At 41.5% G+C, this 127,396-nt stretch overlaps 4 protein-coding genes and 1 long non-coding RNA gene across 9 annotated transcripts; 2 read left to right on the top strand and 3 right to left on the bottom strand.

Moving 5' to 3' along the window:
* The first annotated feature begins 35,525 nt into the window (after window positions 1-35,525).
* Window positions 35,526-61,238, top strand: ITGB7 (integrin subunit beta 7). The gene is made up of 13 exons (XM_070934969.1): window positions 35,526-35,643; window positions 36,685-36,926; window positions 38,939-39,097; window positions 41,341-41,436; window positions 41,525-41,614; window positions 44,836-44,979; window positions 45,188-45,381; window positions 49,564-49,706; window positions 53,476-53,683; window positions 56,046-56,248; window positions 57,859-58,028; window positions 59,885-60,025; window positions 61,150-61,238. Exons 1-12 carry the CDS (start codon window positions 35,541-35,543, stop codon window positions 59,945-59,947), a joined length of 1,815 nt encoding a protein of 604 aa, XP_070791070.1. The 5' UTR covers window positions 35,526-35,540; the 3' UTR covers window positions 59,948-60,025; window positions 61,150-61,238.
* Window positions 61,239-62,994: 1,756 nt separating this feature from the next.
* Window positions 62,995-67,234, bottom strand: LOC139312833 (uncharacterized). Its single transcript, XR_011600035.1, has 2 exons — window positions 64,963-67,234; window positions 62,995-64,819 (listed from the first exon to the last, which is right to left on the bottom strand). It is a non-coding gene; the product is annotated as an uncharacterized lncRNA (long non-coding RNA).
* Window positions 67,235-67,303: 69 nt separating this feature from the next.
* On the bottom strand, window positions 67,304-83,724 carry ZNF740 (zinc finger protein 740). Of its 4 annotated transcripts, none has more exons than XM_070934967.1 (7): window positions 83,615-83,724; window positions 80,553-80,927; window positions 77,015-77,146; window positions 76,747-76,833; window positions 72,834-72,957; window positions 70,561-70,679; window positions 67,304-67,668 (listed from the first exon to the last, which is right to left on the bottom strand). In XM_070934967.1, the coding sequence occupies exons 2-7, from the start codon at window positions 80,559-80,561 to the stop codon at window positions 67,579-67,581; spliced, it is 561 nt and encodes a 186-aa protein (XP_070791068.1). In that variant the 5' UTR covers window positions 80,562-80,927; window positions 83,615-83,724; the 3' UTR covers window positions 67,304-67,578. The 4 variants fall into 4 exon arrangements, with proteins under 4 accessions (XP_070791068.1, XP_070791066.1, XP_070791069.1 ...); XM_070934965.1 differs by having other exon boundaries at window positions 80,698-80,927; XM_070934968.1 differs by having other exon boundaries at window positions 77,054-77,146; window positions 80,698-80,927.
* Window positions 83,725-88,957: 5,233 nt separating this feature from the next.
* On the top strand, window positions 88,958-117,010 carry CSAD (cysteine sulfinic acid decarboxylase). The gene is made up of 15 exons (XM_070934964.1): window positions 88,958-89,054; window positions 96,621-96,764; window positions 97,782-97,908; window positions 99,070-99,160; window positions 100,754-100,860; window positions 101,460-101,575; window positions 103,254-103,333; window positions 104,728-104,782; window positions 105,475-105,591; window positions 106,372-106,436; window positions 108,625-108,706; window positions 110,388-110,587; window positions 110,693-110,744; window positions 113,181-113,270; window positions 116,554-117,010. Exons 1-15 carry the CDS (start codon window positions 89,040-89,042, stop codon window positions 116,725-116,727), a joined length of 1,515 nt encoding a protein of 504 aa, XP_070791065.1. The 5' UTR covers window positions 88,958-89,039; the 3' UTR covers window positions 116,728-117,010.
* A 3,565-nt stretch (window positions 117,011-120,575) lies between these two features.
* On the bottom strand, window positions 120,576-124,569 carry LOC139310745 (FAS-associated death domain protein-like). Of its 2 annotated transcripts, none has more exons than XM_070934962.1 (2): window positions 124,129-124,569; window positions 120,576-120,975 (listed from the first exon to the last, which is right to left on the bottom strand). In XM_070934962.1, exons 1-2 carry the CDS (start codon window positions 124,439-124,441, stop codon window positions 120,695-120,697), a joined length of 594 nt encoding a protein of 197 aa, XP_070791063.1. In that variant the 5' UTR covers window positions 124,442-124,569; the 3' UTR covers window positions 120,576-120,694. The 2 variants fall into 2 exon arrangements, with proteins under 2 accessions (XP_070791063.1, XP_070791064.1); XM_070934963.1 differs by having other exon boundaries at window positions 124,141-124,569.
* Between the last annotated feature and the right edge of the window lie 2,827 nt (window positions 124,570-127,396).

Genomic DNA, 127,396 nt, shown 5'->3' with positions numbered 1-127,396 from the left:
TTCTTGCTTCAAACGAGATTGTCTGCAAGTCTGGTGCTTGCTGCTTGCTTTACTTTGGGACACAGATCTAATTCTTGATTTTATCTGTACACAATGATGTAATTAATCAGTATATTCACACCTTTCCCTTCTTGGTGCCTTCCAGGTGTTCTGGGCAAAGACTCAGCATAATTTTGAGTTAGCTAGCTGGGGATTATGGGAGCCGTGCTCCAAAACCTTTGAAGGGTGCTATGGTGGGGAAAGCTGACTGAATCAGGGAAACAAATATCTGACTTTGTTATATTCATTGTGAAACAAGGCATGCGTTTGCTCTTTTGTAAACTCATTTTTCAATTCTGTTCTTTCTCATCGTTTTTCTCTCTGAATCCCGTGAGATACTTCTTAGATGCACTTCATAGGTTGCAACTTTATTTATTTTCCTCATGGTAACTCCAATTTCACACACCAGAGAACAAGTCTTGTGTGGCGGTCAGAATATTAAAATCATAGACTGTTGTGAAAAAGCAAAAAAATACCAGACGCCAATATATATATTCCACAATACATAGAATTTAAAAAATTTAAAATTCGGATGAAACCAGAACTTTTCTCTTACGGACACTCAGCTAGAAAAAGCTCATGGATGATTGACTTACATATATGGTAACTGCAGTGAAGCTGTTGTATGCACAAAGACGGAAGACTACAGAAATACCAATAATGGAGGAATGGATTGTGAAAATGGCTGAGTTTGCAGAAATGGCTGTCTTGTCGGATTAAGGAGGGAAGGACTTTTATAAAACTATAGATTTTTTTTTTTTCTGCTGGAGAGGGATAAAAATGAACTGCAGATTTCAGGACTTATTGATTTAAGAGGTTTGTTTATGGGAAGAAGAGAACTCTGATATGCAATATAGGTACCATATTTTTCGGAGTATAAGATGCACTGGAGTATAAGAGGCAGCTACCTTTTTTGGTGAGGAAAAGAAGAAAAAGAAATCTCCCTCTGCCTTTGCCTCTGAGCAATTTTGCCTCTTTGCAGTAAACAGCAAACAGCCTGCTTTACTTTCATTTTCGTTTTCAGCGTAGCTTGATTAGCACAAGCTAATCAAGCACAAGGGGAAAAAAAACTGTTCCAGCAATTTACCTCTTTGCAGCAAGCAGCAGATCCCTGTGCAAAACAGCTGAGAGCAAATCAGCTGAGAGTCGGGAGGCCCATCCAATCAACTTGTGCTAATTAGGCTGTGCTGAAGCTGAAAGGAGCTGTTTTTTCTTGCTGTTTGCTTACAAGGAGGTAACTGCTGCAAGGCACAGGCCAAAGGGTGGGGGCCAGTGGGTAGGTGGGGCTACATTCGGTGTATAAGACGCACCTAAATTTTCACCCCCTTTTAGGGGGGAAAAGGTGTAAGTGGAAATGGTCATTGGTATGTTTGTAACTGCAGCAAAGAAGATCGGAAGTCACTTCTTTAGATATCTTTTTCTTTTTCTTTTTTTATTCTTCACTTTTTCTTTTATCCTTTAGAATCTTTGTCCTTTTTAAATTTATTCTTCATCTTTCTATGGCTCTGTACTTTTTAAAATCTTTGCAAAATTTTCTTTTAATAAAAATTATTTATTTATTTTTTAAAAAAATGTTCAAACAACACCAGGAGAGACACAGGTTTGCTTTACCCTCAGCCATGGAAGCGTACTGTAAAATTTTGAACTCAGTCACTCAGTTCAGCCTACCTTGTTGTTAAGGAAATTTTTATTTTATTTATTAATACCCTGCCCTTATTGTTTTTACAAATAATTCAATGTGGCGAACATACCAAACACACCTTTGCCTCCTATTTTCCCCACAACAACAATCCTGTGAAGTGGGTTGGGCTGAGAGAGAATGATGGGCTCAAGGTCACCCAACTGGCTTACGTAGCTAAGGCAGGACTTGAACTCATGATCTCCTGTTTTCTAGCCTGGTGCCTTAACCACTAGACCAAACTTGCTATATACCAGTGATGAAATCCATTTTTTTTTACTTCTGGTTCTGTGGGCGTGGCTTGGTGGGCATGGTGTGGCTTGGTGGGCATGGCAGGGGAAGTATATTGCAAAATCTCCATTCCCACCCCACTCTGGGGCCAGCTAGAGGTGGTATTTGCCGGTTCTCTGAACTACTCAAAATTTCCGCTACCGGTTCTCCATAACCTGTCAGAACCTGCTGGATTTCACCCCTGCTATATACCCACCTTGATCTCCTAAAGATAGATAGATAAAGCTAACAAATTAATTAATAAAAATAAACATGCTTCTGAATATAAGGCCATTCTGTGGCATTAAGGCAGACCTGAATAGTGATACCTTCTATGTATTTTTTAAGCAATATCTTCCATATTGTGTTAAATTTACATTTACTGACAAAGAAATAAAGGGAGACTTTTGTTGTTGTTAGTTGTGAAGTTGTGTCTGACCGACCCCATGGACAATGTTCCTCTAGGCCAGTGGTTCTCAACCTTCCTAATGCCGCGACCCTTTAATACAGTTCCTCATGTTGTGGTGACCCCCAACCATAAAATTATTCCTAAAACCATTGAAAATATGTGTTTTCCGATGGTCTTAGGCGACCCCTGTGAAAGGGTCATTCGACCCCCAAAAGGGTCGCAACCCCCAGGTTGAGAACCACTGCTCTAAGCCTTCCTGTCTACCATCCTCTGTAGTCCATTTAAGCTCACGCCTACTGCTTCAGTGACTCCATCCAGCCACTTCATTCTCTGTCGTCTCCTTCTTCTTTTGCCCTCAATCGTTCCCAGCATTAGGCTCTTCTCCAGTGAGTCCTTCCTTCTCATCAGGTGGCCAAAGTATTTGAGTTTCATCTTCAGGATCTGTCCTTCTAAAGAGCAGTCAGGGTTGATCTCCTCTAGGACTGACCGGTTTGATCACCTTGCAGTCCAAGGGACTCGCAGCACCATAGTTCAAAGGCCTCAGTTCTTTAGCGCTCAGTCTTTCTTATGGTCCAACTTTCACAGCCATACATTGCAAGTTGGAACACCATAGCCTTGACTATACGCACATTTGTTGGCAGGGTGATGGCTCTGCTTTTTAGAATGCTGTCTAGATTTTCCATAGCTTACCTCCCTAGGAGCAAGCATCTTTTAATTTCTTGGCTGCAGTTTCCATCTGCAGTGATCTTGGAGCCCAGGAAGATAAAATCTGTCACTACTTCCATTTCTTCCCCATCTATTTGCCAGGAATTGAGAGTGCTGGATGCCATGATCTTAGTTTTCTTAATGTTGAGTTTCAACTTTTGCACTCTCCTTCTTCACTGGCATCAAGAGGCTCTTTAGTTCCTCTTCACTTTCTGCCATTAGAGTGGTATCATCTGCATATCTGAGGTTGTTGATATTTCTCCCGGCAATCTTAACTCCAACTTTTGATTCATCTAATCCTGCCTTTCTCATGATGTGAAAGGGAGACTAGTATAGATCTATTTCAAGCTATTTAGCTCTAGTCAGCTAGCCACACCCTTATGGGAGTCAAACCCAGGCTACTTACATATTAGGTAGATGCATTAACCTCTAAACCACAGGCTCGCTTCACTTGATCAACTATACCAGGGGAGAAATTATTTTTTTTTTAGCAGGGCAACTTGCTCTACCCAAATATGGGATGGAGCATACTGCTTCCGCTTTTGCCTTGCAGCCCCAATCCAGGAGTCTTCACAGGCAGTCGCTTTTGCAACAAACTATTTTTTTTTTTGTGTTAAATTTATATTTACCAACAAAGAAATAAAGGGAGATTAGTATAGATCTATTTCAAGCTATTTATTTCTCGTGACCCATATTTGGATAGACCAGGTTGCCCTGATTAAAAAAAAACACTTAATCTTCCATATTGGTACAATTAAGAATGTATTAGATTAGATTATAATTTTTTATTGGCCAAGTGTGATTGGACACACAAGGAATTTGTCTTAGGTGCATATGCTCTCAGTGTACATAAAAAGACAAGATACATTCGTTAAGAATCGTAAGGTATATGATAGTCATAGGGTACAAATAAGCAATTAAATCATACTAGGAAACAATATAAATCATAAGGATACAGCAACAAGTTACAGTCATACAGTCATAAGTGGGAGGGGATGGGTGATAGGAACTGTGAGAAGATTAATAGTAATAGTAATGCAGACTTAGTGAATAGTTTGACAGTGTTGAGGGAATTATTTGTTTAGCAGAGTGATGGCATTTGGGAAAAAACTGTCCTTGTGTCTAGTTGTTCTGACGTGCAGTGCTCTATAGCATCGTTTTGAGGGTAGGAGTTGAAACAGTTTATGTCCAGGATGCGAGGGGTCTGTAAATATTTTCACAGCCCTCTTTTTGACTCAAGCAATATACAGGTCCTCAATGGAAGGCAGGTTGGTAGCAATTGCTTTTTCTGCAGATCTAATTATCCTCTGAAGTCTGTGTCTGTCTTGTTGGGTTGCAGAACCAAACCAGACAGTTATAGAGGTGCCGATGACAGACTCAATAATTCCTCTGTAGAACTGTATCAGCAGCTCCTTGGGCAATTTGAGCTTCCTGAGTTGGCGCAGAAAGAATATATTTTGTTGTGCTTTTTTGATGATGTTTTTGATGTTAGGTGTCCATTTTAAGTCTTGAGATCAATCCACCCCTCAAAGACTATAATAAAGATGAAATAAAAAAGAGGAAATTGTACATGGGCACAATTGAGATGGTCACAGTGGCTAAGTTTGGGCAGTTTTTAGGAAACATGGGTTGATTTTTTTTTCTATATATATCAGATGGTAAAAAATCAAGTATTGTTTCTTGTCATGGTAATTGCCATAAATATAGCTCCCCCCACCCACTGCTTTCTCATTTTCTAAAATTGTTTAGTTCTTTTGAACCAGGCAGATGAATTTTCTGGGGGAAGGAAAATTGATATACTGAATATAACTGTTGTAGCTGTGGGGAGATTTGATGACATTTCTAGGAAGAATAGGAAGCTATTGGTATTTGCATTATAAGCCTAGAGGTGGATTTGATGGATTATCCTTGCCAGTGACAGACTGCTATTCAACAGGCAAAGCTCTTCACAACCTAGAATTTTGCCAGTCTGTTGCCTGCCTTAAAAATAAGAAAAACTCGGGTAGCCCCATGTGATCGTGAGCTGATAGTTAGCAAAGAGCTTTCTTGATGTCCTCCAGATATGCATATTCCCATCAGCATTGCTAAACCACAGGACCGCAGATTGGGGAAGAGAGATAGTATGGGGCTGTGATAAGTCATGCTTCTCCCTTGGCCATGAAAAGCTTCATCTGTTAAACTTCCTCCCATCACCAACTCTTTCTTGTTCTTTGTTCAGCCCTCCGTGGAGCTGGTTCAAGGACAGGGGCGGTCCCTCTGCGTGACCTCTCTGCTTTCTTCTTCTTGCCCATAGAAGATAAGGAAAGATGCATGCACCAGCAGAACTGAGAACTGGAGGAAGTCTCTGATCAACTCCGTTACTGCTCCTTTGAACTAAGAAACAAGTCTTAAGGCTGTTCCTCCATCTGTCCAGGCAGATCCCTCTGTCCCAAGCAGCTCTTACGACCAGGTGTACCAAGGGGTGGAATGTGGTAAGTTCTCCTTGTAATTCTGGTCTGTTTATTTGCTTTTATTTACAAGGTGTAGAAATATTTTTTTAAAAAATTTTTTTAAATTTTTAAACAAAACTTAAAACAAGCATCATCCATTACAATTACGGAAAGTGTGTCGATCGGTTACAAATCTTTTGTGCCTAGTCCCTTATTCATCATTTACAAATTATCTAGTTTTTCATATTTATCACTTTGTTGTATCTCTTCATATTTATTATTCTCATTTATTGTTTATTTAACAATAGCATTTTCATCCCCTCAACAAAAAAACCTTTTCATATAATATATTGTTACATTTATTTCATATTTCATTTCCAATATTTTTGTCTCCAACTGAACGGGAGAAGTCAATGCAACTGTTCATCTGCTGTGGTCAGCTTTTGTACTTTTGAAGGGCATCACTGTTTGAGAAAACCAAAAATGAATTTTTGAGGCAGTGTTTTTCTTCTTTATAAATACCCACCAATACTCCATGAAGGGCTGCTACATGCTCACTGCTGTTAATGGCACAGTCCCGCTAGGCAGTAGCTGGCAATCACCCAATGGGGTCCAAAGAAGGAAGGGAAGTACATGCCGATGAATTATCACCTTACTGTAAATCAGTCCCCCTCTCCTCCCCACTCCGCCACTTTCTCTTCCTCTTGACATGTCACACTTTTCAGCTCTGGTGTTTAAGAATGAAAAAGTCTGAGGTTACAGGGACAGTGTCAACACCCTTATACGTAAAGAATATATGACTATTTTAAAGAATGACTTGGCTTCCCAACGCTGTAAATGGTTGATTTCTGAAAAGGAGCCTCCGTGCTTATGAGATACAATATATGCCCACCTGCAGTAATGACATACACTTCGCATCAGTAGGACAGGGTGGAGACTGATCTGAATATGGTTTGTGCACAGTTTTCCCACTTCCAATTATTTAACAAAAGCAGCACGGAAGCATCTGTCCAAATCTTAAATGATTTTGCTGAGATGGAGGAAATTGGAAAGATTCTGAGCTCAGGGAAAAAACAAACAAACATGGCACAGAACAATTTAGGTGTCAAATTCTCATACCAAGCTCTTGCTGAAAAATACACAAGCAATATCCCACAACCTGAATTCTGCCCTGCAAGTTTCTAACACTCTTAGGGTTATAGCACAGGGGTGAAATCCAGTAGGTTCTGACAGCTTCTGGAGAACTGGTAGCAGAAATTTTGAGTAGTTCAGAAACACCACCTCTGGCTGACCTCAGAGTGGGGTGGGAATGGAGATTTTGCAGTATCCTTCCCCTGAAGTGAGGTGGGAATGGAGATTTTACAGTATCCTTCCCTTGCCATGCCCACCTAGCCATGCCCACCAAGCCACGCCCACAGAACCAATAGTTTAAAATTCACCACTGGTATAGCATATCAAATATCAAATATGTCTAGGTTCAAATCCAACTTTTTTTTTTTTTTTGCTTGATATTGTTTCTCATTAGGTGGGCCTATAACACCCAATCAGCTATGAAGTTATCTTCTATTGTTGTGTGGGCGGGTGGGTGTGTCTATGTCTGTATATATTTGAGTGTCTGTGCAAATGCAATTCTGTTCTCTAAATTTGCAGTTGTTTTCCTGTCATTTTTCAAAGATACAATGTGAAGGAAAGCTGTGATTGTTTTCGCAATCAAACTGGATGCTGATATTTCCTGTATCTATTCTTTCAAAGAATAGATACAGATGCAAAGCCAGCATCTGCAGTTCTTTAGCTTAGTTGTACTAAGTTCTGTGGAACAGACAAAGAGCTCAATGACTACCTTTGTTCATCAGAGGCCCAATCCATCAACACTCTTAGAGGGCAGCAGGAAACCCATACAGCTGGAAGATGGGCTGTGTGCTTTTACTAACTGGCAGTGGAAATTTCAAGCTGCTGTTCTATTTCAAGTAATTTAAAATGTGAAGTGAAAAGCAGATCTTTTTCTTTGGAAATACCCAGATTCTTCACTGATTTTTTAGTTTATTGATTTATTGCTTAGAATTAATGTAATAGAACGCAATGGCCCTTTTCTAGTTCTAGGCTAGGATGTCTTTTACCATCAGGAACAGAGGTGGGTTTCAGCAGGTTCTGGAGAACCGGTAGCGGAAATTTTGAGTAGTTTGGAGAACTGGCAAATACCACCTGTGGTTGGCCCCAGAGTAAGGTGGGAATGGAGATTTTGCAATATCCTTCCCCTAGGAGTGGGGAGGGAATGGGGATTTTGCAGTATCCTTCCCCTGCCACGCCCACCAAGCCACACCCACAGAACCAGTAGTAGAAAATTTTGAAACCCACCACTGATCAGGAAGTACCACTGTCTTCCCTTTAAAAAAAAGAGGACCAGGTGTAGGCAAAGCACATTTCTAGCCTGTTAGCAGGAGAGAAATATTTGATCGCTTTTTTTTTTATCATGGGGTTGACCCTCAAGAGGAAAATACAGACACAATAGAAGATAACTTCTTAACTCAGATTTTTTTGGAGGGGTGACGTAGCTTATGTTTCTTTTCATGGCATCTCTACTTGCTCTTTCCTCTATACCTTCTACTGCAGGGTTTCCCAACCTTGGCAATTTTAAGATGTGTGAACTAGCTAGAGACTCCTAGGAGTCGAAATCCACACATATTAAAGTTATCATGGTTGGGAAACCCTGTTGTACTGGGTCAGATAGCAAGTTGCTGTCTCTGATAAAAGGAAGAAAATAAAGCATATTGATTCAAACAGGGCAATTATCCACAATTTATTCTAATTCAATTCAATTCAATTCAAACCAGTGATTTCACCAGTGGTGAAATCCAATTTTTTTTACTACCAGTTCTGTGGGCGTGGCTTGGTGGGCGTGGTGTGGCTTGGTGGACGTGGTGTGGCTTGGCATGGCAGGGGAAGGATACTGCAAAATCTCCATTCCCTCCCCACTCTGGGGCCAGCCAGAGGTGGTATTTGCCAGTTCTCCAAACTGCTCAAAATTTCCGCTACCGGTTCTCCAGAACCTGTCAGAACCTGCTGGATTTCACCCCTTTCAAACCTTTATTGTCAGAGTACAAACATGTGAATAGGGTTTCCCAATCTTGGCAATTTTAAGATGTGTGAACTAGTTAGAGAATCCTGGGAGTTGAAATCCACACAGCTTAAAGTTGCCATGGTTGGGAAACTCTGTTGTACTGGGTCAAATAGCGAGTTGCTGTCTATCTCTGATTAAAGGAAGAAAATAAAGCATATTGATTCAAACAGGGCAATTATACACAATTTATTCTAATTCAATTCAATTCAATTCAATTCAATTCAAACCTTTATTGTCAGATTACAACATGTGTACAATGAGATTGGCTGAGCCTCCTTTCGTGCACGCACACACCCTTCATGCTCTGGAGTGACCTCTTGAGTGAGGTCTTCTAGAAATTTCAACAGAGGAAGCACGAGAAAAGAAACTTGATTGAAGAATAGTAAGAACACAACAGGATTTACTTCTGCTGTAACTAAAGCAACAAGGAGATGTGGTGAGTGACTTAGGGTAAATCTAACTGGATGTATTTGACAAAGTGTGTTTGGGATATGGAAAGAACCCTCTTTCCTTACAAGCCAAGCATTTCTTTGGAATAATATTTGGGACCTTTTGAGTTTGACTCTATTTGGCTTACATCGACTAAATGATCAGAATTACAGTTTTCAAAGATGAACTTGCTTTCACAGAAATAGGCAGATTTGCTTAGCTGAATGTGGAGACGTAAAGTGAAAAATCATGATATTTTTCTCTTGTGAAATATTTATCTATCTTCAGGGAGGATCTCGTTTTTACTCAATCGTTATTCATTTTACTTGTTGTGTATGAAGTGATTTTAGAGATAAGGAAGAGGAGTAATGATGTGGTAGGACTTATGCTTCCATCATGCCAAAGAGTTTTGTTCCGGGCAATTTTGGAGTCACACAGACAGTAGATAACAGGAACGAGAAGAAGTAATTATCCGTTTCCACGTACTGCTTCAAGATCTTCCATTTCACCATTTAATCATCCTGTCACTTCAAAATCAGGATGATAAAATGAGGAACGCTGTCACTGGACACACCTCTTTCTATCCTTTCCCCAGTACTGACACATAATGATAATAGCGTCAGATAGATCTCTGTTTTTGAAAAAGGGTATTTCATTTTTCTCACAGCAGTTTTCATAAACAATGCTTCATAATGGAAGTAGGATGGTTTCTGCTGCCTGTACATTTTCTCATTCCCAAAACATCTTCTCTGGTTTTCCACCCATTTAGCAAAGTTAATTTTTTTATTTGTTTGTTTCCAGAGATTCAAATCATATTTAGATGCCTAAATATCTCCTGGGGCTTCACTGGTTTTGAAAACAGCAGGGACAGATTGAACACGTTCCACGTGACTATTCAAAGTGCAATATTTCACCTTTGTGTTCCCAGGTTTAAATAAAATAATCTAGCAAACCCAGTTGTGGATCAGAACCCCATAAAAAGTCGGGACAAGTTCCTGTTGCAAAATATAACAAGGTGGGCATTGCATGCTGACAATGGCTGACTGACCTTGCAGAAATTCAGAAGCCAAGGAGGGCTGATTCTGGTTAGTCCTGAATGGGACTGCCAGGAAATACAAGGGCTATAAGGCAGTGATATAAGAGTTATACAGAATATAACCTATCTTGAGCTTGCAAGCATGGGGGCAGCAGCACAAGAGTGAGGGGTATTTAAAAAAAAGCAAGAAATGGCACTGTGATGCAAGCCACACCTTTTTTTTTTTGATTAGATTAACAGAGTTGGAAGAGATCTTGTAGGTCATCTAGTCCAACCCCCTGCCCAAGCTGGAGACCCTACACCATTTCTGACAAATGGCAGTCCAATCTCTTCTTGAAAGCCTTCAGTGATGAAACTCCCACAACTTCCAAAGGCAAGCTGCTCCATTGGTTGATCGTTCTCATTGTCAGAAAAATTCTCCTTATTACTAGGTTGAATTTCTTGATCAGTTTCAATCCATTATTTCTTGTCTGGCCTTCAGGTACCTTGGAAAATAGCTTGACCTCTTCCTCTCTGTGGCAGCCGCTGAAATATTGGAACACTGCTATCATGTCTCCCCTGGTCCTTCTTTTCACTAGACTAGTGAATGCTCAGTTCCTGTAACCGTTCTTCATATGTTTTAGTCTCCAGTCCCCTAATCATCCTGGTTGCTCTTCTCTGCACTTTTTCTAGAGTCTCAACATCTTTTTTATAGTGTGGTGACCAAAACTGGATACAGTATTCTAGGTGTGATCTTACTAAGGCTTTATAGAGTGATAATAGTACCTCACTTGATCTTGATTGTATCCCTCTATTAATGCAATTTAGGATTGCATTGGCTTTTTTGGCTGCCGCTGCACACTGCTAGCTCATATTTAATTGGTTATCCACTAAGACTCCAAGATCCCTCTCACAGTTACTGCTATTAAGCCTGGTTTCACCCAGTCTATATGTGTACTTTTGGTTTTTCTTGCCTAAGTGTAAGACTACTTTTCTCTACATTGAATTTCATTTTGTTAGATAGGGCCCAGTGCTCAAGTGTCAAGATCCATCTGGATCCTGAGCCTATCTTCTAGGCTGTTAGCTATTCCTGCCAGTTTAGTATCATCTGCAAATTTGGTAAGTTCCCCTTCTATTCCTTCATCTAAGTCGTTTATGAAGATATTGAAGAGTACTGGGTCTAAGATGGAACCTTGTGGTACCCCACTGCTTACTTCCCTCCATGTAGATGTAGATCCATTAAGGACTACTCATTGAGTACAGTTTGTCAGCCAGTTACGAATCCATCTGGTGGTGATGCTATCTATCCCACTTTTTTCTAGCTTACCAAGAAGTAGGTTGTGGTCTACTTTGTCGAATGCCTTGCTGAAGTCTAAGTATATTATGTCCACAGTATTTTGCTGGTCTACTAATTTAGTCACTATGTTGAAGAATGAAATAAGATTGGTTTGGCATGATCTATTTTTAAGAAACCCATGCTGACTGCTAGTTATTACTTTACTCATTTCTAGATGTTGGCAAATCTGTTTTTTTATTATCTTTTCCAGTATCTTCCTGGGTATTGAAGTTAGGCTGATTGGTCTGTAGTTTCCGGAGTCTGTTTTTTCCCCCTTTTTTGAAGATGGGAACCATATCAGCTCTTTTCCAGTCCTCTGGTAGTTCCCTGGTGCTCCAGGATTTTTGAAAGATGTGCTACAGTGGTTCTGAGATGACATCTGCCAGTTCCTTTAGAACTCTGGGATGCAATCCATCAGGTCCCAGTGATTTGTATTCATCAAGATCAGACAGGTGTTCTCTTACTATTTTTTATTGCTTATTTTAACTTTTATTTATAGTCTGTCTTTTACAGTTATGTTTTTGGTAGGTTGGGCTATAGTTTCTTTTTGCATGAAGACCGATGCAAAGAATGAGTTAAACAGCTCTGTTTTCTCTCTCTTGTCTGTTACTTCCTTGCCGTCTTCTCTTTTTAGTGGACCAACTGTCTTCTTGATTTTTTTTTCTTGTTATTTATACGTTGGAAAAAACTTTTTTTATTATCTTTGACTTTTGTTGCAAGTCTTCGTTCATTCTGAGCCTTTGCTTTCCTGACTTCATCTTTTCAGATTCTAGCTATCTGCTGATATTCTGCCTTAGTTGTGTGTCCCTTTTTCCAATTTTTGTAATTGTCCTTTTTTTCTTTCGATTTGTCAGATCTTTGTGCAGCCATGCTGGTTTCTTCTTGGAATTCTTGTTTTTCTTTCTCAGTGGTATTGTGCTGGTCTGGGCTTTTATGATCATATTTTTCAGAGTTTCCCAAGATTTTTGAGTTGTTTTCCCCTTTAGGATTTTCATCCAAGGAATCTTTCCCAAGTTCTCTCTGAGTTTATTAAAATCAGCTCTTTTAAAATCTAAGACTCTGGTATCTAAGACTTTTGTATGAGTGGAACTTGCACTACAATGCCACATCCCTCTCTTGACTTCTTTTCCAAAGGAATTGAAGGCAGGACAAGAAGCAATGGATGGAAACTAACCAAAGAGAGAAACAACCTAGATTAGGCAATGGTCGGATAAGAGGCAGCTGAGCCTGCTGAATGGGGTGTGACACACATCTCAGAAGACCCTCCTAGTTTCTTGAACTGCAAAGATGAGTTTCAGCATTTATGCTTGATGTTATAAACCTAGGGCAAGGGGACTTACAAAGAACAAATCTTATGATAAAGGCAGCTTTGCATGAATATTTATTAATCATCCTTTCATCTATTCTAAGCCCCAAACTAAGAAAAAAAAAGCCAAGCAAAGCCATTCATAAAATGTATGATCACTATTTATTTTATTTATTTATTAAAATGTTATGCCACCCATCTGCCCTATAATATGACTCTGGGTGTTTTATCTACCATTTATATCACCGTTTTAATCTCCAGATACACTGACCCTAAAAAAGCTTCCAAATTTCCCAGCCAGCATAATCAAGAGCTGGCCCATCATATTTTGAGGCACGTGATTAGATTATTTTTTAAAAAATGAGTAGGATTCAGAAAGCACTATCTCTGAAAGCTGGTGAGATTTTAAAGGATGGATAGTATGCTTAAATACTATTAATTTCAAAAAGGCATAAATCAAAACCCAAGCAAGATGTGTTTGCACTTTATATCTAGCGGCAGAAAATGTAAATTAATCCCAGGTGGGGGAGAAAAAAGAGGAAAGGGGCAGAAGAAACCTTTTTTGAACAAAATGTTCTATATAATGTTAAAAACATCACCATCCACCTATAATGCCTCACTGGGTCATGAATAATAATCATATAAACTCTTTTTATCCTAATTTTTTCTATATTTTTCTTCCAGGTCTTTTAATCTGTAGATTCTATTAATTCATCATCATTTAAAGTGATTTCCTTTTTTGCTTTTCTGCCTGAAGCATTATTACTGAACTTTGGAGTCTATAGTATCTTTGTAAATAATAAACTTGTATATGTTTATTTGAAAAGAATTTGCTTTAATCTAATAGGTCGCCAAAGGTGAAATAATTTGATGTTATCCTTAAAGGACTATTTGAAAATGGCTCTCAAACCACAGAGAACTATATGTGGCTACATTTTGTGTCTGAAATTAATATATATACAAAAAACCATTAGAGTTTTATTTTCAGACCTAAAACAAACAAACAAACCCAACCCTGATACATGTTGAATCTTCTTGGTCTGGAAATATCGTCACACCCCTCTGTTTTTTATGCCACAACAGGTGTGAGCTGTGGTATCATCTGTTACCATCCACTAACCTCAAGCAAAATACTTATCGGAAAGCCAATACAACGGAAATTAACACCAAAAGTAGTTTTAGCTGAGCTTTTAGGCATGTATTTATAGAGTCTTCAGAACCACACCGTGCATCATTTCCCAACTTGGGCAAACTCAAAGATTTCTGCATTGCTTCAGATGAATTGAATCTACATTGCTCGTTTATTATCTACTAAATGGCAGAAGGATAGCAGTTTAAATGATAAAATGTATGTTTTTTTTTATAATGACAACAGCACTGTCATGCCATAGTGTAAAGTCCTTCATAAGTAAAAAAAAAAAAAAAAAAAAGGGACAAAAAGGATTTAACAGAATAACAAAGTTGGAAGGGACCTTGGAGGAGTCTCCTGCTCAAGCAGGAGACCCAATACTATTTCAAACAAATGATTGTCCAGTTTTTTTCTTGAAAGACTTCCAGTGGTGGAGCAACCACAACTTCTGGAGGCAAGTTGTTCCACTGATTAATTTTTCCAACTGTAAAAGGTTAAGGTTCCTGTATACTTGCTCTCTATAGGGTTGCTGCCATATGTATATAGACCAATGTCTAAACAGTTGGTGCTTCTCTGACTCACTCCAAAACCCAGATTTTAGAATCCAGAGCTTTGATTTAATTCTTTTTTCTTCGCAACTTGGCATCCTTTATTCGTTCCCTCTTTAAACAAAATCCACATAGTCCCCGGTGTTGTACAGTTCTATTACACTTTCAGGTTTTGTAGGTTATCTCTTTCTTTCATCTTTATTTAAAGGAATCCTTTACCTTTAAAAGACATTTTTGCAAATTCAGCCTACTGTATTGTTTCCTGTCGAGTAGGGTGGGGCAGGAAAAGCAAGCAATGGCTGTTAAATCACTTCTTTTACAGTTGCATATTTACCTGTAGATAAGATTCATGACATAAGGGGAGAATTAATTTCTGAGGGTGCTTTTATAAGAGTTGGGCTGGGTTGTTTTTTTGTTTGTTTGTTTGTTTCCAAACAAGCTTGGAGAAGAACAATTGAATTCTGCTTCCTTCTGATTAGTTAGTCAGACAAATTACTTACACACCTTTGGAAACACAACAATATTGGGACTGATAGGAGAAGTGGTTTATTGGTCTATGCTTTGCAAATCTTCATCCTTAAAGAGGCTGCATTACATTTTAAATTAATGTTGGTGAAATGGTTCTTATGTCTATGCATAGGGCAACTGGTCATTCTTCTATATTGAAATGCTAGCTGTTCTTAAAAGATATGTCCCTTTCATTTCATTGCAGCCCATCACTTCTTGTGAGATGGCCAGCCATAAGATGAAATAAATAAATCAATCTCAGAAGCAGCCAATAGATTAGCTAATGGTTAATGGTGTTTTCAAAAACTTTTGAAAAGTTACAAACGAAATGTATATAATTTGCCAAAGATAATGGCAGTACACTGAGAGTAGAATATCTGTTACGTTCTCTGGACTAGATGCATTGGCTTACCTCAGAAACCCATACTTTTGAATATACTAGACAATTTTTTAAAAAAAAGATTAAATCAACAATTCAGTTTCACTGACAATTTAAAACTTGATGCAATTAAACATAGTTCATATAAAAACTAGGATAGAGATTTGGAACTTCCTCTCTTAAACAATTTATAGTTTCAGACTTTTAACAATGTGAAATATATTTCCTATGATTCCAAAATGAAATCTATTTATCAAAATATTTTTTCCATATTTATTGGATCCCTCAGGGATGTTTTAGAAGTTTAGTTACCCTCTTTATCTTGGAGATAAAATAAATTTGAGGATACATTAATATGCATGGTTTGGTTGCTGTACTAGCCTTGATAGTACAGTGGTTTAGTGCACCCTGTTATTAACACAGCTGCCTGCAATTTCTGCTGGTTCGAATCTCTCCAAGGCTCAAGGTTGACTCAGCCTTCCATCCTTTCTAAGGTAGGTGAAATGAGGACCCAGTTTGTGGGGGCAATAAGCTGACTTTGTATAAAATATACAAAAGAATGAAGGCTATTGCTTAACGCATTGTAAGCCGCCCTGAGTCTCCGGAGAAGGGCGGCATATAAATAAAATTAAAAAAACAAAACAAAAACAGTAGTTGGGTATTCTTATTATGAATCAGATATCTGGAAAGGAATTAAAGGTTAAGGATGCTAATATTGTGTTAAACTATATTCCCAAAATTTAAAATTCTTCAGTTCAGAATTTTGTGTATGCTATGCCTGGATTGTTGCTTATAAAATCAAGTGTTGCTAGAGTAACATTTGTGTAGCCAAAATCAGCTGAACAGTGTGGCATCCTTTGACTTTGTAAAGTCTTTTTTGATGTAAAGGAAAGACTTGACAATATAAAGCCGAGATTCAATGTGTTGTTTAAAAATAGAATTGTAGCAATGTTCACAGAATTGTAATAATTGTTATTTGACTTGAACCTCTTTCAATTTTTAATTTCCTCTTTTAAAACTTGTATTTCTACTGCATATTTCGCTTCTGTTTTGCAGTCCTAGCAAGGCAAAGAAATAATAATTTTAAGAAATTGTCACTGCACTATGCGGCTGGACTAATCCTTTCTCCAGGAAAGAAATGGGTGTGTTGAAGTAACAGATTTGGAAACTTGGTAGTGTGGTTCATGGGAAATGAGAGAAGTTTCCATTTCCAGCCAGAACCTTGTAGTTGTGGAGGCAATTCCAGAAATTGTTTCTATTAATCTAATTTTTGACTCTTGGGACAAGAACTCTAAATACAGTGCAATCCTTGATATGCAGAATACAATTCTCTTACTGATAATTGTGGGTTTGGTGAGGTTATAAATCATGTAACAGACCTTTTATTTAGCACATATATCCATGCAGTTCAAGCACTGCAAAAGAGATCCAAATGTTTTTCAGCATTCCTTATAAAACAGGGAAAGGGAATACTTTTCTGGTTGAGTATTGGAAACTGTGAAGAGAAGCCAACTCAGCAGATGATAATTGTATCTTTTAAGTGCTTAAATATGTTTGCTTTGCTACTCTTAAAGGAGCACCCTGTGTTTATTTTGAGGAAAATGCAGCACTTTTGCAGAGGGGAAAATAAATCAAAAATTTAATCTGGTGAATATTTTAGTTGCTTTGATTTTATGCCCCCCCCCCTAAATTTACTTATTTATGTGAGAATTGTTTTAAGTATGCATATATGGTACTTCTGGCTTGGTTTTAAAATTTTGTTTTGTTTCTACTTTGTGGGATGTTGAGCAACGATTTAGCTAATTTTTATCTGCAGAAAAAAAAATCACTTCTTTCTAAAAATACTTTGAGTAGAAACAGTTAGGGTGGAGCATTTTTTTTTTAGCTTTGATTTTCTTTGACCCAAGTCGTAAGAATAACTTTCCATTATATTTCCTAACTCTATCTATGAAGAAAATGACTCAAAGCAGGCAAGTCACTTGTTTAAAATGTATATTTTGACTCATTATGTTGTGCAGAAAAAAAGATGTTGAAATGCAGTTCTGCATCATTTCATTAATTTCCCAGGGTATTAAAGTTGAACAGGGTGGCACAGTGATTAGATTGCGGTATTGCAGGCAAACTCTGCCTTACTCCTAGGCGTTGGATCCTGACCAGCTCAAGGTTGACTCAGACTTCCACCTTTCTGAGATCACTAAAATGAGGATCCAAATTTTGGGGGACAATGTGCTGACTCTGTAAACTGCCCAGAGAGGGCTGTAAAACACTGTGGAGGGTATATAAGTGCTATTGCTATTAAAGTTATATTTTTTATTTTATTTATTTATTTGTCGAGTACGTATTAGATAATATATACTGCTCAAAAAAATAAAGGGAACACAAGCAGAAGACATCTGAGATCTGAATGAATAAAATAGCCTTATTAAATACTTTGTTCTTTACATATAGTAGTTTATACACTGCTCAAACAACTAAAGGGAACACAAAACTACTGTATGTAACGAACAAAGTATTTAATAAGGCTATTTCATTCATTCAGATCTCGGATGTCTTCTGCTTGTGTTCTCTTTATTTTTTGAGCAGTGTATATTAGTATAAGCATGAATTGAATACATAAAAGGAATACAATTAAAGGGAATACAATTAAAGGGAATATGGCAATGAATAAGCATGAATATGGCTCTACTGTGAGTTAATTCATACAAAGGATGCAAAAGCACTTAAAAACCCCTTCTATTCTATAGCAATTGACCTCATTATCCCAATGCTTTTTTCACAATATGGTCTTCTGGGTGGCAGCATAGAGAATATTGTACGTATGCAACGGTTAGGAGAGAGAGGGGAGAGGGAGGAAAGGAGAAAGAGAGATGGAGAGAGAGAGAGAGGCAGAGAGAGAGAGAGAAGGAGAGAGAGAGAGAAAGAGAGATGGAGAGAGAGAGAGGCAGAGAGAGAGAGAGAAGGAGAGAGAGAGAGAAGGAGAGAGAGAGATATCTCACAATAACTTGTGAATCTTTTCATTTCCAGCTTGTAAATATATTCATGGATCTCAAAATGGGACAGGTAAATTCTTAGGAAGCTACTGTACCTGAAATTGGGTCCCTTTATTTATAAATCATATCTATAAAGCCAACCAAGTCAGAACATCTTTAGTCTCTTTGGATGGGACAATTTGGCTGTCTAATCCAGCATAGCCAACTTTGATTGGCAAGTTTTCAAGCAGAGATTTTTTTATTATTTCACAACTTTGATACTTTACTTAAAAAAACAACAACCAGCCCCTTTAGACCTGCCATGGATTGGACTTGGGACTTTTATATGCAAAGCACATGTTCAACCACTAGATCTTAGATCCTCCCCCAAGCTTCCACTGTGACAGTGATTTTAACATCTTGTTCTTTGGGTGAGGAAGAAAGCCATTTTTAAAAAAATCTCTCTTTGTCTTCTTCTTCTTCTTTTCTTTCTCTCCCTCACTCCCTTTTCTTTCTTTCTTTCCCCTTCCTTCCTCTGCTTTCCAGGCCATGCTTTCTGATGGATGGACTGTGAGCCTTGGGATTCTGCTTATGCTCCAAGGAATGACGTGTGGGGAGAAGATAGCAGAAACTGGTAATGTGTGGGGACCCGTGTAGAGAGATAGAGTTCCAAACTTTGTCCATATTGTAGTTCTGTACTGATTTGCTTTCCCAACTTTTTCCACTCAGAAAGTAGTCCAACATGCATTGACTTAGTTGTATGTATCTATTCTGGATTCAGTGAAACCTGCACCCATGCAGTGGCACTGGCCTGAGCTTGGCATCAGGGGTGAAATCCAGCAGGTTCTTACAGGTTCTGGAGAACTGGTAGTGTAAATTTTGAGCAGTTCAGAGAACTGGCAAATACTACTTCTGGCTGGCCCCAGAGTGGGGAAGTAATGGGGATTTTGCAGTATCCTTCCCCTGGAGTGGGGAGAGAATGGGGATTTTGCAGTATCCTTCTCCTGGAGTGAGGTGGGAATGGGGATTTTGCAGTATCCTTCCCCTGCCAAGCCCACCAAGCCGTGCCCACCAAGCCACACCACACCATGCCCACCAAATTGGATTTCACCACTGCTTGGCATCCATTGTTTATTCAGGTGACTTAGAGATTTCCAAGATGGAAAAGTCATATTGAAAGAAATGGTCAGGAAAGACTGTCAGCAAACTGGGGTAATTGTCAGATATATTGGCAGTGGATAACTTTTGCATTATTATTGTATTGTACCATTATTGTATTTTGAAGGAGAGGAATTAAGAATCGGAAAAGCAGAAAGACTAGAGAATCTAGGAAAGAGTCTAGGGAGGCTTTAATGAAAGGCCCCTCTAATGACCCAGGGGCCACTGAGACATGCATGACATTTTTGTTGTACACCACCAGAGTGGGTTGCTTTGTGAGATGGGCAGCGGCATAAATTGGACAACTAAATAATTCACACGTTCATTTGATGAGTGACTTGAATGCTAAACAATGAAACCTTTTCAAAGGCAGATTTCTATTTGCAAACCTCCCTTTTCGATCTGGACCCTGTCGCCAGCCGTAGATCGGTCGATTTCATGCAAATTATCCCGGTTATCATTTAAGTTTTTATTTTCAATATCCTGAAAAATGGAGATTCCTCTTCTTCTTCTTTTTTTAAAGATACTGGGATGAGAAAAATGAACAAGTTTTTTTTTTTTTGACAAACTTATACTTGACTGTCTGACAGGATTTATCCCAGAATGAACTAATTACTCACACACCCATGATATAGATCAGGAGTCTCCAACCTTGGCAATTTTAAGACTTGTGGACTTCAACTCCTAGAATTCCTCAGCCAGCAAATTCTGGGAGTTGAAGTCCACAAGTCTTAAAGTTGCCAAGGTTGGAGACCCCTGATATGGATGATGTAAACATGTAACATAAATATATACAAACCCTTGAAATTCAAGTCGGTGCCAGGCAGCAGTCTTAAAAGGGCCACTCTTTACTAGTCCAGCTTGCCACTAGACCCAGGGGTCAGCAACCTGCTGCTCTGAAGCCACATATGGCTCTTTCACCCCTTTGCTGTGGCTCCCTTTCATTCAAAATATGGGTCACAACCGCCAATGTGCGACACCCACCGACACACAATTTATTGAGCTTTTCAACCCCCAGTAGGCCAACCATGGATAAATCCAAGAAAAGTTTCAGAAGAAAACAGAACGTTTAATTCAACTACATATGCTAGTTTTGTGGCCGCTCAAGAAATAGTCAGGCACGGGAAGGATTTTGTGGCTCCCAGTGTTTTCTTTTCTGTGGGAAATGGGTCCAAATGGCTCTTTGAGTGTTGAAAGTTGCAGACCTCTGCACTAGCCGAATAACAGATTGAAAATCCTGTTGGAATCCATTTTCCAAGGGGATGGCTTTACCCTAGTGCACCTGACAAGATCGTCACTTTAGAGCTTGTTCGAGAAGTGGATCCAAAGGAGGAGACGGGATCTGTGCAATCTTATGGATTTTTGGAAAGTAGAATGAGGAAGGGAGAACAGGAGAGAGAGGAAGGAAGACTCGGTGGGGAGAACGACAGGCTTCATTGTGGTCGCTTTGTGTTTCCTTTTCAGGATCCTGCCAGCCTCAGCCTTCCTGCCATGAGTGCATTCAGTCCCACCCCAGTTGTGCCTGGTGCAAGCAGCCGGTGAGTCCTCAGTCTCATGAGCCTCTCTTGCCATTTGTTCCCCTCCCTGTCCCGTTTCCAACACCACCTTAGAGGGACTCGGAATCCATTTGGTCTAAGCAGCATCCAGAGCTGAAAGATGTGGGTATCTTATCTTGTGGCTAAGAGGGTAGTCTGCAACACTCTCTTCTCTAGCCAGCTAAGAGGTGATGAAGAGACAATACATTTCTAGCAACCTGAAGCCGGAACATTATGTTACCTGAACCTGCTGCCTTTGTGCTTTGTATCTCTTCCTTCCCAGTAACTGGTTGATTCGCCCCCTTGAGTAGTCTCACTGAACTAGAAGGTGAACCTTGAGGCTTTTGAGTTGAGGAGTTCTTGGTGAAGCTAAGCCAGGCAGCTGCGTTCTTTGCCAAGGTGCAAGATTTCCTTGAAGGCAGCAAATTCAGCAGACGACAACTGGCAAGGCTGCCCTATGATTCACCCCTTTCCTTTCAGTCTCAGCCAATGTGTGAAGACTTGAGTCAGCAAAGACTCAACAGCAGCTGCCCACTCCAGGCAACCGTGGGAAGCTGGAAGCTACCAAAGGGCTGTGATTCTTTGGCTGGCTAAGTCTTCATTCTATGATTTGGGGTTTTCCTAATCTCTTTTGGAGATGTTCCTCAAAATAAAGCACAATAAAAACAGGCAACAGGATGGGCATTTTCCCCCCAGCCTTGATACCCAGTGGGAGCCATCCTCATTCCTCTTTCTTATCTGCTCTTCCCTGACCCCACTCTAACCCCTCCAGACCAGTACAGGTAGTCCTCGGCTTACGGAAGTTCAAACTTACAACAGCATTGAAAAATGTGACTTATGCCCCTTTTCCACAGTTATGACCTTTGCGGCATCCCCATGATCACACGGTCAAAATTCAGATGCTTGGCAACTGGTCCATACCTATGACCGTTGCTGTGTGCCCCAAGGTCAGGCGATCCCCTTTTGTGACCTTCTGACAAGCAAAGTCAATGAGGAAGCCAGATTCACTTAACAACTGTGGCAAGAAAGGTCGTAAAATGGGGAAAAACCCTCTTAACAAATGTCTCACTTAGCAACATAAATGTTGGGCTCAATTGTGGCCGTAAGTCAAGGACGACCTGTGTTCAGGTCCCCCAGAATCTATCTAGACAGCCGCCCCCAGAAAGGACTTTCCAATCATGAGCATGTTTGCAAAGTAGTGTCTGCCACAAAGCAGGACCAACTAAGGTGAGCCCCTCCCCTCCCCACCTGCATGTGCCTGTATCATATGCTGCTGCAAAATGGGGTTTGTGTAGCTGATATCAGTACACATGCTCAGAGGCCGCAAAAGCACATCTTGTTCCTTGCTCCCCATCACAAAAAATGGCTGGTCAGCCCAGCCCAGAGGTGGCAGGTTCTGACCAGTTCTGGAGAACCGGTAGCAGAAATTTTGAGTAGTTTGGAGAACTGGTAGTAAAAATTCTGACTCGCCCCGCCCCCATCTATTCTCTGCCTCCCAAGTCCCAGCTGATCGGGAGGAAATGGGGATTTTGCAGTAACCTTCCCCTGGATTGGGGACAGAATGGAGATTTTGCAGTATACTTCCCCTGCCACACCCACCAAGCCACGCCCACCAAGCCATGCCACACCCACCAAGCTACGCCCACAGAACCGGTAGTAAACATTTTTGAAACCCACCCATGGCCCAGACGGCTTTTTTTCTGCTGACCAGATGACTGCAGGCCTCGTTTTTGCCATCAAGGCTAAGGTGACCAGACGTCCCGCTTTTGGCGGGACAGTCCCGCTTTTGAGCAATTTGTCCCGCGTCCCGCGGCGTTTCAAAAAAGTCCCGATTTTTCTTGAGCCCCAGCTGATGGCTAGAAGAAAAAAAAACTGTTTAAACTCTTGCCCGGGGCTTCAAAGGGCCGCCCTACAGGCAATCAGTGTAAAGCAGTTTTTTTTTCCCCTAGCTAAGCTTCAGAAACGAAAATGAAACCGAAACCAGGGTCTTTGGTGCAGCGTGACAAAATGAGGCAGAGAGAGATTTATTTTTATTTTTATTTTTCCTCCCCAAAAAAGGTAGGTGAAAAACTGCAAACAATGGGAAATTTAGGAGGAGAGTTCAAGATTTTAAAACACAAAGGAAAAAAAGCTGTATTTAACTAGGGAATTGTAATAATTGAGATACTATTAATTGTATATTGTGTTGAAAGCAGAAATGGTTAAGTTGTGGTTCGGAGGAATATATGGGAGAAATTATTTGGTTTATTATTATTGGTAAATATAATTAATTGATTTGTAAGAAATTGGATTGCATGGAAATAATTGGAATATTCATGTTCATATTGATTAATATACAAAAAAGATAGTTTTATAACTAATTGATTTATATTAAAATGTTGAATTTGTATTAAACAACTGTATTACATAATTACATAATTAAACAATGTGAGGATGGATATAAAAATAGATGAAAATGGGAAGGGGTATAATATAGAATAGAAGGGAAAAATTGAATTTGATTAAGATTAGAGATGAGGATGAAGGGTAATATTGGTTTTTTTAAAAAATAGATGAGGAATAAATATGGCAAAAAGGAAATATAGAAATTGTAAATTTAATTGAAATGACTACCGCTGTTTAAATTTGTGAACCAGCCAAATATTCTGTTCAAAGAAAATACATTGTATGTTTGTATGTGTGTTTCTAATTATTGCTATTTATTCATATTTGTTCTCTTTTATTCTTTAAAGTTTAACAATTCATTCTTTATCTTAATATCTTTATATTTGCTTGGGGTTGGCTTTCTTCCCTTTCATCTTTTTTATTGTACAGCAATCTTTCTCCTCAAACCTACCACCTCTCTCTTTTCTTTCCTTCTTACTTTCTCTTCCCCCCACCCTCTTTTTCTCCTCCCTACTTCCTCTTTCTTTCTCCTTCTCCTCCTCTCTTCCTCCCTCTCTTACCCTCACTCCTACTCTAATTTCCATTCCTTCATCCCTCTCTATTGCTGTAATCCTTTAATGCATATGGACTACTCAGAGGGCTGAAAAAGTTATTTTTGACTGGTCCTCACACTTTTGACCAGTCCTCGAACTTATGACTGTCCTCACATTTTACATTTTTGCCCTATCTTGTCATCATGGTGAAGAGAAGCAGTTGTGAAATGAGTGACATGGTTGTTAAGAATGCTGCATGGGCATAAATGTGAGGATGGTCATAAGTGTGAGGACCAGTCAAAAGTGCGAGGACCTGTCAGAAATGACTTTTTTCAGCCCTCTGGTTAATCCTTTTGTGCATATGGACTACTCAGAGGGCTGTAAAAGTTATTTTTGACTGGTCCTCGCACTTTTGACCAGTCCTCGAACTTACGACTGTCCTCACATTTTACATTTTTGCCCTATCTTGTCATCATGGTGAAGAGAAGCAGTTGTGAAATGAGTGACATGGTTGTTAAGAATGCTGCACGGGCATAAATGTGAGGATGGTCATAAGTGTGAGGACCAGTCAAAAGTGTGAGGACCTGTCAGAAATGACTTTTTTCAGCCCTCTGGTTAGTCCTTTTGTGCATATGGACTACTCAGAGGGCTGAAAAAGTTATTTTTGACTGGTCCTCGCACTTTTGACCAGTCCTCGAACTTACGACTGTCCTCACATTTTACGTTTTTTTCCCTATCTTATCACCATGGTGAAGAGAAGCAGTTGTGAAATGAGTGACATGGTTGTTAAGAATGCTGCACGGGCATAAATGTGAGGATGGTCATAAGTGTGAGGACCAGTCAAAAGTGCGAGGACCTGTCAGAAATGACTTTTTTCAGCCCTCTGGTTAATCCTTTTGTGCATATGGACTACTCAGAGGGCTGTAAAAGTTATTTTTGACTGGTCCTCGCACTTTTGACCAGTCCTCGAACTTACGACTGTCCTCACATTTTACATTTTTGCCCTATCTTGTCATCATGGTGAAGAGAAGCAGTTGTGAAATGAGTGACATGGTTGTTAAGAATGCTGCACGGGCATAAATGTGAGGATGGTCATAAGTGTGAGGACCAGTCAAAAGTGTGAGGACCTGTCAGAAATGACTTTTTTCAGCTCTCTGGTTAGTCCTTTTGTGCATATGGACTACTCAGAGGGCTGAAAAAGTTATTTTTGACTGGTCCTCGCACTTTTGACCAGTCCTCGAACTTACGACTGTCCTCACATTTTACATTTTTGCCCTATCTTGTCATCATGGTGAAGAGAAGTAGTTGTGAAATGAGTGACATGGTTGTTAAGAATGCTGCACGGGCATAAATGTGAGGATGGTCATAAGTGTGAGGACCAGTCAAAAGTGTGAGGACCTGTCAGAAATGACTTTTTTCAGCTCTCTGGTTAGTCCTTTTGTGCATATGGACTACTCAGAGGGCTGAAAAAGTTATTTTTGACTGGTCCTCGCACTTTTGACCAATCCTCGAACTTACGACTGTCCTCACATTTTACGTTTTTTTCCCTATCTTATCACCATGGTGAAGAGAAGCAGTTGTGAAATGAGTGACATGGTTGTTAAGAATGCTGCACGGGCATAAATGTGAGGATGGTCATAAGTGTGAGGACCAGTCAAAAGTGTGAGGACCTGTCAGAAATGACTTTCCAGCCCTCTGAGTAGTCCCTATACACATAGCCATGGCCACCCGGTCACATGACCAGCTAGCCACGCCAAGCCATGCCCACACAATAAGCCACGCCCACAATGGTGTCCCTCTTACCAATGTTAAAATCTGTTCACCTTACCCTATACACATAGCCATGGCCACCCGGTCACATGACCAGCTAGCCATGCCCACCCAGTCACATGACCAGCTAGCCACGCCCACAAAATAAGCCACGCCCACAATGTCCCTCTTTACCAATGTTAAAATCTGGTCACCTTAATCAAGGCCTAATTTAAAATGCTAATTTGATTTATTTTAATTCTTTCTAATGGATTGGGATTTTTAAAAAAACAAACAAACAGGGAATCGAGTTATATGAACTGACTTTACTGGCTGTCTTTGGTTTTGGACTTGTGAACCTGATTGCATCTGCCTGACAAGTCCAAATTCATTTATTTCATTTGCTTTCTTCATTCACTCCTGTCGTCTGCCACTGCTTCTTCACCTATCTTTAAAAATACCAAATTAATATTAGAGAATTACTTCTGGATGCAAACAGAGGACTATCACTGGAGAGCAACAGCAAAATCCACATTTGTGTTGAAGAAGTACCACATCTCCAGTCCCAGGCCTTCATATTGGAGGAGCATATTCAGAGAATATTTTTATAATACCTCAATCAGTTTGATGTAATGGTTAAAGGTGCCAGGGAACTGGGAGACTGTGAGTTCTAGTCCCACCTTGGGCAGCTGGGGAACTTTGGGCCAGTCACTCTCTCTCAACCCTAAGAAGCAGGCAAGGGCAAACCATTTCTGGGGAGAGGAGGGAAACCTTGCCAAGAAAATTTCAGGGACTTGTTCAAGCAGTCTCCAAAAATAAAACACAACTGAGCAGAAGAAGAAGAAAAAAAGTTAATTACAGGTAGTCCTCGACTTATGACCACAATGGACCCAAAAATTGATGTTGCTAAGTGAAACATTTATTGATGTCCCATTTTACGACCTTTCTTGCCACAGTTGTTAAGTGAATCACTGTAATTGTAATAATGTTGTGAAGCTAGTTTCCCCATTGACTTTGCTCATCAGAAGGTTTCAAAAGTGGATCTCGTGACCCAGAGACACTGCAACCATCATAAATATGAACCACTAGCCAAGCATCTAAATTTGGATCACGTCATCATGGAGAGGGATGTTGCAGTGGTTGTACGTGTAAAAAAATGGTTATAAATAACTTTTTTTCAGTGCCTTTGAACGGTCACTAAATGAATGGTTGTAAGCCAAGGGTTAGTTGTACTGGGTTTCTCCATTGCTAGGTTCTCCTTACCAGATCCCTTTCTTGGGAACTATATGAAGAACCAGGATAGTGGAAGTTTTCAGCCGTACAACCTCAAGACCAGGGATGGGCTGCTGGGGGTTTGCAGGGGTTCGGGAGAACCTCTAGCTAAGATTCTGTGCAGTTCGGACAACCCCCAAATCCCATTCCTGACTGGCCCCGCCCACCCCACCCCACCTCTCCCAGAAGTCCCCACATGGCCCATTTTGGATGCAGGTAAGTGCAGGGCGTGTGTGGAGGCTTGGGGAGAGCGAAAAAACGGGCCTATTGGAAGTTCGGGAACTCCAGAGTCTGGGTAGGCCGTTTTTGCCCTCTCAGAGGCTCAAGGAAAGCCTCCGGAGCCTGGGGAGGGCACCCCCACCATGGTGCACAAGGCTGACTAGGCCACACCCACCATAACCACAGCCACCCAGCAACCAGGCAGAGAACCCCTTGCTAAAAATTTTGAAGCCCACCCCTGCTCAAGACAAAACTTGAAGAACCCACAGCTGGCATCTCTGTTTAGTTCAAGTTCTGTGTGCAAGAGAAGAGATGGGTGGGTGGACTCTCTTTGGGCAAAATAATCTCCTAAAAAAATGCACCACCATTTCCACAGTAAAAGCAGCCCCGATTCCCACAGAAGCAGCCCCACCCACCTTGGGTAATAGAGTTACCGTGATGGCCGGAAAATCCCCTCAGGTGCTACTCCAGTTGCAGTGAAAGAACTCACCACATCCTGCCCAACTGCTTGTCTGTATTGTGTGTTTAACTACTATCTTTCGTGACGGTATCTCCTAGCACCAGACCATCTTTTTGTGGTCAGTGGTCCCTCTGATGACTTTGAAGGGTGTCAGCATAATGAAGCATTGTGCTCGGCGGGGCTGGGCTGAAATGTGGGGCCCCTTCCTCTTGCCTTGAGGGCGTTTAAAAGGGAAAAACAGGAGGTTAAGCCGGTCAGAGGCAGCAACTTTTAACTGTAAAAAGTGTTACTGAAAATTAGTTCTTTATCGCCAAATGTCAGGGTACTGCAAACACGAGGGTTTTCCTGAGCTGGGAAAGACTATGCTTTGTCAGACCTGAGTTGGGAGGGGAGAAAACTCACCTCCGTTAGCCAGGTGGTAAAGCAACAATTGTACTTTTCGAGTTTGCCCTCAGTCCTGAAACTGTGGTGCATTGCATGGAACTGTAGTATATGTATATGTGTGCAAATGTGCACACACATGTATCCCTGGGTGCCAGGGGTGAAATCTAGTTACCTTCCCTACCGGTTTGGAAGTGCATGTGCCACCCACACACATCATATATGCGCGTGGACTCTCTGTGCATGCGCAAACCCTTCTGTGCATGCGCAGAGGGTAGAAAACAGGTTACTTCCTGCTTAAAACCAGGAAGTAACAATGACCGGGCGGGTGGGCGGAGCCTTGCATTGCCATCGCTACTGATTCTCCGAACCACCCACCGCCATCGTTACTGGTTCAGCTGAATGGGGCCGAACTGGTAGCATTTCACCCCTGCTGGGTGCACATATGAACAGAAAGTGAGTTGTTTCCAACTGGATCTACCAAAACTCCCAGAATGCCTCAACTTCAAAGCAGGCGGTTTTAAGTGTTTCAGAATTGGTCCGTTCTTTATGCAGCCTGTTCTTTATCCAGTCTTAAAGCCACAGATTTGGAATCAGTTTATTCCATGATGGAAGTGTAGGAAGTTAGCACCCATCCCTTTCCTGGAAGAGTGAAATAGTTTAGGAAATATGAAAAAGGCAGAATATTATATTTCCCTGGATAAGAAATGGAGAAGCATATTTTACAGACAAAGCAGCTCCCACCTTCCTGCCCCCACCCTTTGTCAATGGGCCATTAAGGCTTGGGCCAGTCTATTCTACATAACAAAGATCTACCTCCTTCAGGCAGAGCCAAAGTAGGAATTGCCAAAGATCCAACAAAGATAGGATTAGCCCTCTACACAATAGCAGCAGAAACTCACCACATGTGACCTGGGAAGCACATGTGACCATCAGCCAGCAAGGCTAGCTAAGACCCCCACCCCCTGGGAGTCTGACAACCAATCAGGATACTCTTTCGGGGCCCAAGAAATGCAAAGCCAGAAAGAGCATAAAAACCCGAGGATTTACTGTATCCGCCCCTTCTCTGTTCAGGAACTCAAGCCATGTGATCCTGTCCACCATTAAACCATCTTTCCAAGCAGTCTCTATGTTTCCAGTGTCTGTTTCCCCACTTGGAGCAGAACTCAGAAGGATGTTTCTTCCAACAGAAGTATTTGCATACTTTGGAGGAGAGAAAGAGAGAGAATTTTAGTTCTGTGAGTGAAAACTTCAAACTGGGCCGGGAGTTATCTAGGTTGAAATAGATAATATTTTAGCAGGGCAGGACACATTCTGCAGCTTGTATAAACTAATTTACATAAAATATTCTAATTTTTGCTACTCAGTGATGAAACCCGGCATTTTGCCAGGGGGAATCCTACTTAGCCTCTTTCATTTTAGCTTGGTGCTTTCTCTAAACCTTTCACGAAATGAAATCTTGAGAAAGTCTTTAAAAAAAACCATTGCAAGTTATCACAGGCATTTAAATCTGCCCCCACCCCCACCCAGGTACAAAATCTCCCTCTTTGGTTTTCCATGCTTTTAAGCACATTTTGCATCTGAAAGAGCGCTGCAAACAAAACTGCAATTCTTGTCATAGACTCTGCCAAATTAACTTGAAACCAAACATGATGAGTCTGAATTAGGACTGACAGAGATCTCAGGGCTTTAGCATTCTTAGAATCTCACAGAAAAGTAATAGCATTTAAGACAAATATCAGGATCAAAGTTTTGCTGCTTCCCTACTTAACCTATTCAACTGCACCCAACATACAAATGACCTTTGAAGGGTCCTCCGGTGCTGAGCAGTTCAGATCCACAAGATTCCTAAAAATGCTTTCTATTTCCAGATGTATCTATCAGATTTCCACACTTAAAAAATAGTGGGTCTCTCTTAGACCATCATGCAACCACCACTTTTTCTACTTTTAGAAGAGAACTGAAGATTCTCTCTTATCTGGGAGAAAGAAGATTATATTTAACTTCATTTCATCTTCTAGAACTGACACGAAATGGAATCAAGGGAACTCTGGCTGGCAGACTCTTTCTTCTTAGAAAGATTTTCCAGTGGAAGAGAAATACAGTGGGCTGTCACCTAATAGGCCATATGTTTAAAAAAAGCCAGAAAGTATTCTGCCTTCAATCCAGATCTATGGAAAATAGAACATAGCTGGATTCCCTGGCCTGCAGCTTGGATGTTTTTAGGCAGGTCTTCCATGTTCTCCTGCTTTGTATATCCTTTTTATTCTTTCTCTTTGAACACACTAAGCTTAATTTCACAGAATGCATAGGATGTCAAAAGTCAGCCATTTGGGGGTGGGGGGGGGAAGTGAGTGTTAATTTGCAAAATGAAGCAAAATGCTGCATCTTGGAAATCATGATACTAGACAGCAAATCAGAAAATTACCTAATAGCGAAACCTGGTTTCTTAAACATCTTTGCTTAAATGATAAAAGTCCTGAGTAGAATTAAGCTATCACACACAAACTAATTAATTAATTAAATGGAGAACTTTGGACAAAGACAAAAATGACACCAAGTGCAATTAAGGATCAATCATAATTGTTTAACAGTTTATATTTTATTAGACCTGTGGGCAAACAGATATAGTATAAGTGAAAAACAATTCTTATAATCGGCTAGTTAACACTCTTTATACCCAAATTTATGTCTTCTAGCTTCGCAAGTTCTAAAGAAAGCTGACATCCAAAATCCCTCCTAACAATATTCATTTGCATTCAAGAAAACGATGATTATAATTTTTTCATTAGGAGTCATAGAAGAGGCAGGCAGAAATTAGCAAAGTCTTTCAGAGAGGAGTTCCCCTTTCAAAATGGAACCATCATCCTTTGCCATTGCTACTGTAGGAAGTTAGCACCCACCCCTCTCCTAGGAAAATGAGATATTTTGGGAAATATTAAAAGGACAGAATATGTCCCCTAAAAGGGAGGCAGAAACTCACCCTCCCCATTTTGTCAATGGGCCATTAAGACCTGGGCCAGTCTATTCTACATAACAAAGATCTACCTCCTTCAGGCAGAGCCATAATAGGAATCCCAAAGCCCTTTCATTACATCATCACCCAGCAAGTGTCAACCAAGCTTGGGACTCAGGACAGCCTACAGAGTTGCCCCAGCATGGCCCCATGGGAGTCTGACAACCAATCAGAATAAAAGATCAAATTCAAAAGCCCAGAGAGGGCATAAAACCGGGGCACTTTCAACATCTCTTCCCTTTTTTCCCCAGGACCTCAAACCATGTAGTCCTGACCACCATTAAAAACAATCTTTCCAAGCAGTCTCCATGTTTCCAGGGTCTTTCTTCCCCACTTGGAACTGAACCCAGATGGACATTTCTTCCAACACTCCTGCTGGCCAGAGATGAAGATAATGGAAGTGGGGTGGGAATTATTCTTGTCATAATTTTGAATTCAGCAAGGACTTAGTAGAAAGAAGGGCAAGAAAGAGGAAGAAGAAAGGTCTAAGAATTGGTACCACTCCCCTGCAGGGACGTGGGCTTGGCAAATGTATTGTTGTTTCAGTCTTATGGACAAGCTTGTGTCAGCCTCTTTGAAAAAATGGGTGGGGAATGTTAATTTATCTGTCTCTTGCAGAGTTTAAAAGACAAGCAAAGTTGTGGTTGGATCCGTGGGTTTTTCTTTATTTTTCACCCAGAGAAACAGGAGACCACTGCAATAAAGCTGATAGGAACTGGTCTCCTTTGCTTATCAGTTTGACGATGGGGGAGAAAGAAGAGTACTGGGAGATAGAGAGGACCTTCCTCATCTGCAGATGCCAAATTCTAAGCCTCCGAGGGCTTCCCCTCCTTTTCCTTTTAGGAGATGGCTGCTGGGCCCATGCCAGGATTACTTATGTATGTATTTTAAAAGAATCAAATCTGATTGGGGAATGTGCAATTCTGTGCCAGACTGAATGCTGCACATTAAGCAGAGTGATACATGTTTGTTTGCCATCTCTTGGTCAGCTGCTTCCTGACTTGTGGAATGGAACAATCTGGTGGCCATTGTCAGCAGTTCCTTCCCTTCATCTGTCTTTCAGTAAATGCTGAAATTCACAAATTCTTCCTCTTTTTTTTCCCCTTCTCCACAGCATCTCTGCAAAGCTTCTAAAACTGTTTCTCAACCTTGACGACTTTAAAACGTGTGGACTTCAACTCCCAGATTTTCCCATGGATGGCCATGGAATTCTGGGAGTTGAAGTCCACACATCTTTATTTATTTATTTTTTATTTTTTATTTTATTTATTTGTCAAGAACATATTAGGTAATATATATAAGTATAAACATGATTATGAATACAAGATAAGGTTACGAATAAATAGGGACAGTAGGACAGGGACGCTGGCGCTCTTATGCACGCCCCTTACAGACCTCTTAGGAATGGGGTGAGGTCAACAGTAGACAGTCTTAGGTTAAAATTTTGGGGGTTTGGGGATGAACCCACAGAGTCAGGTAGTGCATTCCAGGCATTGACCATTCTATTGCTGAAGTCATATTTTCTGCAATCGAGTTTGGAGCAGTTCACTTTAAGTTTGTATCTATTGTGTGCTCGTGTATTGTTGTGGTTGAAGCAGATAATTTTATGAGCTATGCTTAGGTCATACCGAAGACGACGTAGTTCTAAGTTTTCTAGGCCCAGAATTTCAAGTCTGGTGGCATAAGGTATTTTGTTGCGAGCAGAGGAGTGGAAGACTCTTCTTGTGAAATATTTCTGGACACATTCAATTGTATTAATGTCCGATATTCAGTGCGGGTTCCAGACAGATGAGCTGTATTCGAGAATTGGTCTAGCAAATGTTTTGTATGCTCTGGTTAGTAGTGTGATATTACTGGAGAAGAAGCTACGCAAGATTAGGTTTACAACTCTTAATGCCTTTTTGGCAATGTTGTTACAGTGGGCTTAAAGTTGCTAAGGTTGAGAGACAATGCTCTAAAGCTGGGTTATTGGTCAGTTAAAACATTCTTACTTGAAAAGTCATGTAGGCTTTGCCTCCTGCAGACTGTTTTTGGATCTGCCTTTCTCACAGTAGGGTTTGTTCTTAAAGAAAACACGCCATCTTCTTTCACATACACCTCTTCCAAGAAGATGATCACAACCCTTCTGCATTTATTATCCCTTCTCATTGCAATATGTTTTAATTGGAAGTGGACTTTTTTAGGCCATTTAAAGCAGCAGGTTTTGTTTAAGTTGCTGTTCTCAAGATGCTGAATTTTAATCCCTCCACTGTCCTTTTTTTTGAGCAGGGAGGTTATAAACTGTGACTTCTAGTGCCTAATTTCTAGCTATCATGCTCCTTCTGGTCCTGAACACGAGACAATATAAGATCATGGCTATAAATGGGACATAATAAAATGAATAATGAAGCAGGATCCAATCTGAGTTGATCATCAGAGATTTATTCTTCCAAGCTTTCAGACTCGTGACGGAGCACATCCTCAGGGAACTTCTCTCTCTACACACATTCTGAAGAGAGAGAGGTTCCTTTAGGACGGGCTCCAGCACAAGTCTGAATGCTTGGAAGACAAAACCCCTGGTCCCGGTGACCGACTCAGATTGAATCCTGCAACATTATCCTAGGATACTATATTTGCCTTCATGTTGTGGCCCACCAGCAGCCAGCTGAGCTGGCAGCAGACTCGGATAGTGAGGAGGTTGGGGAGGAACATGGGCCAGTCCTGGAGTCTGAGGAAGGCTCTGATGAGTGCTCAAAGTGTCAGAGGCAGAGATGTGACCAGGGCCGTCTGACATTTATCAGATACCTTCTGAGTCGGAGATAAGTGGGGTTGAAGAACAGCTGGAGCCTGTTCCCGATGTGTGCTCATGCGCAGAGCTGCCAGGAGAAGGAAACAGTTAAGGAACAAGGGCTGACTTGGGAGTAAGGGCACAGATGGACAGTGAATGGCCCCTCCCATAGGGAATAAAGAGGAGCGAAAGGGGTGTGGAGTTTGCAGGAGACAATTAGTTCATTTCAGTAGTGTGAAGATCTGTTCATGACTGTCAGAGACTCCTTGCCAAGTATTTTCTTGTACAGCATTGCGTTTGGAAGATATCAGTCTGGCAGCTCTCCAAGCCTGATAAAAGGTCTGTGGTTGTAAATTCACCCATAAAGACTGTTTACTGGGACTTTGCTGGATGTGAATGACAGGAAATCACATTAGCTTAATAAAAAGGGATTTTGTCGGGACAAGGAGTCCCTTTTGTGACGCCTAGGTCAGAACACTTCATTTGTAAATAATGAATGTCATAGTATGAAATTCTAGTTCCTTCTAATGGACATCAATGGATGGTTTGCTATTTGAGAATATCTCTAAAAAGCTGCCATCAGGATTGACATCAGTCAGTCAAATCTTTATTATGGTCATAGACAAATATACCTTTTCATCAGGTTTCTGTTTCCCTGGTATGAAAGCATTGGGTATTGAGTAGGAAGAGCAACAGCCCACTGCTCGTCTGCTATGGGAATTCTGAACAGTGGGATAAAACAAGACAGCATTGCAAACCACTGTCTCCTCCTTCTTCCCAGGATTTTGTGCAAGCAGGAGAGTCTGATGCAGAGCGTTGTGCCCCTCGGCCAGAGCTGGAGCATCGTGGCTGCCTTGCCAGTGAGATCATGGATCCCCAAGGCAAGCAGCATATTTTGGAGGACAGGCCTCTGAGAGAAAACATCTACCATGAAAACATCACTCAACTGTCACCGCAAAGAATAGTTCTTCAGCTTCGGCCTGGTAAGTACTGTTGGAAGAAATATCCATCTGGTTCAGTTCCAAACCAGGAGAAAGGCACTGGAGACAAAATGGAGGCTGATTGGAAAGAGGGTCCATTTATTGATGAAGCAGAACCATCAAGCACCTGTGATTCTGGGCAGTTGACCACATGGAGTTGAGAGGGAGGGTTTTTTATATCTTCTCTTGGACTTTGCACTTGAGCTTCCTGTTCCTGTGCAATAACATGTATTCTATTGGCTGTTGTAGGGGTTGTAGGGGTCAAAGCTGGCCCTATAGGTTGTCTGAGCTAAGTTCGGTTGAAGTTTCTAAGGGTGGTGCAATAATTAATGGCTTTGCCCTGTTTTGGCTCTTGAGTGAGGGCTAATCTGCCTTTGTTCAGACTTTGCTGCAGAGAGTAATGGTTTACCAAATCTGCATTTCTAAAAACTGCCCCAGCTCAGTATCTGCTTGGGGGCAGGGAGCTGGGGCTCTGAGTTTCTGTCTCCCTTAAGATTTTTATTTCTCTTTTAGGGGGAATATTTTATCCTGCCTTTTTAAAAATATTTCTCAAAATATTTCATTCTTCTAGGAGGGAGGGTGGTGGCTTCCCACAGTACTTTTATTGGAAAGAATCTCCAGAATCTGAAGAACATTTGATTGCCTGATCTGCTTACCAATAGGGAGGTTCCCACCATCCCTTCCTAGGCCAGACACATCTTCTTCCCTTCCTTCTTCCCTTCCTTCTTCCCTTCTGATTCTGTGCCTGTAGGAAAGGAACAGAGTTTCACTGTCCGCTTCAAACGGGCTGAGGGTTATCCTGTGGACCTCTACTACCTCATGGACTTGTCCTACTCCATGAAGGATGACCTGGAGAAGATCAAGCAACTGGGAAGTGACTTGATGGCTGCCCTGCGCAAAGTTACTACCTCAGTGAAGATTGGTATGTAGTGAACTCTGAACAGGGAAACACAGAAGATCTAGGAAAAGCATCATAGATTAGTGTAAGCCTTAGAAGAAAAGATGTAAAAAGTATTCCCAACGAATACCTGAATACATGAAAACTAGCATTTATTTTGTCTTTGGACACATTTAGTTTAATATTTTTAAAAATGAAGTGAGGATGCCTTGCCTAGCATCTGAATTCTTTATCTTTACTAGATAAAAAGACTTTGCATCTCTGCTGACTAGCATGTACCTACAAAGTTTTCTTTATAGCAATAGCACTTAGACCTATATACCGCTTTACAGTGTTTAACAGCCCTCTCTAAGCGGTTTACGGAGTCAGCATATATGCCCCCAACAATCTGGATCCTCATTTTACCGACCTCAGAAGGATGGAAGGTTGAGTCAACCTTGAGCCTGGTGAGATTTGAACTGCCAAATTGCAGGCAGCCGGCAGGTAACAGAAGTAGCCTGCAGTACTGCACTCTAACCACTGCGCCACCATGGCTCATTATAGGATCATATATTGGGCTTTTGTATTGCTTTATCCCTTGGATGAGAAATCTCTCTGTCTCTCTCTCTCTCTCTCCTACCCCCTCCTTCCCCCCATTCCCTTGAGGTTCTATTTTTAAATGCGCAAATTTATTCTAAGTCTTGCCCTAGTTTTTTGGGGAATCCCACTTTTGTATTCACTCTTTGATAACTGTATGTCAGCCTTTCCAAATAGGCCAGGCAGGAAACATGACCAGATAAATTAATTCCGCTTTATTATAAATCTACATTAACAGAATCTTGCATCTGTGAAAGTGCAATTCTCCCGCCATCTTCTTTACAGCCCAAGAACCGAAGGAGGGTCCCTTCAAAGCCTGTTGCCCTGCCCACTATCCAGCTGTGGGCTATGCTGTTTTGTATCTGATCTGTCCCCTAGGTGGTACCCCATCTCCCAAAACCTTATCTGTGTGCTTGTAGGAGGTTGTAAAGCCCTCAGAGCTGGGGCTTAAGGGTAACATGAGGAAGACAGAAGATCTTTTCCTTGCAGGGTTTGGTGCCTTTGTGGACAAGACTGTGCTGCCTTATGTCAATATGGTTCCTTCCAAGCGGAAACATCCCTGCCTAATCCCGAAGGAGAACTGCCAGTCAGCGTTCAGCTATAGGCACGTGCTCGCTCTGACTGAGAACGCCAGTGAGTTTGAGAGCAGGGTCGGTCAGCAGCGCATCTCAGCCAACCTGGATGACGCAGAAGGAGGCTTTGATGCTATCATGCAGGCAGCCATTTGCAAGGTGAGTGTAGCAGAAACCCTGACCACTCAGTCTTCAATAATCACGGGGCACCTGCTGGCAAGTACTTCCAACCCAGATTTTTCAGTGATGGGTTGCTCCCGGTTCGGGTGAACTGGTAGTGGCAGTGGCAGTGGCAGGAGGCTCCGCCCACCCACCCAGACATCATCAAAAACGATCTGCACGTGCACAGAACCTTCTGCACATGTGCAGAAGCGCCATGTGCTCGCAAAGCGAGCGTGCGCCTCCGCGCGCTACCGATAGCAAACCGTTAGCTCCGGGTTTTGAAACCCACTACTGAGATGTTTGTAACCTTCTGTCCTTTGAGATGCTCGTACGAATTGTGCCCATGTTGCTCTGTGCTAGGGAGAACAGTGAGAAAGGTCCCATCCTAATAAGGCCTTTTCCTTCTCCATTTTCACAATCGATCCAGGATTCAACTTTCAAGGTAAGGTCTACTAAGCCCCAACTGATTAATACCATTAATTTTTCTAACTTTTCATAACCAGCAGAACAGCCCTGCCCAGGGGTGGGTTCTACTTACCTTTACTACCAGTTCGAAGAAGCGTTTTGATGACGTGGGGGGGCGTGGGGGCAGAGCCTCCCGCCAGTTTTACTACCGGTTTTATAGAACCGGTGCGAACCGGGGGCAACCCACCACTGGTCCTGCCAGAGCAGCCCAAACTATGAGTTAAGCAGGACTGATTCTATTTTTATTATTTTTACTAACTTTCTTTTCAGGGCTGAGAGAGAGAATGAGGAAGAAACCTCTTTCTCTAGCGGCTTTTTCTACATGTCAAATTTTATAAACTTATATTCCCTCATTATATGTGCCTCCCCCCTCCCAGGTTTGGTAACTGCTTATACTTTACTACTTCATACAAAGTTGTGACTATTCTTTTCCCACGGCAAAATCAGGACATTCTCCAGAAGTTCCTTCCCTCCCACTTGCTCCCTCAAAAAAAAATAAAAAAATACTTTGATATTTTTCCTGTGAAAAAGCATACATCTCCTTCCTTGCTCTGGACAGTTCTTCTTAGGCTTGCTAAATCCACTAGGCAGCTACGAGGCTGGGATTATGTAGACTAGGTCTCCCTTCCTTCCTTCCTTCCTTCCTTCCTTCCTTCCTTCCTTCCTTCCTTCCTTCCTTCCTTCCTTCCTTCCTTCCTTCTTTCCCTCCCTCCCTCCCCCCTCCCTCCCTCCTTCCCTTTGCTTTAAACTTATATCTATCTATTCCTTGTTAGACTTTTCACAAAACATTTAAAAATCTTTAAATACCTTTGTAATCCAGAAAGAATGTTGACTCATCCAAGTGGAAGTATTTTACCCTGCTACTCAGACAATCTCTCTTTAGCTGTAAATTAATTACATCCGAAAGTGTTTAAGAAACTGAGGCTTGCACCAACCTTGTATCCATATAAGCTGCATTATGACTGTGAGCTTGATTAGAAGCTCTTGACACCCCACTGCTCAACTCTCGAGTCAACCACAAAACCCTCAGTTTCTGCCATCTCTTCATGAGGAGCAATTGTACGGAGTGCAAGTAGGCAATCTCACAATCTGTCCTTTACCCAGAAAGACTGCACTGGCTGCCCACTTCTGCAGCAATGCCATTCTGGCATTAGGGATGTCTATGCCACCCTAGATCCTCAACCAGAAACCACTCCTAATTTTTCTCAATCAGGAGCAAAATTTCACAAAATATCATTGCCAGTCTGATCGTTCAAACTTTGGTAACTGATACCTTAGATTTATTTGCGGCGTTCCACATTTTCCGTTGGAAACCTTGTTTTCTAAGAATTAAACTAAGTGACAAAACCTGAGGTTTGGTATTGGTAGGTCTAACAGATCTTGAAGTTTGATCCGACCTTAATTCAAATGCGTCTTAACCTCTTCTGAATATGCAGCACTCCTGAGAGATCGTGAATGAGTACTCAGATCGAAAATATTGATGTAAGTGGAGTTGCTGTTTTGAATGTGGGAGAACTCACTAGACCCTTGCTCTCTCTTTCCAGGAGCAGATTGGCTGGCGTAATGTAACAAGTCTGCTGGTTTTCACTTCAGATGGCACTTTCCACACTGCAGGGGATGGAAAACTGGGAGGGATCCATATGCCCAATGATGGCCGCTGCCACCTGGATGCCAATGGTGTATACAGCAAAAGTCACCTCTATGTAGGTTCCTTTCTCATCTTCTTGAAAAGCTACTGAGATTACTTAGAAAATAAGTGAAAGTGTGGTGTCTACCACACTGAAACCTGGGACTCTCAGGGGCACTGAACAATTCAGTGCCACGATTTTCTCAAAACCTGGTATCTTCTGGGTGTATTGGATTTTAACTCTAGTTGGAAGAGGAATACTGGCAGTTGAAGTCTCATGCATCAAATTGCAGGATGTATTGAAACAGAACCCAAATCCTCTGCACAGACCCAGTTGGCATATGGAGAGAACAAAAGGATTGAAATATCTCCCAGCCCCTATTGATTGAAATTCAATGGGAGGGAAATGATGAGGAAGTCCCTCCATGGTGGAAATGCTTGGGGCTGTGAAGTCAATGGGGGAAGGAAGAACAGGGAGAAAGGTAAATGTGTGGACCAATGGGTGATTTGGATGGTTTACCATGCCTATCTCTTGGGTTACTGAATCCATCACACAGCAATCAAACATGTTTTCCTCATAGCACTGTCTAGTTCTTAGCTGAGGAAAAGGGAGTGAATATTAGTTGTACTTTCCAATGTTATGAGCAATAACATTGGATGTAAGATTATTTGTTGAAATAGTAAGTAATGAAGAGTCCACTAACAACTTCCATTAGCCTTACCCAACACAATAAAAATAAGCGACAATGAGAATGGACCAAAATCTGGAGCATGTCAGGTTGCCTAACCCTGGCTTACTCTATGAGCATATCTTTAGCCCTTCATTTGGTAATGGGATCATTGTCAACAAGAATGACAGTTGTACATCTGCCTCCCCATCCCAACTTTGTATATTACCGAGCTCAATATCACAATTTTATTTATTTTAGAAAATGTATATTGCTGCCTAATTGCAAATGGCGACTCAAGGCGGCTTACACGAATATAAAAACATCATATATAAAAAATAAAACTAGTAGAAGAAGGGAATAGGGAATAGCAATATCATGGTATTCCCTATTTCTCCATAGTAGATAGGGGAACAGTGGAAATGAACTGGTAATTTGACAGTGGATGTGTATTTATTTATATTTGCCATATATACCGTATTTTTCGGAGAATAAGACGCACCTTTTTCCTCCAAAAAAGAGGGTAAAAATCTGGGTGCCTCTTATACTCCGAATGTAGCCCTGCCCAGCTTCTCAAACGGAGGTTTCAGAGGTTGAAAAAAGCCTCCAAACAGAGCTTCAGGAAAAAAGCCTCCAAACAGAATTGCAGAAAAAAAGCCTCCAAACAGAGCTGCAAAAAAAAAAAAAAAAAAGGCTCCAAACAGAGCTTCAGAAATAAAGGCTCCAAACACAGCTGCAGAAAAAAAGTTTCCAAACAGAGCTGCAGAAAAAAAGCCTCCAAACAGAGCTGCAGAAAAAAAGCCTCCAAACAGAGCTGCAGAAAAAAAGCCTCAGAAACAGAGCCTCAGAGGCTTTTTTCCTGAAACTCTGTTTCAGAGGCTTTCAGAGGTAGGAAAAAAAGCTTTTTTTCTGAAACAGAGTTTCAGAATATGGTATGTTCTGTATTAGAAAATATGGTATGTTCTGTCCAATTTAGCACTAAAGCACCAAACCTATGCACAGCAGCATCTGATTTTGACTCAGTCAAGCTATTGGTCCTTGTGATCTAATACTTGGCCATATGAGAGGGGCTTTCTAAAGCTTTGGAGGATGGCTTTTTCTTGTCTTTCTATCCAAACCCATATCCATCAGAGATACCAGGGGCTGAATTGAACCTCAATTGAGCTGCAACAAAAAAACATGCACTCTGTTTTAGTGCTCTAGTTCTAGCCATGATCTCTGAAGAGATTTTAAAATTTCATGCCTGAAGAAGTCTGATGTCAATCATGCAAATTCAATCAATTGCTGCATGTGCTTCTGCTTTTTTTGGAGGGTGAGAGTAAATCCACAATATTTGGCTTGGAAGGTAGGGCACGAAGTTCCTGGATTCTACCTGAAGTCCTGATGAAAAGGAAAGGGATTCCCCACTATCCAGTCAGAGCTGAAGAAGCTTCTTCAGCTGAGAAGCGAAACGTCTTCAAAGAAAAACCAGAAAGTCCAGTTGCCTCTTGGAAAAAAAGCACCTTTGGGACAACCATGACCTGGATGACTGAGAATCTCCATAGACTTTTAAGGAAGGGGAGGTTCCTAGGGGAAAAAGAACAACAACCAATGAGGAGGGAAAGGAAGAAAAGCATCTGCCCCTGTAACCACAGCCTCTGTCTCTTTGCAGGACTATCCTTCTGTTGGGCACTTGGCTGAAGTGTTGTCCAGATCTAATATCCAGCCTATATTTGCCGTGACTAGTTCCAGGCTATCCTTATATAAGGTGACTGCTGAGTTGAACGAGTGGGGAGGGAAGGTATACTTGGACTATTTGGGAATCTCCCACTCAACCTTTTTCCTCTCCTCTCTAGGAGCTGAGCAAGCTTATTCCAAAGTCAGTGGTGGGGGAACTGAAGTCGGACTCCAGAAATGTGGTGCAGCTCATAGAAGACGCCTATAAAGTGAGGACATTGAGTAGTCTGGCTCATCTGAAATTAATCCTCATCAGGGGAAAGACCACTTTTCCAGTGCCACCATTTGCTTGAGCTTTACTCAGAAAATGGCCTGAAGGCACCCAATGCTCATGCTCTAATAAGAAATAAGTAGACTTCATAAGCTGTCATAGTTGGGAGATAACCTAGAAGCACTCTGAGCCCCTTGAATCGGTTATACATATAAGCACGCCCCTTAAAGACTTCTTAGGAATGGGGTGAGGTCTACAGTAGACAGTCTAAGGTTAAAGTTTTGGGGGTTTGGGGAAGAAACCACAGAGTCAGGTAGTGCATTTCAGGCGTTTGCGACTCTGTTACTGAAGTTGTATTTTCTGCAGTCTAGTTTGGATCGGTTTTCCATGAGTTTGTACCTATTGCATGCTCTTGTATTGTTTTGGTTGAAGCTGAAGTATTCATTGGCTGGTAGGACATTGTAGCAGATGATTTTATGAACTACGCTTAGGTCATACCGAAGGCGGCGTAGTTCTAAGTTTTCTAAGCCCAGAATTTCAAGTCTGGTGGCAGTTTCCTGGAGGAAACTGACTACCTGGATCCTTACCAATCTGGTTTCAGGCGTGGCCACAGCACGGAAACGGCATTGGTCGCCCTAGTAAATGATCTCTGGCGGGCCAGGGATGGGGGTTGCTCCTCCATCCTGGTCCTTCTTGACCTCTCAGCGGCATTCGATACCATCGACCATGGTATCCTGCTGCAGCGGCTCAGGGGGATAGGGTTAGGAGGCACTGTTTTACAGTGGTTCTCCTCCTATCTCTCGGGCCGTCTGCAGTCTGTTTGGGCGGGGGGTCAGGGATCCTCCCAGAGGCCTCTCACTTGTGGGGTGCCTCAGGGATCGGTTCTTTCCCCTCTGCTCTTTAATATCTATATGAAACCACTGGGTGAGATCATCCGTGGTTTTGGGGCGAGGTATCATCAATATGCTGATGATACCCAGCTTTACATCTCCACCCCTGACCACCCTAGGGATGCCCTACCGTGATGTCCCACTGCCTGGAAGCGGTGCGGGTTTGGATGGGGAGGAACAGGCTTAGACTCAACCCTTCCAAGACTGAGTGGCTGTGGATGCCGGCATCCCGGGATCTGGAGGTTCCATCCTTAATGATCGGAGGTGAAATCCTTGCTCCCTCCGACAGGGTCCGCAACTTGGGTGTCCTCCTGGATTCTCGGCTGTCTTTAGATGACCATCTGACAGCCGTAACCAGGGGGGCCTTCGCACAGGTCCGTCTTGTGCACCAGTTACGCCCGTTCCTAGACCGGGATGCCCTCGCCACGGTCACTCACGCCCTTGTTACCTCTAGGTTGGACTACTGTAACACCCTCTACATGGGGCTGCCCTTGGGATGTGTCCGGAGGCTTCAGCTAGTCCAAAATGCAGCCGCGCGGGTAGTTACGGGGGCGTCTAGATACTCCTGTGTAACACCTCTCCTGCGTGAGCTGCACTGGCTACCGGTGGCACTCCGGATACGTTTCAAGGTGCTGGTGCTCACCTATAAAGCCCTTCATGGCTTAGGCCCGGGGTACTTGCAGGACCATCTCCAGCCGTTCTCCCATCGTCCTGTGCGCTCTCACAGAGTCGGCCTCCTCAGGGTGCCGTCGGCCAAACAATGTCGGCTGACGACCCCCAGGGGGAGGGCGTTCTCTGTGGGAGCCCCGACCCTCTGGAATGGATTGCCCACTGAGCTCAGGACAGCCCCCGACCTTCTTTCCTTCCGTCGCGAGCTGAAGACGTGGCTCTTCCGCCAATTAAACTGATCCGTTTGGGGGTACACTGGTATAATTTTAAATCGTTTTTAATTGGGTTACTGATTTTAATTTGGTATTGTATTGTGATTTGTATTGAAGCTGTCATTTTGTAAGCCGCCTTGAGTCCCTAGGGAGAAAGGCGGCATATAAATCGCAATAAATAAATAAATAAATAAATAAATAAATAAATAAATAAATAAATAAATAAATAAATAAATAAATAAGGTATTTTGTTGCGAGCAGAGGAGTGAAGGACTCTTATGAAATATCTCTGGACTTGTTCAATTGTATTAATGTCCGATATACAGTGTGTGGATTCCAGACAGATGAGCTGTATTCAAGAATTGGTCTGGCAAAAGTTTTGTATGGCCTAGTTTGCAGTTCAATATTACCGGAGAAGAAGCTATGCAAGATTAGGTTAACAACTCTTAATGCTTTTTTTAGCAATGCTGTTACAGTGAGCTCTGGCACTTAGATCATTTGAGATGAGTACTCCAAGGTCTTTGACAGAGTGAGGGTCGTCTTCTAGGTATATAAGATCTCAGATGGTGTAGAGGTTAAGATGTTAGATTGGCACTGGGGAGATCCAGGTTCTATTTCACCCTCAGCCGTGGAAACTCAATTTTGTGCTAGATATCCTCTCCCAGCTCCACCTACTTCAGGGGGTAGCTTTTGTGGGAGGAAATCAGATGAAGAGTGCTAGGATACTATATTGCATCCCTATATGGTATACATGGATGTGTAGATGGAGGAATGACACAACTTATTTTTTGGGGAGGAAAATAGGGGGGAAAAATCTGCCTACCAGATATTCATCTAGCTAGTGTAGTCAGCTTCAGCACATTAGCTTGCTGGTTTTTATCCCCTGTTTGGGGATAAAAAAAAAATCTTCTAAAGCACAACTGATCTTTGGAGAGAGAAGCAATGAGAAAAGCAGGCAAACCGTGGAGATCACTTCACTTGCTAGTGCCTCATTCAGGCTGAAAAAAAAAGCTTCACAGCTGAGAGTCGGAGGGAGCAGGCAAAGCACGGAAGATCACTTCACTGAAAAAAAGCTTCTAAAGCACAGCTGAGAGTCGGAAGGAAAAACATGGAGATCACTTCACTTGGGAATGGAGATTTTGCTATATCCTTCCCCCAGGAGTGGGGTGGGAATGGAGATTTTGCAGTATCCTTCCCCTGCCACATCCACCAAGCCACGTCCACAGAACCGGTAGTCAATTTGATGCTCCCATGATAGAAATAAACTGTGGCTTTCTTAAAGCAAATAGCTGAGCTGAGTTTTGAAGCACAGCCCCCTACCCACCCATAATCACTGGATCTGCTAGTAAGAACATGTGTAAGCATTCTCCTTTTCTGCCTTGCTTCGCAGCGTAGTATCATCCAAGTCATAAGCCTACTCACAAGAGATTCTACTTGTCTCTCCACAGAGTCTTGCCTCCACAGTGAAACTGGGGCATTTCTCAGACCTTCCGCCTGGAATATCCATTTCTTATGACTCCCATTGTGGGGACACAGAAACCTATGGGCAGACAGAGGGTGGAGAATGCAGTGACGTGTCTGTCAACCAGATGGTAAGCATTTAAGTCAAGAGCTTCTGATGGCTCCAAATATGTCTCAGGAGAAGCTCTCAATGAGGTTGCTGTGTTACAGCTCTAGCAGTCTAAGCATGGATAGAGAGCTACTGGGAATTGGAATTTGGCAACATCTGGATTGTCACAGATTTATCACTTAGGGAAGTTGATGGAGCCCATCTCATTCACCTACTGGTATCTTCTCAAGGTACAATTCACAGTGAAGATAATGGCAACCACTTGCCTACCTGAGTCCCAGAAGCTGGTGTTGCGAGTATTAGGAGTGGGAGAGGAGGTCCAAGTAGAGCTGTCAACAGCTTGTGAGTGCCAATGTGGAGACACCCAGCCTGATGCACACCACTGCTCTGGTGGACATGGCAACCTCACTTGTGGCATTTGCAGGTATTTATATGATTTATTTCACTGTGTTTTGTAAAAGCTGCTTTGCTGTGTCATAATAGTCAACGATATCGACAGGCTAGACCTGATAACTACTAGGAGGAGCGGCTACAGATTTAGCCTGGGAAGGCAACAAAACAAAATACACCCAATAGCAAAATCCTTCTGGTTGCTATTGATGCGTCCCAAAGGTACTCAAGGAAGCTTTACTTCACTCCAGGAATGGGTTGATTACTGTAAAATTAAAAGTATAATAGAAATATATTGATGATAGGTTAGTAGTACCTCCAAAAATGCTGCCAAGGAAATTGCATGGACTTGTCCAGGCAGGAGTCAAGACGGACTCAAAGGCCCCTGGATCTAGAATTCTCTCCAGAGAATTCTCTCCTGAAATTCTCTCCAGGATCTAGAATTCTCAGTTTCCCCAGGCCTAAGTTGGAGCTGGGCTCACCACGAGAGGCCCATAACCAGGTTCAGATCAGGCACCATTCATTTCTCTCTGATATCCACCGTGCGACTGTGATCTCCTTCCAGGATTAAGTTGTTCTAGTTTTAACTCCTGTATCAGCAGCCCCTCTGCATCATCCTACAATGTTTTGTAAGATTGGGTGAGAAGAGGAAAAAATATACAAAGGAACAGAGGAAGAAGTAAACCATAGGGAGAATGGCAGGGACAAAATACCTTATGCCACCAGACTTGAAATTCTGGGCTTAGAAAACTTAGAACTACACCGCCTTCAATTTGACCTAAGTGTAGCTCATAAAATTATCTGCTACAATGTCATACCTGTCAATGACTTAATTCAACTTCAACCACAACAATACACGAGCACACAATAGATACAAACTTAAAGTGAACCGCTCCAAACTCGATTGCAGAAAATATGACTTCAGCAACAGAGTGGTCAGCGCCTAGAATGCCCTACCTGACTCTGTGGTTTCATCCCAAAATCCCCAAAATTTTAACCTAAGACTGTCTACTGTTGACCTCACCCCATTCCTAAGTGGTCTGTAAGGGCCGTGCATAAGAGCACCAGCGTGCTTACCATCCCTGTCCTAATGTTTCCTCTATTTGTATCTATTTCATGTATCCAATTATGTTTAGACTTATTACCTAATACGTTCTTGACAAATATAATAAAAATAAAATAAATAAAAAAAGAGAAAAGGAAGAAATCAGATAAAAGGTGACAGATAGTAGGATGAGATGACACTCCTTCAACAAGGAAGTTATCCCTTAACTGTGATACTATCACCAGTACTGCAAAAGCTGACTGATGACCTGGGGAGTTATTCAAACATTATATAAAAAGACCGAAAACAAACATTTACAAAGCCATTTTATAAACGCAATACTACATTAAAACTTCCTTTCAATACGTATGTCAGACTTGTAAAGATTCATCCCAATTCTGATTAATCATTGAATTTAAGTCACTCCCTGTTTGAAAAACTCCCAAAGTTTGTAAGATATTATTGAAATTAAATTAAAAAATATGAATGGTTAGTACTTTTAAAGAGAAGAAAAGATCTTATTGCATGACCATAAATTGTACATTTAATGAGTTAATTGTAGTTAGTTGGGATTTTATTGATGTGATATATATATATATATATAATTGAAAGAAACTTTTAATGTAGTTTTGTGTTTGGGGGAACTGAGTTTATAAAGTGGGTTTGAAAATGGTTTTTTTTCTCCTTTATAGCTTGAGTAATCCTTGAAGTTTGTAACATATTACTGAAAGTGAATTTTAATGTATGTATGTTAAGGGGAGGTTAAAGAAGAGTAAAGTTTAAAAAAAGATGTGTTAGAAATTGATTCTAGAAAAGTTTTTAAAGAAAGGGTTAATATTTTAAAATTTAGAAAAATATTATTTTCTTTAGAGTTAAAATTTGAAAGAGTATACTGAGTTTTATTAATATAAATTATGACAGTCTATAAATATTAATGAACAAACAGAAATATATATTATTTCCCACGGCAAGGAAAAACAGAGATTGTTAAATCAATTATTATCTTCTACTGTGCCAAAGAAAGTTGGAGATCAGTGCCTTTTGTTTCTTTTTCCCTTTCTATCTCACATTTTCTCTTTCCCCCCCTGTCCTTCCCCTAGTTTTCCATTATATTTTATTTTCCTTTGTATCTTATATTTTGATAAAAATTAATAAAATTTAATATAAAAAAACTAGCTGATGACCTGAATATCACCCTCTCCCTCAAAATATAACCGTGATGATGGAACTATGCAATCTAGGCACCATAAGTGCCACCAAATTGGTTATCGACCACAGAAAATACTCTGTTTCCCCCAAAATAAGACATCCCCTGATAATAAACCCAATTGGGCTTTTGAGTGCGTAGCAATAAGGCGAAGCGCTTATTTCAGGGTTCAAAAAAATATAAGACAGGGTCTTATTTTTGGGGAAACAAAGTATATTGAAAATTTCACTTACGTCTATTGTTGCAGAGCAATAAATGCTCAAAAAAACCTTTTTCTTCATTCGCCTGGAATAAAGTCCAGGTCAGAAATATTACAATAAAATAGTGTAATATTGATTTCATGATCTGTTCTTTTGCCTTCATGAAGTGGCAAAATGAACTACAGTTAGTCCTCAACTTATGACTGGTCTCTTGGTGACCATTTGAAGTTATGATGGACGAAACACTGTTTTGGCTGGCAAAGTGCTACAGGAGGCCATCCAGCCAAAAACATGGCACAAGGGGGTCGCCCACGGCCCCCACATGCCGCATTTTGGCTGCCAGAGACACTGGTCCTTTGCTATTTCCAGGCCAGCCCTGCAGGCCAGATTTAAGCATCCTGAGGGCTGGATCGGGCCCGCATGCCTTGAGCGTTTTCCTGGAAGGCCTGATTAGAGAACTTCTCTGAGAAGAATAAAGAAATGAAACCTTCATGTCTAAGTGGCAATTCCTATTCAGAAGAACTACCGAACAAGCAATATTACTTCTAGCAATTTCTATTTATTTATTTTTTTGCTTAAATCTTCTTTTTGACCAAACACAATTTCTGCAATCAAAATTTAAAAACTGCAAACAGTTTCAAAGGGGTTGTTAAGACCAACTTCAAATCTCACATTTATCTTCTCACTGTAAAATTCAGTGAAGAAAAAAATATCTGGATCACATCTAGGGGAAAAAAAAACATGATATGGTAATGTGATATGCATAATCCTGATTTCACACACAAATCTTGCCAGAGACCCTGTTTATTTTAATTTTTTGTAATAAATGTAGGATTGAGGGATTCGAGGCACATATATATTGAAATGTGTGTTTTTTTTAAGGATAGTTTTCCTTGGGAAAATCTGGAGGGGGCTCAAAACCCATTACCTCTGGAATGTTATTCCATGCCCTAACAAGGAATCCCCCCCCCAACTGATCTAAGAAGGCTCAAAGGTATGTCCTCAGAAGCTGTCCATGTTAAATACGCTGCTGTTTGGATTGCCCTTGAAGGTGGATAGATGCCTGATTGCGCCACCTGAAGAAGTGTTTGGAGCAGGGGTGAAATCCAGCAGGTTCTGACAGGTTCTGGAGAATTGGTAGTGGAAATTTCGAGTAGTTTGGAGAACTGGCAAATACCACCTCTGGCTGGCCCCAGAGTGGGAAGGGAATGGAGATTTTGCAGTATCCTTCCCCTGCCATGCCCACCAAGCCACACCAACCAAGCCACACCATGCCCACCAAGCCATGCCCACAGAACCGGTAGTAAAAAAATTTGTATTTCACCACTGGTTTGGAGTAAAGACCATAGAATGGAACACAGACAAAGCAAAGAGCAGACATCAAGCATCCGTTAGTAACAGGCAGCTGCATTCAGAAATCTCTCTGAGTTTCAAAGGAAGAGAATTTTATTTAATTCAGCATAAGTTCGGAACCTACAGAGATCATTTCATGCGAAAGTCTTGAAGAACAGTTGAAAGACAATGATTGATGGATTTATAGTAACTATCTGTCACAGCATTAGTAGAGTTTCCCTTTCCTTTTCTCTCCTCTTCTACTAATACTTAGATAAGGATTAACCCCAGCTTCAATCATAATTGAAGGATTGTAGCTATGCCAGCATGGAGAGGTAGGAAGTTGGTGAGGATGAAACCACACAAGCCAACGCTTGACTTAGAAATGCTCTTTGGCTCCTCTCCATGGCCCATTTCGCCTCTCTGTTCTAGATGTCGTGAAGGCTACGTTGGCCGGCGCTGTGGTTGCAGGAAAGAGGAACTACTTGGGTCAGAAGGTGTGACCCTAGCAAGTGGGCCCTTCTGCAGTTGTGACAACGTTGCCTGCGAACGACATAATGGGCAACTCTGTGCAGGTAAAAACATGAAGTTTCTTTTAAGATCAAAGCAGGGGTGAAATCCAGCAGGTTCTGACAGGTTCTGGAGAACTGATAGCGGAAATTTTGAGTAGTTCGGAGAACCGGCAAATACCACCTCTGGCTGGCCCCAGAGTAGGGTGGGAATGGAGATTTTGCAGTATCCTTCCCCTGCCATGCCCACCAAGCCACGCCTGCCCAGTGGTGAAATCTAAAATTTGTTACTACCGGTTCTGTGGGCGTGGCTTGGTGGGGGGGTAATGTGACTGGGTGGGCGTGGCCATTTTTTTTTTTTTACTTTTAAAACCATTTTTTCTACAACCTCTTCGGCGAAGATGCTTCTGACGATCCCAGCTGAGTTGCCTGATCGGCAGAGGCTTTTTTAAAAAGCTTCTGCCGATCAGGCAACTCAACTGGGATTGTCAGAGGCATTTTAAAAAAAAGGCTTTTTTTTTACTTTTAAAAGCATTTTTTGGCTGAAGAGGTTGTAGAAAAAAAATGCTTTTAAAAGTTAAAAAAAAAAGCCTCTGATGATTGTGCAGCTCAGCTGGGCATGGGGGGAGGGGCAGGGATTTTTGCTACCAGTTCTCTGAACCACCCGCCTCCATCACTACCGGATTGCCCAATCCGGTCCGAACTGGGAGCATTTCACCCCTGCACCCGCCAAGCCACACCACACCCACCAAGCCATGCCCACAGAATCGGTAGTAAAAAAATTTGGATTTCACCACTGGATCAAAGGTACTATTACTCTCCAATTGAAGAGTATATATGTAGCTCAGGGTTGAACCTTAGAAGCCTTGGTTCTGTCTGAACTTTGTTGATTGCTTTCAGGCTTTTAATTTCCCAAGTAGGTAACATCACTGATCGACAAACAGAAAAACAAATATAAGAATGGACAGAATGACAGATGGACAAAACGGACAGTCATCTGGCCAGACCAGATGGATGGATAGACAGCACACAGATGGAAAGAGTCATAAACAAAAGGATGGTCAGACAGAAGGATGAACAGAAGGATGAACAGACAGACACATGGATATATAGATGAGAGACAGATGAATAGAAGGACAGGCTATTGGATAGATAGATGAATGGACAGACAGACCAACAGACACACAAAAGGATAGATGGGCAGATGGAGAAATATAAAGACAGACAGATAGAAAAATGAACAGACCGGATAGACAGGCAGACATATAGATAGATGGAGAGATGAAAGTACAGACAGACAGGTGGATAGACAGGCAATAGATAATGGATAGATGGACAAACTGCATCAGCAGACAGTAGACAGATGGATATACTCTGGACACTGTCCATGTATTTGTCTGTCTGTCCATCTATCTGTCCACATAGATATACAGACGGGGGATGGACAAACAGACAGCCTATTGGGCAGATGGATAGGCAGCAGATGGATAGTCACTTAGGTAAACAGACAGATGGAGAGACAGACAGACAGACAGACATGGAGAGAGGACAGGCAAACAGATGGACAAACATCCTGTTGAAGAGATGGATAGCAGTCAGACAGATGGCTAGATGGGCCAACAACAAAGGACAGATGGACAGACTGACGTGGATGGACCAGTGGATAAACAGAGAGAGGGAAGGATGGACAGACAAAAAATGAACAAATGGAAGGATGAACAGACAGACATACAGATGGATATGAATAGATCGACAGATCAGACAGACATATAGATGAGCCCACAGACAAACAACCTGGCAGACAGTTGGACAGCCAGCCAGAGAGACAGAAGGACAGACTGATACATAGGCAGACAGAGGGACAGACAGATTGCCTGGGGGACATACAGCCACAAAGAGGCAGACAGACAGATGGCCACTATTACTCTGATTAGCCATTAACTGGATAAATATAAGATACATAACTCACTATCATTATGAATGTTTCCTTGTTGAGGTCTGAGCTGGGTTGTTTTCTTGCAGACGTTTCATTGCACCCAAACTAAGTAACATCATCACTAACACTGTATGTCTGTATGTCCCTCAGTCCATCTGTCTGTCCCTCTTATCTGTCTGTCCACCCGTCAGTCTGTCTTTCTGCCTCTCTTGCTGGCTGTCCAACTGTCTGTCTGTGGGTCCATCTTTGTGTCGGTCATTTCAAACCTGAGCTACAAATATTCTCCTTTATATGACTGCATTGGAAATGTTGTACATGGAGTAGACAATTCTACTGCCTTAGCACTCAGTTTCCATTAGAAAGAAAACATATCTTTAGCCTTCCACCTCGTGGTTATGCTTGTAAATATGCAGGCAATGCCAGTGGAAATCTGTAAAGCCAGTAATTTGGAGAAGGCAGAGGATTTGTGCGTAAGACAAATAATATTCTATTCTTTGATGCCGATGTTCATATTAGATAGAGAAGACAGACTGAAACTGCCTGATGACCCTGGAGGTTGGAGGATGGGGGTAAGGTGACAGATAACAAAAACCAGGTTGCTGTCTTTTCTGTGCTTTAAAGGTGTGTGTGCTTGTTAGAAGTTGCTAGTATCAGTAGAACAGACAGGTTTGGGGGTCTCCTTAAAAGAGCAGAATGAAGATGCATCAGATCAACCCACAGAAGGGTTCCTCCCACAATGTTATCCTCCATTCCTGCAGCAAAGATAATTTTAGAACTTGTGCTGCTTTTCTAAGTCATTGCAGAAAGTACGGTATATAATCTGTAACCTTGTGGGCTTACTCAAGGTACAGGTAGGTCTTGACTAGTGCTGATAAAGAATCCCACAAAAAGGTCTCATTATTCAGCTTTGCACTATTCAAAGTGATATTTCTGTGGGAAACAAAGTTAAGTGGTTCCAGCTTGATGGAAATAGGCAGTGAACATTTTTAAACGCAAATTTGTATATGTTTATCGATGAAATATAAAAGATTAAAAGAATATATTTGGAAGTCACACAGTCGATATGTAGTAGAAAGCATAATTTTAAAAAATTATAAATGTTCCTGTTGATAAGAATATTGATTTATTAATAAAATTTAAAAAATTAAGTGAACAAGGACAAACTAGAGGATAAATCAGGGGTGAAATCCAGCAGGTTCTGACAGGTTCTAGAGAACCGATAGCAGAGATTTTGATTAGTTTGGAAAACTGGCAAATACCACCTCTGGCTGGCCCCAGAGTGGGGTGGGAATGGAGATTTTGCAATATCCTTCCCCCAGGAGTGGGGTGGGAATGGAGATTTTGCAGTATTATTTCCCCAGGAGTGGGGTGGGAATGGCGATTTTGCAGTATCCTTCCCCTGCCATGCCTACCAAGCCACGCCCACAGAACCAATAGTAAAAAAATTTGGATTCCATCACTGGGATAAATCCATAGTCAAAGCATAACCTTCTATCTGCTGTATTCTGCTGTAACTCTTCAAAATTAACCTCTTCTTTTTTTTCTACTTTCTTCGAACAGAGCCGCCCTTTTCTCCATTTTGCACACATGATGTGTGTGTTAGCATTTGAAACCCAAACACAACAGTGCATGTGCTAGCTTCAACTGTACATGTATTTGCTTCGCATTAAGTCAATTTTGGCTTGCATTAAATATGACCTGATATCAATATATAATTTGCACTAAATCAAATACTGCACTATTTGAACTTGTACTAACCAGGATTTATCCGTAGTTCTGAATGCCAATAAAAGATACTTTTTGCATCTTTCTCCAAATACCTTGGTGGCTTATTGAAGTGGGCACTTTACCCACAACAGAAAGAACTCCACTATGGTGCTTGTCTCCTTCTGCCAACAGGTAACGGGCAGTGCAGGTGTGGCCATTGCCAATGCCAGGCCAATTACACTGGCAGCGCGTGTGAGTGCAGCCTGGATACCAGTGGATGCACCCAAGACGGCAAGATCTGCAATGGGCATGGCCACTGCATCTGCAACCGATGCCAGTGTGACGTTGGGTGGTTGGGCAGCCACTGTGCTGACCACCAGATGCCCTGTGAAGTGCACAGGTGAGGCTGAGGGGAGGGAGCCAATGGATGGAGGGAAGAGACTGGCTGCTTGTTCATGGTTTCTGTTAACCAGGAGGGCTTCGTTCAGCAAAGTTCATTGTCAGTCACTGCCCTGATTGAGTCAAAGAGAGAACCATTACCATGTACTTTGACTGGATTTGATGCCAATGACATTGCACTTTTCAATGGTTCATCAGTACTGCACAGGAGCACTGGATACTTTCAATGCAAGTTTCCTTGAGAAAGTTGACATTCTAAATCCTTTCATTTAGTTGGACTATCAGTGGGCATCAGTGAAGCAGACAGGCCAGGCACTCGGGATAGCTTAAAACAAGGTTGCAAAAGCTGAGTTGCTGTGGTTGTCTGAATCTACTGAATTGCATGGTCTCTAGAGTATCACCCAAGGTTGCCACCACATTTTAAGTGACAGACGGGGGAATATTAGCAAGTAACTGGAGGGGTCCATGAGTTTTTATATTCCTAGCCAGCACACTGATAACATTTAGAACTGCAGTCCTAGCATTTTCAGATGATGCCGGCTTTAGGAAGATTTCATTGGGCTTCACTGTGCTACTACAGGTAACCCTTGACTGACAACCACAATTGTAAGGGGTTTGGACTAGAAGACCTCTAAGTTCCCTTCCAACTCTGTCTATTCTGTTCTGTTCTGTTCTGTTCCGTTCCGTTCCGTTCCACTATTCTATTCTATTCTATTCTATTCTATTCTATTCTATTCTATTCTATTCTATTCTATTCTATTCTATTCTATTCTATTCTATTCTATTCCATTCCCATTCCATTCCATTCCATTCCAATATTCTGTTCTGTTCCGTTCCATTCCGTTCCATTCCATTCCATTCCATTCCTTTCCATTCCAATATTCTGTTCTGTTCTGTTCTGTTCTGTTCTGCTATTCTATTCTATTCTATTCTATTCTATTCTATTCTATTCTATTCTATTCTATTCTATTCTATTCTATTCTAATTTCATTCCAATATTCTGTTCTGTTCTGTTCTGTTCTGTTCTGTTCTGTTCCGTTCCGTTCCGTTCCGTTCCGTTCCAATATTCTATTCTATTCTATTCTATTCTATTCTAGTCTAGTCTATTCGATTCGATTCGATTCGATTTGATTCTTCGATTCGATTCGATTCGATTCCAATTCCATTCCCATTCCCATTCCTCCACTCCACTATTTTCTATTCTATTAATATACCCTGTTTCCTCCAAAATAAGACATCCCCTGATAATAAGCCCAATCGGGCTTTTGAGCACATGACAATAAGGCCAAGCGCTTATTTCAGGGTTCAAAAAAAATATAAGACAGGGTCTTATTTTCAGGGAAACATGGTATTATTTCTATTTCTATTCTATTAATTTCCATTGCTAAACAGTGATTGTTAAGTGAGTCACACCTGATTTTTATAATCTTTTTTTGCCATGGTTGTTAAGTAAATCACTGCAGCTTTTAAGTCATGCAGTTGCGCATCATGCAGTTGTTAAGCAAATCTGGCTTCCCTCATAATCTTGGCTTGTTGGACCAGTGGACATGGCAACCACACGATCCTAGGGCACACATCATAAACACATGCCGGTTGCCAAGTGCTCAAATTTTGGTTACATAATTGTGGGGATGCTGCAGTGGTAGTAAGTGTGAGGACTAGGATTGGTTGTAAGTCCCTTTTTACAGTGTCATTATAACTTTGGATGGTCACTAAACAAATCATTTTTTTAAAAAAAATTGATTTATATGCCGCCCTTCTCCGGAGACTTAGGGCGGCTTACAATGCGCTAAGCAATAGCCTTCAAAATTTTGTATATTTATACAAAGTCAGCTTATTGCCCCCACAAACTGGGTCTTCATGACACTGTATTAGCTTGCATTTCTCTTTATGTTAGTAACTCTCACTCCATTTAATAAGCAAATTGGATCATTCATTAGAGAAGGAACTTTTTCTGTGTGATCATATAGTATTGTTCCAAATTATAATTATGCAAGCTAAAAATTTGCCCCTTTTAGGTTTGTATGTATATATTCTTGTTTATCATCAGACTTATAGATGGTCTTAATCAGAGTTTACAACTTCAGGCAAATCAAATTTAAAACCACCTTCAGAACATGTGCTCATCTTTGACACCAGGGATTCATGATATAAAAAAGGAATCTGAAAAAAATCTCCCACTCCCCATCACCAACTGATTGAATCACATTTCGCTGCAGTAACTGCCCGGGTGATCAAACCGTTCTCCATTGGTGCTAGCAGTGTTTGGGTGTCTGGATGTGTGTGGGGGCCATATTTTATGCTAAGCAAGAGTAAATAAAAGCCCCCAGTTTTTTTAAAAAAACCTGCATATCTGTTGGCAGGGATTGTGCCGAGTGCAAGGCTTTTGGGACTGGACCACTGAGTCAGAACTGTAGCAATTCCTGCAGCCAAACGGTGAGAATGTTGGTGGCCCCTGTGGATGAGAGATGGTGCCAGATGAAGGGAGGAGATGGGCGCCTCCTCATCTACCTCATTGAGAAGGACAAGACAGGAAGCATCCTTCTGACGGTGAATGACCGAAAGGGTGAGTTGCCAGGAGAAGAAGTTGTGAGCATGTGCTGTTATTCCTTTGCAGTGTTGGGATTTTCCTGAGACAAAAGAAAAAGAAAGAAAGAAAAGAAAGAAAGAAAGAAAGAAAGAAAGAAAGAAAGAAAGAAAGAAAGAAAGAAAGAAAGAAAGAAAGAAAGGATAGATAGACAGAAAGAAAAGATAGATAGATAGATAGATAGATAGATAGATAGATAGATAGATAGATAGATAGATAGATAGATAGATAGATAGATAGAGGGTTTCTGGTGGGATCCTGACCCAGGATCTGCTTATATGCTAGGCAACCTGTGATGCTATAGCAGGCAAGGGAAATCTGCATACATCTCTATAAGGAGCTCTGGCAGAATCAAATTTCTAAACCAACTGCTTGTTAACCATGTTTTGCTGAATAAACCACAACTCACTGAATTTTTCCCATTGAACTACATAAGTAAGTCATGTTATGTCTTAGTGTAATACGTAAATCTAACCTGTATGCTTTCATACATCATTTGCCCCTCGATAACCTTTTGATATGATCCTATAAGATTAAATCTATGTAAAACAAAAATCTTTTTTTTTTTAACGTAAGTATTGGTTCTAGATGGCAATTTGTTGCTAGCAATTATACACAAAGATGAATGAGGACACTGGCTGGGTTCTATTTTTGGTTAGCTCTGGCAAATCTTTGGTTGACTGGCCATCACAATTAAGCATATTGCACTTAGTGCAGTGGATGAATCTAGCACATAATTCTTGATGCCAAAATGAAAATTGCTGGCTCTTCAATGACCCCCCTCATGTCCTTCTATTCTGTAAAGAATGCCATTTAATGATAATACTAGAGAAATATCATCAGCAGACATGACAGCTTCCCAGTGTTGCTGTTTGGGGAACAGAGCACTATAAGCTGAGAGAGTGGTGGCAGAACTTCACTCCTGAAGTTCACTCTCCAGCAAATACCACCACATTACTTGACAAGCCTAGCTCTGTAGGCAGGTATAAAACAACCTTCCCAAATTGATATCCTCCAGTCTGCAAAAGAAAACATTTAATCTTGGTCCAAGGAAGAAGTCCTACTATAGGAAGGTGTGCATGGATGCTACAGAGCAAGGCACAGGACACATGGCTACAATGGAAGAGAGAAAAGGGAGGAAATAGCAAAGGAATGAGCGTTTTTTCCCTGTGAGACTGGTCTATCAGGGAAACCTGGTCCACCCAACTATGGGACGGAGCATACTGCTTCCACTTCTGCCTTTCAGCCCCAATCCAGGAGCCTTCGCAGGCAGTTGCTTTTGCGACAAACTATTTTTGTGTTGAATGTATATTTTACCAACAACGAAATAAGGGAGACTAGTATAGATCTATTTCAAGCTATTTAGCTCTCATCAGCTAGCCATATCCTTTCTGGGATTCGAAGTATCGGGTTTGGCAAGCTGATGACAGCTAAATAGCTTGAAATAGATCTGTACTAGTCTCCCTTATTTCTTTGTTGGTAAAATATACATTCAATAGCAAAGGAATGGAAAGCAGCTTCTCCAATTCCTGGTGGGAGTGTTGGCAACTTAGATAACTCCTGTGCTTCTTTTCTTTCTATCCTGCCAGTGCCAGATTCTACCAGGCAGCCGAACCTGATGCCAGCGTTAATGAGTGCGCTGATGGTGGTGATCATAGGGGTGTTTCTCATTGCTCTGTCCCGTGGCGTTGTGGAGATCTGTGACCGGAGAAAGTTCAGACGCCTTGAAAAAGAACGAAAAAATGCCATGTGGCCTCAGGTCAGTGCCCTTCGAAGCATCTTCAACTTGCAAAGCCATCCTGAGAGAGACAAACCTGACCCACCGGGAGGCTTTGCACCTTGGGAAACACCTGCAGAAAATATGAAGGACAGAGCTCTTCCTCCTGGAAAATGTAAAACATGTGTATTATTCGCATATTGCATAGAACCAGTGGGATAACTTGCCTTCAGAAGTTGTGGGTGCTTCATCACTGGAGGTTTTTAAGAAGAGATTGGACAGCCACTTGTCTGAAATAGTATAGGGCAGCAACCCCCAACCTTTTGGGCACCAGGGACCAGTTCCATGGAGAGAGGTTTTTCCGTGGAACTGGGGAGGAGGGACATGATTTCATATGCTGCCTGCATCCAACGGGTGGGGCTTCACTTCTTTAAGCGGACCGGCTACTGGCATGCAACGACCGGGTGCTGGTCCATGGACCAGGGGTTGGGATCCCTGACATAGCATCTCCTGCTTGAGCAGGAGGTTGGACTAGAAGACCTCCAAGGTCCCTTTCCAGCCCTAATCTTTTTTTTTTTTTTTTAATTTGATTTATATGCCGCCCTTCTCCGAAGACTCAGGGCGGCTTACAATGTGCTCAGCAATAGCCTTCATCCTTTGTATATTTATACAAAGTCAGCTTATTGCCCCCACAAACTGGGTCCTCATTTCACCTACCTTAGAAAGGATGGAAGGCTGAGTCAACCTTGAATCTTGGCGAGATTCGAACCCTGCAGTAATTGCAGACAGCTGGTTTTAATAACCAGCTTAATAACAGGGTGCCTTAAACCCCTGTACTACCAAGGCTCATTCTGATAGATACATGTATGTATGTATGTATGTATGTATGTATGTATGTATGTATGTATGTATGTATGTATTTCTCTTTAGCCAGGTTCTTCCTACGTAAACCAAGATTTTTCTGCAGCCCTAGTTCAGTGAAATCCCAATCCACTAGTTTCTAGGCTTTTTTCAAGCATACGAGAAGGGGCATTTTGTTGCTTGTTCTTAACCATACATGTTGAGCAGTGCTGTTTTTCTACCTACCATTGAGGACATGAGCAGCTTGGCATCCTCCTGAGGACTGGACTATAGCTCTCCTCTGCTCGTTTGTATAACCAGGATTTATAGGGCCCCAAGCTCCACTTAGCTCTACTTGAATGGCCATAGCTTTAACAAAGCTATGAGATAAATTTAGCTTGGGTGCCTCAAGGCCTTCTAATGCAATTCAGTTAACTCAAGCACAAACCATCAAGATCTTTTGCACAAAAACAGACACTACTCTTGCTTTTCTAGGAATTGACACTTTCTAGTTGGTGTCAATTGCAGCAATCTCACTCCGAAGGTAATGAAGAGGAGAGGAAAGGAGAGAAGAGAAGAGAAGAGAAGAGAAGAGAAGAGAAGAGAAGAGAAGAGAGGAGAGAGTAGAGTTGGAAGGGACCTTGGAGGTCTTCTAGTCCAATCTTCTGCTTAGGCAGGAAACCCTATAGCATTTCAGATAAATGGTTGTCCAATCTCTTCTTAAAAACTTCCAGTGTTGGAGGGTTCACAACTTCTGGAAGCAAGTTGTTACTTCTAGAGGCAAGTTGTTATTTGGAGGCAATGCATTGTAATGCAGTTTACTCAATCCTAATTTCTAGATGTAGACTAGTTAGTATGTGGTTCCGTGTGTCACACCAACATAGCATAAAAATGTATGAATCCTCCTTTCTGAGATAGCTTCTGAGTGAGTTCTGGGGAAGTAAGGAATGGGCTTTTTCGAAGATGACCTCACTTGCAGATGAAGGAGCTTCCTGCTGACTCGAGCTACAAAATCCAGCATTTGCATTTTGCCCTGATTTTCTGATTTCTTTTTCTAGATGAACAACGTCAAGTTCAAGAGTGCCACCACAAGAGTCACCAATAAAGGAAAATATTTGTAGCCCAGGGTTGAAATGAGGGGTCCTTGGTGCTCCCTGAGCTTGCTTGTTTTCTTCCAGATGTTTCATTACCCTAACTAGGTAACATCATCAGTGCTAGTAAGGAGTGCTGTTTGCTGTCAGCTTATATTCTGGCATTTTGCCTGTCTGTGTGAGGGGTGAGGGTGCAGTCTTAGGGATTCTTTGGTTGGGCTGTATACTGATGGCTCTTTGGCAGTTTCTTGATTGGGGTATTGCTTACTTGATTATTGGTTTGAAGTTGACTTTGGAGTTAATCTATGCTGATCTGAATGCTGATTAATGGTTGAAAGGTGCTGGAGTCTTTTTCTCTTTTGGCCTGGTTGATTGTCTGTTTTGCATAGTCTGTAGAAGTTGTTACTGCCTATGTGTCTATTGATGGCTGATTTGTTAGAGTGCCAGTCTTCTAGAAATTCCCTAGCATTTTTGGACTTGGCCTGATCTAGGATTGTCACATTTTCCCAATGGAAACTATGATTAAATCTTTTCTACATGTTGTGAAATTAAAGAATTTTTATCATGTCTTCCGACTGGCCAGTTGGTGTTCTGCCAGTCTTCTGCCTGTTTGTCTTACATAGTGGTTGTTGCAATTCTTACATTGTGCGTTGTAGATGACTCCTGTTTTTTTCTTCTGGGATTACTGGGTCTTTTGGTTTGCTTAGGATGTTTTGAAGGGCTTTAGTTGGCTTGCGTGCTATGCTGATTCCATATGGTTGTAGTAGTCTATTTGTGGTTTTTGAGATATTCTTGATGTATGGCAGCATAGTTTTTTTAGGGCTTGTATTGGTTGTGCTGTATTGGGTTGAGTGGTTAGGGACCTTTCGATAAAGTTGCACGAGTATCCATTTTGTTGGAATGTGTTGTATAGATGCTCCATTTCCTTTTTCTGTTCTGGGTTACTGTGGTGTGATTGGGCTTGTTTAAATACAATACAGTCCTTACACAGGTTCTCTTGTGGGAGTTTGGGTTATTGCTTTGGTAGTGGAGCACCGAGTTAGTACGGGTGATTCTTCTGTAGACTTGCGTTTCTAGTTTGCCATTGTGCTCTCTGCTGATCAGGATGTCCAAGAAGGGTAGCGAGTTGTTTTCTTCTTCTCTAGTAAACTGGATTCCTTTAAAACGTTATTGATGGTTCTGTGGGTGTTCTCTAATTGGTCCTTTTTTTATTATTATTATTACCACAACAGTCATCGACCCCCAGTACAATGGTTATGAAAACATTGCAAACACAACTTGACAACACTGTGCCAACAGCTGAAGATACTGTATGTCTTTGGAGGAGAGACACCTGCATGAGAATTTCCCCCAAGCAAGCCCTAGATGTAGTCCGACCTCCATCACCAGCTAATCTCAAATGGGTTCGAAATAATGAATCAACATGTCTGGCAAAATCTCAAAGTGGTCAACCAATAAAACCTTTATTGTACTGTGCTTTCACTTGACATAATGTATTTTATGCTTGGAAACACATAGCCTATTGATCAGGGTCCTGAAATGCTGCAGCTGTTTTTCAACATTATGCATAAAATTAAATGTTCACCTTCAGCAAAACCTCACATCTTTTGTATATGCCTCACTTTGATGAACCTCCTCTAAATGGCTCATCCACATTGATTTGCAGAAGGGCTGCCACTCTTCCCAGTACTGTTAATAAGGGTCATTCCTCACTTGCACCTACCCATGGCAAAAACTTGTCCTGGAAAGATCTTTCTGATGGGTCCCTGTGGTGTGGTTTTCATTTCAACTCCAGGTAAAAGAACTTTAAGCTGTCATTGGCTCTATTGGTGGTGTCAGCAACAGCCACAAAATTAAACGCTGTCACTTATTGAGATGAAGTCATAGGGATAGTCATAGAGAGCTTGTTTGGTGTAGTGGTGAAGGTGTTGGCCTAGAAACCAGGAGACTGCGAGTTCTAGTCCTGCCTTAGGCATGAAAACCAGCTGGAGGACTTTGGGCCAGTCACTCTCTCTCAGCTCAACCTATCTCACAGAGTTGCTGTTGTGAGGAACATAGGGGGAAAGTATTAACTATTCACCACCTTCAGTTACCCATAAATAAAAGGCAGGATAAAAACATCTAATAAAAAAAGTAAATAAAATAGGGATCATTTCCAAGCTTTGGGCCCACAATCAATCTTGTCCGCCACCCATTCTGCTGTTGTATCCGAGTAGCCAATGTGCAAAACCCTGGCAACGCTGCATCTTTTAGCACTGGGTTTCTCCTTGTATTCTTCCGGCAATCCAATTTCACATTGGACTAATTTAGTGATGTCTTAATGGCGGAAAGACAGCACTAATTAAGCCAAAGTAAAATGTCCAACAGGAGCAAACACCCCTTCTTTCCAATGAAGTTAGGTGGTTTAAAGTTTCTGTATTCCACCAATATGCAGAAGGTTGGAAATTGGTCATTTCTGGAACCAATAACCTGGAAGTTTAGGAATCGGATGTTTAGCTTCCAGCATCACCTCTGATCTGGGCATAGTCAACATAAAACCTACCTCTTTCTCACAGCACACCTACAGCAATATTCTGAGCAGCCATCATGGCAAGCTGCTACACATACAGTACACATGAACCTAGTAAGTGTATTCCCTGCCCCTTTTTTTTAATTAGGAAGGCATTTTCTCCTAGATCTAGAACTGAGAGATTTCTACCTGAAAGCTCAGATACACTTACCAGCTGTTGACAGAGCTATGGTCAGTATGGATCAGCAACTTATCTTTTAAAGTCAGCCCTACCACTCTGGCTATGACCTGGTCCACCACTGGAATGCAACTTCAGAAAACTGAAAAGAACACTAGAATCTGTTGAAGGCAGTATTGTGCCATCTTCTCTGTGCCTCTGTTCCACTGCAGGTCCTTCATCCAAGTACTCGGCACAACAAAACAAGCTGGTCAAAGAATATGTAACACCCAAGCTAACGGTATGGAGAAGCAGTGAAGCTAATGTTTGGAAGGGAAAGCAAGCCGAGTTTATTCCAATTACTGAAATGGAACACACACACACAAAGGAAAAGACACCACACTGTAATGGTAAAAAGATACAAGTTTATAGCATCTTATAAAAACTACAATTTAAAAGTGATCCTGTCCTTGGGTAACACACCCCTGCCCCAATTCCCTTCCCTGCAAAACCAGTGAGTTAAAGGGAAGGAAAATAAATTATCTTAGAAAAAGCTATTGGACCTTCACATTAAGTCCAGAGGCTATCTGGTCAGGCTGAAGTGCTAGATTGTTTTCCTTTCAGGAGGTCTATGTAAAAGCCAAATATGAACTGCAAGAAAAGGTCCTTTACGTTTCCTTCTTATTTGAACAAACTCCTAAATTAAGACCAGCAGCACCACATTGGAAAGCACCATAAGGCACCTGATCCATGTGACAAGCACGATTTGTCCTTCTGCTACCAGCACCCAGGAAAAGGAATGGGAATAGCAACAGTTCCCAATGGCATCCATTGTCAAAATGGGATTTCTCACTTTCATGGAGGAAAGGAAGTAAGATGGAGGACATAGGGAAATAAAGCACCTTCACAAATGTGTCCCTGGCTGCCCTTTAGGGCAACACAAATACGGGCACTCCTCAAGGTACACGAAGGTTCCAGTCCACCTGACTTTCACACAGGTTGGCTTGCATACACTGCCATGTTACACACACACAAGACCGTATCTGTCAGAATTACAGAGGTCTGGACTTGAATACCTCCTGTGGGTCACATGTATAATAAGCAACATATTCAGGTTGGACAAAGATACAGGGAAAAATTGTCACACATACTCTCTAAAGACTGGTTTCTCTATCTCCAGGAGAGGCATTACCATAGACAGTGTTGGTAAAATTGTGTATCTCTATATTCCTGCAAAGGAAGTACACTTACGTGTTTATGCAAAACCCATTTTCCAGTCTGCTGCTACCTGGATTTGCCAAGCCATCCAATTCATCCAACTCTTTGCTGCAATCCCATTCACTGTTCTGCTACTAAATATTTTAAAACAGTGAATATTTTAAAACGGTGAATATTTTAAAACAGTACATTGTTTTTACCTAAAATCTAAGTCTCACTTTCTTGAACTTTCAGCAAATTAGTCCTCTTTTCACCTCACTGCCTCTGCATAATTTTATTTGAACAAAACAAATTACATTCTGAAATGGTTTTGGTCCCTTGCACTTTAAAGAGTGGCAACCAGTGAAACTTCCAGACAAGTTTCACTTCCTTTCAATTTCATCTCGGTCAAGAAAAAAAAAATGCAAAGATCTTAGTGCAATTATACCCACTGCATAAAATTTTTAGTTAGGATGAACCAGCAGCAGTTAATAGATGCTATCAATTTCATTGGGGTGGGCCAAGCGATTTGTTTAAATAAAACCTCCTCCCACAAAAAACTATCCCCCCCCCTCGTTTTGCTAATGTACTGCCTGCAGGTGATTATTTAACAACAAAAAATGCTTGAACCCTATTATTTTGTCCAATTATTAATCACTGAATTGTTATGGTTGCTCTTTCTGCCTTCTCCCCCATCCTGTTCTTTCAACACTATAGTCCACTTCTGAGCAAAATTCAGCAATGAAAGTCACACGCAACTTGTTTTTGAGGTTAACATTTGTCTTCCTTCACTCCTAAACAGGGAAAAAGAGCTGGATAACAAAATTGGCAGACACCAATTAATGCCTATCTAGGTTATTGATAAATGACTGCACTGGTGTAGAGTGTGCAGCAGCTTATAGAATTCCTCTCCCAGAGTACATAGTGTTAATTAGCCTCCTGAGTCTCTATGGCAGCACCCTAGCAAGATGCAGAGCCTAAGCAAAACACATCCCTGTGCTCCTAAAGCTGCACATTTTTTAGAGCAGGGGTCTCCAACCTTGGTAACTTTAAGCCTGGCGGACTTCCACTTTCAGAATTCCTCAGCCAGCTTTGCTGGCTTGGGAATTCTGGGAGTGGAAGTCCACCAGGTTTAAAGTTGCCAAGGTTGGAGACCCCTGCTTTAGAGCATGGGTGTCAAACTCGCTGCATCACGTTGCCGTCACGTGACGTTTCGTGACATTTTTCCCGTTCGTGGAGCTGGGGTGGGTGTAGCCAGCACGTGATGCATCTGGCCCGCAGGCCACCAGTTTGACACCCCTGCCCGAAGGAATCAAAACAGCATAGAGTAATTACTCTGCTTGGCACATAAAGGATCCGGCAGTATGAGGCAGTTCACTCAAGAGATTCACCTTACCTCTTGGGGAAATACTAGGCAACTGTGAATATGCTTTGTAGTGCCATGTCTCAATTATTAGATTAAGATCGGAAGGACAGAAAAACATCTAGTTCTTGATAAAGAGACTTCTTCTACTCAAGCAAGTTTTCTTTTCCCACCTGAGCACATTGCTATTTCCCCCTGAAACAGTTATATTCCAATTTCCTTTTCCCTTCCCCCCCCCCCAAAAAAAAATCTACATTTCCTCAAGCTTTTTCCTACAGCAATTATTTTATTTCCTTTTGGGGGAAAACAGTCCTTGGTAAACTGAAAGACATGGCGGTATGTTCTTTCTAAAGAGTAGCCATTTTAATTTTTATCAGCCCCACTAAAATTGCAACAAACCTCCTAGAGTTTGGGGTGTCCTAATCATTCCCATAAACTGCAGACTAGAAGTTGGTGTTAATTTTAGAAATGTTAACAAGGCTGGGAATAAACCTGTGTCTTCCGATGAACAAGGGGAAGGAAATTAAAGAGCTCTTTTATTTTTTTTTTAAAAAAAGATCTCCTCTACAGTAACATTCCCCAAGCTAATGTACTTCAGATTTGCTGGACTACAACTCCCATGATCCCTAGGCAGCAAGAAGAAAGATGATCAAAAGAACAATGCCTTTTGCTAGTACATTGGAACCTCTTAAATGGTTGAAAGGGGGGGGCAACAATATTGAACTAAAGCAGATTTTTTTCAAATTTGGCAATTTTTAAGATCAGCTCCCAGAATTTCCCAGCCACACATCTGGGAGTTAAGAAGCTCACACCTTTTAAAGTTGTCAAGTTTGAAAAGCACTCATCTAAAGTATCCCATCTCTGTTTATCGAACCTTTCTAGTTGCATAGGCAGAAATGCAGCCCCTCAAGAACGAACCTCTCCGGCATGACCAAACAAAGACCATCATTTCTCTACCAACACAGCCCTTGGTTAAAACCTGGCTTAAAGCAAGGTGCTTATGGCGAACTCAGAAGTTAACTCAGGGAGGGATGTATTTGAAGCACAAATGACATTTGTATTGATTGTTCAGATGGAGGCGCTTGTTCCTAACAAGTAAATTCCAGACTCTGAGACAAATTATTACTTGCCCTCTAGAAAGACCATTGTAAATGCGATAGTGAGGGAGAAGGGACTTGGGAGGGTTCCCCCCCCTTTTTTTCCCTTGCAAACTTGCTGCTGCCTGTTGCAACTAAGCTGAAATAATAGCACATATAAAAATTTGCATATTGGCAACAAGCCTCTTTTTCAAACTTCAACGAAGCAGCCCAGGAGCAATCAGAATTCATGGTGCATGGGAATGCTGACCTTTAGTCCTCCAGTATTTTATTCCAAGAGACATATCAAGAGGCCAAAGTCCCTCCCCCACAGAGACTGTAGTTCTTCAGCATCAGGTTTAGGAGATAGGTGCCCATGGGCCACAGCTGGCTTTTCATGTATTTAGGAAAACAGGATTGCCCCCTAAGAAAGCTCTGGATTCCGCTTGAAGAGATATGTAACAGGTAAGTCCTGAATGGATGGCTATTTACAAGGGAAAGCGAAGGGACCACATACAAGTATCCTCCTCTCCTGGGAGGAAAACAGAGCCTTCCAGCCAGCTGAATATCAACTGGATCTTGATAAATGGAGCAGAACTAAGGTAGACTTCTAGGTTGACCCAAAAGCATTTTTCACCTTCTGCAGCCCTTGTTTCTTGAAACCTGAAAGTCGAGACCACAAATCACTGTTAAAGAGAATAGCATGGAAAGGAGGGGGGGGGGAATGTCCCGTAGGCCTCACGGCCTAGCATAAATGAGACAGACTCCTGTGATCCCAGGTCTCAGTATCCTGCCGCTGCTAATCCGTTCCTGGTGTGGATCAGCTCCGCAAAATAGTTCACTGCTTGACTGGCGGTGATCACTGTTTCTCATAAAATATTTGCCTCCTGTTCTCCCACTTTTTTTTTTTTTTGCAAGCCCAAATATCAGGCCAGCTGGCAGATCGTCTGTTAATGGAGAGCACCGGATCTGGTCGGAATGGCTCGCGGAAGGCCCCGCAATGCTTTTCAAAGCCTTTCCTGAGGCAAATGGTGATAATTTCAAATTTCAAAAAAAAAAAAAAAAAAAAAAAAAAAAAGACGACCTAAAACAGAAACAGAAAGCGCACCCCGGCAATGTTTATCCACAACTGCAGTGAGCTTCCCAATGGCTGGGAGCCAGCCCTGCTTTGTCCTCCATGTATTTACAGTGTCAAGACCATAAGTTGAAGTCTGTGCCCGCTCAGCTCTGCCCCTTCCACAGGAGATAGGCTCAGCAGGCAAACTCGGGCACAAAACACAAGCAGGTGAACAAGCCCACTCCCAGAGCATCTGGTGGACTTCCCAGCAACTTCTTAAAAGCCTCTTCTATGGCCCAACCCTAAAGCAGTAGCTGGGAGTCAGATGCTTTGCTGGGGCAGCCCTGGCACATTCGTTTGTGTCTCAGCAACCGGTCTGTCCTGGAGAAGCTCTGTGAAAGGGAAAGGAGACGGGGAAAAAAATCTGGAGAGATGACCAAAAAGACAAAGGCTCTAGGCCAAAGGTGGGGAAAACGATGGCCCCTTTATGACTTGTGGACTTCAACTCCCAGAGTTCCTGAGCCAACAGGAAGTCCACAAATCATGTAAGGGCCATCGCTCTCCCCACCCCTGCTCTATGCAAAACCAAAAGCAAAGTCAGAAACCCTGCATTTTAGGGTCAGTGCAATTGAAAACCGAATGCGGGGCAGTGGGCCTTTGTGACTGGAAGTAGGAAGATCCTGCGGCAAACCCTCCTCCTGTCAGGGAAGCTCACTGTGAAGGAGTTATATTTTCTCCACCAATCTCTCATAGAGTTGCCCCTTGGGAAAAAGTTAGAAGAGGGAATACTCTGTGCTCCACACTGACTTTCCAGAGGAAACTGAACCTCAACTAAAATGCAGGGTTTGTAGTTTTCCTTTCAGTTTTGCACAGACATAAAACTAAAATGGCTGGCCTAACTAACTACCGTGTTTCCCCGAAAATAAGACCCTTATATATATTTTTTTGCCACCAAAAAAAGGCATCAGGTCTTATTTTTGGGGGTGGGGGGTATGTCATCCACTGACTCACCTCACTTGGGCATGTCACCCCTGGTCTCTTTTTCGCTACCAGAGGCCTTCAGGAACTTCTTCATCTGACAAGGCCAGCATGGCTTTCCTGCAGGCCTCTGTAGCCGATAACAGAGCTCCGGATCGATCTGGAGCTGTGTTATCGACTGTAGTAGAGGCCTTCTGGAAAGCCTTGCCTGCTGCAGCAAAAGAAATGGGCTGAGGTGTGTGAGGGCTGGCTGCAACTATCCGAAGGTAAGTAGTAGGGCAGCTCCACCCCCCCATCCCAGCTTAATTTTTACCTGTGCACCCTGGACTGGGCGGGGTCTTAATTAGGGCTTATTTTGGGGGTAGGGCTTATATTGGGCGCACATGTAAAAATCAAGCTAGGACTTACCTTCTGAGTAGGTCGTATTTTCGGGGAAACATGGTAACTAACTAACATGAACTGGCTGGCCAGTTCAAACTCCTGCAGGAAATTCTGGACCCTTCCTTAGGAATGCCAGATCACAATTCTGGAATGACAACAAAACCCACAACTGACAGAATTTCCTTAACACGTGGGGAAAAGTGTGTAATTTCTGATGGGCTAGTGAGGCTTTTGAATGGACTGTCCAGGGCTATGCTTTAGGAGAAGAGTATAGACTACACAGCAAAGATGGGCCATTATTTAAATAAAACTTTAACTATATTAACAATTACTGATTAGTTAACTGATTTTCTACTGGTGATTTAATTTCTCACAACCTACTTATTCCCACCTTTAAAATTTTCCACCTTTAAAAATGGTATGACTTATATACAGTTATTTCATCTGACATCCAAGCCTTTCAATTTAGTCGTTGGAAAATTTAATTGTGAAATTAAACTGAGTGACATTCACCCTACCGTTTTTCAGCCTCACCTTAAAAAGAATTGACATTCTACTAAGAAAAGAAAAATGAATCCTGCGTAATTGCCTAGTTTTTTTTGATGATGAAAACTGGAATATCTGCTGACGGATGCTACAACCACTTAAGAGGTCAGGAAGAGAAAGGGGAAAGGGTTTTAAAGTGAGAATATCGTGTTTCCCTGAAAATACGACCTATCCCGAAAATAAGCTCTAGCTTGATTTTTACGTGTGCTTAATATAAGCCTTACCTCAAAAATAAGCCCTAGTTAAGATCCCACCCACTCTGTTCTGGTTATACAAGGTGGGGTGAGGTGCATGCGTAAAAATCAAGCTAGGGTGGCTGTGTGGAGCTGCCCCACGCACTTGCTTATCTTAGGACCGCCGCAGCCAGACCTCCCATGCCCCAACAGCTTTTGTGCCATTGCCTGACTTCTTCTGCAGCCGCTTGTGGCCAGATGCCATGTAGCACATTGTGCTGGTGCTGCTGCTCGTGGCAGAAGGCCAAGTGACGTGAGCGGAGGCACCAGCACAATGCACGAGGTGGCATTTGGCCATGAGCGGCCGCAGAAGTCCGGCAGCGGTGCAACAGGTGTCAGGGGGTGGGAGGCCTGGCTGTGGTGGTCCTAAGGGTAAGACATCTCCCAAAAATAAGACCTGGTACTTATTTTGGGGCCCAAAAGAAAATAAGAGCTTCATAGTGTAAAGCACCATGAAGCGGTATATAAGTCTTACTGCTATTGCTACCATGTTTTCCCAAAAATAAGACTAGGTAGCAATAGCAGTAAGACTTATATGCCGCTGCATGGTGCTTTCCAGCCCACTCTAAGCAGTTTACAGAGTCAGCATATTGCCCCCAACAATCTGGGTCCTCATTTTACCAACCTTGGAGAAGGCTAGCCAGAAGAAAAAAAAAGAAGCACAAGGGAATGGAGGAGTCAGGGACATTTTGGCTGGGATGAAAAAATGGTGGTGAGCATTGGGGCAAAGGTGAAAAGATTATCTGAAGTGGCGGTAGCTCAAAGAAACAAGGCCAATGAGAGGGTCAGGGATAGGATTGGTGTGACTCCACCAGGACAGTGAATGGGGCTGGCCATGCAAGGGATGGAAGAAAAGGAGATGGGCTTGCAGCCATGAACATGGGCCTGTCCTCCAGAAGGGAAGGGGGATGTAGTAGGAGTAATCCAGAGGGACACAGCCTACAATTCCACAAGCCAGTCAAGAGGAGGTGGCTTGGGCAAACGTTGAAGGGGTTCAGGCAAATGCATCTGAGAAGCAGACCAAAGATGTCTCCAGTTCTGGAGACAGGCCGTAGTGCTCTTCTCTATGCTGATGCGAAGTCTTAACACACACGTCTGGCAAGATTTCCACTCTAAATGTGGAAGACAAATGAAAAGAGTCCTTACCTGCAGGCAGCGTTCACACTGATATGGCTTCTCTCCACTGTGGACACGTTTGTGGCGCTCCAGATGGTATTTCTGGATGAAGCGCATGTCGCAGACGTCACACTCAAAAGGCTTCTCTCCTTTAACAGAGGGTAGGGAGCAGCTAATTATTTCCAGAGCTGTAACTCCTATGCTTTTAGAGGAAACAAGGTGGCAAGAATCCTTCTAAGCAAAGATCTAACCATACAAAGCAGAGCTTCCTAGAGAAGACACGTAAGACACTGAAGCAAGAGATGTTCTAGTGAAATATATGCTACAGGACACTCCAGACCCAAATGAAAAAGTGATGTCATTTCTCACTCTTGCCTCTCCTAATACCTTATTTTTCTCTTGGCAATGCAGGCCCCGATTGTGAAGATGGAAGCCCTGGTTTTTACTTTGCCAAGAGCCGGAGATTATTTCTGCAAGTCTATTTCTACATGGAGGAAGCTGCTACTCATGCATCCAGTTTTTTTTTAGAAAAGAAATAGATGAACCTTTTCCTTAAAGTCCCAGGCCTGAAAAAACATTGCATGACCTCACAAATATTTTTTTTTAAAAATACCTTTTTTTAATTCTAAAGATGAACACATTCCAGAGAGTTGGTGTATAGATGGGTACTACTTATTAGATGGAAATTTCAAAAATGATCCAGAATTTGGAAGAAGTGTTTCAGGTCTTATGCAAACACACTAGATCCTTGCTATTTATTTAAAAAGCCTGACTTTCTTTAAGCCCACATGTGAAAGTGATTTAAAGAACATGGCTACTTTAAGACTCACATTAATTAACTTTAATGAATTGCCTACTGAAAGCATCAGCTGCTGCCACAATATTTTTTCAGACCCATGGGGCAGCCTGGAAGAAGTCCAGTGCCTTTCATGGATAACAGAGAACAGTGCTCACCCGAAATCCAAAGTATTTCTCCTGCATCCTTTTTAAAATAGGCACAGGCCTCATAGTACTATAGTCTGCTAGGCAATTCCTCTTCTATAGTAAATCAGAACTACTTTGCCATTCCATTGTTTACACTAGAGAATGTTTGGAAGAATGAAGCGTGGAACACTTACAGAACAGCCCCACCTCCGTCTAACATGAAGACTTGTAAACGTTTCTCTTTCCTTGATATAATTATCAATCCTAAAGGTTTCTAAATTACTTTAAGTTGGCATTTGGTGGCTGCATTTCAAAGGGAAGAGGGCGATCTACTGGCAGCCCAAGGACAGGGCAACTGACTGGAATGACGTTTTAAAGCTAACATTTTTGTTCTTTGAGTGACCCAAACTGCACATTAAGGAAGCCTGAATTTGAGAGACGGGTTGATACGTAAGGATTCCGTTTTAACCCGGATAAAAGTTGTTCCCGTGAATGGAGAACAACATTTGATAACCCTTCAGCAGGTTGTGGTGAATTAAGTCTCTGCATCACAATCAATACAAGTAGTCCTCAACTTACAACCATGCTAGAGCCGGCCCATTACAGTTGTAAATCGTGACAATCATAAAGCAAGTTGCCTGTGTGTCTGATTTTACAACATTTTCTGTGACAGTTGTTAAAGTGAACCAAATGTTCGCTACTGGCTGGTTTTCCTGGAAACTACAAATAAATGCTAGGGGCTTTTTTGGGTGAAAATGTCATAAAATGTGACCATAGGACATTGCAAACGGTCATAAACGAAGGGCACTTGCCAAACACCTGAAGCGCAGTCACCAGGGTGTGTGTATACGTGTCAGAATTTCGTAACCAGGTTGTAAGTATCCCTGGGGAAATCTGTCACAACTCTTACCAGCCACTAAGCAATTGGTCATAAGTCAAAGACTACCTGTAGTGTCACTAGACTTCCTTCATTACACTTTCAAGACTTAGATCACCGAAACTGCTTCCAGGGTGAAGACAGGAGCTGGGTTCTCTGGTTCTTGGTATGTCAAGCATCTGCACCTGCATTATATATGTTCTCTGTGTGTATGTGCATTTAAACATTTTATTAGATTATAGAATAAAATACAAAAACAAATATGCAGATACAGAGGGTGGGGAGAGAAGTGAGGGAGGATGGGGGAAAAGTGAAAAAAAAAGTGTTGACTTCCGACTTCCTCTGCTGCAGTAAAATAAAGCATTAACATCAAACCACAACTTTTTTACTTTTCCATAACAATATAAACTAGCCATTTCTATAACTGCATTATATCAAGGTCAAGGTCTGTCCCCCGCTGCCTATTTTCAAAAGCAAGACTGGCAAATGACCATACGCTTACCAGTATGAATAAGGATATGTCTCTTGAGGTGGTAACTGCTCCGGAATGCTCCAAAACAGTGCTCGCAAATAAAATTCTTGGGAATCCGGACCTGGAAGGATCCATTCTGTTCTATCACCATTACCTGCAAGCAAGCATAGAACAGCTTCTCAACAAAGAGACAACATGCCTATCTGGGCATATGTTCCAACTTGCAGGTCTGTCAGGAGGTTTAGCTAAGACATTTGTCAGTGCATATATAGTACCTTTGCCTCCTCTATAGACCATGGGTCCCCAACCCCAACCCCAGGTCCATGGACCGGCATCAGGCTGCGGCATGCCAGAAACCGGGCCTCGCTAACAAGCAAAGCTCCATCCGTGGAATGCAGGCAGCATGCGAAATCACGCCCCCTCTAGTCCGTGAAAAAACCTTTCTCCATGGAACCGGTCCCTGGTGCCCAAAAGGCTGGGAGCTACTACTACAGACTGTCCACTCTCCCTGTTTCAAGCCACAACAGAATGAACTTCACAACACAATGGAAGAAAACAAAGCATCTCTCATGTACCCTGTTTCCCCCAAAATAAGACATCCCCTGATAATAAGCCCAATCGGGCTTTTGAGTGCATGGCAATAAGGCCAAGTGCTTATTTCAGGGTTCAAAAAAAATATAAGACAGGGTCTTATTTTCGGGGAAGCACGGTATGTTAACTCTTTTGAATTTCTACAATTGATCCAGCTTGCCTCTTTAGCTTTGTTTGGTATACAACAGATTGCCTGGATTTTTTTTTTAATTACAGAGATTCATTAATATCTTCTGCTGTTAAAAATGCAAAAAATATCCTATATTTGACCCCTAATGGAAACAGGTTGATCTTTGGCAGAAACGGGGTGTATATTTGCCCACTTCCACTTTATCTCGTTAAGTTTAATAAACGATAGGCATATACAAAGCAATCTGTTCTTCCTCTGCATTTGGGAAAATTGTGGAGTGGTCTGTGAGCTTCCAGGCCCAGGAAGCAATTTTTTCTTGGAGCATTAAAATCCACTTCCTGAGTCTGTTAACAGCAGATGGGCAGTTTTAAAAGAGAACAGAAATCTTGGGAAGATAAGTAATCTGACAGCATTAACTCTAGCTAAATATGTGAAATGTACTTTGCCCCAATTCTTTTAATCTCATTTACTTCAGCTGAATAGTATTTTCTTCAATTCTTATGGTTTACCACCAGAGATTATCTACTGAGCTCAGAGTACAACTCCACAAGTTTTTCTTTTTTTTGTATTTCATAGAAAGACAATGTTTATTTTAAAAGGTCACATAATGATTGCTAAGTTCCTATTTTTCGTTTGAATTATTCCAGTGCAAAAGATGCTGGATGCAGCAACAGTATCTACGTGCATTGTAATTTGTCCATAAGAACTAAAATTAAATTCAGAGGCACTAACTAACCATACTGCTATGATGACAAGCCACAGGATGATGACTTATAATAGCAATAGCACTTAGACTTATATACCGCTTTACAGCCCTCTCTAAGCGGTTTATAGAGTCAGCATCTTGCCCCAAACAATCTGGGTCCTCATTTTACCCACCTCAGAAGGATGGAAGGCTGAGTCAACCTTGAGCCTGGTGAGATTTGAATTGCCAAATAGCAGGCAGCCGGCAGTCAGCAAAAGTAGCCTGCAGTACTGCACACTAACCACTGCACCACTGTGGCTCAATATGCAGCAGACGCTAAGTGAGGGGGGAAAGCCTCCTGGTCAAGCATATGACAGCTTGTCTGACCAACCCTAAATTTCTGCCTTCCAGATGTATTAAATGACAAATCTTATTGGCTACTCTGGCTAGGGATAATGATCATAACAGGCTGACCTGTTTGGAAAGGAGCAGAATGAAGTTTGTCACAGATGTCGCACAAGCCTTGATAGTACAGTGGTTTAGTGCACCCTGTTATTAACACAGCTGCCTGCAATTTCTGCTGGTTCGAATCTCTCCAAGGCTCAAGGTTGACTCAGCCTTCCATCCTTTCTAAGGTAGGTGAAATGAGGACCCAGTTTGTGGGGGCAATAAGCTGACTTTGTATAAAAAATATACAAAAGAATGAAGGCTATTGCTTAACGCATTGTAAGCCGCCCTGAGTCTCCGGAGAAGGGCGGCATATAAATCAAATTAAAAAAAAAAAAAAAGCCTGAACAATAAAGTTCTATTTCTTATTCCTCAGAAACACATGAAGAACTATTTAAATTAGTCAAGCTGGTACAGAAGTTAACTATTTTATTTATTTTATTTATTTGTAAAATTTATTGGCCACCCATCTTACCTCAGGGTAACTCTGGGTGGCTTACAATCATAAAAAATAAAATAAAAACTGTACAAAGATAGAAGCTTGTGCTAGACAGGTATGCATTCCCATGGAAGGTTCCTGGGCTTACTCATATATGCTATAGCAATGGTTGTGGTTCTGCTTATCTTCAGCTTGTGAGAACAGTTGCATCTTTCAATTTTTGCTGATTTGGCCAGCCTAAATCATTCCCAGCCAGCATCTGGCTAGGAGTCTACCATATTTTTCGGAGTATAAGACGCACCTTTTCTCCCCAAAAAAGAGGGTGAAAATCTGGGTGCATCTTATACTCCGAATGTAGCCCTGCCCAGCTTCTCAAACGGAGGTTTTGGAGGCTGAAAAAAGCATCGGAAACGAAGCTTCAGAAAAGAAGCCCCCAAACAGAGCTTCAGAGGCTTTTTTTCTAAAGCTCTGTTTTGGAGGCTTTCAGAAGCAGGAAAAAGTTTTTTCTGAAACAGTGTTTCAGAAGTTTCAGAGGCAGAAAAAAAAAGCAAAAAAAAAAGCAAGGCACAGAGCTCACAACCAAGGAACCTGTTGCTAAAATTCACCTCTGAGAATAGCTGATTGGGGGTATTCCGGGAGGCCGATCCACCTGCCAATCAGCTTTTTTCTTATTTTCCTCCCCAAAAACTAAGGTGCATCTTATACTCCGGTGCGTCTTATACTCCGAAAAATACAATATCTAAGATTGTCCTGAAAAGCGTGCAGAAACCCTAGAAGTTTAAAGGGTAGTGATCAAAGTGGATTTAAATGGTCATTTACTCAGAACATATTATACAGAGTTTTTTCTCCATCTGCACTGGTTTTCATTGGTTTCCAAAGCACAAAGCAAAGTACCGGTTAGAAATTATTAAGATCTCAATGGCTTTGCACCAGATCAGGGGGGTCAAACTCATGGCCCATGGGCGAGATTCGTCACGCGCTGGCCACGCCCACACCCAGTTTAGTGAAGGAAAAAAGTCACGATACGTCACATGATGATGACATGAGTTTGACACCCCTGCACCAGTTCATTTGAAGGAACCTGTCTACCTGTATGAAGCTGCTCAAGCAATGCCGTCAGTCCTTGAAGCTCTGCTCCAAGTTTCGTCAGGCCAAGCCCAAAGGTTTCCTTGTTGTGGATATGAGGAAAGGCCTTGTTAGTGGTGGCACCCCTGCTTGGGAATACCTTACTAAAAACAATCCCACTTGCCCCTTCTATTGAATACTGGAAGGTTGGTATATGCTTTTTCTTTCTTCATGCCTTTAACACTTTTCAGTTACCTGCTTTGCTCCTGAATTTTAAACTGAGGCGCTTGCTTTAAGCCCGTCTCTTGTAACTCTTTCTAAAATTGAATTGTAGTCTACTTTTTCATTATTGTCATTTCACATATTTAAACTGGAAGCTACTTCAGGCTTAGAAACTAGGTAGAAATTTCCTGAAAGCTAATCACAGCCCTGCTCACCAATATGGGGGTGGGTGGGAAGAGAACCCACTTCCAGCTGATAGCTTCTGCTTTTTTTAGCTCCATCGTCTTGACGGCTTCCGAGAGCAGGACAGGCATTCTGTGGAGAGCTTGATCTTTACTAGGTCATATAATGAAAGATTACCTGCCTTTTTAAGGGATTTTTTAGGAGGAGACCCTTCTGCTGTTTCTTCTTCCTTCCGACTACGTGATTTCTCGCTCTCCTTGCGATGACCCTGGCAGACAAGAAAGGAGGAGACTGGCTACAACGGCTTAAAAGCTTAATCTGGCAATTTGCAAGCCAAGCCTCCCTTGCCCCAATCCTGTTTTCTCTGCTCCGTCATCCAACGTGTCTGGAACAGAGAACAACGAAGCGCACGTGCAGCATCAGACAGCTGAAAACGGGCTGGCCCTTACCAGCATGTCCGGCGCACCCCCTCTCTCCCCGTTCTCCACCTGCTTAGAGCTTTGTTTCGGCATCATCTTCTTGCTGGCAACTGTTGGCACCAGGCAAACACCAGAGAGTCCCTCGCAGGCCAGGAGGCTCGCCTGCAGAGAAAAACAAAAACAAAAACCACAATGACATCGAACAATACAGCCAAGCTGATTCCAAACCAAGCAGCCATCCCTATTAAGATTGCAGCTGTGCCTTTTTAAGGGGTGGGCTACAATCTGATGTATGGTCAGACTTGCTGCTGGTTTTGGAGTTTACCTACCAAAGATTGGCGAATGTCAATAACATCTGTTGAGAGAGAAGACTCTCATTAGGTCAGTTTAGGAAGGTTTCTGAAAGTTTCCTTGAAAGAACAACCTGAACCAACTTTGGATCCAAACCCCAAAAGGTGTTTTAAGAGATGAGATAGCCACATTGTACTTCCTGGCATTTTCTTTAAAAAGCTGCCTATTTCCTGGACCCACGCAAAAGCCATGTCATTCCAGGTAAATACAGGTAGTCCTCGACTTACAACAGTTTGTTTAGTGACCGTTCGAAGATACAATGGCACTGAAAAAAGAGTGACTTATGACCATTTTTCACACTTATGACTATTGCAGCATCCCCATGGTCACGTGATTTACATTCAGATGCATGACAAGTCATATTTATGATAGTGGCAGTGTCCCGGAGTCATATGATCACCTTTTGCAACCTTCTGACATGCAAAATCAATGGGGGGAACCAGATTCACTTTGCAACCATGTTACTAATTTAACGACTGCAGTGATTCGCTTAACAAATGTAGCAAGAAAAGTCGTAAAATGGGGCAAAACTCATTTAACAGATTTCTCACTTAGCAACATAAATGTTGGGCTCCATTGTGGTCATAAGTAGAGGACTAGCTGTATGTGTGTGAGCTAAGGAAGTGCTGATAGGGTGTCACAAGTTTATCTCACCCTGTCCCCCTCCATAGCTTAAATGTGTATTTCCCTGGGAAAGAATGGCTACTGTGCACATTGAGAAAGAGGCATGGCTTCTTTAAGGAAGTGCCAACACATTCAACCATCATGATGCCAATGCCACCTCCGATGCATGCTTCTCCTTTGGGTTTGAACAGCTGAATAACTCAACTTTTCTGTATCTTGGAAATCATTTCACATCTACCAGAATCTAAGTCGTTCAGCTTTCTGTGTACAGCTATCCATTAAAACAAGGGAAAAAGGACTGGCTTCTCTGAACATTTTTCCTTTGTTATCTGGGGCAATTCTTATCCCCCGCACTCGTTACTGTTTATTCTCTGTGCTAGCAGGGTCATGAAGAAAGGCAAAATTCTATACGTACATATGCAGGCATGAAAGTTATTTCCATTTGCCATCTAGACCATAAAAGTGTGCTTGTTTTATTGAGTTATCCTACCAAGCTTTCTTAAATCCACGGCTATTGGTCAGCTTCCCTGAGGCAAAGAGTTTCCATCAATTCTTCTCCAAAGAATTAAGAGACTAAACAGGGAGCCTTGGCTTCTAACGTATTGCTCATATTTAAAGATAGACGTTGAGAAACAGCCATAAAACAGCAGAAACTCTGCAGTTTGGTAATGCCTGGAGACCTAGCTTAATAATCTTTCAGGGCCTTGCTCTGAGGTAACTAACACAGTTAGTTGTGTTGATTGGCAAGAAAGCAGAAGATGTCCATTAAGTGAAAGATGAAGGGAGATAGGAGAGGGAGAATGCAAAACCCGAAGGGCATGTCCCACTGTCCCCCAACATCTTAAACGAGGCACAAGTCAAAGTGACAACTTTCAACACCAAATGTAGTAGCTGGATTTGCAACCAAGGGGCTGCATAGGCACGGATGTACAGCATAGCAGCAATCTGGACACGTGCCAGACTCTGGCATTCTAGTCACAGATGATCACAAAAAGAGAATTACAATACTTCAGAGAAGAGCTAAGTCAGCCATGAAGGAGAAAAAAAATTATGAAGAATTGGGAGCTGGGTTTGGCTGGGGCCTCATCAGTCCTATGTGGCAGTGAAATGGGCCACCTCCTCACTCTGTGAACAGTGAAACAAATAGAAGTGGGATTAGTAAAGCCCTAATTGCCACTCGAATCTGACCTATAGTCAGTGGGGATTCTGTTTGCATTCTTCATAATGAAGAAAAAGAAGCATTGCCAACAGTGGCAAAACTCGGCCAGATTCTGTGAATGAAGCCCGTCAGGTAGAGCCTAAAAAGCTCCCCTCCTCTCAGACACTAAAGGCAACTCGTGTGAAGGGGTCTGGAACCAAGGACACCTGGGTTTAAGCCTCCACCAGATAGCTCTCCCTAGATGATTTGACTGCATTATTCTCTCTCCCTCTGTCCCTCCTTGCACAGTTGCTGTTTGAGGGGGGGAGGGGGGAGAGGATATGGCCACATGAGATATTTCAATCTCTCCAAGGATCCTTAGGAAAGAAAGCCAGTAACACACGGATCTCATGCCTAAAAGTGCTACTGCCGGAGCTGCCATTTTAACTTCCCCATAGTGTATCGGGCATCCTGATGGGGCAATGAGCTCTGGAATGACACTCTGTGATTTTTGAAAAGTGGCATAAAAGGCTAATGCAGGAGCAGCAATAGCTGCTAATGGAAAACCAGGCAGAAGAACATTTCCCTAAGAGTGTAAGATCCCAAGACATATTGATAATTGAACTGAGGAAGTAAAGAGAACAGGAAACCCGTGAATAATAAAATGTACGTAAAAAGAAATACAGCAGTAAATGCTGGATTAGACTCAATGCTTTTAAGATCAAACAAAGATGCAGTCTGATGTATTGGATGAAACAGAGAGTCAAATTTCCTATGGCTGTGGTGTACCCCCCCCCCCCTTTAGTGGATTGCAAAGGATATGGCAGATACATAATCTGGGTGGCAAAGCTGAATTTCTGGGATGGCTTGTTTGGGTTAGTCTGAAGATGATAAAGAGACAAAAAAAAAAAGGATGTATAAAGTTTTATGTACGTTTTTACACATTTACTTTGTCCCGCTTTTTTTGTTTGTTTTTTGTTTGCAAATCCCACTGTGAAAAATAGTGCTACCTAGAAACTTTGATACTACAGTTGAATATTGCTGATGAAACGTGAAGCTGGAAAATGGGGTTGGGGCAGTAGAAGTGCTTTGACGTTCTTCATCCCTCTCCCATCAGCCCCTACTCCAGCATACATGTAAGCCCCTAGGCTTGGAACGAAAGACGAGAAAAATACGAAAACATTTCCGGCTTGAACTGGAACTGGCTGTAAGAGAAAGCAAACACATTCTCCAAACATGGCTGTGAGAAGAGGACCAGAACAGCTTGGTAACCCCCCAGAACTTTGGGAGGGGTCCAGCACTCCCAAGCGCTGCAGTGCTGACTCCTGCAGCAGACCATCAAGAGCTGAACAGTTTACGTGACAACAGAATAGATTATCACAGATGGCTCTTAGCAGCCACTTCCTCAATGACGGATTCCTGTGGGACAGGATGGGAGAACCGGGGGCCTGTTACCTGAGCCATCGCGTTAGTCTGACAGTCCTCAACACGGAGATTACGCCAAGTCCTTACGCTTTCTCTCTCTCTCTTGCTCAGGAAAGAATTTTACGACTACAAAGATTTTTCAGTAAATCGTTTCTGCGCCGGTCCCGTCCAATACCTTCCACTTTGTTGACATCTTTCTGGAGTCGGAGAGTCCAGAATGGCGTGCAGCAAGTTTTCCCAGCCTTGTTAAAAGCTGAGGAAAATTACAGACTGTGCTGCTCTTGCAGATGAGTCACCCCAAACCCAAATTCCCCCTTCAGGATGGCCTTTGCTGGGGGGAAAGGTGCTGAGGTCTTCCTTGCAAAGAAGCCACAATATTGCTGTATGTCCACCTCCAGTTTCCACCTGTGGGTTAAGGGAAAAATATATATATATATATATATATACATACATATATTTAAAAAAAGAAAGTGAGAACGGTATTTTTTAAAAATTATAATTACACACCAGAGAGTTTTACTGCAATGGCAAAAGGTATTGGTGCCTCTAGTCTACTGAAGTATTCTGCTTATTACTAAATTCCCACCTCTATATGATTTCTGCAAGCTCTTGCACTAAATTCTGAACTGCTGAATCAGTACATCATCTTGGTGATCTGTATCCTTCTATACTAAAATATCATAATGCAATATTAATATAAGAATTTTCTATCTGCTTGTTTTCTTCAAAAGAAAAAAAACTTCAGTAGGAAATATAAGAATCATGTAGAAAATCACAATGTTTTGTAAAGTCCATCTAAGCAAGACCACAGATATACTCTACTGCAGTTAAACAACTGGCGATACTCATGCAATGAAGGTAATTTCTCACTAGATACACAGTGGATACCTGAATCAGATTCTGACATTAAAATACTAGTAGCTCAAATAGAGAACATTAAAACTTTACAAAGTTAACCTAGTCTCCATACATAACCATTCTGTTTAATTATTAATGTAATATTTATGGTATTTAGTATGATCATCCTAGTCTCTTCATTACTATAGTTCAGTAAAAAGTGTTTTAAACTCAAAACCAGTATGTTTTTAATTCTACACAACACAGCCTTAAATCTAACATTACTGACAGAATGAAGCACATAATGCCTTTTAGCAAAACCAATGTGATTATATAAGCAAGCCTTACAATATACATGCACCAATAACACTGTGTTGACCAAATTAGATGCCCTCCAATTATGGAAATTCCCCCAAATTTTCAGAAATAATCATTTTGAGTTGGGAATTCTGGGACTTGAAGTTACACAAGTAAAAGGCACCAGAGTTAGGAAATACTAATTAATCTATCAAAGAAACCAAATATGTTACAAGGCACAAAAGAGTAAACTGGAAAAAAACCAGAAATGCAGAAAAATGAAAGAAAATTAGTACAGGTAGTCATTTGACTTACAACAGTTTATTTAGCGACCATTCGGTTACAACAGCACTGAAAAAAGTGACATGACTGTTTTTCACACTTACAACTGTTGCAGCATCCCCATGGACATGTGATCAAAATCCCAATGCTTGGCAACTCATTCATATTTATGACAGTTGCAATGTCCTGGAGTTGTGTGAATATTTATGAATTTTGCAGTGTCCCAGGGTTGCATGAACACTTTTACGATCTTGGGGAAGTCAATGGGGAAGCAAAGTCAATGGGGAAGCCAGATTCACTTAACAACCATGTTACTGAACTTTGTATCTACAATGATTCACTTAATGATTGTGGCAAGAAAGGTCGTAAATTGGGGCAAAACTCACTTAAGGCCTCACTTAACAACATACATTTTGGGCTCACTTGTGGTCGTAAGTTGAGGACTACCTGTATTAAAAGTTGGGGGTTGGGTATGAAAAAGCCCATATGATTTTCCGTGTCAATAATTGCAATAAAGCTGAAAAATACAACAGCAAGGACCTCTGACTTAACTACATTAAAACCTATGACACAAAACAAATTCTTATTTCCTACCGTATTTAAAACCTTTCCTTCATTTTTCAATAGATTGGAATATTGAGAATCCTTGACCCGTTAAATGTACACCGCACAGCATGGACATCCGTGTTCACAAAAACCTGAAGTTTGGTATTTTGGGTCCTTTTTGTTCCGAAAAGGATCAACGTCAACCTTTCCCCCACATTAAGAATATTTTAATACCAGGTTATCTCCTCCAAGAGGAGCCTGCATAACTGTGGAAAATGACTAGCGTTTATCCATCCTAACCAATTTTTTACTGCAACCTCCATGAACGAATGTCACGATTCAGACGGAAATCTTTTAAGGGGACACGGGTCAACTTGAAATCACCTGTTGGTGTTAAACGGCTACTTTCACGACCCTTTGGCTCCAGGGAGGTCAAGGTGGAACCCCTGCAGAAAGTTTTAGCTGATGAGAACCGGACAAAGACCATCAGGCCATTATTTCAAATGGAGCATGATTTCTTTTAATAGGTCTCTTGCGTGAGCAGGGAGGTTGGACTAGATGACCTCCAAGGTCCCTTCCAACTGTTACTGTTACTGCATCCACTTACACCATTCGCACCGCCAAGGAGAAAAGCTCGGTGCTTGCTTGCTTTGCTTGGCAGCCTCATTTAAAAACCGCTTCACTCAAGGGCAGCCCCGATGAGGGTTAAGAGTGAGTCGGCGGGAAGGATCGGAGAGACCTGGGCTCCATTGCTCCGTCTCGATCGTTAAAAACACCTGTCTTGCAAGGTGTTCCCGGTCCCTGCAAACAGGCAGCCAAGGCGGCCGAGCAGGTGACGCGGACGAACCCCGGCAGAGCGAGCGAAGAAAGGTTCCTCAGCCCGGAGGGCGCGTGGACGAGCACGCATCGCCTCGCGCTACGCGCGAGGACAAATGCCTGCTTTCCCCAACCCCCCCCACCTGCCCCCGCCCGGCCGGACAATGAGCGGGCGGCGGTCGTACCCGCCCCCCTCCCTCTCCCCGCGAGCGCTAAGGCGTGCGCGCGCCCCTCCCAGGGGACACCCTCCCACCCCCGCCGCCCCGCCTGCCTGCTCGCTCGGCCGCGCGCGCAGCCTCACCCAGCCCCCGCACCTGAGTTCAAATTCCCTGCGTGCCGGCTCTCCCCTCTCCCGGGGAGACACCAAAGCGAAACACCGCCACGGCTGCTGCTGCTGCTGCTATTCCCACCGCTGCCGTCCCCCCCCTTCCCCACCGCCGCCCTGGAAGCGGAAACGTCGGAACCCGGTACACACTCTGCGGGGTTTCCGGTGGCTTTGCGCACGCTCGCGCGCCTGACGACTTCCTGGTAGGTCTTGCGAGGGATCCCCGCCCACTCCCTTCCCCCCCCCCCGCCCCTCCACCCCCTCCCTCCTTCAACTGCCGCCCCCCCCCCCCCTTTGGTAAGAAGAAAAGATTGTGTGGGTTGGCCTCGCGTAGCTCGAATGTTAGGAGTTGTAGTCCCAACCTGATCAGGGATGGCAGCCTCAAAAAACAAAACAAAAAGGTTTTGACTAGGAAAGTGCTTTTTTTTTTTTTCCCTTTGCGGTATTATCGCAGCCTAGATCAGGGATTCCCAGACTTTTTTTTGTTTTTTTAAATTCCTTATTTTTAGAAACACTCCTCCTTGCACATTGCATTCTCTCTGTATTTTTCTTATCCTTTCTGGGATTTTCTTATTTTTCTTAACCCTTTCTGGGTTTCATTTGTGGTGTCTTTATTCGTTGTTGTTGTTTTTTTTTTTAAAAAGAAAAGCAATTCAACAATGTTATTATTTGGAAAAAGAAATACAGCATTCCCTCCTAATTCTCATTCAAAAGGCAACCCTCCCTTTTAACAAAATGCTCAAATTAAAAAGACACACAAGCAAGCACGTATGTGTTTTCTGTAGTTCTTTTATTTTTTTTATTAAATATCAAAAGATAGTTATTTCACCGTATGCCCCACGATATAATTGAATCGATTTTGAGATCTTACTTATAAAAATGTATCTAAGATAGATCATTAGCTACCAATTTTAGAACTTTATGAACCCTACACATCTTTCCATATTTGAACAAAAGTAGTCAGTTCTCAACTATAGTTGTTTTGATTGGTGAAAAGTTTTAACCTTTGCCATTTTTAAACAAGAATATGGTTTGCATTATCTTTTTCGGAGAGCCCATTTTTAAAAGAGACATCTAGTCAACGACCCTTAAATAAACAAACATGCATATTTCGGATTTTATTAACATCCCACTTCCAGTATCAGGAGAAAAAGGCAGGTTTTCAAACCCTTTCAGAATCTTGTCCCAGCATCTGTTTTTGCATTCAGGTTCAAAAAAAAAAATTGGCTTCCAAGGCACCCATTTTTCTGACCGCGGCATCACAATTTTTCCTCTGCAGGCAACAAAAATGCTTGAATTTAAAAACAGCAAGAAATGCCATTTTTAAGCATGAAATAATTTAATAAATTTAATTAATTTAATTTAAATGTAATAAATAAATAAATAAATAATAAATTCCACCCCGAATCTTGTCCCAGCATCTGTTTTTGAAAACAGGTTCAAAAAAAAAAAAAAAATGGCTTCCAAGGCACCCGTTTTTCACTGGTAACTGAGCCCACCACGCCAATTGGAGTAAGCCGCAAATTGGCACTATATATAACAATATCTCCCTTGTTAATTTTTGACCAATTCTGCTGACTGTGCACCAATTTTTATCCTCTTCCCTCCCAGCTCTACTGTTAGATCAACCAAAGTTGGAATCTGCCTATCTTCTCTTGCTCTTTGCCTGAATAAATTCCTTTCTGTATATATCTTAATTAATGCGGATTTTAATGCAAAAATTGGTTGCAACGATGAAGATCTATAAGGCTAATCCTCCTGAATAAATTATTGAACCACGGTTTATATCCAGATCCTTCAAGGTTACAAAATGGAATTTAGCTGGGTTAAAGCTGGCACGTATTTTAAATAGGTTTAACTTACAAATACTAAATGATTCCATTACAAGTAATTTTCCTGAGAGGTGCACATTTTGGTCAGATCAAAGATGATGTACTGCGGAGCATTTAATAATTTCTAGAAATTAGCTCCATGACTTAAGTACTTGGCATAGTTCCCAGGTCTGGAGGTAATCGCCTCCCTTTAACTTTCACTTATAAATTTATCCAGGGCCCAATCAGGAATCAAATTAAGGCTTATTTAAACTGCCAAATGGTGGGTAAGTTTCAACACAGTCCAATGGAATGACCCAATAATTTCAGTGGAAGAAGCGGGATACAAGTGGTCCTCGATTTACAACCACAACTGAGCCCAAAGTTTCCATGACTAAGCAAGATAGTTGTTAAGTGAGTTTTGCTCCATTTTATGATCTTTCTTGCCACAGTTGTTAAGTGAATCACTGCAGTTAGTAACACGGTTGTTAAGTGAATCTGGCTTCCCTGTTGACTTTGCTTGCCAGAAGATCATAAAAGGGGATCACCTGAGCCTGAGACATTGCAACCGTCATAAATACATGCCAGTTGCCAAGTGTCTGAATTTTGATCATGTGACCATGGGGCTGCTGCAACAGTCATAAGTGAAAAAATGCCATAAGTCATTTTTTATCAGTGCTATTGTAAATTTGAATGGTCACTAAATGAAAGGGTATAAATCAAGGACTACATGCACTCTGATTCTTTATTTGTTCAGGTCATATTTACACCAGTGGTGGGTTTCAAAATTTTTTACTACTGGTTCTGTGGGTGTGGCTTGGGCGTGGCATGGCTTGGTGGGCATGGCTTGGTGGGTGTGGCAGTGGAGGGAGACTATAAAATCTCCATTCCCACCCCACTCCGGGGGAAGGATACTGCAAAATCCCCATTTCCTCCCAATCAATTGGGACTTGGGAGGCAAAGAATAGATGGGGGTGGGGCCAGTCAGAATTTTTACTACCGGTTCTCCGAACTACTTAAAATTTCCGCTATCGGTTCTCCAGAACTGGTCAGAACCTGCTGAAACCCACCTCTGATTTATACCTATCTGACCCTCAAGATAATAAAATGTTTGATGTACATTTGTGCTGTTATAGCCAGATGCCAAACATTTGTAAGGGAGACTCTGTGATGGATGTGCCTTTATCCGCTTTACCTCAATGGTTCAGGTCACATGCCAAGGGTTAAAAAAGATTATTAAGCAACTTAAGTGAGATAAAGCCCCTTCCTCAGGGAGTGACTGCATTCCAGCCAAGTTAATCAAGTCCAAAACTCTAACTGGTAGGGCCCAGTGCTGGCCTTCCGGTTCTCACATTTTAACCCTACAGCTAAGGTCTCAGATAACTGAGGTGCAGAGAGTAGCAACAATTGTTCCCCTATTTTAAAAGAGTGGCAGGAATGACCCAGCCAACTATGGATCAGTTAGCCCTTTGAACACCATCAGCAAACAGTACCCCAGGTTTTAATCTATTGATCAAATTTCCATATGAGGTGGTAAATGGAGGAATAATTGATATTGAGCAAATGAGGTTCCAACAGGACAGTCCACCAGAGACCACTGCCTAGAGTTACATTTGCTGGAAAAATATCCAGATCATTCTGACCTGACTTTATATGCAGCTTTTATTGATTTCAAAGTACAGCTGATAATGTCCAGTTAATAATGACATCTGGACTGGTCTAGGTTATCTATAGATAAATTTGTCTTATTATTAATTTATAGGAAAAAATGGTCTTAGGGTAAGATGTGACTTGGCAAAGGATCTTTCTGATTTTATTCAGAGATCTGAGAGGGTGAAGCAAGCATTCATTGTACTCTCACTAGTTTTTAATCTACGGTATTTATTAACTCCCTAATTAAAACTCTTCAAAGAGTTGACACTGATAGGCTCAAATTAACTGATGGGCATCTTCCAGTCTTATTTTATGCAGATGATGCCATTCTCCTCCCTTTGTTTTATTTACTGTAGGTATGAAGCAACTTGCTGTGTCCCTAATGCATCCCTGAGGCTTGAAGCTGAAGTTCCAAGTGTTAAAGTCAACGCCTGGATTAGCATTCTAATCTTATGACTCAGAATTATGATTAATTTTACAGGCAGAATTATTACCATTGCTGTTGATGGACAGCTACAAGTCTCACTGATATCAAACTTACTCTCTGTAGCCTTTCTCCTAGTCACATATATTTGTGCAAATCAAATGAACAGTTAAGGAACAAATTGGCAATATCAAACATCAGAATGAAGTTTATGAAGTTTATTGCCAAATAGTAGACCATAAACCATTTATTGCAAAGTATTTGCACAATTGAACTCTGAGTAAATATAGATGGGCTTTATCTATACCCTGTTTTAATGCCTTTTCCTTCTGCACTCATAGTGGAATAGATTTCAAAGTTTTTAAAAAATCTGCAAAGACCTTACAGCCTTTGTGGCTTTAAGGAGGTAGAGGAAGAAACACGTGTCTCTTTATGCTATCATAATTGTGACATTTCAAGAATTTTTTTGTAATCCCCAATTATTTCCAAACTTGAGGGCTATTCAGATAAATATTATGTATGTTATCTTCTAAGGGATGTTAACCCCTCACTTACATTTCAGGTAGCAAAATACCTTTGCCATGCAAAGCTCTGATTTAGATATTGTTTATTGTTTTATTGTGTGATAATTTGCTTAGTGAATTTCGTGTAACAAATTGCTTCCTTTTACTTTGAATGCTGGTCAAAGACCATTATAAAATTTTATGTATGCATGTTACGTGTATGTATATACCATGATCAATGTTATCAAAGGCTTCCCATTTTAAAAACTAGATGTTTATAGTATACCATGGTTTCTCCACTGGCTGATTTTGCACACCTTCACATCAAAAAGCCATCGTTCTACTCTGCCTCTTCAAATTTCATCATGATCCCCTAAATTTCTTCATGACTTCCTGAAGCACATGCCTCCCAATTTGGGAACCCTTGGCCTAGAAAACAAGGCAAATACACAAGCTTGATAGTCTCTTTGCTTTTATCACCATTTAATTATTGCTTATGATATTCCCTAGACAAACATTTCATTATATTAAATGAGCTGCATTTAATGCTAGACATTTCCCTGAAACATCAGTGTTTTTCCATAATTTTGCTTTTTTTGTTCAAATTGCTAAAGGCTGCAGCAATGGGGAAGAATCTGGCACCACTTGCTTTATTTTGATGTGCAAGAGGAAGTTACTAAGATAAATATAGATTAAACTGCTGTTAAATTAACTTAACTTTCTCTTTTCGTTTCTGGGTTCAAGTGGTGTTTTTCTCTTCAACAGGCAAAAAGTGGCAGCAATTTTACTATGGGTATCAACTGATGTGCTTCACCAATCTTTGATCAGCCCAACTTTGACACAGCTGGGATCTTTCAAACTATTTATATATTGGTATTTATTTACTCAGTTTGTATATCTGCTCATCTCACTGGTGTGATTCTTGCCCAGTCACTGAGCCAATCTCCGGATCAGAGGCCTGCCTTACAAAGAAGGATCAGCATCAGCCCAACCAGCAACTGGCAGATTAACAGCTAAGAACTGATGAGAGGGGAGCAGGTGGGAAACTTCTTTATAGTGTAATGCTCCCCTCTGCCTGCCCTCCATTTAACAACTGTCAGTGAATCTGGAATTATCTCCTTTTTAAAGTTTTCTTGCCACTTGGTGATATTTGCAGGAAGGGGAGTGAAACAAAGCCAAGAGACTCCACCAGTTTCTTTCCTCAGTACGCTCTCCATTTTTGTTTGTTTGTTTGTTTGTTTGTGTCCTGCCTTTGTTATTTTTACAAATAACTCAAGGTGGCAAATATACCTAATATTCCTTCTTACTCCTATTTTCCCCACAACAACAACCCTGTGAAATGGGTTGGGCCAGCGGTGAAATCCAATTTTTTTTATTACTGGTTCTGTGGGCGTAGGTGGGTTAGGGTTAGGGCGTGGCTTGGTGGGTGTAGCTTGGTGGGTGTGTGGCTTGGTGGGTGTGGCAGGGGAAGGATACTGCAAAATCTCCATTCCCACCCCACTCTCGGGCCAGCCAGAGGTGGTATTTGTTGGTTCTCCGAACTACTCAAAATTTCCACTGCCGGTTCTCTGAACTGCTCAAAATTTCTGCTACCGGTTCTCCAGAACCTGTCAGAACCTGCTGGATTACACCCCTGGGTTGGGCTGAGAGAGAGGGACTGGCCCAAAGTCACCCAGCTGGTTTTCATGGCTAAGGTAGGATTTGAACTCACTCCCGCTTTCTACTCCCGCTGGTGCCTTAACCACTAGACCAAACTGCGAATGAGGGCATTTAGCAGTTGGCCCTGCTGCCCCTGTGGACAGGGATGGAAATCACCAATGAAACATTATTTTTTTCCACAAAGACACTGTAGTTTTCTACAGATTCAAGGGTTTTCTACAGATTCAATAGCACTTTGTGTCAGACATCGAGAAAAAGTCTTCTGAGGGAAAAGATTTGCTACTGAGTTTGATATTATGCTTGACCAGTTAAATGATAACGGTAAGCGTGAAAAATAAGTACTTTTATAACTTTGAAGTCAACAAAGCTGAGGACAAACTGTGCCATGACTCACAAAGTTGATTGCTTAGAAGAGTTTTGGAAAAAGAATAGTTCAGTTTATTTCACTATTTCACAGAAGAACAGTTGTTTGGAGGTTTTCTAAGAAGTCAGGAGGTTCTGAGTGTCAAGACGACACACCTGAAGGACAGGGTCTCCATTCCTCCTTATCTTCCCCTCTGCAGTGCAAGAGGAGGTGTTTGAGGACACACTTATCTCAGTGTGCACTCACTCATCCTGTTCTTTCCAACAATGTTGAAAACATGCTAAGATGACAAAACCATATGCATATTAATACTTAACAGTGGTTTGCCCAAAGCAAACCATTCAAACAGGAGGTCAAACAAAGCCAGACAAGGATCTATTGCAGAGTGCAGTTACTGGAAAGTAAGATTTTTTTTTAAACTTGGTGAGTAAATGTACCAAGTGCATGTGGAAATATACAGCTTTACTTGGCTTGTTGCTAAATATTTAAAAAGAAAGCATCCATTTGGAAATGTCTTCCTTGGAAAATAAAGGTTTGACATACCACTACCCTGTCTCAGTGGTGAAATCTAAAATTTGTTACTACCAGTTCTGTGGGCGTGGCTTGGGGGGTAATGTGACGGGCATGGCCAATTTTTTGTTTTTTGTTTACTTTTAAAAGCATTTTTTCTACAACCTCTTCAGCGAAGAGGTTGTAAAAAAATGCTTTCAAAAGGCTCTGAAGATCCCAGCTGAGTTGCCTGATCGGCAGAGGCTTTTTTTCTTTTAAATGCCTCTGACGATCAGGCAACTCAGCTGGGATCATCAGAGGTTTTTAAAAGCATTTTTTCTACAACCTCTTCAGAGGTTGTAGAAAAAATGCTTTTAAAAGCCTCTGATGATCCCGGCTGAGCCGCGCGATCATCAGAGGCTTTTTTTTTTCTTTTAAAAGCATTTTTTTGGCCAAAGAGGTTGTAGAAAAAATGCTTTTAAAAGTAAAAAAAAAAGCCTCTGATGATTGTGCAGCTCAGCTGGGTATGGAGGGGGCAGGGATTTTTGCTACCGGTTCTCCAAACCACCCGCCTCCATCGCTACCGGATCGGGTGATCCGCTCCGAACCCCTGCCCTGTTTCCCCGAAAATAAGACATCCCCTGATAATAAGCCCAATCAGACTTTTGAGCACATGCGCTAAAATATGCCTCCCCCCGAAAATAAGCCTTCCCTAAAATATTTAAATGTAGAGCTGGAAATCAGGTAAGGCAGCAAGAGGAGCCCCATCTTGCTCCACATGCCCCAAAATAATAAGACCTCCCTGAAAATAAGGCCAAGCGCTTATTTCAGGGTTCAAAAAAATATAAGACAGTCTTATTTTTGGGGAAACACGGTAGTAAAGGAAAGTATCCAACTTATTTCGTCCATCCTGCTCTCCTATCCGTGGTCACCCTGCATTATGTCACCCTGCATTATGTCTTGCTGACCACTCAAACTCTGGCGTTATGAAATGTGAAGATTTCTTTTGTCCACAAAGGAGCAACACTTGTGTGGATTGGGATCATGATCAGTTCAACTACTGTAGGAATTGCACCTTTTCATGACCAGGAATTGCTTGTTGGACCTCTCATGTGTGAAGATTTGCCACTGAGTACCCTTCCGTTGTCTTTAGGTGAAAAAGGGTTTGGAATTGCAACCCTTCTGATAGCTTGAATATCCCATCCGGCAAGGCTGGATTTCAACCCTGAGCTATAAATATTATCATTAGGAATGATTGTTTAACAACACTTTGAAGTTACAATGGACCTTGGCTTTATTTCCCCCACTCCTCACCAATGTGGTCACATGATCACAATTTGGGCCCTCGGCAGCCATCTAACATTTACAACCATTTATAGCATCCACAATCTATGACCGTGATTTATGCTGGTTTTGCTGAAAACTGGCATTTACTTCAGGTTTCTAGCGAAAAATGGGCTTGTTTAATGACCACTGCATTTGCTTAATAACCATGGTGTTTGCTAACAACTGCTGCGTTACCTTAACAACTGCCGCAAAAAAGGTAAAATCAGGTATGATGACCTGCTTACTAAGCGTTGCAACATGACCATAATTGCAGGGTCAGTTACAATGATACGTTGAGCACTGCCTGAATGAGCAAATGAATAATCTTGAATAATCAAATTAAGACAAACAAATCAACAAATTATCTGGTGGCCAGATGATGCAGAATTCAAATTACAAATATATCAAACCAGATGGGTAGAATCCCTAAGTTTGCAGGTCTCTTTGTTCATTGTCGCAAAATAGCACAAATATTTTCCAGAGGGATTTATATCTGTACAATGTTTTATTGCTGGGAGGTGAGAAAGGAGTTCTTTGGACAGGTGTCTGCATGCAGGCGTGCATTTATATCTGCAATCATGATATTTCCTGTATGCAAATTGAGGTCTCCAAATCAACTCTTCGGGCTTCTGTGTACAGGCACACATAAAATACATATATTTAGTAGGAGTAGAAATGTAGAATCACTGGAATGTAATTGATGTTACTTTTTGACACAAACAGCTATCAAGGCACCTTTTGGCATCCCAAGGTATCCTCACCCCATCCCTTACTTTTTTAAGGGTAAAACAACTCTGTGGGCAAAGCTAGCAATAGCAATAGCAATAGCACTTATATACCGCTTCACAGTGCTTTACAGCCCTCTCTAAGCAGTTTACAGAGTTGGCATGTTGCCCCCAACAATCTGAGTCCTCATTTGACCGACCTCGGAAGGATGGAAGGCTGAGTCAACCTTGAGCCGGTGAGACCTGAACTGCCAAACTGCTGGCAGCAAATGATCAGCAGAAGTAGCCTGCAGTACTGCATTCTAACCCCTGCACCACCATGGCGTAGCAAGCAATCCAGAGGGCAAATATTTTTACTCCCACAATATATAATGATACTTGCTGGTTATGTGGTCACTCCCTTTGTACTTTGTCCCTGAAAGCAGTGGGAATCTGTACAGGATTGGGCAGGTAACTATAGCAATTGGACATTATGTTCTTTCCTTCCTCTAATGTGGAGAGTAAAACTCCTACAAAATAATGTTGGTGCAAGCTGAGCAGAGTTTCCTTTGCTGAAAATAGAGTTAGCAGAGGTTGTGACCAGCTGAAGAAGTGGGAGCTCATCCCTCTGCCTTTTGAAACAATTCATCTGTAAGGTGCAGTGGAATCTTCCTGGGACGGAGAAAGAGAGAGGCAGCACACCTGACTCCCATTCAACAAGAGAAGGTGAGGTGGTATGGGCTGCGTGTTTTCAGTTGTGTTATACTGTTATACACTAGGATTTCTGAAATTTCTTTGAACTTCAGTCTAACATGTTTCAGTCTTGCATTTTTAAAAATTTCAGTGCTGGGAAGATGGGTTTTCAAAATTGAAAAATTGGAAATCTGCAGAAGTGGTTATTGAATTACAAAAAATCTTTAAAACATGGATGTGGTTTGCGGATGGAAAAATTACTAGGCTTGTTGTGAAGATTTCATCAGTGTCTAATAATTTCAAGAAGGTTGTTATTTTCCCCCAAAATTATGGGGTCTTAATGTGTAGTGAGTGCTTGTGGTGATATCTGTTGGTTGAAAGTAAGAATGTACCGTAGGTTTTTTAAAATGCAGATGATGCTGTTTTACAGATTGAGAACCTAAAATGATTTGCAATGAATCTTTTACTGATTATAAGATGCAATGTGCAGTTATCATATACAGAATCAAAGTACCATGACTTTTCCCCCCAAGTCTTTATCCATCAGTCTCAGGAGGCAGACTCCTGATCTCAATTATATATTAATCTTTAAAATCCTCTGAATCAGTATCCAACCCCCCCCCTTTTTTTTTTGCTTTTTTACAAATCCACCAAGCATGATAAAATGTCCCTTATTACTGTTTTCATTTCCAACATAAATTTGAAGTGCCTTTATACATTCTAGATCTAGACAATTTCTCTGGTGACATATGACAATCATTTTATAAAAATATTCTAGATGACTAGCACATAATGTACATTATGCTTTCAACTACATATTTTTCCATTGGTTCATTTGTATATCAAAACCAATGAGTTTATCCATTTTATCATACATTCTTTTACTCCTTATTTTGTCTCACATTTCGGCAAAAGCTCATACATTTTAGCAGTAACATTTCCTCATCAGTATATAATTCTGTTTCAGACTTGGTCTATGTTCAAAATGATAAGTTCTTTTAAAACAGAAAGCTTTCTGTTAATTGTACATAAGACATCCATTGACAAGAATACCCTTCTGTTATCTTCTTTTTCTTTATTTCATTTTAGTCTCTTTGAGACAATTCTAATACCTCACAATTAGTTAATAATTTATTTTTACTTATTACCTAAGTAAAATGATACTAAAATAACCCAAATATTTTACTTTTTCAATTTTAAGATTTGTTTTATACATTCAATTCTGTTTGATATTTTATCTTTGTATTTTTATTAATATATTTGTCTTCTGTTTATTAATCTTGAAACCTGCTAGTAGCCCAATTTTTTAAAATGTACTCATCAAAAGTTCAGTGTCCTTTAAAGAGTCTATCTAAATTAAAACCAAATCCACAAAAGCTCTTAGCTTGTATGACTCTTTTTTAATCTTTACGCGCATGATCCTTTCATCTTATCATATACCCATTGTTTATATAGTTTTGTCTGCTCTCATGAACTATGAAGCAGTAACGTAAGATAGCATTTATGCAAATCTGTTTAGTACATGTAATTTAAAAGGAATATGGATTTAGTTTAGCACAGAATTTCTTTTCTTTTTTTAAAAAAAGTTTTTTATTAGTAGTTCAAAATTAAAAACATTGGACATAGATATGACATCACTGGTCCCAAACATCTTCCAACACTTTAAACTAATACATAATATACTAATGGTAATATAATAATATATTTCTTGCACTTTATACATTATTTAAACATAGTATAATAATAGTAATTTATACCTTATTCCTATACAATTATACATATCTATACCTACATATACCTATCTATACAATTCACATACATATCTATCTCTAATAACGTATATAATTCTAGTCTAACACTACACATTTGTCTCAGCTATCCTCCTTTTATCTAACCATTCATAGAATTTTGCCCAGATTTTATAGTACAATGTTTCGCTTTTATCCTTGAATTCCAAGATGAATTTATCCGTTTCTGCACAGTTGAAAATTTTTAGTAGTATTTCCTCTTCAGTTGTATCTTTCGCTTTCCACTTCTGCGCAAAGGCTATCTGTGCCGCTGTAAGTATATGTAGTAGTAGATAATTTATGTCTTTCTTGTATTTGCCCTCTGTCATTCCCAAAAGGAAAAATTCCGGTTTGACTTCTATGTTTATTAACAAAATTTCTTCCAACCAACTCTTTATCAGACTCCAATATTTTTTTGCCTTTGGGCATTCTCACCACATATGATAGAAGTTCCCCAGAGCCACCTCACACTTCCAACATGCCAAAAATTTCCCTTATTGATTCGGGTTTAGCTCAGAATTTCTAAGGCTATCCAGTGTTTGAGGATATTATATCTCCTTGCTAATGGAAATGGCTTAAAATGGGGGGGGGGGAGGGGGAAATAGATTAGTAACTGAATGCATCCATGAATGTCTCATATATGATTGACTCTGCCTGATCTGCAAATCCAGATCTGCGTACCCATAAATCACCATGAATTTAATTCAATAAGCCATGATTAACAAACCTGGCTTATCACAATGTATAAGCCTACTTAATATGCATGAATAAGAATGGGTCTCTCTATAACAGGCCTGTCAAAGGGGCGGCTCACGGGCCGGATACAGCCTGCACAGGCCATGCCCACTCCGGCTCCGCAAAGGCAAAAAACATCCCGATATGTTATAATACGGCCTACAATGTGATCAGGTTTGACACCCTTGCTCTATAATATACCTTTGTTTGGTCATAAATGCATATTTATATCTAGCAGCTGCCCCATTTATCACTGTTGTCATATGAGAACCTCGGTGCCAAAAATTGACTTGATGGATTATGAGCCATCATTATGAAGTTGTTGTCAACTCTTAGTGACCACATACGATAAATTTCCTGCATAATGATTTGTCCCTAACTTGATCTTTCACGTCTTCTCAATCATTTTATATTTTCTAATCATGTGGTTTTCTTGATAAAAATACAGGAGCGGTTTACCATTGCCTTTTCCTACACAGTATGAATTGCTGCCTTTGCCATTGTCCGTAAAGTAAAAAAGTTCATTGAAGGTTAGCTGTTCATGAACTACAGTTGTATCCCTCATGCTATTAAATGTATGAACGCAACAGGGATGGCTACATCTCTATGTTAGCATAAACATTATACTGTAAAGGGTGCTGGAAAAAAATACAAGTACCTCTATTGTCCCGGTGTCAAGCTCAAAGAACTGAGTGTCACTAGTTGGAAATTGATATGATCCTAGTTACAATGACTGCATTTTGTAACATTCTTTTTCTGGAGATATGTACCAGTATGGAAACATTGTAGTGGATTTGCCTTCAGGGTCTTATTTGAATTCATGTTCCTGATGCCTGGCCTGTTATAGGAGGAGGTCTGCTTGACAATGGCAGCAGAAAATTTTTTGTCATCTCCTGGCTTGGATCGGGTAGCTGGTGAGAAATTCCTGCAGGAAGCCTTCCAGATCATGCTTGAAGAAGGGATTCGAAAAGGGATGGATGCCTCTGAAAAGGTAAGGTATATTGATTTTCATTCTAAGTTTCCTTGAGCTGGGATGTCCACTCTATATACTTTAAGCAATGGCTTGGGCCAGGTACCCAAACTGAATTTTATTTGCAAGCTAACAAAGTAGTCCCTCAGCAGAAAAATCACCAATTCCTAATCCCAGATGGTTTGCATTGAGTAAATTGGGTATAATCCACTCTTAATTTTTCTAGTTCCCCTCCCAACATCATTACTGTAGGGTGGGTGTCAGCAACCTGTGGCTTTGGAGCCACATGTGGCTCTTTGGGCCTTCTGTTGTGGCTCCCTGTTGAGTGATCCCACTACTGGCTGGCCCCGCCCCTCGTTCTCCCCTCCCAGTCATTCCTTGTCTGGCCTGAGAAGGTAAGGGCGACGGCGGGGAGATGGAGAAGCGATCAGGGCAGAGACAGAGAGATACAGAGAGTGGGGTGGAGGGAGGAAGAAAGAGATGTCAAAAGAGTTTTGTGGTTCCTGGTGTTTTTTAACAATTGGTTCTCTGCCCTAATGACCAGCTGGGTAGGCGTGGCTGGGGGGGGTGTCATGTGACTGGTGGAAGTGAATGATGTCGAGTTGGCCACGCCCACCCAGGTTTTGTGGCTCCTGGTGTTTTCTTTTCTGTGGGAAACGGATCCAAATGGTTCTTTGAGTGTTTATGGTTGCAGACCGCTGCTGTAGGGCAACATTTCCCCACTCAATGTCTCCAAGAAGCATTGAAACTATAAGTCCCAGACTCCTGGTGAGTCAGGAATGCTGGCTAAAAATGTCAAGGATTAATTGTCCTAAGACATTGGGAGGGCTCCAGCTTGGGACATTTAGCTTAAATTTCTGAAAACATGGCAGCGTCCTCAGGCAGCAGAATTTGGACTTGAGCTGATATATAGAATTTTATACCAACCCCTTGTCATCCAGGAGGCATAACCTGGATATAGGATTGCACTGTTAGATTTTCAGCTTGTATACAACCTTCTATGGCTTTTCGGACATGAGCTGACTATCTTGCTGGTAGGTGTGTATTTGGAAGGAACCTGAGGAACTGCAGCAAATTCTGGACCTGAATCTAAAAGACAGCGGGGAGCCACATGAAAGGTTGCTGGAACGCTGTCGGGAAGTTATCAGATACAGTGTGAAAACATGTGAGTGTTCTGCCTGGCAAGAGCGTATGGTTCCTTCTTCAGAATTTCTTAGGAGATATAGGATTGTTCCAGTCCAGTTATTGAGATTGGTTTGTCTATCTTGGCATCTTGAGTTAGTTAATTCCCCAGTTTACTGTACTTTGGATGTTCTTTTTTAAAAAATAATGAGTGGGTGATTGATTATGTGCCATAAAGTTAGTGCTCTTAGCAACATAAATAGATTTTCTCCCTGATGATCTGTCCCTAATCTAGTCCTTCAGGTCTTCCAATGGTTTACCTATTGCTACTATAATTGAGTCCACTCACCTTGCTTCTTGTTGTTTTCTTCTTTTTCCCAGCATTTTAGACTTCTCCAGAGAGCTAGGTACAGTATTCACGCAATGTACCCAAGTAGGATCATTTGAACCTGGTAATTTGGGTTGAAATGTAACGTGTACCAAGAGACTAAGTTTCAGGTTGACCTAAATACTTAGGATTTGATATGATTCTTTTCAAACTATAGTTACTTTCTTAAGGGTAAAGGCAAATGAATTTAAAATAGTTCTTGTACAATTATTGGAAGGTGACTGAAATGTAAACAAATAGCTGGGATTCAGGAAAGCTCTAAGGAATATCATGGATAGGTCCAGTAATACAAATGAGCCTTTAATAAATGCTCATGGTCAGGGCCATCATAACCGCATTATGGGCCCTGGGCAAAGCAGTGTACTGGGGCCCCTACAACTACTCACAGGAATAAAAATGTGGTTGATAAAATTAAACGTATATTTATTTTATTGGCACTTCCAACAAAATCGGTGTTGAAACATTAAAAACATGCTGTGCAGCAACAACTAATCAACATGATAAACATTTGAACAATACACGAGGCTTGAAAAACACAATAATACTCAGTAAAGCCTTACAGTTGCTGTATTTACAGTATATGATGCAAGGTTCATTGAAGGGTTAACATACGCAGATTAGTATGGGGCCCCTATGCTCGTGGGGCCCACAGTCAAGTGCCCGCCAGGCCTATGCATTAAGACACCCCTGCTCATGGTGCAACAATAATCACATCAATATCTGTAATGGTGAAGAAAATATGAAGTACTTCCATTGAGACTATTTCCTTTTGCACAATTTCCTTTCCTCTTGCTATGTCTCTTTGTTTTCTCCCAGGTCATCCACGCTTCTGCAATCAGCTATTTTCTGGGCTTGATCCCCATGCTCTGGCTGGACGGATGATCACAGAGATGCTCAACACTAGCCAGTATGTGTTCTCTATTTTCTCATATATATATTGGCATTTAAAAAAAAAAAAAAAGGAAAAGGAAAAAAATTCCCAAGGCTCAGCTACAGCATAGGTGAATTTCACTGCTGCTTTTTTGGACTAGAGATTGTAATTTTAACAAGTGTGACCACTAGAAAGCAGTTTGAAGAAGAAAATTCTTTGCTTTTTTTGATGTACTACTTTATCCACAAATTCTGTTAATGTCCTTCACTCTGGCAGTATCAGATAAGTTTGTCAAGGTTTTGAAAGGATCCAAACGTGCAGAGGAAAATTTTTTGCAGAGGATCATATTCCTATGAGCAACACTAATGTATTGTGATATAAGAATAATATAATATAAATAATCTTTTCTCTCTCTGATTAAGGGAGACTAACAGAGTGGATTCCTTCAATTGTGAAATATTTGCTCTGTGGAAACTGATTAGCATCTCCCTAGTAAATGGATAGTTAGTTGGGGAGGGGGGGAAGTAATTTGATATCACTATATTAACATTTCTCCCCTCGTGGCAAACAGTAAAATTAAGTGTTATATATAGTTTTTCCTCTTCCTTTTATCCTCATGACCACACTATGTAATAATTTGAGCTCAGTTAAAATATTCTGTTCATAGATAAAGCTAAGCCAAAATGTAACTTCTTTGCTTGGAGTTTAGTGTGATGTACAGTAGATGCACTTGCTTAAAAATGTTAAAACTAACCTTGGATTAATGTGAATCAGGCCAGTGATTGGCCCAAAACCAGCCAATGACTGTAATGGCTGAATGCAGACTTCTTCCATTTTGAGCAATCATTACATTCTATCTCTGCAAGTGACTAAATATTAATATGAAGACACCATGATACTCAAGAGATATGCATTGGTAAGATGACTCTGTTTGGAACCTAGAGCCCTTTTTGGCCTATAGATTTATCTGCACTCTACTCCCAGTAGTTGAAGTCTTATAAGGTTCATAACTGCTAACTCTCTTCCTCCCAAGCTGCTCATTTGCTATGGCTTCTGTTGTTGCTAGGTGTTTGAGCTATCAGGGTGAAGGCTGCAGAAATCTGGATGACTACAAGTCACGGCCACAAAGAGGTATCGAAAAGTCTCCTTGCTGCCCTCTAGCAATCGTCCATATTTTTGCAGCCCGGATATGTTAGTCCTGCTCCATACAATCAGATGTGTTGACTGTGTGGAGCAAGAGACAGGTGACAAGAGGAAAAGAATGGGAGTCTGTTTCCCTTGATTTTATCCCTGAAAAGATTTATATTCATTTACAGATTTACTTCATTTATCATCATAAGATGAAAAACCTCTATAAGAAAGAAAAAAAAAGTAAAGTAAAGGACCCCAAATTTTTTAAAAAAATGAAAACTACAAAAATCATGCACTTTCAAATTTGTCGAAGTATTCTCTCCTCCTTGGTTAGATGGAGCAGATAAGTCTTGGCAGTTTTACTAAAGACCAGAGCAGGAGGGCATTCGAGCCACTCTCACTCCTAATCTAAACCAAACACCATCATTGCCCTCCGATAATTTGCTGGCTATTTTGGTTGTTTCTCAGAAGAGACTCATAAAACCACTTGTGTTTTAGATACACGTATGAGATTGCACCTGTATTTGTCTTGATGGAGGAGGTGGTGCTGAAGAAACTGCGAAAATTGGTTGGCTGGGAAAAAGGCGACGGAATCTTCTCCCCTGGTGTGTAAAACCTAGTACCCGGAGATTTTCAAGGGTTTGTGTCTGTTTATAAATGTTTTAGAGGTGACATGCAACCAATATTATTTATTTATTTATTAAACAAATGTATATAGCTGCTCAACTCTCACATAGTGACTTTGGGCAGCACAGAACATTAAAAATCCGCAGTAAAATCCGCATAATTCAACTCACACACATAGTGACTTTACATTACCGTACATATCCACAGTTAAAAATTCATAATTTAACCTCCACTTTACCTTCCACCTCCTGGTGGCTGCAACAGAATCAGACAAGCTAATTGACTGGCTTTGAATGGGGTCCCCAAGCTCTCTGACAAAACTATGTCTTCAAGGCCTTTTGGAAAAGCAACAATGTGGGGACGAATCTCTGAGGGAATTGTGGTTCCAAAGGGAGGGAGCCACCACAGAGAAGGCCCTTAATTTGGATAATCCAAATGAAACCAATTTCCGCCATTCATTATGTCCAGCACGGATGCCCTGAAAATATCCGGGAATTACATACTAACCTTAAGATTTGACTTTAAAATGGTAATGAGTGGGTCATTGAACAATTCTCTGGGTTGTTTTCCTTGGTAGGAGGGTCCATCTCCAACATGTATGCCATGAATGTGGCACGGTATCACCGTTTCCCAGACTGCAAGCAGAAGGGGCATTGGGCAATACCAAAGCTGGCAGTGTTTACGTCAGAAGAGGTATTGTTTTCTTGCGTATGCTCTAGAGAACCAACCTACTTGCTTTTGGTTAACCCAGCCTAATTTGCTTTTAGTTTTGCAGCGGGAAGGGGGGGGTTGCCTCCTGAGATTATACTATTGAAATTTGGTGGCAAAATGTTTTGTTTTGGGGTATGATTAAAACATACCCTCCACCTTAATCCCCCTTAACATGTTTATTTTGAAAAATTCTGCCACAATGTTGCTCATGCCTTTGTGACTTTCGAAGATCAGTACTGAAAGTATGACCTGTTGCCCCCAAAACTGGCTTTTCCTAGACCCACTCCTGAGGCAGGGGGACAAGCAGTGCCTCAGACAGCAGATATTGTTGTTGGGAATTTGGGAGAGCAGACAAAACACTAATGGTCTCTGGAACAAATGGCCACCCAGTAGTGCTACCTTCAGAGAGAAAGAAGGCATTGTCTTATCAGCAATGCTAAAATAAGATTTAGCTGGCTTCTGTAATAGAACCTCTGGGGTGGACATATTGGAGATTAGGGGACGTGTTGTCCTGCACATTTGGAAGGCATCAGGTTGGGTACAACTAAGAGAAACTGAAGCTGGAACTTGTACATCAGAATTTGGACCAGACTGACCTGTTAACAGCAGCCATTTTGGGAAGATCCCGATGGCACCTTCATCATAATTGTAATTGAGTGTTGTTACTGATTGTCCCATTCTTCTGTTTCCTTATTTCTTTTCCAGCATTATAGCCTTCTCTAGAACAGTTAGATCTTTGCTTAATGTGTCCAAAGTAGGATAATTTGAACCTGGTCATTTGTGCTTTGAGTGAGAATTCTGGGTTAATTTTTTTAATGATCCACTGATTTGTTTTCTTGACTGTTCTCAGGAGTTTTCTCCAACACCAAAGTTCAAAAGTATCAATATTCTTCCTATCTTGCTTCTTCAAACTCCAGTTGTCACTTGCATAGGGTGTTGTATGGAATTTCAGAATGTGCACATTTCTGATCTTTGTAGGTATCATTTCCTTATAAATCAAACTAAATCTAATTTTATTCTGACCTCATATAGGTTTGTTTCTTTATTTATTGGAGTGTCAGTTGAGATCAAAGTGCTAAAAAAAGCTGAATATTTTTGTGCAACAGTGGAACAGATTTGTTTTGTTAATGGTTTTTGGAAGGGGAGGTGATGTTTTTTTGCTTTTAATTTATTCCAAAGAAAGTTTAATTTATCTCCTCAAAAAAGAAAAAAATTGGATTTGCCTGGATATTGGCAAATATGTGGGCCCCCTGGAAAAAGAATGCCAGAGATAGGGCCACCTGCCAGAAAATCTTGCTGTTAATCTCTACCTTCCTAAAGTAAATTAATTATTCCCATTTTGCAAATAACAGCTGTGAAAACACCAAATGGCCTTCATTTTGAAGCCTTGTATTGCTGTGTATCTTCTGGTAGACCATGATCTTTGTCAGAATCTGTGATCTATTGCTCTAAGTTTAGAGAAGATAAGAGGGATAATCCTAGGGAATGCTCTCTCCCCAGAACCAGGGTCAGGATTGTGTTGGTTAGGTAGAAATGCAACTTGATATTTCTTTGGGTAATAGTTGATTTCTAAATGGCTTCCCAGGATTCAGAACAGGGTCCTGGGAGAAGGTTTTTCTTAAGGGAAGAAATTGCTGATCCTCTTTTTTCTGCTTTCTAGTGCCACTACTCCATCCAAAAGGGAGCAGCTTTTTTGGGCATCGGCACTGACAATGTCTACCTTGTAGCAGTGGATGAAAAGTGAGTGTTAATAACTGGAAATCCTTATAAAGCTAGAGAAATCAAAGGCTCCGTCCAGGGATGAAATTCACTTACCTTCCCTACTGCTTCACAAATGTGCGCACGCCATGCGCACGCTCGCTTCGCTCCCGTGCGCCGTCATCCATGCATGTGCAAAGCCTTCTGCGCATGCGCAGAGGCTTAAAATTGTCACAAAAAAGTGACATCATGACATCCGCATGGGTGGGTGGAGCCTCCTGCAGCCACTGCTACCAGTTTGCCCGAGCCGGATAGAACCGGCTGAATTTCACCCCGGTTCCGTCTTGATGTTATAAGTGGATCATTTAATCTGGATTATCTCCCTAACCATACCCAACACAGATATCAGAACCACTGTGGATTGCATATCCCATTGTTCAATTGTCCCCTCCCCTCCACCCCCGATTTTAGGAACCCTTCGCCCCTGCAATGATTATGGTCTAAAAAAATTACAGTCTTTAAATCTGAACTCTGGGTTTTCAATTTCATGTTTACATAGTTCAATTTATTTCTATCTGTGGAATTCAACCCGCTAAGAATATTTATTTTAAGTAGGTTTGGGTTTCTAGCCCTTAAGATTGCAGAGAGTGTTTTCTCCATCAGCTGTAGTTTCTAACTGGTGGCACAATTAGTGAGGACATAATAAGAACTAAGATTGAAGCATCACTTTGTATAGGACCTTTCAACATATCATAAAACAAAGGCACCCAAGTAAGAGCACCTAAGCAGATCTATGGCAAGTCTTGGATCTAGTTCTCATTCTTTATCATGATTGGTCTGCATAAATAGCAGGTTTCATATGAAAGAGTTTCTTCTAGATCAGATGTTCCCCAACATTTCCAGCTTTGCACACCATCGGAGGGGGGAGGGGATGGTTTGCGCAAGCAGCTGACAAGTGCGTGCGTGCATGTACAGCTCCATTTCTATGAGTAGTGTGCACGTGTGCCTGCCACTCATGAAAATGGAGCTGCTCACACAAGTGAGGATGCAGGTGTGTGCACATGCACTCACCGGCCATTTCCACAGTTGCAAACCTCTCACGGCCCACAGGTTGGGGACCGCTGTTCTAGATCATATCATTTCAGTGTGTATGAAACGGATCTTATTATAAGTGGTTTCCTCAGGAGGAAAAATCTTCCTGTGCTTAAAAAAAAAAATCCTAATGCTTCACACAAGGCTGACGCGGAATCCTTTCCTCTGATCTAATTTGCAGCAGAGGTAGGTTCAAAGTGAAAGGTCCTTCTATATTACCAAAGTGAAACACAGCTTCATTCTGCTTGGAATGACTTGAAGTCAGCGTGGTTTAAGCAAGAGGGACCGGTTGAAAAGGACCTGTTGAATGGCTCAGTCATTTCAATCACTCTTTTCTTCCTCAGAGGGAAAATGATCCCCGCTGATCTAGAGAAAAAGATCAACCAGGCCAAATCAGAGGTATGTTGCCTGTGGAGGGTTTTGAGGGAGGTTAAAATTTTCCCTTTGCTGCTCCCATCCTGTATATGTAACAGGATGGGTTTTCTTCCCACATCCAAACCAGTGATCCTACTAAAAGAGACACCCAATGGGCATAGGGGCTTTGCAAATTCTGACTCTTTGTCTGAGGTGTGCAGCAAAGGAAGAAACAGTGTCCTAATGCAACAGCTTATGCTTCCTTTATCAAAGAGCTACACGTGAATGAAATGAAATTCAAGCAGATGCAACCACGTGTCAGATCCTATTGACTGGGCCATATAAAGGGATGTGGTGGCTCAGTGGCTAAGACGCTGAGCTTGTTGATCAAAAGGTTGGCAGTTCAGCGGTTCCAATCCCTAGTGCCATGTAACAGGGTGAGCTCCCATTACTTGTCCCAGCTTCTGCCAACCTAGCAGTTCGAAAGCACGTAAAAAATGCAAGTAGAAAAATAGGGACCACCTTTGGTGGGAAGGTAACAGCGTTCCGTGCACCTTTGGCATTTAGTCATGCCGGCCACATGACCACGGAGATGTCTTCAGATAGCACTGGCTCTTCAGCTTTGAAATGGAGATGAGCACTGCCCCCTAGAGTCGGGAACGACTAGCACATGTGTACGAGGGGAACCTTTACCTTTACCTTTTTATGCTAATGAAACCTCTGATCTTCTCTTCCAGAGAGCGCTCCCCTTCTTTGTCAATGCCACCTGTGGCACCACTGTCCTGGGAGCTTTTGACCCCCTGCCTGAAATTGCAGAGGTGTGCACAAGACACAAACTCTGGTTACATGTGGACGTAAGTACAATCTTCTAGAGATGTTGATGTGTGCTGTCTTAACAACTCATCCAGCAGATATATTTTTCCCCAATGGAGATAGGTAAGAAAATATCCAATGAATGGTTCAGTCACACAGAGGTAGAGCGGACAGCTGTCTTGCTGAGTGAAGTGTGATTTATTATTCGGGTATATTTGTAGAAAAGTGGTTTTCTTGATGTTTGTGAACATTCTGCATAAGCCCAGATTTTCACATTCTGCTTGAAAGCTATCTTGAGATTCTTTTAGCATTTAAAAACTAACCCTTTAACTAGTCTGTTACCATTTGAATTATATTCTTGTATTTTTAATTTGGGATTTCCAATAGTAGTACTATCCCAGGGGTAAAATGCTATTGGTTGAGACCAGTTCTCCCGAACCGGTAGTAAAAAATGCTACCGGTTCGGGTGAACCAGTATTTCTGACGATCAGCTGGACGACGATCAGCGGTGACGTGCAATTTATATTAGCCAGAATCGTCAGATTTCCTGGTTTCTAGCTAATCTAAATCACATGGCACAGCGGTTTCCCCTCCCCCCCCGCGCTATTTTACCTTCCTTTGCAGACTCGGAAGGCTTCAAATATTCCTTTTTTAGCACTGCGTGGGCATGCCTCACACATATATATGCGTGAAGCACACGCTCAGTAGCAGACTCATAGAACCGGTAGCAGACTTCAGAGGATTTCACCACTGCACTATCCCCATGCTTTTGACTGGACTTCTTTTTGAGTGACTCACATGGCCTTTTTTTCCTGCTGTAGGCAGCCTGGGGTGGCAGTGCTCTCCTCTCCCAAAGACATCGGCATCTTCTGGATGGGATCGAAAGGTAGATACTGTTTCTTGCAGAAATGAGCTGTGAAAAGATACAGCCATGACTTTGACTTTGGACTTGTTCGTCCCCTGTCTCTGTTTTTAATAAGTTTGTACATCTTAGAAAGAATTTGATCATCATTTGTACAAAACTCTATGGCAGTTTTACCCTTTTATCATTCATAATTCCTCTTATCTACCTTAAATTTTTCCATTAGATGTGCAGAGGGAAACCAGCGGCATTTAAAACCTCCCAATGTTATCATTTTTAAGTTAAGTTCTCCTTGAGAAAAATTCAACGAATCAGCATACGGCAACCATTTTTGTTTAATTATCAATTTCCCTTCTGAAAAAGATTTCTCAGGGTGATAAGCATAAAGGAATTTTAAGAGTCAGTTTTGCCTTATAGCTGTTCCAAATTCTCAGTATGGCACGTCGAATAAAATGGTTTTTAAAATCTACGCTGAGCTTGATATTTATCAGGCCACAAATAACCATGTCATTCAAATGTATAAACAAATACTGTAGTTTCTAGTCAGTGTCTTTATGGAGTTAGAGGGATCTTGATTGGCCTCTGTGTCATTTCATCCCCACTGAATTAGAACTACAGGGCCACGTTCACTGGCTATTTGCCCTGTCAATTGAACAAACAGTAAGACAACAGTTCCCTCTCCTGGCAGAACTGCCCAAATGGTACAAAGAATACTCTTGCCTGTTGCTTTAATTCACCAGCTGCAGATATCTAGTGTCCTGCTACTAGGAGCATGTGAACATGTAGGTGCAGATCAAGTATTCCTAACTGCATGATGTTGGTAAATTACACTGCTGGAAGTCCTCTGTTAATGACCCAATTCAGTTCTTTAGAAAGTCAGTATCCAGCCCAAAGTCTAGCTAGGCAAAGTCAGAGGAAGGAGAGGCAAACAAGACAACCATAGAGATGTGCTGGAATGACGCACTGGGTCAGGCACATGCACATTTGAAAGCCAGAGGTGGGCTGCTGGGTAGATGCAGTGCTGGTTGGCTGGTGGATGAGGCCAGGTACTTGTGATGTAAGGTTGGCAGACTGCTCATTCCGAGGGATTGGCTTGAAAAAAAAGTCTTCTGCATCTCCATGAATAGGTTGACTTCTTTCAGTCTAAAAGAAAAAAATCAACTTAGATGTAAATTTTATTTAATTAGTTATGTATTAAATGTATAAGCTGCCCAGCTCACTATCAAGCAACTGGGTGGTTTACAATGCACTAGATCACGGGTTTCCAACCTTGGCCACTTTAAGCCTGGCGGACTTCAACTCCCAAAATTCCCCAGCCAGCAAAGCAAAGCTGGCTGGGGAATTCTGGGAGTTGAAGTCCGCCAGGCTTAAAATGGCCATGGTTGGAATGGAAACCCCTGTACTAGATAACAATATAAAACAATTAAAACATTAAAAACATTGGGCCTTGAAAGTTAAAACATTAAAAGATTGGTACTTCAGCCTCCAAAGTTTTTGCAATTGTTCAGAAAAGGTAGGAAACAGTTAAGAAACACTCTTCTCTTCTTTCTTTGTCCTTTAGACCATGGGAATTACTGTTTTTAGCTGAACAATACCATGATTATAGTGGCATTTATGTGTTCTTTGACTTGCTGAGACTTGTCTGTGGGAGCAGATTTGAAGTGATGCCATGGGAGTTCCTGGTTCAAGGCCTTTTTCAAAGTCTGACCCCTATGGTGCATGTTAAGAATCCCATTTAAATGCAAGGAGTCTGGTAGCACCTTAGCAGAAAAACAAATTGTATCAAAAGCCAATTTGTATCAAAATTGCATTAAAAAGCTGATCAGCTTAACTACTCTATTGTAGCTGATGTCTTGAGCTGCAGTTCAAAAAACTTGTGTTTTTTAAATACATTTTATTTGTTGAATAGGTGCTCCTTCTGAGTTTTGGATACCATATAGCCCAGGGGTCTCCAACCTTGGCAACTTTAAACCTGGTGGATTTCAACTCCCAGAATTCCCTAGCCAGCAAAGCAAAGCTTAAAGTTGCCAAGGATGGAGACCCTGATATAAAGAAACATATTTCTCTGACAATCCATATATATATATATGAAAGATCCAAAATAAAGAGGTGCACAATGAATTTTTACCAGTCTTCTAAAGATGGTTATTAGTATTTATTTGCATACGAGGTTTATTCAATTATGACATGCTCATTTCTATTTTCCATCCAGGGCTGATTCGGTGGCTTGGAATCCCCACAAAATGCTTATGACTGGGCTTCAGTGTTCTGCCTTCCTGGTCCAGGATAACTCTGTAGGTATTCAGAGTCTCTCTTTCTCTTCTTGGACATGAAGCAAGATATAGTACAAGTTCTCTTTCCCTCCAGATAATATGGCTAGAGGAAATCCAGAGCTACCATGTTTCCCCTGAAATACCTGGTTTATATTTTTTTGAACCCTGAAACAAGCGCTTGGCCTTATTGCCATGCGCTCAAAAGCCCGATTGGGCTTATTATCAGGGGAGGCTTTATTTTGGGGGAAACAGGGTACCTAGTCCAACTCTCTGTCCAAAAGTCAAAGTGAGACCTTTTTGTACACTACTAACTCATTCTGGATTTATGTTATTTCTTCTGCTTAATTACTGCAATAAGTCCTCAGCTAGCAGCATTAAAGTGGAACTCCATACTGCAGAATATAGAAGTTTGATATTCCCGGTGAAGGCTAATATTGTCCAACTGCTCGGTATCACCTATTTACTATGAAAATAATATTTAAATCTATTCTGAGTCCTAATATTTTGAAACTTTAGAAACCCAAACTAAAGTTTCTAAAGGTGGTGAAATAAATGACCAATAGAAAGCTTTGTGGGATTGTGGACTATACTCAGCTGTAGTCTTACCATTCCTTGCTTTAGGCAGAGTTGTTGTTAGTTGCGAAGTCGTCTCCGACCCAGAGTAGATCCTGTCAAACTAGCAAGGTCTATTTTCTTATTAGGGGAAGGTGATCTACTCTAATACGGTATGAGTTTGTCTGCCTATTAAGATCTCTTGGAACTTTTTATTTTTCTTCATGAAAATTAGAAATGCTTTGGTTGGGATTAAAAAAAAAGAGCTGTTTCCATTTGCAGGCCTTTATAACAGGAGTTCACCTCTGAATACTCCCTCTTCCTGTTCGCCCTCTTTCCAATTTTGCCAGGTATTTTATCTGCCATGTTGTTCCTGCTCTGAACCAGAGACTGCAATGAATAACACACTCCATTATGGGGGTTGGGGGGGGTTTAGAGTTCAAGGTTTTTTTTATATAAAGGGGATAATGATGGGGTACATTCTATGGAAGTCCGGGGGGGAGGGGAGGGTTAGGGGGGGCTAGGGAGGGGGGGTTTGGGGAGGTTGGGGTGGGTTAGGGGGGTGAAAATGGGGTGAAAATGTAATGGTAAAACTTTTACAATAAAAAAAAAAATAACACACTCCAAATATGACTTAACTCAGTGGTGAAGTCCAAATTTTTTTACTACCGGTTCTGTGGGCATGGCTTGGTGGGCGTGGCAGGGGAAGGATACTGCAAAATCCCCATTCCCTCCCCACTCCTGGGGGAAGGATATTGCAAAATCTCCATTCCCACCCCACTCTGGGGCCAGCCAGAGGTGGTATTTGCCAGTTCTCCAAACTACTCAAAATTTCTGCTACTGGTTCTCCAGAACCTGTCAGAACCTGCTGGATTTCATCCCTGACTTAACTTCTTATCCCACACCATTAATCATACCACTTAGAACCAATTGTAGCGTAACAATCTCCCAAGATCTTATGTTACACACCTCTCTTTTAAACTCTCTGGTTTCTGAGTCTATGATCACCCTATTCTTATCACATTTCCCAGTTCATTTTGAAGTTCTTTGAAATGAACTTCTGCTTTGAGCATTTTGCATTGTCAAGTAGAATAAATCATGTCATGTTTTTTTTTTAAAGATAACTCTTTTGATACCTCTTTCTTCCCAGGGACTACTACAGAGATGCCACTGTGCCCAAGCTACCTACCTCTTCCAGACAGACAAGTTCTACAACATAGCTTATGACAGGGGAGACCAAACCATCCAGTGTGGACGCAAAGTAGATTGCTTTAAGTTGTGGCTGATGTGGAAGGCCAACGGCAGCAAAGGCTTGGAGCAGAGAGTGGATAGGGCCTTTGCTTACACTCGGTATATGAAAAGACTCTAGTTTGGGATAAGTTTTCTTCTGCCATTCCTGGTGACTGGCATGTGGTTCAAACATCTTCCCTAGCATTTTCTTCTTTTTTATCCTAGGTATCTAGCTGATGAAATTAAGAAGAGAGAAGGCTTTCAGCTAGTGATAGAGGTAAGAGCTATCCAGCCTTCAGGGCTAGCTTTGCTGCTGACGTGTATATTGTATGACATTATTTATTTACTTGGACCCCGTCTTTATTATTTTTACAAATAACTCAAGGCAGTGAATGTATCCAAAAAAAACCCTTCCTCTTCCTATTCTCCCCATAGCAACCAATCCTGTGAAGCGGGTTAGGCTGAGAGTGAGTGACTGGCCCAAGGTCATCCAAATGGCTTTTAGGGCTATGGCGGAACTAGAACTCACAATCTTCCACTTTCTAGCTACTAGGAAAAAAGGGGCACTTTATCATGTCCAAAGTTGTACTTCTGCCATAATAAATAATGGGCTGTTCTCACACATAAGACCCCGCCTTGTGCTCAGATCACTGATTAACAAGGGAAGAGGTGAGTTCTGGATGTGCTGAAAAACAGAAGCTGGATATCCATCGGTCACATATGCTTCAATTTGGAGTCCTGAACTGAAGGAGGTTTTGATTCAATGGTTCCCAACGATCCCCATTGGGAATCTGCAAGCAGCGGGCGAGTGAGTGAAGCTCTATTTGTGCAAGTGGTGTGTGGGTCCACAAAACCAACCTCTCCGCCCCCACCCCACCCCCCCCACCCCCCGCTGCTGCTGCTCCTGTTCCCGGTCTGCAGAGCTGAAAAGGTTGGTGGGGACCACTGGTCTAAATCATTCCTACCAATTCATGATCTGACACTTCAGTTCTAACTGTCCATTAAGTCAGCAGTTTTCACATACTGCTAAGCCAGATTGTGTGCTTGTGTGTGCTTTCAAATCATTGTTGACTCCTGCCAACTGCCTGGATAAGTCCCTGCAGTTTCTTGGAATGATTTTCAGAAGCGGTTTGCCCTTGCCTTCTTCTTAACAGACTGAGAGTAACTGGCATAAGGTCACTTAGCTGATTTTATGCCTAACTCAACAATTTACCAATTTCTAGCCTGATGCCTTAAGCACTACACCAGGCTGAATCCAGAAATTGGGATTTGCAACATTTTTTGGCTGCCTGGGTCTCATTTTTTAAAAACAAATATTAAAAGGGCAGTAATGTAGTGGTAGGGGACATAGTGGCTCAGTGGCTAAGACGCTGAGCTTGTTGATCAGAAGGTCGGCAGTTCAACGGTTCGAATCCCTAGTGCCACGTAACAGGGTGAGCTCCTGTTACTTGTCCCAGCTTCTGCCAACCTAGCAGTCTGAAATCATGTAAAAAATGCAAGTAGAAAAATAGGGACCACTGTGGTGGGAAGGTAACAGCGCTCCGTGCACCTTCGGTGTTTAGTCATGCCAACCATATGACCATGGAGACGTTTTCGGACAGTGCTGGCTCTTCAGCTTGGAAACGGAGATGAGCATCGCCCCTAGAGCCGAAAATAACTAGCACACATGTGCGGGGGAACCTTTACTTTTACCTTTAATGTAGTGGTATCATCTAAAGGGGTGGAGGCAGGAATTTTGATTTCATTTTTGTGGGGGATTGACGTACCGTTTAAAAAATGGGAGCTAGTATTTTTAGCTTTTTGGATGACTAATGTATCCATTTTATTGCTCTGGCTAAAACAGTGCAAGAAGTTACCAGACTTCCGGACTTTTCGTCGGGCCCTAAAAACACATCTTTTTCACCTAGCCAGGCTGGCTTGATCCCATCCCTTCGGTTTTAATTTGTAATTGGTTTTAATCTGGGTTGTTTTAATTGGATAGCCAAAATTATTTAATGTTTTTAAAATTGCTTTTAAATTTTATATGTTATGTTTTACCATGGCTGTTCACCGCCCTGAGTCCTGTTGGAGATTAAATAAATAAATAAATAAATAAGAAGTTAAGCCATGTAATTTGACAGTTTGCCACAGACCTGCAGTAATGCAATCTTGAGAAGTCTTGGACCCCTTAGGGTACTCACAGCAGAGGTGAGTTTCAGCAGGTTCTGACCAGTTTTGGAGACCCGGTAGCGGAAATTTTGAGTAGTTCGGAGAACCGGTAAATACCACCTCTGACTGGCCCTGCCCCCATCTATTCTCTGCCTCCCAAGTCCCAGCTGATTGGGAGGAAATGGGGATTTTGCAGTAACCTTCCCCTGGAGTGGGGAGGGAATGGGGATTTTGCAGTAACCTTCCCCTGTCACGCCCACCAAGCCACACCCACAGAACCAGTAGTAAAAAATTTTGAATCCCACCACTGACTCACAGGGAGATCATAAATTGCTTATAGGTGACATAAACTATGAATTACAAGCCACAATGGTTGGGTTTATACATCATGCTAGATTAAAACCAAATAAACCATTTTATGGTTCTGTATTCCAGTTTCTTTACTGACAATGTGTCACTGCCATAAGAAAGTGACTTCCTACTGTACAAAGGTTAGAGGGAAGAAATATCATTTCACATGCTCCTCTTTTAGGGTTTCTTACTCCTTTTTTTTTAACTTTTTCAGCCAGAGTTCATCAATCTCTGTTTTTGGTATGTACCTCCCAGTCTGCGAGGACAGGAAGGCTGCATTGATTACTGGGTGAAACTGGAGAAGGTAAATGTTGGCATCTTTGAAATAGGAAATAAGAGCAGGAAAAATCCCTCTGGGGGCTCCTGGGTTGTAAAAGAAGTGCAAATAATAAATAAATAACTTTATTGTCATTGTACGTGTATACACAGTATACCCATCCAAACGAAATACACTTAACACCCAAAGACCAGGTCCAACATACATAACAATCCCCAAACACACTCCCACCCACCACAATTCTCCACCCCTAACCCCCCAAAAAATCCACACAACAGACCAAGTAATACTGTCCAACAGCTCACTGATGGTGGCCCTTTAGTTCATTGTTGAGTGCAATTATAGCTCTGGGATAAAAACTATTCAGAAAACGTGTGGTCCGAGTTTTAATTGTTCTGTATCTTCTGCCAGAAGGCAACAGTCCAAAAAGATTGTAAACAGGATGGGAAGAGTCTCTGAGAATGTTATGTAACTTTCTCAAACAGCGAGATTTGAAGATGTCGTCCAGGGCTGGTAGCTGGAGTCCGATGATATTCTGGGCAGTTTTAATGATTCTCTGTAGAGCTTTTTTGTCTGTTACAGAGCTGCTCCCATACCATGCAAGAATGCCGTATGTCAGGACACTCTCAAGGGTGTTGCGATAGTAGGACAGAAGTAGATGCTGAGATAGATTTATCTTCCTGAGCATTCTCAGGAAGTACAGCCTCTTCTATGCCTTCTTCACAAGCAGGTTAACATTCATAGTCCATGAGAGGTCCTTCGAGATATAAATGCCCAGAAATTTAAAACTATCCACCCTCTCCACCTCCTCACCATTTATGTACAATGGTAGATGTACATCTCTCTTCCTCCTGAAGTCAATTATAAGTTCTTTAGTTTTTGTGGTGTTAAGTGTGAAATTATTTTCATTACACCACAATGTCAGCCCTTGTACTTCCTTCCTGTAAGCAGACTCATTGTTCTTATTAACGAGCCCCACCACTGTTGTGTCATCCGCAAATTTAATAATTGCGTTGGTGTTATACAATGGGGTGCAGTCATGTGTGTACAAGGAATAAAGGAAAGGGCTTAGCACACAACCCTGGGGGGCTCCTGTGCTTAGTATTAGAGTAGAGGAATGGTGAGATCCCATCCTTACTGACTGTGGCCTACCTGTCAGAGCAGAGTTCACACGTTTCTGGATCCAGCATTCATTAAAAAGGAGAGCTCTTTCAGGATAAATGGACATGTGCACATTTGTTGCTTGCATACAGCATCAAACAGGATGCAATACAGGAATGTTAATTCCTGCCTCTGAGCTCTGCAGAAAAGAAAGACAAGGGGCAAATATGGGCCACTTGTGTTGTGATGCAGTGGTTCTCAGCCTTACATCCATTGATGTTATAGGGCTAGAAGTCCAATCATCTCATACAACTGGCAATTAGACATTCTGGCTTGTTATGTTGGAGATGTACCTTAAAAACCCACATAAAATCCAAGGTTGGGAACTGCCGCCTAATGCTCAGTTTCCCAGTGACAGAAGAGGACGTAGACTAAGGGCATCCAGATGGAGGCAACAACACCAGTAGTGGTATTCACTTACCTTCGCTACCGGTTCGGAACTGTGAGTGCGCGTGCCATCTCTGTGCATGCGCACAGCAGCCGTGATGATGTCCGGGTGAGTGGGTGGGCGGAGCCTCCCGCCGCTGCCGCTACTGATTTGCTCAAACCGGGTAGAACCAGTAGAATCGCATCACTGAACAACATCCATTGGTCATTGACCTTATTTCCACAGCATGCTTAATTGGGGGTAAGGGGAGTGGGCTAGAGTAGTATGGAACATGAAGGAGGGGTTAACTGTCAGCTAGCACTCCAAGTCCAATTTAGTTCCAGGTTAAAGCAAGCTCCACCCAGTCACTCAAGGATACAGGTAGTTGTCGACTTACAACCATTCACTTAGTGACTGTTTCAAGTTACAAGGGCACTGAGAAAAGTGACTTGTGGCTATTTTTCCACACTTAGGAGCGTTGCAGCATCCCCAAGGTCACATGATCAAAATGTAGATATTTGGCAACTAGTTCATATTTATGACGGTTTCAATGTCCCGGGATCATGCGATCTCACCTTTTGAAAACTTCTGGCAACCAAAGTCAATGGGGAAGCCAGATTCACTTAACAACCACGTTTCTAATTTAACAGCTGCAGTGATTCACTTAAGAACTGTGGCAAGAAAGGTCGCAAAATGGGGCAAAGCTCACATAATGATGGCCTTGCTTAGCAACAGAATTTTTGGGACTCAAATGTGGTTGTAAGTCTATACGTCTGCAAATGCAGCCCATTGACCTGTTTCACAATGCTCGTGTGAAAAAGCTAAAGAGAGCAGCTAGTAAAGCCCACCTATAACAGAGCTGGCAAAGCTTAGAAGTGCAGGACACGCATGCTAAGCACTCACAAACTGCAGAGGCAAAGCCATACCAAGCGTCCCTAGTCCCTGGTGAAGAGGCCAGTGATGTTGTGAAGCCTTGCCAGGGGGCTTCTGGTGTTCTAATTTATGAGGTATCATCCACCATTAATTCCAAAAATGATATTTTTGATCTGGTTAATCTGAGCGCCTGTTGCCTGAGCCACAAGTAAGAGGTTTTGATTTGGATTTGGATCTATTGGCACATAGGTAATCTGGGAAAAAGGTCATGAATAGTAACTGAATCTTCAATATATGGGTTTTGCCAGATTTTCATATAAACATTTAGTATATACATCAAGGGGGCAACCCTACATAGCCATCATTGGTAAAAATTGCACCTAATTTGATTCCACATTTGAAAGCCATTTTTAGAGCCTGTCTGGGAATAAAGTTTCATTACAAGGGGGGGGGGGGGAATATGAGCGGCATGATGGCCTAGAGCAGTGTTTCCCAAACTTGGGAACTTCAAGATGTATGGACTTCAACTCCCAAAATCCCACAGCCAGCCATGCTGGATGGGGAATTCTGGGAGCTGAAGTCTACACTTCTTAAAGTTCCCAAGTTTGGGAAACACTGGCCTAGAGGTAGAGCTCTTGCCTCACAATCAGGAGGCTGTGAATTCGATCCTAGGTAGTGACAGATATTTCTGTCTCTGGGTGCAGAGAAAATATCTGCTGTGAACTTAGCGCAGGCAACAGGAAGGGCACCCGGCCAGTAAATGCTCAGTTTCAGTTGCCTGGACTCCACACCGATGCAAGGGAATACAGGGTTGTTAAAAGAAAATAAAAGGAGTGGGGGGGGGGTAATATCTTATACCATATAGTGCAACCAGTTTCTGAAAAGTTTTTTTAATTTTTCCTTGATTAGGTAGCTCCACTGATTAAGGAGCGGATGATGAAGAAAGGTTCCATGTTGGTGGGCTATCAGCCACATGGCAAAAAAGTGAACTTTTTCCGCCAGGTGGTCACCAATCCAGCAGTCACCAGAGATGACCTAGATTTCTTCCTTGATGAAATTGAGAGGCTTGGCGGAGATCTATAGATTGTGTATCGTACAGATTGGAACAGTTACGTATGTGGTTCAAAAGCAGACATCACTTTAATTCCAATCACCATTGCACCACTGTTGAAATGGCTTGGAAGCTACGCTTCTCCAATCATGCAGAAGGACCCGTGAGCAGGTGCCACTGGCATGGTGTGTTTGCTGCTACTAAGCCATTTTACAGACAAACATATTATGAAGATGTAACAGTAATGTGTGCGCCCCGCCCTTCCCTCCCTCCATTGTTATCTATTTCTGTAACTGGGTGTGTTCCAAAATTAAAGCAAATGTTATTATCTTAATTTCTTCACTGCCTTCTGCAAAAAAACCAAAAAACAAAAAACAAAAAACCAAGGAAAGCCTAGGATTATCAGAGGTGAACTCCAAAATTCAACAGCCACTAAATAGCAGCAAATAGATACAGACAATTCAATCTCTTTGCTGCCAGCTAGTAGCTTGGAATTTTGCAGTTTGGAACTGTAGCCCTTGGGAAATTCTAACTTCCTAGTGATTATTTATTCTGGCTTCACTTCTTCTGTCCTAATCACCACAGTGCTTTTCCATAAGTTTCTGGTATACCTTCTCTTCTTGAAGAGGAGCAGCTGGAGAAACAAAAATGATTGATGGTTTAAGGGATTAGCAGATCAAGAATACAGCACCTCTGCTTCTCGAGCCCTGCTTTATGCGTTGCTGGGTCTTAAGGACTCATAGTCTCCATGATGATTTGCTCCTAACCTGGTCTGAGATTTCCCAATGGTATATCCCCCAATTTCTACTGTGCTGCTTCATCATGAACCGGGCTGTTCTGGGACGGACGAGTGAAGAATATTGGGAGTATATGCCAAGAGTATATATTTCCAGCAGATGGGAAAGTCACCCAGCTGTCCAGCTAAAGCAAGCGGGCACTTATATTTGGCAGGAACAGTGTAGGAAGATGTTGGGAGTCAGATGGTCACTTAATGGCAATGGCATTAATTCAGATTCATATTAGGGGGGAAAGGCAATGGTAAATCACTCCTGTATTTTTACCAAGAAAATGATATGGACAAGCCCTGCCTTAGAAGATAAAAATGGATAGTTCTTTTTTTTCTATTTTGCAAACTAACTTCTACTTTTCAAGTAAGATTTAACTAAAATCTAACCCACATTCCTCTCTCTCTCTTCCCGTTTGAGTATAAGTACTGACTCCTTAAAAAGTCCCTATAGTTTTGGGGCAAGAATTTTCAAAGTAGTTTGCCATTGCCTTCTTCCTGGGGCTGGGAAGGAGTGTCTGGCTTAAAGACATGAATCTGGCTTTGTGCCTAAGGTGTGATTAGAACTCACAGACTCCTGGGTTCTTGCTTTACTTGTTTAACCTACTAAAGTTATTTGTATTTTTAATGGAGGAAAAGATGAAAACAATGTAAAGCTTAAGGGCTACGGAGGTTGAATTTATGTACTGAATGCGCATTTTACTTACCTTCCTAGGTATTTAAATGTACTGCTTTTATAAAACTCCACCATTTTATACATGGTGCATTAGAAATAGTAAAGCTTCTGCCTCCAAACAGCATTAAGTCCTTTATATTTTTTAAAACGTTTTAAATGATCCTTTTGATTTTTAAAAAGTTTAAAAACTAACATAGGACAAACATGGACCTAGAATTTACAGAAGCAAAGACAGTAAACAAGAAAGAAGCCCTACAGTCAGTATAATGTAAGCAATGAATCATTAAAGTGAATTTTAAAATAACAACCAACAAGGCACGGACATTTATTTAAACTACAATCTAAACTAAAAATTTAAGCCTTAAACTGAAATAACTAGTTTACTTCTGTCCAGAGTTAACGGGCATTGCAGTGAGTACAGGTAGCCCTTGACTTACAATCATTTGTTTAACAACCATTCAATTACAACAGCACTGAAAACTTGACTTATGACCAGTCGTTACACTTGTGACCATTGCAGCATCCCCACGATGACATGATCAGAATTTGGGTACTTGACAAGTAGCATTTATTTCCTATATTTGCAGCATCCAGGAGGGGTTACATGATTGCTATTTATGACATTCCTAGAGGGCTTCCCAAGAACAAAGTTAATGGGAGAAGCTGGATTTGCTTAAGGACCTTGTGATTCATTTAATGACCACAGCAAAAAAAAAAGGTAATACAGACACAATAAAATCATGGATTGTATCAAATTGCAAATGAACAGCATTGCACCAGCTTAGCACAGTATTTGACCTTTCCTCAGGAGTTTGTAATGGGATGGGAAACCAATGACATGCATTTAAAAGAACATGCAATCTCTGTTATTAGAGAGGTAAGTATTACTGGGTTTGGTTTCAAAATGCTTCATTTCCTTTCTTTATAACACATCGGTGAATGAAGTGTGAATTGATTGATGGTATCTCTCTCATAAAGCACTATGGAGGGATATATAAGTCTACGTGCTACTGCTGTTTGTCTGTCTGTCTATCTATCTATTATCTGTCTATCTATCTATCTATCTCTATCATCTTATCTATCATGTCTGTCTATCTTCTATCTCTCTCTCTATATATATATACACATGAGGACCCAGATTGTTGGGGGCAATATGTTGACTCTAAAAATCTCCGAATGTAGCCCTGCCCAGCCTCACAAACGGAGATTTCAGAGGCTGAAAGAAGCCTCTGAAAGAAACTTCAGAAAAAAGCCTCTGAAAGGCTTTTATCTAAAATAATATGGCAAGCAACGAAAGAAGAATCAGTAAAGGTTCTAACCAAACTATGCTAACAAATCTGGAGAATGACACAATAACCAACAGATCGGAAGAGGTTAATCTATATACCAATACCAGAAAGGAGATTGAACAGAGTACAGATAGTCCTTCAGAATAAAAGCCTCTGAAAGAAGCTTCAGAAAAAAAGCCTCCGAACAGAGTTTCAGAAAAAAAGCCTTTCGGAGGTTTTCAGACGCAGAAAAAAAAAGTTTTTTCTGAAACAGAGTTTCAGAAGTGTCAAAGGCAGAAAAAATAGCAAGGCACAGAGCTCACAACCAAGGAACCTGTTGCTAAAATTCACCTCTGGGAACAGCTGATTGGAGGTATTCTGGGAGGCCAATCCACCCACCAATCAGTTTTTTTCTTATTTTCCTCCCCAAAAACTAAGGTCTTATACTCCAGTGCCTCTTATACTCTGAAAAATATGTGTATGTATGTATGTATGTATGTATGTATGTCACATGTATCGTATTGTATCATATATCTATCGTATCTATCGTATCTATCTATCTATCTATCTATCTATCTATCTATCTATCTATCTATATCTTTTTTATAAGTTTTTTTTAGAAATGGGAGAGGATACAAGTGAAGTCAGGACACGACAAGACAAGAACATGACACAGATACAGTGGAGAAGACAGAGAATTAGATTTGCTTCGTCATTTTATATAAAGCAAATAAAACTTCAGCACCGAACAGAGAAAATAAAAAGGGAGGAAAAATAAAGAGAAAAGAACAATTGCAGGCCTGTTAAAAGGAGCTACTGCAACAGAGATGAAACAAGGGAAAGAAAACTTGGGAAAGAAGTTAAAAATTTGTCCAGTATGGGAAGTGTTACCAACAACCCCCATCCCAAATTACTGATATTACTAGTACTTCGCAGCACTTCAGATCCAAAGCGAAGAATATGCTTTAAAGCAGGTGGGGTATGCATTGTGCACTTTTGTCACTTCCTTAAAGAAGGACTATCTTTTTCTGGGCTCACAACAGTAGCAATCCCAGGAAAATGTATACCTGAGTTAAGAAAGCACCAGCACTTGTTCTGAAGCACCTTGTTTCTCCTGATACTATAAAAAAAAATCCCTACAATGGCATCCCATTGAATTGAAAATTTGGTATTTAATATGCCAATATTAAGTACCACAGGTGGTGAAGCAGACACTGAATCCTGGTGAGGCTCATCTTCTGCAGAGTTGGGTGAACTTTTTCGGTTGCATTTTATTCTAAAAGAAAAGCATAGGCACTGATGTCAAGTTCTACCCCTTCCTTGTTGAGAATGTTATACAGGTGGTGTGCGGTGGCCTCGTTCTTTTCACGGTTCCTCCAGTCCAACAGCATGGAGAAAATTTGCATGACCATGTTTTTAGAATACTCCTCTTCAAACTGCTCCAGACGTGACATTTCCATACCCAGGAACAAAATGCCAATCTCCTTCCAGTTCTTGCCCATTTTCCTGGCTAGTTTCATCAGCTGTTCTTGTGAAACCAGCTTGGATGGTGCTGAAAAATGACAGAAGAGAAAATTTACAGATGTAAAAGAGATGAGCTGACACCGCTTTCCTTTATTATCTCTAATATCATACAGGTAGTCCTTGCTTAACAGCAATAGTTGGGACCGGGATTTCTGTTGCTAAGCAATGCAATTGTAAAGTACACATCGCATGACTTCAGTGCTTAGAAATGGCAAGTAGCCAGGCTACTTGCAACCTTCCCTCCTGGCTCCCCCATTGACTTTGGGGAAGGTTAGAAAGCAAGCACAGAAGGTTAGAAATGGCAATCACAAGATTGCGGGACGCTGCAAGATTGCCAAGAAGCAGTTGTTACTACCCCTTGTTCAGCACCACTGAATGAGGGGGTCATTAACTGAGGACTACCTGTACTTGCCTAAAATCTGTTCAAGGATTTAATACTACAGTGTTACTACCGTAACAACCAAGTCATCGTGCAAGATTATATGATGGTGGTTAGGGTCATAAAAAGTGCTGGATTATGATCTACTTTTCATGGGACAAATAGAATAAAGAAATATATCGCCATCTGCTTGCTGTATTCCTAGGCAACTATAAAAGCAGGGATTTTATGGTTAAAGTATTTTAATTTGGGGATTTCATTATACAGGATGTGGACTCTGGATATTTAGATATGCTCCCCCACAACAAGCTTTATAAAAAAAAATAATAAATTGTACACAGAGTCAGCTTGGTGTAGGGGTTAAATGCATCATGCTAGAAACTGGGAGACTGAGTTCTAGTCATTAGACATGAAACCGCCTACATGAACTTTGGATCACCCATTCTCTCTCAGGCTTAGGAAGAAAAAAAATGAAAATCACTTCGGTAAACATTGCCAAGAAAACTGTATGAACTTGTCCAGGCTGTCATCAGGAGTCCAGATTTGAAGGCACAAACATATATATCACAAGCTGTGTAATGGTTGATTACAATCATGGGCCTTGTATCTGTATACTACTCAAACCTTTGTGTCTGTAACTCACAATTGGGTGAAACAAGGCACCATACGGTAAAACCTTTTGAAACAAGGTACCACAAATGGGCTTCCTTACAGAATGTGCAGCCAAAGTCCAGTACCCATGACTCCGGTGGAACTGAAATCTGACAAATTTATAGAACAAGTTATGATAAAAATTATCGTGAAGTATTTTATGACATAAAGAAAATGTCATAAAACATTTCCTATGCTCAACTCCTGATGTTTAACGGTGCAATAGGGACACTTTCAAAGCAGATGCATTTCTGAATATCTGAATTTTTAAGAACTTTTCCAGTGAAGGCAGTACAATAGAAACTCTGCTACTATAGAAGCATTAAGGAATCTGGTAAGGAAATTACCCATCCCTCAGCAAAGTGGCAGGCAGTTCTGTGGGTCAGCTGAGGAAGGAGAGGAGGAGGGTTCACTAGCGCTCTCTTGAGGATCATGTGGGGAGAGGAAATGGAGTAAGCCTATATATTATATGTAGAAAGAATGACCCAATGGGTCATGGATTGTTTAGTAACACTATAAAAATATTATGCATGAATAAGCCTCATGGATTTATTTACAAGCTGTGGGCTTTTCAAAAACTACAAGGACTAATTTTTGAGTCCTAATTTTGCCAGTCAAAAGAGTCAATCATAATTCATGGGATATGTGTTTTTAAAACACCCACACTCTTAATAACCCCCAAATCAAGAGCAGCTGCCGCTCCTTTGCTGTTCTGGAATCTTGAGAGGTCTGGCTCAACTATAAAGGATAGCAGAAGAAAACTTGCTTTACATCTGCCACATCAGATGGCACCTGACTCAGGTGCACCACAACTTTGCTCATTTCTTCCATCAAAGACAATGCAGATTCTTCTTATTGGCAGATTTGCCATGTTAGTTCTACCTAGACTGCAGCTTTTTGGGGAAGATCAGAATTTACAGCATCCATAACTTAAGCATTTGCAATGCTTTTGCCTTCATCCTGTTTATTTTTGGTGCTGCATCAACTCAGCCTAAATACACTGTATGCTCAGTGGATTTTATTTACCTCTATCTTTTTCCTCAAAGCTCATCTGCTGTGCAAAACCTTTGGCTTAATCACTCAACCTCTATTTATTGATGAAACACATCCTTAATAAGGCTACACTATATGCTTTTTAACTTGGGAAAAATTGTGAGTGGTTGTTATCAAAGAAAACACAGCTATGGTATCATGAACTGCAAAACTTGTTTGCTAATTTGCCCCTAAAACTGTTGATGAATTTTAGTCAACCAGCAATATCAATAAGCAGCAAACCCATAATAACCTGGCTCGACTCATGGATCAAGGCCCTGTGACTTTTTTCTTAGCTCAAGGTGGCCAGTTTAACTACTCAGTAAAAAAATATAATGTATGTCAGCGTTTTCATTCTTGGCAACTTTATAATGTATAGACTTTAATTCCCAAAATACCACACATTGTGAAATTGTCAAGACTGGGAAACACTGATGGGGTGTGAGGGGGGGACTGTCAGTTCAACATTCAGATATAGGTATTCTCTTCTATGGGTACCCTGATCTATATTAACAAACATTATTCTGTATTTTCTCTTTCCATCCTTTTATTATCTGCTTTATTATTAAAATAATAATAATAATCTTTTTCTTCGGAATTCTCCTTTAGTTATAACTAGAAAGGACAACTAGCAATAATCACCCCAGACCCGGTGACTAGGTTTAAATGCAGATCTTGCAACCAACAATATTCACACTGATTTCTGTACTTTTCCCAGTCTCTCTTCTATCTCCCCATTCCCATCTCAAGCGTACATCTCAATTGTTCTGGATTATTTCAAAGAACTCAAGGCTCTTTGAAAGCCTTTCCATTCCTGCGTTGATTTGCCTTGTAAAACACAACGAGGCTCCAAATTGTGATTCCGTGACAGCAGGGGCACTCGAAATAAACACAGGACAGTAGATGATCGATACATTTTTAAAAAATGTTTTTTTCTGGCCCGCAGCATGCAGCTACGTTCTTCTGTCTTTGCTATTTTAAAGCATGGGTAATTGGGCTGAGGTGATTATTGCTACGTGTCCTGTTATCCTTGATAATCCTAGATACAGTTCCACGACAGCAACTTTCGGTTTCTACAGATCTCAGCCTGCTAGCACGGTGTGCGGCTGCTTGACTTGCCTTTATGCTTACCCGCCGCTGCCGCTGCCGCTTCCCTTTCTTCTTCGGTTCTATCATACCGAGGAACCCCTCGTCTCTGCACCACCTGCAATTGCGAGACGAGATCCTTCCTCGGGATCTTGTTTAACACCTCGACGACGACATCTAAGGCGTTTTCGGGGTAGTATTGCAAGATCACTTCCGCTAGATCCACCCGAGAGACAGTGTCGCGTTTCCCGCGCGGGATGGCGTCGGGCAATAAAAAAGCAAACGTCTTCAGCTCTTTGTCTGTCAGATTCTCAAGGATTCCGAGCAATGTCTCTCTCTCGTCCATGATCGCTTTTCAGTTCCTGGAATGTGGGGGCTAGTGGGGCGCTTAGCGAAGGATCGTGGAGGGATGGGGGTGGAGGATCGAAACGCCACTCCCGCTTCTTCCCAGGCCTGATTTTTGCAGCGCGGCGGGGAAATGAGCCCGGGAGAACAAAAGGGCGCGCGCGGGAAGATGGTTCATTTCCCTTTCGCTTTCATGTGTTCTACCCCTCCCCTCACCCCGCGCCTCATTGGAGGAGATTCATGTTCGATTCGTGGAACTAAAGGATGGAAGAGGAGCCAAGATTTCCTGGGTCTTAAAACAAAAGAAAGAAAAAGCATTCAGGTGTAAAATTCCTCCCTCTGCCTCACTCACCACCAATAATCGGGTTCTACAGACGAACGGCGCGAAATCTGAACCCTGTGTACACAGTTGCTAGTGCGGGAGTAGCACTCCCGCTCTGATACTGCACATATTGGAAAAAAAAATAAAATAAAATTTGATCTCTATAGCAACCTACCTGGGCCTAGTATCCTCCAGAAGGTTTGGCACTGCAAGCTCCAATATTCTAATTCGTCATTTTTAGGACCCCTTTGCACTTTTAAAATTAAGGAAGATCCCAAAAGAACTTTTATATGGGTTATATTTATTGATATTTACTACATTAAAAGTTAAAAGTGATGTGTTTGCTGCTGCTATTGCATCTCACAATTGTTTGATGGGATTTTAATATTATTTTTCAATTTAGGCTAGCAAATAATTATGATTTTGCAGATCCCTAAGAGGGTCTTGGGGATCCCACCAGGGGTTTTATGACCACACTTTAAGAAACATTGCTCTAATTAGCATTGCAAGATGCCTAGAAATACAATCCTATTCTGCCAATAGTGCCAAGGAAATCACATGGATTCACACTGAGGATGTTTACATTATGCTGGATTATGAACTTCCCAGGTTGCAAAATGCCTAGTGAACTGCTAGGGGAGATCAAAGCAAGTACTGTACAAGTAGCCCTCCTGCTTAAGGTATGGCCCAACAGAAGGTGAAGAAAGTAGTCTCAATTGAGTCAAGATGATCAAAATTACAGCAATTCAGGCCTATCTTCAAATCACAGATGAAAAGAAGTAGAAATGATTCTTTGTGGATGCCATTCTAGGCTCTTGCCTCTGGAAAGGAAGATTAACTTTTCCAAGGCAATATATTTAATGCTTGTAATATTTTGGCTGGCAGAATGCTGCAGGAGGCTGTGCCCTCCCCACTCTTTTTGCTAGCAGAGGCACTGCGGGCCGGTCCTTTGCTATTTCCAGGTTGGCCCTGCGGCAAGATCTAAGCACCATGCAGGCCAGATCCAGCCCACGAGCCTTGAGTTTGACACCCCTGGGCTAGAAAGTGAATGACATACTAATCTTTAAACTTTTCTGTCATTTTTTAAAAACATTTCCCTCTCAAACCTTGCACATATATTTGTACCATTCTGGAGTTGATTTTGAGAAATATGAATATGTCTACAGTGTGGTTTGGTTTTACATGATTGCAGCCAGACTAATTTGTGAACTATAGTTTATGCCTTACTGGATTTTTTTCTTCTTCCATTCAATCATGTCCAATTCTTGGAGACTACCTGGACAAGTCCCTGCAGTTTTCTTGGCAAGGTTTTTCAGAAATGGTTTGCCATTATATCCTTCCTAGGATGAGGGAGTGGCTGGTCCCAGGTTACCCATCTGGCTTTGAGTTTAAGGCGGAACTAGAATTCACGGTCTCCCTGTTTCTAGCCTGATGCCTTAACCACTACTACAAACTGGCTCTGACTGACTGAATGCTGTGCACACATTCAGATACTCTGCAGACAATGCTTCAGCCTCTGCAGTGAAATGACAGATGTCGCTTTCTTGTTACGTTGAGAGAAACAATTGAGGCACCATAAAGATTGCGACCAAAGAGTTGTTTTTTTTAAAATACTGTACTGCAGTATTCTCCATGGATGAAAAACATGGCATGGTGAGCAGATGGCTTTACCCTTGTTTCATACTGCAGTCTATTCTATTGTGGATGAGGGATCCCTTATTTCAATGATCAGAATAGAGCTGGAAGGGGGGCCCTGCTCAAGCAGGAGACCCTATATACCTTTTCACATAAGTGGTTGTCTAGTCTTTTCCTAAAAACTTCTAGTGATGAAGCACCTACAACTTCTGAAGGAAGGGTATTCCACTGGTTAATTGTCCTCACCGTTCGGAAGTTTCTCCTTAGTTCCAGGTTGCTTCTCCCCTTGATTAGTTTTCATCCATTGTTTGTCTTGCCTTCTGGTGCTTTGAAAAATAAGTTGGCAGCCCTTCAAATACTGGAAAACTGATATGTCACCCCAATCCTTCTTTTCTCTAGGCTGGTCATACCCAATTCCTGCAACTGTTCTTCATATGTTTTTGCCTCCAGACCCTTAATCATCTTAGTTACTTTTCTTTGCACTTTTTTCCAAAGTCTCAACATCTTTTTTGTAATGTGGTGACCAAAACTGAATGCAGTATTCCAGGTGTGGTCTTACTAAGGATTTATAACGCGGTACTAATACTTCATGTGTTTTTGATATTATGCCTCTGTTTATATAACCGAAGATTGTATTAGCTTTTTTTGGCTGCTGCTGTACACTGCTGGCTCATATTTAAGTGATTGTCCACTAGGGCTCTAAGGTTCTTCTCACAGTTACTGTTTTTGAGCCAGGTTTCAATCATTCTGTTCTTGTACCTTTGGTTTTTCCTGCCTAGGTATAAAATCTTGTTTTTCTCTACATTAAATTTCATGTTTTTGGATAGGGTCCATTGTTCAAGTCTGTCAAGATCTTTTAGATCCTGAGCTTGTCTTCTAGGGTGTTGGCTATTCCTGCCAGCTTAGTGTCATCAGCAAATTAGATGAATTCCACTTTTATTCCATCATCTAAGCCATTTATGAAGATATTGAAGAGTACTGGGCCCAAGATGGAACCTT

The sequence above is a fragment of the Pituophis catenifer genome, unplaced genomic scaffold (genome assembly GCF_029215685.1).
Source record: "Pituophis catenifer annectens isolate HBS135680 unplaced genomic scaffold, rPitCat1.0.hap2 SCAF_2, whole genome shotgun sequence".
Lineage (NCBI taxonomy): Eukaryota > Metazoa > Chordata > Lepidosauria > Squamata > Colubridae > Pituophis > Pituophis catenifer.
The sequence above is the reverse complement of the archived record's forward strand: the minus strand, read 5'-3'. Positions and strand labels throughout refer to the sequence as shown.

What these genes read in the sequence shown, in the direction of transcription:
- ITGB7 (XM_070934969.1), top strand. Translation starts at nt 35,541, where the DNA reads ATGGACTTGTCCTACTCCATGAAGGATGACCTGGAGAAGATCAAGCAA. An exon ending in TCATAGAAGACGCCTATAAA is followed by an intron (nt 41,615 to 44,835) that starts GTGAGGACATTG and finishes GTCTCTCCACAG; the next exon opens with AGTCTTGCCTCCACAGTGAA. An exon ending in ATGCCCTGTGAAGTGCACAG is followed by an intron (nt 53,684 to 56,045) that starts GTGAGGCTGAGG and finishes ATCTGTTGGCAG; the next exon opens with GGATTGTGCCGAGTGCAAGG.
- ZNF740 (XM_070934965.1), bottom strand. An exon ending in ACATATCCTTATTCATACTG is followed by an intron (nt 70,680 to 72,833) that starts GTAAGCGTATGG and finishes CCTCTGTTAAAG; the next exon opens with GAGAGAAGCCTTTTGAGTGT. An exon ending in AGTGTGAACGCTGCCTGCAG is followed by an intron (nt 67,669 to 70,560) that starts GTAAGGACTCTT and finishes TCCCTTTCACAG; the next exon opens with AGCTTCTCCAGGACAGACCG.
- CSAD (XM_070934964.1), top strand. An exon ending in CAGTGTTTACGTCAGAAGAG is followed by an intron (nt 101,576 to 103,253) that starts GTATTGTTTTCT and finishes TCTGCTTTCTAG; the next exon opens with TGCCACTACTCCATCCAAAA. An exon ending in TCAACCAGGCCAAATCAGAG is followed by an intron (nt 104,783 to 105,474) that starts GTATGTTGCCTG and finishes CTTCTCTTCCAG; the next exon opens with AGAGCGCTCCCCTTCTTTGT.
- LOC139310745 (XM_070934962.1), bottom strand. Translation starts at nt 124,441, where the DNA reads ATGGACGAGAGAGAGACATTGCTCGGAATCCTTGAGAATCTGACAGAC. An exon ending in AGCGGCGGGTAAGCATAAAG is followed by an intron (nt 120,976 to 124,128) that starts GCAAGTCAAGCA and finishes GTCATTTTTCAG; the next exon opens with CACCATCCAAGCTGGTTTCA.